The sequence below is a fragment of the Protomyctophum parallelum genome (assembly GCF_964188405.1).
Source record: "Protomyctophum parallelum genome assembly, chromosome: 8".
Lineage (NCBI taxonomy): Eukaryota > Metazoa > Chordata > Actinopteri > Myctophiformes > Myctophidae > Protomyctophum > Protomyctophum parallelum.
The window spans coordinates 14,192,936-14,333,725 of record NC_139703.1 but is presented as its reverse complement, the minus strand read 5'-3'; the positions used below and the strand labels follow the sequence as shown (position 1 = coordinate 14,333,725).

General features: G+C 43.0%; 14 protein-coding genes across 20 annotated transcripts in view; 5 read left to right on the top strand and 9 right to left on the bottom strand.

Moving 5' to 3' along the window:
- slc25a34 (solute carrier family 25 member 34) overlaps positions 1-6,247 on the bottom strand; it is a 7,458-nt gene extending 1,211 nt beyond the window's left edge. The window contains exons 1-5 of one of the 2 annotated variants that reach the window (XM_083771678.1): positions 5,778-6,247; positions 4,621-5,188; positions 2,857-2,922; positions 2,016-2,168; positions 4-138 (exon numbers count right to left, since the gene is read on the bottom strand). In XM_083771678.1, the coding sequence (XP_083627804.1) occupies positions 4-138; positions 2,016-2,168; positions 2,857-2,922; positions 4,621-5,118 (852 nt within the window). In that variant the 5' untranslated portion in view covers positions 5,119-5,188; positions 5,778-6,247. The remainder of the gene's footprint in view (positions 1-3; positions 139-2,015; positions 2,169-2,856; positions 2,923-4,620; positions 5,189-5,777) is intronic. The other variant, XM_083771677.1, reaches the window with a different exon arrangement.
- A 418-nt stretch (positions 6,248-6,665) lies between these two features.
- On the bottom strand, positions 6,666-15,510 carry fbxo42 (F-box protein 42). Of its 4 annotated transcripts, XR_014569658.1 has the most exons (11): positions 15,100-15,508; positions 14,046-14,322; positions 11,803-11,919; positions 11,427-11,561; positions 10,005-10,158; positions 9,561-9,671; positions 9,353-9,449; positions 8,973-9,029; positions 8,659-8,775; positions 6,820-8,574; positions 6,666-6,780 (listed from the first exon to the last, which is right to left on the bottom strand). XR_014569658.1 is itself a non-coding variant. In XM_083771655.1 (10 exons), exons 2-10 carry the CDS (start codon positions 14,314-14,316, stop codon positions 7,519-7,521), a joined length of 2,115 nt encoding a protein of 704 aa, XP_083627781.1. In that variant the 5' UTR covers positions 14,317-14,322; positions 15,363-15,510; the 3' UTR covers positions 6,666-7,518. The 4 variants fall into 4 exon arrangements, 3 of the variants coding, with proteins under 3 accessions (XP_083627781.1, XP_083627780.1, XP_083627782.1); XM_083771655.1 differs by having other exon boundaries at positions 6,666-8,574; positions 15,363-15,510; XM_083771654.1 differs by having other exon boundaries at positions 6,666-8,574.
- A 12,622-nt stretch (positions 15,511-28,132) lies between these two features.
- On the bottom strand, positions 28,133-30,911 carry LOC310863394 (SUZ RNA-binding domain-containing-like). Its single transcript, XM_083771694.1, has 4 exons — positions 30,849-30,911; positions 30,012-30,061; positions 29,627-29,896; positions 28,133-29,304 (listed from the first exon to the last, which is right to left on the bottom strand). Exons 1-4 carry the CDS (start codon positions 30,900-30,902, stop codon positions 29,193-29,195), a joined length of 486 nt encoding a protein of 161 aa, XP_083627820.1. The 5' UTR covers positions 30,903-30,911; the 3' UTR covers positions 28,133-29,192.
- Positions 30,912-37,354: 6,443 nt separating this feature from the next.
- necap2 (NECAP endocytosis associated 2) lies at positions 37,355-41,684 on the top strand. Of its 2 annotated transcripts, none has more exons than XM_083771686.1 (8): positions 37,355-37,494; positions 38,376-38,476; positions 38,691-38,795; positions 39,284-39,365; positions 39,584-39,698; positions 39,793-39,937; positions 40,066-40,156; positions 40,296-41,684. In XM_083771686.1, the coding sequence occupies exons 1-8, from the start codon at positions 37,400-37,402 to the stop codon at positions 40,336-40,338; spliced, it is 777 nt and encodes a 258-aa protein (XP_083627812.1). In that variant the 5' UTR covers positions 37,355-37,399; the 3' UTR covers positions 40,339-41,684. The 2 variants fall into 2 exon arrangements, with proteins under 2 accessions (XP_083627812.1, XP_083627811.1); XM_083771685.1 differs by having other exon boundaries at positions 39,278-39,365; positions 40,069-40,156.
- Positions 41,685-42,291: 607 nt separating this feature from the next.
- crocc (ciliary rootlet coiled-coil, rootletin) lies at positions 42,292-66,639 on the top strand. Its single transcript, XM_083771649.1, has 36 exons — positions 42,292-42,428; positions 44,740-44,866; positions 45,102-45,244; positions 46,292-46,483; positions 46,568-46,722; positions 47,003-47,168; positions 47,267-47,373; positions 47,880-48,107; positions 48,207-48,297; positions 48,396-48,482; positions 48,562-48,774; positions 49,794-49,993; positions 50,175-50,357; positions 50,709-50,853; positions 50,961-51,107; positions 51,203-51,433; positions 51,899-52,092; positions 52,219-52,346; positions 53,043-53,212; positions 54,162-54,341; positions 54,654-54,788; positions 55,297-55,440; positions 55,522-55,760; positions 55,956-56,115; positions 56,291-56,458; positions 56,595-57,030; positions 57,600-57,766; positions 57,865-57,985; positions 60,079-60,242; positions 60,914-61,129; positions 61,523-61,747; positions 61,842-61,991; positions 62,105-62,305; positions 62,487-62,618; positions 64,399-64,572; positions 65,001-66,639. The coding sequence occupies exons 3-36, from the start codon at positions 45,110-45,112 to the stop codon at positions 65,085-65,087; spliced, it is 5,871 nt and encodes a 1,956-aa protein (XP_083627775.1). The 5' UTR covers positions 42,292-42,428; positions 44,740-44,866; positions 45,102-45,109; the 3' UTR covers positions 65,088-66,639.
- On the bottom strand, positions 66,294-70,725 carry mfap2 (microfibril associated protein 2). Its single transcript, XM_083771687.1, has 9 exons — positions 70,632-70,725; positions 68,925-68,986; positions 68,744-68,791; positions 68,295-68,321; positions 68,079-68,180; positions 67,877-67,918; positions 67,657-67,744; positions 67,495-67,568; positions 66,294-67,183 (listed from the first exon to the last, which is right to left on the bottom strand). The coding sequence occupies exons 1-9, from the start codon at positions 70,706-70,708 to the stop codon at positions 67,080-67,082; spliced, it is 624 nt and encodes a 207-aa protein (XP_083627813.1). The 5' UTR covers positions 70,709-70,725; the 3' UTR covers positions 66,294-67,079.
- Positions 70,726-71,208: 483 nt separating this feature from the next.
- On the bottom strand, positions 71,209-77,597 carry sdhb (succinate dehydrogenase complex, subunit B, iron sulfur (Ip)). The gene is made up of 8 exons (XM_083771684.1): positions 77,485-77,597; positions 75,394-75,527; positions 73,732-73,817; positions 72,975-73,111; positions 72,741-72,857; positions 72,544-72,645; positions 71,928-72,050; positions 71,209-71,780 (listed from the first exon to the last, which is right to left on the bottom strand). The coding sequence occupies exons 1-8, from the start codon at positions 77,554-77,556 to the stop codon at positions 71,700-71,702; spliced, it is 852 nt and encodes a 283-aa protein (XP_083627810.1). The 5' UTR covers positions 77,557-77,597; the 3' UTR covers positions 71,209-71,699.
- Positions 77,598-77,889: 292 nt separating this feature from the next.
- On the top strand, positions 77,890-81,091 carry mrpl20 (mitochondrial ribosomal protein L20). Its single transcript, XM_083771695.1, has 4 exons — positions 77,890-78,258; positions 78,517-78,627; positions 79,236-79,313; positions 79,998-81,091. Exons 1-4 carry the CDS (start codon positions 78,172-78,174, stop codon positions 80,169-80,171), a joined length of 450 nt encoding a protein of 149 aa, XP_083627821.1. The 5' UTR covers positions 77,890-78,171; the 3' UTR covers positions 80,172-81,091.
- Positions 81,092-82,600: 1,509 nt separating this feature from the next.
- Positions 82,601-92,723, top strand: atad3 (ATPase family AAA domain containing 3). Its single transcript, XM_083771663.1, has 16 exons — positions 82,601-82,907; positions 83,278-83,354; positions 84,610-84,711; positions 85,439-85,498; positions 85,586-85,655; positions 86,065-86,230; positions 86,571-86,640; positions 87,140-87,295; positions 87,676-87,732; positions 87,855-87,980; positions 88,098-88,222; positions 88,638-88,689; positions 88,831-88,901; positions 89,088-89,255; positions 91,233-91,341; positions 91,954-92,723. Exons 1-16 carry the CDS (start codon positions 82,718-82,720, stop codon positions 92,167-92,169), a joined length of 1,815 nt encoding a protein of 604 aa, XP_083627789.1. The 5' UTR covers positions 82,601-82,717; the 3' UTR covers positions 92,170-92,723.
- A 2,041-nt stretch (positions 92,724-94,764) lies between these two features.
- Positions 94,765-99,069, bottom strand: LOC310862908 (transmembrane protein 240-like; the record flags this gene model as incomplete). The annotated part of the gene is made up of 4 exons (XM_083771029.1): positions 94,765-94,796; positions 96,189-96,388; positions 97,581-97,687; positions 99,049-99,069. 4 exons carry the CDS (start codon positions 99,067-99,069, stop codon positions 94,765-94,767), a joined length of 360 nt encoding a protein of 119 aa, XP_083627155.1.
- On the bottom strand, positions 98,498-102,895 carry ssu72 (SSU72 homolog, RNA polymerase II CTD phosphatase). The gene is made up of 5 exons (XM_083771688.1): positions 102,625-102,895; positions 101,683-101,826; positions 100,100-100,239; positions 99,824-99,942; positions 98,498-99,628 (listed from the first exon to the last, which is right to left on the bottom strand). The coding sequence occupies exons 1-5, from the start codon at positions 102,702-102,704 to the stop codon at positions 99,527-99,529; spliced, it is 585 nt and encodes a 194-aa protein (XP_083627814.1). The 5' UTR covers positions 102,705-102,895; the 3' UTR covers positions 98,498-99,526.
- A 5,959-nt stretch (positions 102,896-108,854) lies between these two features.
- On the top strand, positions 108,855-109,962 carry ora4 (olfactory receptor class A related 4; the record flags this gene model as incomplete). Its single annotated transcript, XM_083771028.1, is given in 3 exon segments — positions 108,855-108,941; positions 109,064-109,355; positions 109,358-109,962. Coding segments are annotated over 3 exon segments (984 nt in total).
- Positions 109,963-110,595: 633 nt separating this feature from the next.
- ora3.1 (olfactory receptor class A related 3, tandem duplicate 1) lies at positions 110,596-115,879 on the bottom strand (the record flags this gene model as incomplete). The annotated part of the gene is made up of 4 exons (XM_083771027.1): positions 115,099-115,879; positions 111,856-112,119; positions 111,093-111,338; positions 110,596-110,808 (listed from the first exon to the last, which is right to left on the bottom strand). The coding sequence occupies exons 1-4, from the start codon at positions 115,393-115,395 to the stop codon at positions 110,596-110,598; spliced, it is 1,020 nt and encodes a 339-aa protein (XP_083627153.1). The 5' UTR covers positions 115,396-115,879.
- Positions 115,880-117,178: 1,299 nt separating this feature from the next.
- On the bottom strand, positions 117,179-123,996 carry LOC310863375 (cyclin-L1-like). 2 transcript variants are annotated; one of them, XM_083771670.1, is made up of 10 exons: positions 123,768-123,996; positions 122,679-122,753; positions 122,423-122,532; positions 122,005-122,128; positions 121,538-121,602; positions 121,255-121,354; positions 120,792-121,029; positions 119,410-119,500; positions 119,203-119,268; positions 117,179-117,493 (listed from the first exon to the last, which is right to left on the bottom strand). In XM_083771670.1, exons 1-10 carry the CDS (start codon positions 123,975-123,977, stop codon positions 117,340-117,342), a joined length of 1,233 nt encoding a protein of 410 aa, XP_083627796.1. In that variant the 5' UTR covers positions 123,978-123,996; the 3' UTR covers positions 117,179-117,339. The 2 variants fall into 2 exon arrangements, 1 of the variants encoding a protein (XP_083627796.1); XR_014569659.1 differs by having other exon boundaries at positions 117,419-117,493; positions 120,785-121,029.
- Between the last annotated feature and the right edge of the window lie 16,794 nt (positions 123,997-140,790).

The following is a 140,790-nucleotide window of genomic DNA, read 5'->3' as shown; positions in this document are numbered from 1 at the left end:
CACCCGACGAAACTCATCTACTGGTTGGTTATAGAGTCGTGTGCTGATGACATCAAATGGTGTCATGCTGATCGTCACAGCAACTCCACTTATCATAGCAGCTAGCAAAGCAATGAGCCAGCTGTTTGGACTAAACCACTGTAAGGATACAGAAAACATGATGAACCCAATGATAGTAGTATGAAGGAGTTTTAGCTCTTAAGCGACACTTCATAAAAAATGTTAATGACGTTTAGAAGTTTTAGAACACTTTCCTGGGGTCTTTATGCGTGTAATACTGTATGTGGTTTTAGATGTTTTAGATTTGAGCAGTGTCCATGATGTCACAGACACTTCCTTCCTGGATGTGGTATATGTTGTCTCAGTAAAGGCTCATACATAGTCTGGATTTTCGTTGGTGAGGTGACCACCGAATACCACATGACGTCACGAGCCGCGGTGAAGCACGCGGTGAAGTTTTTACTCACCGCTCATTTCAGTTCCAGTGGTTCGGTGAGGTGAGGTGGTGAGGTGACCACCGGAGCGGTGGTCACCTCACCACCGAAAATCCAGACTATGAATGAGCCTTAAGACAGTCCTCCCCATCATAGATATAAAAAAATATATATGCCTCATTGGCCGCTGCAATTCATTGGAGCAACATGAATGAATGGAGCTGGCTGGACCAGCTCATAACAAACATTATTTCGGAACAATTGAGACCATTGTCATATAATCTGTTCATATCACATGACATATCACAGGTTGTTTTCTAATCACTTGCTTTTCAATGTGCACAGAGTACACAGTATACATTTTTATTTGAGGATCTAAACAGCAGCAGGTATCGTTTCTGGCTCGGAGGTATCGCGATATTTGGCTGCCAGACAGGAAACAGTGGGAAGTCTCACAAAACCTTCAGAAAGGTACTTTGTGCTTTTTTAGATACCATACCTCTTTAAAATTACACAGTGTACACGTCGAAAAGCAACACAGCAGACAATAATGTGTTACATGTCTTCTGTTATTTTCCAGAAGTGATTACTTTACGGTCTCAGTCATTCAGAAATAGTGTTTCTTCATGAACTGGTCACTGATCTCTCATTGACTCCAGTACATTCTGCCGAACTTCCGGGTGTAGGTAGTACCATATCCTTTCGTTCTCTAAGCTTCCTTGATTGAAGGCAGGAAGTCAAGCGGAAGTGCCATAGGGAAGTGCTGAATGGCACACTGCGTCGCTGCTCAAGTGACGTCACTCATGAGACTCCTCCATGAGTCTCTCGCTGTCTCTCAACTGACTACTGGCCAATCACAGTGCGTCTTTTCCGGGACTTCCATTATGCACGGAAGGAAGTGAGCCCAGTGTCTGTGACATCATGGACACTGCTAAAATTTTAAATATCTAAAACCACATATTACACACAAAGACACCAGGGAAGTGTTCTAAATCTTCCAAACGTCATTAACATATATTTTGCAAAAAGGGTGAAGTGTCCCTTTAAGCCTGAATAAGTGTGAATGCTATTCTGACAAATTATGCAAACCACGCCCCAATACATCATGACAACAGTCATGTGGACACACAACGAGATCTATATGCCTGGGCTGTGCAGAGCAGAAAATGGCTTTGCATGAATGACGAACATGGCATCCAAGTTGGCAAGCCATGGTTTTCCACCCGTTTCAAAATTGCACATGACGTGGAGGCGGCATTGGATCAGGGGGTAGAGCAGCCACTTGTAAGCCGGAAGGTTCCTGATTCGTACCACAGCACCTTTGTGTCAAAGTGTCCTTGAGCAAGACACTGAACCCTTAACTAAACATTTTACCATACCATTTAACATTTTACATGTGTGTTAGGCTAGCTAATATTAGTGGCCTAGCTAGCTACGTAATGGCTCCAAGTGGGCACATGTCACTTCTACCCATCCAAAGGGAGGACAGCATAGGCGTGCGTGGTCAGGCATGGTTTGAATAATTTGTCTGTGTGAATACTGCATCCTAAAAGTGGCAGCTGTCGTTTCTAGTTACAGTACCTGGGAATTTGACACCCATTCCTTGCCAGAGCTGAAGGTGGCCAATTGCACAGCTGAGCCCACCATAACCCGAGGCACAGCCCCATTCACTCCCCTCCACAAGCCAACCAAACCTTCTTTTCTATAGATAGTCGCAAACGCATTGGACACTCCCTGAAAAGTAAAGAGGAAAAATAGAGAAAATACATTCCAAAATGCATAAAAAACATGAATCATTCTGTAACCACCTGGATTCTAAAGGCCTATTCATGCTCCAGTTTTAGGTGATAAGGTGACCACCGAAAACTACAACATGACGTCACGCCGCGGTGGTAAGCGATTCACCACTCACCACCACACATCTGTGTTTTTTTACTAACCACCGCTTCGGTGGTCACCTTATCACCTAAAACTGGAGTATCAATAAGGCCTTAACCTGTGTCTCTCATGTGGGAAACCAAACATCTACCACTGAACTCAGTGTGTTTCTCTTGTTGTCAACATTTGCTGAACAAAGTCTTCTGATTACATGCAGTATGACTTTAAGGCTTATTATGTAAAACAGTTTTGCTAGAAGGTGAACAGGACTGGGTGCATATTTTGAAGGTGACTCTCAATCATGTCAGTGACATTTGTCTTGAATTTCCGTGTTCACAAGCCACAGCCCTGTTTGCATAACAGTAAATAGGTTGTTACGTTGTGGAGGTGGTGTTGGTCAAAGTCAAAACACATCCATAAAATGTCAGTTCGCACAATGCACTGGGCAAATAGTCAAAATACCTTATGTGGGTGAACTCTGATAGGATGAACTGAGGAAACTGTGTAAAATCTAATAGTCTAGTTAAGCATAAGGACAATTTACCTGATGGTTATGCTGGTGGCCAACCGCTATGGTTTCAACAGTTTGTGCCTGCAGATGAGTTTTCACCTATGAAGAAAACATGCCATACAAGGTTACAGTTATTTAACGTTTTAAATACTGTAGTAGAATGCATTAAGCACTGACTGTACATGACAGAACCTTACAATGGAGGAAACGAGACGAAAAACATGGAAATGATTCACGTCAGGTATGCGTTATGTAACAATTATGAGTTATGTAACGATTACAGACAGCTCTGCCAAAGTACACCTGACTTATAATTTGGGCTGTCACGATTACAAATGTAAGTTGGCGATTTATTATCAAAGTTGTGATTATCGATTTAATAGCGTTTTTGACATTGAACATTGGAACTTTGATATGAATCAAAATTTAATTTCAGATTGCCTTTAAGGCTTTGTATTCAAAACTTGCACAGTGCAGATATGACAAGAAACTTAAATATACAAAGAAATTAATGACATTTAATGATTTTATACTTATAATAGCTATCTGCTATTTCTGCTTTTTCTTTAATTTTGACGATTGTCAAAAATAATTGCAATTATCTCAAATAATTGTGATTAGACGATTCAGGCCTACTTTTTCATTTTGATGAACAGTAAAGAATTGTACTTTGTCAATATTTTACAGTAGCTCAGAATGACAATTACAGTATAAAGACCCAAACAGTGAAACTGTAGTATAACTGCACAGTGACATTCACACTGTGAAATAACAATTCATGTTTCTTGCTGTCAGTCACTACTGTACAACAATGTCTATTTTTGGCAACACCAGGTGGTTTAAGATGCAGCATCATGCTCAGTATATTTAGTGACCTACATACTGTATACAGACATTCCATCACGTTTATACTGCTTCCATGATGCAGTAGAAGGCTAGGTGGTCATATTGACGAGATGACTTGACACTGAGTCAGTCAGGGTAGAAAACAAAACACTGCTGGTGGTTGTGTAAGTAAGGACACATTACCAACATCTTATAGTGAAATTTGACTCCGTCAACAAGTAACACCTGTTAAAAAAAGGTTACATATAGAAAGCTATGTTCGAGTTGGGTCATTGATTCATTCTTTTTTAAGCTGTTTACCATGTACTTGTTTAAGTAAAATGTAACTTTGTAGATGTCATTTTAAATATCAGCTAGAAATATTATACGTGTAAATATTAGCATTTAAGTGAAATTCAATTATAGGTCAGTTTAAAAAAAAAACGGCAGTTGCTGTATTTGAGGCAATTGCTGAATTTGTAAAGAAAATAATACTGTAGTCTGTGCTCATTCACTTACAGTATGAGCTATAGTTTGATGCAGAGCTATGCTGTATTGACTGATTTGCACATTGGCAGTGTTCTGCTGAAACCTTTTGCATAATGTATGAGATGGTTTGAAGATTCCCTACTATATTACACAGCAGTGCTATAAGTAGCAGTGGTCTTTTTGCTGTTTTGCTAACTCTTGTTTATATTTTCACAGTGTGTGTGTTTGTGTGTGTGTGTACTACATTCAATTTGAATTTGAGAAAAAAAAGATTCTCAGACATCCTGAATCTGGCCTGATTGTCTCTCGATTGTATTCACAGTCCAAGTCATAAACAAAAACGAATTAGGACTCAGGAGTCGAGGAATAAGTATTATGGTAATCTCAATATGTACTTGAGCACAGGGTTACTTGTTAATTGTGATACAGACTAGAGTACAACAATCTCAAAGATACAACAGAAACCCACACCACGTTGCTTACCAGATAAGCAGGTGAGGCAATGAAGGCACCCAGTGCACCAGCTCCTGCACCTGACAGAAGACTCCCTCCGTGGACTGCGGTGAGGCCTGAAGCTTCACAGTATGAATAGGAGCCGAGCCTCACACCGTTCATAAGGCCTTGGTACATCAACCCAACGGAGAGCCCCTTCTGCAAGCCACGGAGGCCATCTGTACGTCCCACCACCCAGAGGGCCTGAAGCACCCCTTGGTAATGTCTCTGATAAGAGCCCCGTGCACACAGCTCTCCCTGGAGCTGCAACCTGGTCTTCACAACCTCTAAAGGATTGGTGAAAATACACGCCCCACAGCATGCGAGTGCACCCAAGGCAAAGTCAAGAGGAGGCCAATTAATGGCTGGTGGTTGAGGGGAGGGTGTCAGAACCCCAAGAGCAGCCACAGAGGATGCCATTTCACACAAGGGCTGAGCACTAAAAGGAGAGTCTTTAGATGAATATTTCTGGAGCTGCGTGCTTGTCATTAGTCAGTAGTGTAGTGTTCCTCACATGTGTGCCCTGAAGGTTATTGGTTGATGGTTGTGTTCACTCAGTCTAGAGGGGATGGGTAGAAAAAGAAACATACAAAAATGGCTGCAATCAACTAATATCACAATCAATGCAATATTAGCATTTCTGATAACACCATGGCATGATTGCCATCACATATCATATCACTGTCTGACTCATATTCTTTGTTTTTGTCTTGTGTTTAGAAATGCATACAAGTTTCCAAAAGTCTATATAGGGAGCTTCAAAGTTTACTTCAGTCAGCTGTAGTTCAGATGGGGTACTACCAGGCTTATTGAAATTCTTTCTAACTTTTCCAATAAGAAAAACATGACATTAATCAACCCCCAATCAAACTTTTCCAATGAGAAAAACATGACATTAATCAACCCCCAATCAAACTTTTCCAATGAGAAAAACATGATATTCATCAACCCCCAATCAAACATTGACAAACACATTTGTCAGAGTGCAGCTTTTTTCTACAAACTATCATAAGAAGAGCACACAAACACACAATGTTGTTGTAAGCAGCTACAACAGTAACAGGCAGCACAGACAAGATCACATGCAAGTGCAAAAAGTATATTACATTTAACATTGCTACACATGCACCCTGGATCTTTCACATTACCTCTTGTAATAAAAGCAAATATCAAGGGACTACAACTTAATGAGAGAAACTCACAGTGGCTTTTAATACATTTTCTTGTTCCATTCTTCCTCTCCTAGTTGTTGAAGGCAACATATGTAAACATTCTGTCCTCAGCACATTCATTGTTAAACTCTCCGCCCACAGTCTTAGCACAGCCAATACACATCCAGCCCTGCCGCCACCTCATCACATCCCTGGCTCTCTGCGAATCAAACAGCTCAATCTTACTGCCCCCTGCCACTGTCCTATTGAATCCATTCTGGGTTAAAGGTTATTGTTGCTCTGAGAGGGGGAGGAGCGTCTCAGCAAGAGTGCAATAAACATGCACCATGATTTTCCTTGTAGGGTCATCTCTCCTGATTGTGTACAATTGGTATTTCAAAATGAAAATATATTTTCTAAAATCTGCTTACCAACTAACTGGAGAGATGGGGAGACCCCATACTGAACAATCAATCCATGATAGATTATATCAGAATAAACTTTTCTTTTACAAAAACATACATCATACATAACTTACTTTAATGGTTGGTTGACCCAAACTACTAATTCAACACCGAGACTTGGTCAGAATTCTATAATAAATCCATGTATTAAGCTGCCCCCAAACGTTTGCGGAAACAAGAGTGGACCACTAGTAGAGAAGTAGAGAATGATTGTGGTACTTAAAGCTGAATCTTGTTTTCCCCAACAAACCTGCTATGTCCATGGGAACCACTAGAGGCTGATCTTTAGCACGTTTTATCCACAGACAAAGCCATGTCTTAAACTTAAAATGTTACATTAATAGTGTCAAATTGCAAGGAGCACACACACTATTGGATAAACAGCCAGGTGTTAGAAATCTAACTAAGAGATTCTGACAAGTAAGACATGGAGGCTTTTATTATTTTTACTATGTTTACAGTACAATGCAACATCTCTCACCCACCATGGCCCCCACTACACATTAATCAACAGACACATTTAAACCACCGCCATGCTCTCGCACACACGCACACACACACACACACACACACACACACACACACACACACACACACACACACACACACACACACACACACACACACACACAGTAAACAATGCAGGCTTAAAGAGTGATAAAAAAGCAAGGTAGTCATCAATTGTTCCGTTTAACAGTGTCCAATCTTTCAATCATTCTCTGTTAAGAGTTCAAAGCAGGGAAATACAGAAAAATCAGTCCGTGGTAGATCACCTTGACGTTGAGGGAACAAAGACAAAGTCCTATCCACTCAAACCATTTCCCATGCATACCTGTATATTTGCGCAAACACGCACGCACACGCACGCACACACACACAGATGCACACGCGCGCATTAAACCAAATCTTATCAAAGTGTAGTTAAACTGTATCTTTCTTTGAATGTTTGCAAGAGGCAGAAGGGGGTAAAAGTTGTAGTGTAAGTTGGGAGAGGAACATCTAATAATGATTATGTTCTTTCCCCATTATTCCTTTCTACAGGAAAAAGGCCTTACGTGTCAATTCCCTTGCGTGGCCGTAACTTGGTCAGGAAGGATCATCATCCGTATCCTGCCTGTTGCTGCATTAAGCCTAATTTATACTTCAACGTACGGCAGCATTGCTCATAAAAAAAAACCTATGTTCAAGGGAAAAAAAAGATATGCATTCCTTAACTTGAAAATGTGTTATTTTAGGTGAGCAGTGCTGCTGTACGACGAAGTATAAATTAGGCTTTACCTTTTAGCACGTACAAAGTACAAGGCGTTGGTTTTAGGGTAGTACTTCACATTCTGCTTTTTGTCCATGAGACCCCCAAATATAATGAGCTCCCCTCTGCCCTGTACCACTGTATGAAGACTGGTCTCAGGGGGCCCGGTAACAGCAGCAGGAGTGCCATTTCCATATACTCTCCAGGACACCACAGCGGCACTTTTGGCCCGGGATACGTCCAGCACATACATCTGCATAGGCTTGCAGTTGAGAGACTGGTACAGCGGTTTCCCCACATTCAGGCTCTGAGGTGGGTGATGGCCGAGTCGTCGCGCGATCGGTGGAATAGCGTGTCCATCGCCTGCAGCAGCAACCTGTGGTGGACTAGAAGATGTGGAAGGGGGTGTTCCAGCAGAAGCCCCACTTCCTCCACCGCTCCCTCCCCCGGGAGTGGCGCCTTGTGTCGAGAGGGAGGATGAAGACGCAGATGGTTGAGATGAAGATAGGTTTTTCACAGCCTCCAGACCTCGTCGTAAGGCAGCGGGAGACACTGCTCCTGGTGGCGTGCGTGGAGAGCCAGAGGGTGGTGTGTGCAGGCCATTAGTGCTGGGTACCTCGGGGTGGTGCATGGAGGATGGTGGAGACTCCCAGCCATAGTCCGAGTGAACAGGTGGGTGAGGACGTGAGGGTGGAGACGCAGCTTGGGCTGGGCTGGTGCGGGGTGAGGGGGAGGAACCATTTAGCAGTGGGGGGAGTGGAGGAAGAGGAGGGCTATCTGGCATCTGTGAAGGGGAAGGCTGCTGGGAGGAGGATGGGCTTCCATCTCGGGCACTTCCTCTGGCCGAAGGTCGAGGTCTCAGGGTGCCCCATCGGCCATTCACACATGGAGCCTCCTCAACGGCTCCCAGGACCACACCTGCAGCCCCGCTTCGTACAGGAGAATGAGAACGCAAGGAAGGCGGTTCTGGGCCAAGAGGGGCCGGCGTGGCACTTATTGGGGAGGGACGAGAGTTGAGACTTGGGCTGAGTGGTGCACGGCCACATGGAGCCTGGGAGAAGACCACCACACACTGGCCAACCTTGAGACAAAGATGAACAGTGAGTGAATGATGAGACATTTGTAACTGAAGTAGAAATGCATAGGTAGAATAAGATACACATACTCTACAAGCTGGGTGGCACCATAACTCAGGGGCCCCGTGGTCATCATTTTCCACCTGCAGCTGCTGCCATGTCCAAGGTGGTGAATCCATGTGGAGCAGCCAGGCATCTTTGAGGAGCTAGGAGAAAGAAAATGCATGAAATATAATGCTGACACATTACACATGTACAGAGAAAGGAATATCCGCACTCTCGAGTTTCTTATGAACTTGGTTTATTGAGCAAACACAGCAGCAGCAGTCCATCTAGAGAAACGGATGAATTTCGGCACGTCTGACTTCCTCAGCGTTTCAAACATTGAAGTCAAGTCACTTACTGCATTAGGGCCACCACAGCCTCCCAAGATAAGCAAAGTCGCATTGTCAATCACTATCTGAAAAAAGAGAAATGAGATACACTTCATGACTTGCCAATTCATTAAAAATTAAAGGATAGGTTCAGTCTTTTTTTATTTGCCTAATTCACACGGGCAGATGCAAAGATACAATCTACCATACATTTTCAATGAAAGCCAGCTACATGAAATACATCACACTTTTGTAGCTGCTGCAAAAGCGACACAGCTACAAAGCTACAAAAACTTTCAGCTAGTTTCAACTTCAGCTACAAAGATACAAAGCTACAAATATGCTGTGTAGCTTTGCATCTTTGGCATCTGCCAGTGTGAACGCAGCACAAATAGTGAAGTATTCTTACTTGAGACTGGCCTCCTCGTGGATGTGGGCATGGGCCAGATATGAGAGGTTTGGACCAGGACCACTGCTCCAGATCCAGAACCCAAACCTCATTACTCCTGAGGAGAGACAAGTAAAGAAAAAAGGACAACACAGTGAGATTTGTCATTTAGTATGATGACTAAATTTGGGTGGAGAATGAAAAAGAAAAAAAGAAACTTGTTGCATACATTTGGCGTGCCCCTAGTGACCCCCCAAACACCACCATGGTGTTGCCAATCACAGAGGAAGAATGGCCAGCCATAGGAGGAGGTCCATGAGTTGTCACGATGCAGTTCCACCTGAGATAAGACAGGGATACATGTTTGAGAGAAAAAAGAGCCAAATCATAGATTGATGGACAGACAGACAGATTTGAATTGATCCCATGGGGGAAATGGCATTACAGCAGATATTATTGTCCTCCAGCTCCAAGAGGTACAGCACAAATACCAATAATATAGGAAATCAAAAAGCACATCAAATACAAAATTATAAGTAGCTGTTCAGAGAAACACATGTCCGCACACACTGACAGGGGTGAAAACAATCCTCGTCCCGGATCATTCCAGCCTGCCGGAGATAACAACAATTCAAATCATCTATCTATAGCAGCAATCAGTTCTTCCTCTCACCAGTTCTTTGAAGGAGAGTATGTATGGATTTCATCAAAGAACCTCTCTGGCTGATGCAGTGGATAGGGGCTAGGACGCGTCCAGCCTCCAAACAGCACAAGAAAGTCTTTGTGCATGACTAAGGTTGCTCCTGCTTTAGGAGACGGGTAAGAGCCTGTGAAAGAAAAGATAAATATTAATGATAATTAAAGGTAAATGAATACAATAGGTGCTACAATAGGCTCTGTTTGATGACGCTGCATAGAGTGGGCCTATTGGGCAAAAGAGGTGGCAGAAATTTGCCTGAATAATGCACTTTATATTAACTGTACAATGTGTGAAGACATTGAGGGCGGGATAATAAGCCTAGATCATAGACAGAGAAGTGATGTAGAGCATAGTCATATAAAGGTAGACACCTCTTCCGGCTCTGGGGTGTCTGTATCTCGAGGGAAGGTAACATGGAGGCAAGCTTTCTCGAGATTCCTTGCGAAGCATAGTGGAAGCAAAGCGGAAGCTTGCTAAGTAACGGAAGGGGACATTCGGTAGGCCAATCAGAGGCACGATTCCCTCTTTCCCAGCGGCACTTTCTTTGGCAATGTCCCGGAAAAGACGTGCTGTGATTGGCCATTAGTCACTTGAGTGGCAGCGACGCAGTGTTTTCAGCACTTCCGCTTGACCTGTCTCCCATTGGAGACAGGTTGCTTCAACAAACTGCAGCGACCAATGAGGCATCTATACTTTTTAAGAGTCTGTGGCAACTTTCAGAGGCAGGTGGAGTGCTGGTCAGCCCGTGATGAGCTGACGCACACAGCGACATTGGCTCTCTGATTCTGGTAGTGGGATGGGATGATGGCAGAGGCAACCAGTCAAGGCAGTCAAGGCTTATGTGGAGCACTTAGGGGTTCAATATCTAGGTAAATGTATCATGTGAACACTGAGCTCATGACCTCATGCATCATGGACCTTGCCCACATTTACCACTGGTATTCACGACCATCTGTTGGTTAACTCGAAAATGTCTGACTTTAGAGTTTTTTATTCAAACAAGCTCAGAATAATTTTCTTATTATTGTACATTCTCTGAAAAACATCCATTTTGAAATTGACATTACTTAGCCAAATTCTGGTTGCTGCCATTGATCATTAGTATTTCCCACCACAATGTACCTTCTTGCTCAACACATTACTCCTATATTTAGATTACTTCATTGGTTCTCTGTACAATACTGAATTTATTTTAAAGTAGCACAAATAACCTTTTTCCCCACTTTCATTCAAATTTCTTTGTATGAACTATATAAATAAAATAAAACCTTTGATAAAATAAAACTCTCACGTTAGTCCCTTTTAATGGGAGCCATGTGTCACAAATTATTAAGTTATCATTTCCAATAGCTGTAACAGTTACAGTACTTGACAAAGAATGAACTCAACTCATACCTGATGCTAAAGGACGGATCCACTCCTTGCTGTTGAGGTCAAGTCTCCACAGATCATTGAAGGCAGCATTGCAGCTACTCTGAGTGCACCCCCCAAACACGTACATAGACTGGTTGGAGTCATAATAACATGCACCTGCAACCAAAATATGTATATCAAATATCGTCTCTCACTATACATTCAACAGAACTGTATGTATAAATCTAGTGTGAAATGGATTCTATCTCACTGGCACTGCTTATATATACTGCTTAATACCTAGATATATGATATGGCTGGACAGACCTTATTCACATACAGTATACTGTGAATGTAAAATTACATAACGTCATGCATTTTAGATGGTCCTCAGTGGAAAAAGGTTGCATATACTGACTGTGTGAGAACCGTTGAGTAATAGGTGTTCCTGGGTATGGGTATGTACGACTTTCCCACTGAATATTCCCCTCCTGGATAGCCCTCAGGAAGCCATGGTAGCACTGATATGCAACTCCTAAGCAGATGAGGAAAAAAGGAAAAAACTATATATGTTAAATGGTTAAGTACAGTTAAAGCTGACATCTATAACCCCTTGAGTTAGGACTAAAATATCTTATGATATAATGTAAATATGACAATATGTGTGCCAGCGCTAGTACAACCAGTTATGCTACCTGTACCTGACATATCTTGATAGAACACATTTCTATAAAACACCGGTCTACATGTTTCAATAGCAAAAGAGTGTCTCTAACCATGGCAAATGAATCAAGAGAATTAAGAATTAAGATGGATTTAGGTCGCCTTCACACCAGAAAGCTTTAATGCGATTAAAACGAATCTTGCTGCACATTGTCGGAAAGTGCGCTTCGTTTGGCAGGAGTGAAGCCTCATTCGAATCCTAATGCGCATCAAAGAACTGCATTCTATTCCGCCAAAAGGTGCAAGTGTGAATGCAATCCGCAGCAAATAAAGGAAATTAAGCAAACAATGTGGCGGGTGAAGAGCTAAACATAGTTGGAGACGGAGAAGGCATATTTTACGCAGTGCAAAGATGTCCCATTACCGTGGATAGACGTGGTCGAATGAGGAGACCGAAGCCCTGATCGAAATATGAGGACGAGTACATGCAGTGTAGCCTACAGAATATTCTGTCTGTCTGTCTGTGCGTAAACATATGTGTGTGTCAGTGTGCTGTCACTGTGTGGGAAGTAGGGACTTTCTTCATCTCAATAAACTTGTAAAGATTTTGCACAACTTAAGCAGCAATGTCAAAATGAGCAGAAGGCATACGAACATCTTTAGCAGCAGTGTCATGTATAATCACTTATGTACATTATGCAAGTGTCATTTTAAGCAGCTGCTCAGGATTCCTATTTCCTACAGTGTTTTAATTTAGATTTAGTTTTTAGTCTGAGAGTCGGCAGGGAAAAACTCTTTCCAAGCCTTGAGGAATGAGGACCTGGCTGTGACACTTCCAGTGCATTCCATTTGGCATCATCACAAATCATCATAACAGTCCTCAGTGATGTGCATCCCAAGGTACTTGAAGCTCTCTAATGGTTCCCAATCCTCGTTGATCAGGAAAGGCATTTAAGACCACTGCTTACATGCATGAACATCTCCTTTTGGTCATTCAAACGTTCAGTTCAGTTGTTTTCATGGTAGCACTGAAAAAGGCCTGCTGCCCCCTCCAGATATGCCTTCTTGTCGTCATTTGAGATTAGGCTCACTGCCACTGTGTCGTCAGCAAACGTAACAATGTGGTTTGAGCTGTTCCTGGCCACAGAGTCGTGGATGTACATTGTAGAAGGAGTACAGACTCAGTATCCAAATCGACATTAACATCATTTTGATACGCAAACTAGAAATGTGCACTCCTCTGAGTGCAGGGCTCCACCAAGCCAGCTTGCCTACCCAGGGCCTACAAACTTTGAAGCCAGTCATGGACAATAGGAATGGAAGCTGAAACTTGATGAGCATGAGCGGTGGCTCAGGGGTAGAGTGGCTGGATGGTAACTGTGAGGTTGCCAGTTCGAACCCGGGCTCCCCCAGAGTTAGTGTCGAAGTGTCCTTGAGCAAGACACTGAACCCCTAATTGCTCCCGATGTGCTAGTTTGTGCCTTGCATGGTTTCCGCTGCCATCGGTGTATGAATGCATGTGTGAATGGGTGAATCTCTGTAAAGCACCTTGGATAAAGGCGCTATATAAATGCACCATTTACCATGACTCCAGACTCAGAGATAATGTGTTCCAATTTACGTGAGCTTCTGCAGTACTAGTAACAAAAAGTGTGTTTTAATTAAGAAAACGCAGTCTGGCACAAATGGACGGAGCCTATGTGGGGAGTGGCCTCATGCCTCATCATTTGAGGAATCATGGGGGAAATGTTTTGGATTGTAAGACCTTCCTACAGTACAAGTGAAACGCCCTGTTGGACACCACAGATTTGAACAATTTGGGACACAGGTTCTTCCTTGGCCTACTACTGGTAGTGTGCGTGCAAAGTTTCACGTGATCAGTCAAAAGGTGACAAATTTGCAGTTCACAGAATTAACTGCTAAGTTAATCAATAACCTGCTTGCTGGTCCTTGACCTTTACAAAAATGCACAGTGATATAACAAACAGACAGACATACCTTTGATGAGGCGATACCACTGCTTACACACAAGTGCAGCGGTTTTGTGCTCCTGGTAAGGTGAAAGGAAGGACAGAATGTATTCTAAAACTTCCTCTGGCAACTCCACCATGGTTCTCCCTTCTTTGCCACCACTTTCCACATGTGTCTCTTCTGTGCTGGAGCCCATCTTTGCATCTACCTCTTCTGATATCCCAACATGCTCTGCACCATCTTCCTCTGTATCCATGGCAACAAAATATCCATCCTCACTGTCAGAGGAGCGGGACATTATTTTCTGTTGAGATATTGACACTGGAGTCAGCATGGATCTTAAAAATACCAGTTGCTCTAGGTAACACACACACACACACACACACACACACACACACACACACACACACACACACACACACACACACACACTTTTCAATTTGACAGATAATTATATAAAAATAACTAGATATATGGATGAAAGGAAATATTCGATAATTATATATACTTGGACTGAACTTTTTCCTCCATTGTAATGCTTACAATGTATTTTTTTGTATATATTTAATATTTAGTTGACAGATAAATTGATTGTTACATTAAATCTGGTAACATATACAGTACGGTATATTTAATCTTATACTGTGGCGTAAGTGGTCATCTAATATGAGGATACGGTTCCAGTCTAAATTTATTGGATATCTCGTTTTGGGAAGTGGTCCTGACTTGGACAGAGCACCTGTCCTCCTGTCTCCCATCCCATCCATCCCACAAAGGTCTATCATGTTAGTTAGCCCAGAGGTGGACCTAGTCCAGCTGTTGTTGGCGACTTGGCGACTAATGCACGAAACCTGAAATGGCTCATGTTCGCCAACACCCAACAGTTAACATTAGAAGACGACGAATACTGTCTAGAATAACACAATTAACCTCTAATTAGTGTTATGTGGGTGTTATGTTATGTGGGTGTTATACTGTCATACTGGAGGTTCACGTTGAACAGCACTTGCTTGAAGAGGCATTCAGTGCTCGCTAGCATTTTGGTGCATGTATAACTACAGCTGAGCAAATTACCACTTACCGAGTTAAAGACTGCACTGCGAAGCAACGAGACACGGCACACTTTGACGCTAGCACGATGTCTACATCATCCATTAATGTCACACGTTCATCTGTCCACGAAATAGTCTTGAGTGAATTTACAGCTAGCTAACGTATGCTAGGCTGGCTAATGCTGATAATCTTTGCTACTGGGAGATAGCTAACGTTAGCTAAAGGCAAAGGTAAGCGCTAAACGTTAACCATGCGGTGCAAAAACGATACGTTTACATTCACTGTAGTCACCGTTGTTTTAGATGTGATCTTTTATGGGTTCAAAATTCCTGTCTTCCCTCTCCTCCCCTCTCTTTATCAGCTTCGGTGGTACATCTGCATACTCCAAACATTCGCCATCTTTCCTTCTGGTAACAGTAACAGCATCCTATCCTGCTACTACGCTTCAGTTCGCAACCACACTGGGATGAAGATGTCATGGATTAGTCACTGACGTCACATACTACCCGTTACTACCTGATTTATGTTTTCTCGTACGACGGTGTCGCGTGCTGAAAATAGCAGATCTACAACAATCTCTCAGCTATTTGGTGCTTTAAATACAGATACTCAAACAAGGTACATTTTGTGTATATTGTTTGGGTATGTTTACTTTCCTTCTTTTTTACTTATTACATTTTACTTATATCAAATACAAATATTGTATTTACTATTTTGTATAATTATTTATAGGAAAGGTTCAACTTGAACCTTCCTATAAATAATTATACAAGTCAAGGCGGTAGTGTGCGTGCGCGCGCGCGTGTGCGTGTGTGACGTGTGTGTGTGTGAGAGAGAGAGAGAGAGAGAGAGAGAGAGAGAGAGAGAGAGAGAGAGAGACACACACACATTGTTCCACTTTTGCCGTGGCAATGTTTTCTCTTTCAATTGTTTTCCACTTTACTCAAGTAGTAGGCTACTGCGATTGTGAACTTTGTCCACAATTAAAACCCACTTGAAAATCAGTAGTAAATGTCAGTGATGTATAACGGTCGATTGCATACACAGCTTGAAGCTTTGCGGTGGCGTGACTGACGAATCCTTGGTATTCTTATCGCAGCAATTCTTACGCGGCGGCGGCGCGTGTAAGCACGCGGGCCCGCGAGAGAGGCTGGTGGTACCCAAATACCCATTTATATAACTGACTATGAGGTACAACGGGTTGTACAGTACGTAGGCTACGGCCTACGGTAGGTCTACCTTGAAGTGCCTCAACCTCATAGTTCACTTTTGTATCGTTATTCTAAAAAAAATCTACCTAATATACTAGTCTTTATGCCAAATAATTGCTCCCCCCACACACATATACACACACACATATATATATATATATATATATATATATATATATATATATATATATATATATATATATATATATATATATATATATAAAAAAACTTAGGCCTATTTATATGCTCAGTACTATAAAATGATCTAAGTCCAATAACATTCTGAGGACAGCCATGTTTTTAGGTCAGTTTTCAATTTGGATGGAGAAATGAGGGAAATCAAAGTCAGTGGAGCTCCATCATCAGTTTTGCGATGCAGCTGAGGGAATGACTGTATAATATGCATCCCACCAGGATGCACAATTACAACTGCACCGGTTGGTTCCAGCATACCTGCTCAATTACAACAAACAATTGCTTGTCAATGGTGAGGTGAATACATGTCATTCCATGTCCACCAGTGACCATATCTGCGGCCTGCTTTAGAAGCCTGCTTGGGTGAGTAGGTGGGAGAGAGCCTGTGACCTGACCTTTAACACGTTCATAAACTCTATTTCACATTGTGTGGCAAAACATAAACACTAAGAAGACTCAGCCCCAGCATTTGGTTGGGCAGATCTGTGGTGATTTGTTGTTTGAGTGATATGTCTTTAATGTGAATTCCTGGATATGAAATATTGAACTGCAATCGTCTGTAAGACTGTAATTAGTGTGGTTGCTGTGTCCGAGAAATTTTATGTCACCTAAAGTAACGTTTTTTGTTAACGTTTTTTGTTCATTGAGTTCACTGAACGTTTTTTGTAACCTTTTCTGTAATCCCAAAAGTAAAAATTCGGTCCCTTTTCTGATTGGACAGTATAAATATCCAATCAGACAGGTGTGACATCACAATATATAATAAATATAAGGCAAGACAGAATTAATCAAGAATAGAATGATCATCATACTGTATACAAGACTCAAAGCTTGAAATTGTCAGTGCAACCACACCTGCAATTTCCCAGAATTGCACCTTTCTAGTTTAATTTATGCAAGGCCAAGATCTGCCTCAACTGCCTGCCAGGCCAGGATCTCTTCTAAGCCTTTCGGCCTGGAGGAGATAAAAAAATACACTTTTAGCTGACCACACAACTTGTGCTTTATTGTGCTTCAACTTAATCACAAATAACAATTCCCTGACTCAACACATAAACAGTGACACACCACACTATGTACCCAAACGTACACACATCAATCTTAGCAACACATTTGCCTCAATCATCACTTCACAATCACTGCCATTTGAGAGAACTTAAAACTTAAAATGAGGAACTTCAAACGGAGGAGCCATTTTAGCTCTTCTTATACAGTTACTTCTATTTGCCCCTGTCCAGCTTTTTGTTATACTGTACATACTAGCAGAAACACACTCCTCCCTCCATGTAGCTGGGCTGGAAAAAGGGGAAGTGCCTTTTGGCCAAGCAGCAGGCGTGAGGCCGTGAGCACTGTGACACATCTCCTCAGTGCAGGCATGCTCATAAAATGTTGACTATGAGGTGCTGGAGCTGAAGAGAAACAGCATAGAAGGGATCAAGGGAAACATGTCCATTGAAATTCATGCAATAATCCAGTAAAGTATTCTGTTAAAGGATAAACAGCATGTAGAAGTCAAAATATACATTTAGCTTGTTGATTTTTTTTCTTTTCTCAAGCTTGGTTTTGATGTCCCACTTCCTACCTTGATTGATTAGTTCCTGCTGTCTGTCTGCTAATTATCTTTAGTTTAGTTTACGTTCAGTTTCATCTAGAATTTCGGTACATTTATTTATTTCGGACGTTATTTTGTCAATAACTCAATGTACATATCTGACATTTATCAGAAATAAAGTATCAGCAAAGTTATGTCTTTTTTGTCTTTATTAAAGGACCATTCAAATTGACAGTGGTTTTCAACTTTCAAAACAAAAAGCAGATGACATTAATTAAGCCTTGACAGGAGGCTGTGAAGCAGAATTACTTGGATTTGCTACGTTGTATTCTTAATTTAAGATGAATATCAGCATTTTCATATCGGCCCTGGGCTTCTTGGTTGCTCAGTGTAGCAAGGTCACAGACCATGCTTTCATTGTTTGGTTTGAATTAAATGAACAACCTTGCATGTCAGTCTTTCTTGTTTTCCTGTTTCTCTTCATATATTAATTCACAAAACCTGTGTATGACTGTCTGTCTGTATGTCTGGCCTACCGGGCATAACTCTGGCACTGTCTGACTTTAAACTTGCTGTGGGTGTCGCTGATGACCGGGGGTGCAGTGCCAAGGGGGAAATCGATTGGACCAATGTGTCTGTGGGGGTCCACAGCAAAACAAATGGTGGCATCATGAATCCGCATATCTCCATTCATAGTCAATCGGTAACCCAATAAATAACCCATTGATTGTAATACTGAACGTTATTACAGGGTTCCCACACATTAAAAAAAAAAATCTAAACTTTTCCAGAATATTAACCCAATTTCCACACCCATTAACAATCATTCAGCACAATAATGATTCTATTACTCCTATCTACAATGCCCACATAAACTTAAAGAGGGAGTGCCACAAGTTTTGTATTTTTCCAGTTTTTCATGTGTCTATGAGGTGACAGTACTTCATTAGACACCCTGAGTTGTTTTTAAGTGCAATGGTGTATTAACTTTGTATTTAGGGTTTCTTCCTGGAGGATGAACCCTTGACAGTCAAACGGGCCAATGAAATAAACAGTAATATAGTGACATCACACTATCATATAACTTTCCGTTCATCATTACATACAGTACATTAATATTACCTTTTAGTCTTCTATCTGTTCAATACTAAACCTAACAATGTTGTTTTTTGTTGTTGATTTGTATTTGGGGACATAGAACAATTTTAGCTTGGTTGCCCAAACGGGCAATTTGCATAATCCAAAAAGGCCACTGAGCAGCGAGCTCATTGCATTTTGTATAGGGTTACCTATATAAGGCAATATTACCGCCTATCTACAGCATCTCCTCTGTACTGTACTGTAAGCGAGTTGCGGTGGGTTTTTTTTAAGGATTTCACTGCGCAAAGAGTGTAGAGTGTCGGTGTGTATAACACCGAGGATGTTAATGGAGGAACAGGAACGCTCCTGAAAGATGCAATCCTGAAGCTATTTTTTTAATATCAGGTCTCACATGTTGAGGTCAGGTCAAGGCCAAATTTGACCTATGGGAGAACAACAAATAGAAACAACTTGATGAGCGTTCATGATTCACTTAAAAAAAACTGTCAAATACATCACAATAACTGGTATTTGTAATAATAGAACACACTATGATAATATTTATCTTTTGCAACTACATTCAATATTCAACTCATAATCAGGATCATAAAATCAACCCACCACATCCTCCTGGCCCTAGCCCTCCTGACTGGCAGCATTGTATCTTTCCCAAATCCTGGTCTACCTCATCGTCAAAAGTATATCCTCTTTATCAACATCACTTCTCATTTGTAGCTTGAACATTTCATCAGGTGTCAGATCACCCTTAGCAAAATGTGGATCTCCCATCCAAATTGTGTGACATCAGCCGAATTAACTTTCAAGTTGATCTTGGTGGTCTGCCACATTCCACTTGTATATGAGCCCTCAACACGTGGTGCAATGTTAGTTACATTGTGACACCCAACTCACCCAGCACATCAGGGTAGTTCCCTGCCAGCAAAGTATCTTGTGCTCTTGATCTTGCCTTTGCACATGGATATGAGGTAGCACAGGTCTGTCCAATTCTAATGCTCTGTACTTTATACTGTAGGTCCACCCGATACACCCCAATACACCAACAAGACAAGCACATCAATGTATTCACTGAGCATGCGTATCACCCTGCATCAGAGACATAATGATGCCTGCCTAATCATGACCAAATGCAGTATCCATCATCATCATAAGGACCACGGCAGTGCTTCTTTCCTCTATTCAACAATAGAACGTCACTTTGGATTTGGCAATACATAATTACCTGATGGTAATCTCACTTTCACTGATTCAGCAACATTCCTTTAGCCATAAAACCCCAAATAATGATGAATTAGTACTAGTTTTATATAGCCATTTTAAGCTCCTGGCAGCCATATTGACCCATGTAACCTTCGTGTTAAAAAATTAAATGCAGCACTGATAAAGCTACCACTGGTGCAATGCTATCATATATTTTCTAACTCTAGACATAATACCTTCACAAAAATCACTATGAGCATTAGTCGGCCCGATGGTACCGAGCAACCCCCTTGGCTCACGGTCTATAGGGCATACTGTAGGTTCATGTTGCAGCAATGTTCCCGTTATGAGCTTTTAAATCAGCCATTTTCACTATGTCATATGACAAAGTGGTTATGGCATACAAGTTAACACCCAAGAAGTTAATTTCTTCATTGGTCACTCAACATTGAACTTCTGCCCAAAGAAAGTTAGCGCTTACAATTCTTTGTAACAATTTGGCACTTAATATATCAATATTACCGCCTATCTACAGCACTCTATTTTCTATATTTCATTGAAATCACCATGGGACACTTTTAATTCTAAAGTCTTGACAATAAATCAAGTCTTGAACGATATCAATTCTATTCAATAAAAAGTGATAGGAAAGTCAAATCAAGGGCGTGACACTGCCTAAATGGAATTTGTTAATTTTAGCTATTGCTATTTATTCTACCTATTTTTGGTTTCCATTAACAACCTGACTTAAATAATTGTCAAATCCTTAGCTCCCAAAAAACGACCAACGCGTTTCGGCCAGCATGGGCCTTCATCAGGGTCAACTGAGTCAGAGTTTACCCTGATGAAGGTCCATGCTGGCCGAAACGTGTTTGTCGTTTTTTAACTCTTGTTTTTTAATCTTCATGAAATAAAGGATTTTCTACTTCAACTGCACAGAGCTGCCTTGGACCCTCTTTAAAGTTCACCACCTTCTTACCTCCTTCCACATAGATTTGGACTCATTCAAGGTATAGAACTTTCAAAGAACTTGTGTGCTGTGTAACTGTTATTTGAAACCCTCTCCAAAGAGCACCTGTCTGCAGGGTTTTTTTTACATGAAGGACCCACGAAGCTCTTCTTTTCTTTGATCAGAAACAGCTCAGTTCTGTTCTGAGGTGAGCTTGCTGACATCCTTTTGCCTGCTACTCTCTGTGCACCAACTGCTACCTTTACACTTAAATGTGGCAGTTAGTAGGTGAATCACTTAAAGTTTAAGTGTTTCACCTACTGTATCTAATAGGTTGGTGCCTCCTCGGTTGTGAATGTTTTTGTGAATGGGTGAATGTAACACATTGTGTAAAAGGCGCTATAGAAACTAGAAATAGGAGGGCAGTCCTACACTCATGTCATTTGATCAAATACAACAAAAATATGATCTACCTCGCAGACATTTTTTCAGATTTTTACAGGTGAGGGATTTCATTCTCAACACTATTAACTAATTCAACTACCTCTCCAATTAACAAAGGACAAAGGATTTTACAAGGCATGTTAAGATCCAATACAACCAAATACACAAGATGCTAATAGGAAATGGGAAAGTGATCTTGAGGTTGAAATTACAGACGAGGTTTGGTGTGAAATATATAAAAAACTGTGTGTGTAATAGAGCTTGGTCGATTCAGCTAAGAACCGTACACCGAATACAGATCTCACCTAGCCTTCGCCAAATTATATTCAATGTATATGGTGATGGTCATGTTGAGATTAAACGATATTGGTTGGGTATCGTGCAGCAGTTGAATGAGATCTTCAATATGGAGTTTGAACCCGACCCTATGTGTTCGATTCTTGGGCTGCTTTATAAGATTAACAAGTTCCATACGCGTCAGTTTAATCTCTTAATTTATGTTGCTAGGAAAAATATTTCTGTTGTCTTGGATTAATGAGAAACCACCAACAAAGAAAGATTGGCACAAAATATTCATGCAGTGCATACCGTTGGAATTCTTAACCTGCCTGCTACGCTCCACAACAGATGCCTTCTATAAAATATGGGAACCATATTTGCGATTTATTGGCCCTCAATTAGCTATCACCTTGACCATAGGGTTCCTTGACAGAAGCGATAAAACTAATCTTGATGGATAGAATCATCATTGCTTGTCTATCAACTTTATTTTTAATTTATTTTTTACCTGGGGCTGTAGATATTAATACTGAGTCTTATTTATGTATATATATATATATATATATATATATGCATATTTATTTTATTTCTCTGGAGAATTGTTAACCCATCTAGACTTCAACTCTTAACGAGCTTACACTTAAGACGGAGGGTGGAGGTGGGAGGTGAGATTTATTGCAGATGAATTGATTACAGTATGGAGCTGGGATTGAGTGAATGGACAGAGAAGTGACTGACAGTATGATAACAGAATGATAACAGAATGATGACGGTACGAGGAGGAGACAGTGGAGGAGCTTTGGCGTGGGCCCCCTGGGGACGGACCAGAGCCTCGGTTCGGATCCTGCCTGGCGGAGGCAGGGGGGGCTCTTGAGCCTGCCCCCCTGGGGCCGACCTGGTGGAGCCTGCTGCTGGGCGGTCGTCGGGGAGGTGGCGGGTACCTGAACGGAAGCACAGATGAGCGAAGGGAAGTGAGGACCGTTTATAAAGGGGTGCGGACAAGGTAACGCAGATCTGATTGGAGCAGACGGATGATGGAGCATTACAGCTCTAAGTTGAACTAACGTTAACAACTAAAACTTCAACTCTTAACGAGCTTACACTTAAGACGGAGGGTGGAGGTTGGAGGTGAGATTTATTGCAGATGAATTGATTACAGTATGGAGCTGGGATTGAGTGAATGGACAGAGAAGTGACTGACAGTATGATAACAGAATGATAACAGAATGATGACGGTACGAGGAGGAGACAGTGGAGGAGCTTTGGCGTGGGCCCCCTGGGGACGGACCAGAGCCTCGGTTCGGATCCTGCCTGGCGGAGGCAGGGGGGGCTCTTGAGCCTGCCCCCCAAAAGGAATTAAATAGTGCGCGCCTGGAGGAATGGTGCAAACGTCTGGAGGAAGGAGTAAATTAAGGTTTACCTGGAAGGGACTATACAAACGATGTTGGAGAGATTCCCTCGACGAGCCGGGGCCTTTAGCGAGAAGGGATCCGTGGGAGAGTGAGGAAGGCCCCGCGCCATTGGAGCCTCACGACGGCTGGTGCCGCCGACATGGGAGCCTTCGCGGAAGGGGCTTGTGGGAGAATGGTTAGTAGGTATGGTTGGTAGGCGAACAGCCCGATGGTTAGCGAGCCTCTGGATGGTTGGCCGGAAATCGTTTGCCGGCGGAGTCTGTTTGGGATGAGAGTAAGGTTGATTAGCATGGCATGAATGAAACGTGAATGGAATGATTGTTTAGCAGGCGTCCTCTCGACAGAGGGCAGTGAGTGAGAATTTGATTAGCAGGCGTCCTCTCGACAGAGGGCAGTGAGTGAGAATTTGATTCGCCTGGCGGGACAGGGAGACTCCCGACGGAGGAGGCCTGCGTGGCCGGAGGACGGGTCGACCGTCGTTTTGGAGGAAGTGAGTGGGCGTCCTGGAGAGGGAGAACATGTTTAGAAGAGGGCAGAGGAGGAGGTACCCGCCACCCGACACATCCACCAGTCAATGTAGGTACCGCGCTGGAAGACACCATGGACTTCTGGGCATCGAGCACGGAGGCGGAGGAAGGTCTGACGTAGGAGGAGAAGGCGGAGGACGACCAGTGGCCCGAGGCTTGCAGGATCAGGACGGAGACGCCGCTGGCAGCAGCGGTGGTGGCGGCTCCGATTCTCAGGGAGTGGCTGGAGTATAGCGGTCAGGAGGGAGACCACATCTTAGGAGCAGCGAGCGGAGATGGGAGGCGAACTCTCTACGACGACCTCAGACGAGCCCTCCAACGACGACTCCGGTCATCTCGGTCCTTCGTACATCTGGCCAGCTCCTTTGTGCTTCCGCACCGGTATCTTTCTTTAGTGCGTCTGCCTAGGAAGGTGTGGGACGTCCTCTCGATCGACGCCCAGCGTTGGTTCCCGCGGTGCGGCCTTGGCCGGGAGTTCTCGATGGCGGTGGCAGTGACCAGCTAGTCTCCTCACTGCTATCTTCTCTGTTATACTTGGTAATGGCCCGTACGGATGCTCGTTGGTGATGTGCTCATCCTGGTTGATGTCAAGTACCACGGAGACATCCTGGTGCAGCACCCGTCCAGGGATTTCCGTGGGGCGGAAGTGTCCGGCATTCACGGCCGAGGAGGAGGACGGTCTCCGCAGTAGCAGGGAAGAAACTGGTCTTAACGTGGAGGGGGAGGAGCACGGAGGAGAGGTACCTGACCACGGTGCCGGACTAGTAGACGCCATGGATCTCTGGGCATCGAGCGAAAACTGGGCGTCGTGATGTTTGACGAACGCGGCAGACCCGAGGGGAAAGGTTTGACGAACATAGGTTCTTGGGCTATGGCTGACGCAGTGGACGTGGAACCGAAATTATTAATAGTGATATGGCCGACTGCGGGAAACTATTCCGCTTGGAATTCCCCCCCAAAACTGAAGTGGGAGCGTAGCACGGTGGCCTGAGCTCTCCGAGCAACGGAGGCTGTGAATAGGTTATGGCTTAATCCATTTAGGCCTAAGGCGGATTCTAAAAACGCCTCTGAATCCTGACCTAAGGTTTCTGAAAAACTTCAAATATTTATAGAGCAGCATCGAAATTTTACATTTGAATACTGTACGTACTGTATGGGTTCCCGGCCTGAGGGGGTAAGATACCGATAGGGGTTCCCGCTCGGAAATGGGTTGAGGTGAGTGGTTTGAGACGTTGAGTGGGTGGTTACCTATGAGTTTAGACATTACGGCGCAGTTGAGACGTTGCGGTGCGTGGCTGTCGAGCTTAGCTGGTGCAGTGCATGGCTGCCAGAGAGTTTAGCTGTTGCAGTGCGTGGCTGCCGACTGAGTTTAGCTGTTGCAGTGCATGGCTGCCGGCTGGGTTTGGCTGCTGCAGTGCGTGGCTGCTGATGGGATTAGGCTGCGGTGGATGGCTGACGAGTTCAGCTCGGTGGGGGTCCGTGTTGAGGCCTACCTGGGAACCTGGCCTTCCAGGCATGCGTGAACAGTGCTCGTTTCCCTGATGATCGCCGAGCAGGTAGCTGGACAGGAGGGGCACAAGCATGGAGTTAGTATGGTCGGACCGACGTGGCAGTTGGAGTGAGAGTAGAATATTAAGACTTAATTGACGGGAGAAACAATGCAGTTGACGGGTGAGTAACAGAGAAAATCTTAATTAGGTACGGCTCGGTGAGCACGGTCTCGCCATCGAGAAGGTCGACATAGGCGGACCTGAATCCTGAGAGAAGACAGACTATGCGCCCACTGCGCGTGAATGAAGTGGAAAGCGAGCTACGCTTTCTAACCATGTGTTGAACCGAGACATCAGAGACACGTACTTCCCACGGATTACAACTGGAGATTGAGAACGTGACCCGTGGCGAAAACTCCCATATCTGCTGGACGAGGTACGACAATGTGCAAACGCGGCAGCAGATTTGAGATTTGCTGTGAAAGGAGAGGAATACCAGATGGAACACGGCCGCCCTGAAGACAAGCCATTTGTATGTTTGCACTATACTATATATAAATGAACGATTTAGGGGGACAGCGGGAAGCCGATCCGCGCACTTGAGCCGATTCCTGAGCAAACGCAATGTGATAATCACACCTGTGAGAAATGAGGGGTGCTGGTGAAAAGGGGGCTAGCTCAATTAACTAGGTGGTGAAAGGTCAAGTGAACGAGCGGTGCCGGCATGAACATTAAATGCCGTGAATGATAGGAACAGAGTGGCGTAAAGAGGGACAATATGGCAAGCATTTTCCCTTCATTGACAATGTAATAATGGAGCGTTCTTGAGGGTCTAACGTCGATCAGGGGGTTAGACATGGAATGAAAACCCGGGAATAAACCACAGCAAAATGTGACTTATTGAGCTGATAGTGGGAGCTCCGACCTGTGAAGCTCACGGCTTGTAGATCAGCTATTTGAACGTGTTCACACTGACACACGCCTCTCTTTTCTCTCTTCTTCTCCTCTTTTTACTTTGTTTCTTTTCCTCCTCCTTCTCTTTTTTTTTTTTTTTTTTTTTTTTTTTCTTTCTCCCTTTCTCTCTTCTCTTTTTCTTTTTCCTACGATTACGCTCAACATCTCATCACAATCCACATGATTGAAGCATGAATCTGGAGCACTAGTAGATTGTCAGGGCATGAATGAATGGGGCACCGAGTTGCCATGTTGGAGGAGACAAGCGCCAGGTCCGCGAAAACAAGTCACGAAAACTAACTTGAATCATTATGAAAACGATCCGACAGCGTCAGATAATTTACCAACATGTAACACTGAGGGTGCTTCGAATGAACCGTGGGTTTAAACAACGGCGTCCACCCGGCAAGTGATTAAATAAAACAAGCCTGAGACGCTTATAATGAGCGGACGTGGCAACCTGACGGCACCGGACAGACATGCTCAGAGTAGTCTAGGAGTCTAAGATACGATAGTGGTGACGCTAGTGTAGCGCCGGCCGCAGCTAGAAGAAAATGCAGGCTTTAGACTCTCTTTATAAGGATAGATGACGAGGAGTTTATCATTGGAACGCCACCGGTCGCTCCGTTTATTATTATTCCATCCAACAGCTCATCACAGCCAACACTGGCGCATCACAACACTGCGTCATCAAAGCACGCCAGCCTTCAGGCAAAAGCAAACGATCCTCGAGCCTACACTAGTGTTGACTCCCGTGGCAACGATGGAATGCGGAAGTGCTCGTTCTATCTCGGGGGAAAGTTCCGCCAAGGAACAAAAAGTTTGGAACTAGACAAAGCGTGTCGCCACTCTACACTGTGGACGAACTAAAACGCCGTGTATGATTTTAGACCTGCAGCCTGATCTATGCTACGTTCACAGGATGACCAGTAGCTTACTGCCGTGAAAGCAACGTTTAATGCATGATCGCCCAGACGCCACCTGAAGCAGTAGCGAGACTCGTGGCATGAGGCATTAGCAGCAGTATACACTATACAGCATAAGCAGCCTGTAACGGCAACGCACGACATACAAAGCACTGAGTAGCAGCAAGCAAGCAGGATAAAAAGTGGCGATTGCGTGCGGAGGCAGCATCGGAACGGAATCGAAATGAGGCTGTTAGCAGTTACGTTTGTTTGAAGGTTGAACCAATTAGGTGGATAAATAGCAGTGGCGAGCAATTAGAATGATACTGTATCTGATGGAGGCATGCAGGGCCTGGGACGCTGGCGAAACACCCGTCGGTGTGTCCTGGGATGAAAGCTGCGGCCGTGGAGAAGTTTGTTGACTCTTGAACTTGGATGGAAATGACGGACGATGAAGGTGAGCTCAGCTGCGAGCTCGATCGTGTCTGTGTGCTACCTGTCACCTGAACGGAAGCACAGATGAGCGAAGGGAAGTGAGGACCGTTTATAAAGGGGTGCGGACAAGGTAACGCAGATCTGATTGGAGCAGACGGATGATGGAGCATTACAGCTCTAAGTTGAACTAACGTTAACAACTAAAACTTTCAAGCACCAAACAATGTATTGTTTTTCTATTTTATGGTTCGATGTAGGTATGTGTGTGTATACCTGTGTCCTTTGTTCCGCAACATGTCTGAGCCGAGCTGTCTTTTTTCTGTTTTGTCCGTCATAAAATGTAAAAATCAATACAAATATTATTGGAAAAAAATGTATAGGAGGGCTAAGCAAAAGCTGACATTTATAAATTACATTTTCATCCCACTTTATTATATCTTTTTCTAACGTGTAATATGCCAACTTTAACAAAACAAGGAATACTTTCTGTTCTATACCATATCATTTTTATACCAATTATAAATGGTGCATTTCCAACCCCCAAAATGCAGTTAAACAAATTAACATGAAACTTTAATGATTAAAAGGAACTAAACTATTTAAAACAAAAGATAATTCTGAAAACAACACTAGTAATTATTAGGCAGTCTTTAAAAACAACCCATGGTTTTGTTTTATTGCTGTATAAAGGTAAGACCTAGTGGCACTAACACTACTGCTTCCTTACATCATTGATGCCTTGTGTCCACTGAGCACACTTGTTCTAGCTAGTAGCACTAAAACAGAGGCTTGTATGGTTCTAGATACTGCTGCTATGCATCTTAAAACTTTATTTTAAGGCGTACTTCTGCACAAATGAAAAATAAAAAATAAATTGGAATGTTTGCAGCTTCTAGTGTCTACTGCTAAACACAGGCTCAAGCCCCAGTGCTTCCATTTAGTTGAAAGCACAAACAAGTACTGTAAATGGCCACAAAGCCATACTCCACGTTGCATCAGCGATATGGCCAGCTCCTGCGTTCACACGTCTCCTGAGAATTCCCCAAATGTTTCAAACTTTTCTCATTCTCCTGGAGGGATTGTGAACCTGATGCGCTGGCTCAAAGCTAGCAAATGACATAGTAGGGGAGTCATAGGGCTGCTTGTGGTACATCGTATCACAGTGCGAGGGGACCTGAGGCAATACCCTGTTCACAGTGTGGAACAGAAGGGCTTTCTGATCCCCCTTCCAGTGTTACACACAGGAAAGAGACAATGCAAAGTGCATGCCAGTCAGCAGAAGAGGGCACCAGTCTTCATTTCAGTAGAGTATTCCATCTTCATATTTCTAATGTCAAGTCAATTATTTTCATATGCCAACACACTGCTCTTCACAAACAATGCCACTTACACATGCCCTTTAACCTCCACCCTACATGACCACTTGGGAGTGATGGACGATTCCTCTCAACAGCCATCTTGTTCTTGTGTCTATCTGCAGAGACGGAAGCCTGAGGTACCATCTGGGCCGGTTGGTTGACGGATCAAGTGATTGTTTGGACGAACTGGTTCTGATGTCTGCTGTGCATTTGCACGAATTTGTCTGTAGACGAATTAGACCGATCAAGAATTGCAGACAGAGACAGAGACAGAGACAGAGACACACACACACACACACACACACACACACACACACACACACACACACACACACACACACACACACACACACACACACACACACACACACACACACACACACACACACACACACACACACACACACACACACACACACACACACACACACACACAACCGCCTTGACTTGTATAATTATTTATAGGAAGGTTCAAGTTGAACACACACACACACACACACCCCATTATTGCCTACATTACAATTGATCAATCTAAAACATGTGTACCTTTCATGACATGGTTTGTCCTGGGCCACATCTTCAGAACTGGCACTACCTAATATTCTTCTCCGAGCCTCTGCATACTCTGCCTCCCGTTGTGCGAGAGACTTCATCTGTTGAGAAGGACGGGAGGAGGGAGCAGAATATCCTGTGGTTCCATTATTTGAAGGACGCTTCAAAATTCTAATTTGTGGCGGTGGTGCTGCAGGCAGAGAATCATCCTGAATTACAATCGCAGTCCGCACAGGTGAGCAACTTGAACTCAAACTTGACTTCCTACATAGCAGAGGCAGAGAAAGAAAAACATTGTTAATTAATAACTTGTGGCTATATACCTAGATACATTGTGTCATATAGATCTATTTTTTCAAAATCTTCCCTCTTCACTTACTTTGAGCTTTGACTTATTTTGAGCTTTGCCTCAAGTCTTCTCTCTATTTCCTGCAGAAAACAACAAGAACACAATATGAATATCTGGAATGTGAAAACATTGGATACGTTCATATCATATTACAATATCTAAGATTGTATGTTGCTTTCCTTCTGACAACGCAATTGTCAAACTGTGGAACTACTTAAAAATGTCTCTGTGCTATTAACTTATAATGAATACTTGAACTCCTTATTTCAGTGATTTTGTATTTTACATAGATTTCACACACACACACACACACACACACACACACACACACACACACACACACTCCAGAATAATAGAATATCATAGAATATCATTTTAGTATAATATTTATATCCAGTTCAGTTAAAGACGGCTATGATTGGTAGAGGCCAATGCGTGTATAACTAACTTTACAAGCAGTGAAAAAAATATTACATTCATTTCCAACTCAACTCAATGTTCGTTGTTGAAATGTGTGCGACTGTTGTTTCCGCAATGGGTGGGGCAAAAGTCTTGGGGTAAGAAATCGTTATATCGACCACCTTTGTCTTTCTCGATTGTACTACACAATTTAGATGAAGGAGCGAACATTTCTCCACGTCAGGAAGATGTTTTCGGTTAAATATCTAAATCAGAAATGAACGCAGTCCATCTAGCTGTGCTAATTGTGGCCTTGACAGTCCGTGCAGGAAGTCAAGCTAATCAGTACACATTTGAAACATCGAATATAAACCGATAAAGAAAACCACTAAACTACCTGTCTACGTGCCTCTGAATATGGAATCATCATTATGCAGCCTCGTAAAGTACAAAATAAAGCTTTCTTACCCCGCTATCTGCAGCTTCTTCCCAGTTCTCTGCAACCTCCTCATCCTCCATCATGTTTACAGATTTTTCCTTGGGTTCTTCTTCTTCTTGGCATTAGGTAATTTCCCATATCCGCTGAGGCCGTTACAGCGCTCTTGCGGTCTGTATTGGTAAAGCAGGCACATCAGTACATCAGTCTGCTTTCTATCTACACCTCAAAGGCTCGAAACCACGCACACACACCTTATTAATCAAATCTGGGAATACATTTCTTACCAAGAATTTTCTTCACCAATGTGTTTGTAAAGGTGTCTACTAACATATCCCACAGTGGTTTCTATTCAACCACCATATGGGGATTTCTGCCAGCTGCTGAAAGCTATCATTAACAACCAATATGGCAAAATGTTCTAAATTTAATTATACTTTAAGTAGCATGTGACGTGTCAAACTAGGGGGGTTTTCATGATTCTGTATCCATTCCAAGCATTAGTTTTGCACGAAAAACAACATGGGCTAAATTTGGCCATAGCCACTTGCCCAATTTTGTGCCCTTTATGCTGACCTAATCACATTTGTAATGACGGCTATGGCCGTTTTTAGCCCAAGGTGTGTTTTTCGTGCAAAACTGATGCTTGGAATGGATTCTGAATCATGAAAAACCTCTAGTTTGACATGTCACATCTACATAAAGCATAATGAAAAAAATATATACTTTCAGCAGTTGTCAAAAATGTTGGTTGAGTAATATTGTTTTTTTTGTTTTGTTATGTGTTTGTTTGGTTTTGTATTTCTTTGGTTGTGTTTTGTCAATGTTTTATATATATATATAAAAGAAAATTAATAAAGTACAAATCATTAAAAAAAAAGTTGGTTGAATAGAAACCAATGTGGGATATGTTAGTAAAGACACCTTTACAAACACATTGGTGAACAAAATATCTTCGACTTCCAGGATGAAATGAGTGAATGGTGACGTATTAATTGCCTTAATTGTACAGGACTGTAATCTGTTGAGCTCATTAGTTTGTCAGTTGTCTGAAATATATTTGAAACTATTGAATTGACAGATCAATTTTTGTGAGTTGAGCTTCACAAAAAAAACAGGAAAGAAACAGGTCAAAAGAAAGATAGCATATATGGCATTAAATGATGAATTTACAAATGGACAAAAATAATCAAATACATGTGTGTATAGTAGTATACATAATTACATAGTACTATGCACACGCGCGCGCACACCACACACGCACGCACGCACACACGCGCACACGCACACACACACACACACACACACACACACACACACACACACACACACACACACACACACACACACTCACACTCACACATAAATCATCCTCACCAGATGGGGCACTGTGAGCTCTGTGGCTCCTCGATCTTCCCTCCTCTCTAATCAAGACAAGCTCGTCCATGGCTCCGTCTTATGAGCAAATTTAAGACTTCCGCTCTGAGAGCTAGCAGATTTAAGACATCCGGTTGCCTTCAGAATAAAATAATATTTTTAATTCGTTAATTAAATAACTATTACGTTACATTATTAGTGTAAAAGTGTGTTCTTTTCGTTAAGAATCACCCAAAAAGGATTGTAGTTTAGCCCAGCCGGGCAATAGTTTATTATAAAGTCCCGTGCTAAGAGTAGTAATAAACAACCTGTCAGCTCAGTCTAGTGCAACCAACAACAGGTACCGTGCGTACCGTGCGTCACGCACCTGTATAAGCAAGGTTCCTAGGTTCCTATCTAAGCAATAAAGGTTCCTATTTCATCAAGCAATAATACACCTATTATAACAATTAGTATTATTATTACATTACAGTTATTGTAAAGACACACATTATGTTTCTGTGTAAAAATAAGTAATTAAATTACTAATAAGTAATTAAATAATAATAAAAGTTATCTAAATGGATAAATGCTATTCACTGGAGTGTATGGACTTTATAAAGTGGACACTGGACAAAAGAGGCCTCCGCGAGGCAACTATCTGGACATACCCACGCGTTCGGGGAGATGTCCTCTACCACACCCCACTCTCCGCTAAGCGGGAGAGGTGTAAAATTCACAGCAGCAGACCTTCTACTGTGGTCAATGCTGAAAAAAGTACCGTTTCCGGACCCAGAATGGACACTGGACAAAGAGGCCTCCGCGAGGCAACTATCTGGACATACCCACGCGTTCGGGGAGATGTCCTCTACCACACCCCACTCTCCGCTAAGCGGGAGAGGTGTAAAATTCACAGCAGCAGACCTTCTACTGGGGTCAATGCTGAAAAAAGTACCATTTCCGGACCCAGAATGGACACTGGACAAAGACGGCTCCGCGAGGCAACTATCTGGACATACCCACGCGTTCGGGGAGATGTCCTCTACCACACCCCACTCTCCGCTAAGCGGGAGAGGTGTAAAATTCACAGCAGCAGACCTTCTACTGTGGTCAATGCTGAAAAAAGTACCGTTTCCGGACCCAGAATGGACACTGGACAAAAGACAGCTCCGCGAGGCAACTATCTGGACATACCCACATGTTCGGGGAGATGTCCTCTACCACACCCCACTCTCCGCTAAGCGGGAGAGGTGTAAAATTCACAGCAGCAGACCTTCTACTGTGGTCAATGCTGAAAAAAGTACCGTTTCCGGACCCAGAATGGACACTGGACAAAGAGGCCTCCGCGAGGCAACTATCTGGACATACCCACGCGTTCGGGGAGATGTCCTCTACCACACCCCACTCTCCGCTAAGCGGGAGAGGTGTAAAATTCACAGCAGCAGACCTTCTACTGTGGTCAATGCTGAAAAAAGTACCGTTTCCGGACCCAGAATGGACACTGGACAAAAGACGGCTCCGCGAGGCAACTATCTGGACATACCCACACGTTCGGGGAGATGTCCTCTACCACACTCCACTCTCCGCTAAGCGGGAGAGGTGTAAAATTCACAGCAGCAGACCTTCTACTGTGGTCAATGCTGAAAAAAGTACCGTTTCCGGACCCAGAATGGACACTGGACAAAAGACGGCTCCGCGAGGCAACTATCTGGACATACCCACGCGTTCGGGGAGATGTCCTCTACCACACCCCACTCTCCGCTAAGCGGGAGAGGTGTAAAATTCACAGCAGCAGACCTTCTACTGAGGTCAATGCTCAAAAAAGTGCTGTGCCTTGGGGCATTGACATGAAATCACTGGCCTATAACATGCATTGCAAAGTAATACTAATTATTTTGGTAATTACTGGTGTTTGAACACTAATGTCTGCATCAATGACAATGGTAATGTCATTCACTATGTAGATGGGCCATTAACAGTAATAGTTTATTTTTACAGTGCTGTGTTTATACATTCCTCCAAACCCTCTTTCTGATAAAACAGAGCCTTTTAGTGCAGTGCAGTACTTAAACTATGTACTCAGAGCAATACATTTTTTCCTGTCAGCTCATACAATACACAATCTCGCTTTTCAGTCTCTGTTTGGTAAGTGTTGAGACTCACGTCAAACAGAACAGCTTTGGAAAACAAACAAGTGTAGAGACCACAGCTACTGGTATCAGTTTGTGTTATGAAATGAGGGCAACTGTCATAACACTCATATCTAAATGTGATAGCCATACCTCTACCATGAATTGCAAAGTACTGTAAGGCTAAGTATTTTTGCAGTGGACCAAATACATTAACCAGGTCTTGTTCATAGCTATGGACTGAATCCATTAGAACAACATCTAAGATTATGCTATCACCCTCCACTGTCTTTTTAGAGAAATCTACGACAATTGCTCCCCAATGAGTCTTTTGGAGGTTGACTGGCAATATTACCAACTCATAGCTCCACCAATTCTGTGATGTTCTTGGTACATCTATATACTTGTGCAATTGTGTCTAAGATGCCTTTTTGTGACACGTCCAGTGGCTGCACTATAAATTGTGACATGTTCTTTGTAGATGGTAAGGCCTTGTCACCACATTGAGTACAACTATACAGACTAAGACTTTTCAGGCAAAGCAGGTCATCTCCAAGGAAAGGAGACCGAAGTGTGTATTCTACAAAGCTGTTTAATATGGTGTATACGTCTGTCCTAGAAAATTTCTGAGACACTAATGACACTGATGTGTTGGCTAGATTGAATTTCTCAAGTTTCCGTCTAAATGTTGAGTCCTGCGCTGCTGCTTCTTCAAGCCGTGTGTGACATTTTTTGAAAGCAGATGTCTGTTGTAGAAATGTTAGAATTGGTAATGGTATGGCTTCACACATATTGTCATTTAGACTTTCATTGCATAAAACCACATCATCATCATCTTTTTCCAAATTGTCCTCCGTTATTGTTCTATTATTATCCTTGTCTATTGTGATGCCAGCATCATAAAGCAAGTCTGCCCAAAAGTGTCCAGTTTTGGCCATAGCGCCTATATGACAAATGATTGAGGCCAACTTATACTTAATTTTACCGCCGTCACAAATAGGAATTTCGATTACACCAGATGGTTCTACATGCCTGCGGCTCACCGACCCACGATCAGTAACACGCGACAGAGAAAGAGTAATGAAATCAGGAGAGTCATTCCAACATATTTGTCGCTTCATATCACAACCACATGCTGTACACTTGTCTGGACTTACACCTTCCATGATTGAGTGTTCGAAAAGAGAATTGAGGGACTCTCTTTTCTGTGGCAGCGGTAATGCAAAAATATTAGTAATAGAAGAATTGAACATCTTGAACAGCTTGTTTAAAATCAGTTCCCCATGGTAGGTATTTTCACCTGTGTCATTGGTGGTTTTCATTGCTTTATTGGCTTCAGTCCTTACTGTGTCAAAATGTTCTTTGAAAGGAGATGTACTTTCACTGACATCCTCAAAATCACCAAAGAAGTCATGATCAATCACAGTGTCTTGTTGATCATGCTTTTTATCAACATTTTCAACAGTGGAGTGTGGTAGAGGACATCTCCCCGAACGTGTGGGTATGTCCAGATAGTTGCCTCGCGGAGCCGTCTTTTGTCCAGTGTCCATTCTGGGTCCGGAAACGGTACTTTTTTCAGCATTGACCACAGTAGAAGGTCTGCTGCTGTGAATTTTACACCTCTCCCGCTTAGCGGAGAGTGGGGTGTGGTAGAGGACATCTCCCCGAACGTGTGGGTATGTCCAGATAGTTGCCTCGCGGAGCCGTCTTTTGTCCAGTGTCCATTCTGGGTCCGGAAACGGTACTTTTTTCAGCATTGACCACAGTAGAAGGTCTGCTGCTGTGAATTTTACACCTCTCCCGCTTAGCGGAGAGTGGGGTGTGGTAGAGGACATCTCCCCGAACGTGTGGGTATGTCCAGATAGTTGCCTCGCGGAGCCGTCTTTTGTCCAGTGTCCATTCTGGGTCCGGAAACGGTACTTTTTTCAGCATTGACCACAGTAGAAGGTCTGCTGCTGTGAATTTTACACCTCTCCCGCTTAGCGGAGAGTGGGGTGTGGTAGAGGACATCTCCCCGAACGTGTGGGTATGTCCAGATAGTTGCCTCGCGGAGCCGTCTTTTGTCCAGTGTCCATTCTGGGTCCGGAAACGGTACTTTTTTCAGCATTGACCACAGTAGAAGGTCTGCTGCTGTGAATTTTACACCTCTCCCGCTTAGCGGAGAGTGGGGTGTGGTAGAGGACATCTCCCCGAACGCGTGGGTATGTCCAGATAGTTGCCTCGCGGAGGCCTCTTTGTCCAGTGTCCATTCTGGGTCCGGAAACGGTACTTTTTTCAGCATTGACCACAGTAGAAGGTCTGCTGCTGTGAATTTTACACCTCTCCCGCTTAGCGGAGAGTGGGGTGTGGTAGAGGACATCTCCCCAAACGTGTGGGTATGTCCAGATAGTTGCCTCGCGGAGCCGTCTTTTGTCCAGTGTCCATTCTGGGTCCGGAAACGGTACTTTTTTCAGCATTGACCACAGTAGAAGGTCTGCTGCTGTGAATTTTACACCTCTCCCGCTTAGCGGAGAGTGGGGTGTGGTAGAGGACATCTCCCCGAACATGTGGGTATGTCCAGATAGTTGCCTCGCTGAGCCGTCTTTTGTCCAGTGTCCATTCTGGGTCCGGAAACGGTACTTTTTTCAGCATTGACCACAGTAGAAGGTCTGCTGCTGTGAATTTTACACCTCTCCCGCTTAGCGGAGAGTGGGGTGTGGTAGAGGACATCTCCCCGAACGCGTGGGTATGTCCAGATAGTTGCCTCGCGGAGCCGTCTTTTGTCCAGTGTCCACTTTATAAAGTCCATGCACTCCAGTGAATAGCATTTATCCATTTAGATAACTTTATTATTATTATTATTATTATAATGATTTAATTACTTATTTTTACACAGAAACATAATGTGTGTCTTATAGCATCATATAGCATCATTTAAATGCTTAATTTGTAGTTTTAATGTGCAAATTAAACTTTTTTTCAATACTCTAGAGGTTACTCTTATTTTGAAGAGATCGTCCACCGGAAGCCTTAAATCTGTTCATTAGATCTGTTCACTAGACGCTGCCCTCGTCCATTGAATTTCGGAAGTTTTGTTTGTAAAAGTAAAACTTAGCAAAATGGCAGAAGACAACAGTTATGAATCTATTATCTGCGTAAAGCCGGAGGTTCACGTGTACCGGATTCCACCCCGTGCATCCAATCGTGGATATCGGTAAGCTGACGTGGTTTGGTCAGAACTTAGCTGACAAATTTAAGTGGCCGCAAAGGCAAAGTGTCAATCAGCAAGCTAACTTTGCTAACATTAACGCAGTCTATCTACCAGCCAGGAAGCCTGCTATGGCTAATTTACAAACTCTGTCTTTTGTAGGAGTGTTTTACAGACCCTTATTACCCCCTCTATGGTGATTTCATGTTTTTGTCTGTATATTTGTACGTCTCTAAATGTTATGATGAATTGAACAAGGTGGACCCTCTTGTAAACAATTAAGTGTAATGCTTTATTGGGTCGTCTCGTCCACTCAGTTAACAGTTTTTGTATTGAGTTATGCTTGAATTGTACTGCAATTCTGCAAACTGTTAATACATACTTCAATCAATCAAAAGGGTCACACTCGTGTGATCATTAGTTTGACTAGCATCGCATTTGTACTACAAATACTGATGCAAGAAGAGTAGTACAACATGTACAATTGTACATTCATTATTTTATTTGGCAATGATCACGTGACAGGCGTAGACAACATGTAATCAACCGCAAACTGAGTTGTTTAGCAGGTCTGACATGAGAGAGAGAGAGAGAGAGGGAGAGGGAGGATAGGCGATAGGCCTACTGTCAAAAATATGTCTGCTGTATGTCAAATGCATGCACCATGATAAGTGCCAGTCCATCTTTTACGTTCCTGTGCAAAGGTTATTTGTGATTCTGGGCTAGTCAGAGAAAGCATGAAAGGTTATTCCTCTCCTGACTCTCACTTCCTCCTGCCATCAAAACATTAAGCAATAAGCATTATACTTTGCTGAATTGAGTTATACAGTATGGTCAACTTGTGCTATGACAGCACATCAAGGAGTTTTGTTTTTGTCTTGTTCCAGGGCAGCAGACTGGAAGCTGGATGAACCTTCATGGAGTGGTAGGCTGAAGATCACTGCCAAAGGAAAGGTAGCCTTCATCAAGCTAGAGGACAAAAACAATGGTAAATACTCAATGTTATATGTTGGCTATAGCCTATCTGAGAAAAACTAACACACTCATGAAGAAAATAAACTTGAAATTGTACAAAAAACCTAATTCTGGACAAAAATGTCATGATTTGCAAGATTCAGCAAAATAAACATTTTGGTTGCATTCATTTCACGACTAAACTGCAAAGTGTGAGGCAATGATGAATATAAACGTGTGTTTTTCAGGAGAGCTATTTGCCCAGGCTCCTGTGGACCACTATCCTGGAGTTATTGTTGAAGCAGTTACAGACTCCAGTAGATATTTTGTGATACGAATAGAAGATGGCAATGGTAAGTCACAGTAATAAGAATTGCATGAATAAGTTAATCACATTTTGACCATTAAATTGTGCTGTGTGTGTGTGTGTGTGTGTGTGTGTGTGTGTGTGTGTGTGTGTGTGTGTGTGTGTGTGTGTGTGTGTGTGTGTGTGTGTGTGTGTGTGTGTGTGTGTGTGTGTGTGTGTGTGTGTGTGTGTGTGTGGCGGTACTTGTGACCTACTGGCACCTACTGTGCACAAGAGATTTGGCGCTGTTTATTCAAACGGCTTGCAAAATTTGCTCCAGACACACACACACACACACAGATCTTCTTCTAATCGTCTAGATTGACAATCTAGAGTAGACTCCTGCAAAGCCACACCATAAAAAGGAGATATGTGGTATATATGTATTAGTTCAAAAGGCGCATGGGTGTTTTTAAATCATCGTTAAAGTACTTTGATGCAGTTATCATCGAGGACCCTAATATTTTTTTATCTTTCTGTGATGTTTGGATCAAGGACGTCATGCATTTATTGGCTTGGGGTTTGCTGATCGTGGAGACTCCTTTGACTTCAACGTGGCCCTACAAGATCACTTTAAGTGAGTTGCTCAGATCACTTACTGTCAATACTGTGTGGTACAGTTGAGTTCAAAGTAGCCTGGTCGCAGGTTCGAGTCCCGATCATGACGGCCTTTGCTGCATGTCACTCCCCATCTCTCTCTCCATTTCCTGTCAACCTACTGTCGTGTCAATAAATTCTTAAAAAGGCCCAAAAATAGAGAAAACACGCTCTGAAATGTCACTTTTGACCCTACAGGTGGGTAAAGCAAGAGGGTGAGTTGGCAAAACAGGAAGCATCTGAGGTTACTAACCCAGCACCAAAGCTGGATCTTGGTTTTAAAGAGGGACAGACTATTAAGATCAACATTGGGGTGAGTGGGGTGAGTGTTTTAGAATGGTAAAGAAATACACTTTATGAGAGACATTTTAAAACTGCATTTAAAAACTCCAATGTATATTTCTTAGAACATAAAAAAGAAGGACGCAGGTGGTGCAAAATCACGGCCCATGGGTGGCGGTCTTCTCCCACCTCCCCCGGGACCAAAGGCTGGAGGCCTCCAACCACCTCCTGAAAGCCAGCAAACAGCCCCAGCTACGCAAATAAACACTGGTGAGTCTTGTGTTTTTCTAACTCTTCATCTCAGTCTTCTTTAAACTTTGATACAGAGGATAATCCTTGTATATTGACTACAGATCTGAAACCTGTAAGGGATATGTTTTGTTTTTCCCATAATGCAGCAGCAGCCTCAATTTTAGATTTTGGTTCCCCGGGCCCTGCAGTCCAACCCACACCTGACATGTGGGGAGATTTCACATCTGCTGGTGCCAGGTATGTTTTGGAGAAGAGTAAATAATTTGTCTCATTTGTTGTGATTGCTTCATCATTTATTATATTAGTCTTTGTTTGTCTTCATTGTTGTCACCATTTCTTTCTCCCCGTCTTCATCCTCTATCCATCTTCTCTACAGCTCCAGTAAAGACACTGTCCAATCAGGATGGGTGCAATTTTAGTAGTCACGTAACACAGACACACACACACACGCGTGCTCAGGATCCATACATTCCATGGACATAGTGAAAGCAAAGGTGGTGAACTGTAAACAAACTTGACTTGCTCCATCACTGCAAGTGTTTTCAGTTAGTTCTGATGAATCCCTACACTACTATGCAATTGGAGCTGTCTTGTACTTCAGTAATCAGTCAGAACGCCATTATTGTGTCATCAATTGCCCTTGTCAGACAGGGCTGCGTCAAATAGTGTGTGCTCTCTGTGAGACAGATGGGTATATTGAAGTTTGAAGGGAATTTTTGTCGTGTCCCCCTACCCAGGTGAAAATGTCCATTTTGTTTCGATAAATCACCTGAAATTGGAAAGCAGCCTGTTCTCTCTCAATGTAGTCTTTTAATTTGGCAAAACGTGTCAAACGTGATATGACCATGTCCCCCTAATCATATCTTAAATGCCACCACTGTACTACGTTCCAAAATGTCCATGTTCCTTATCATAGCATCTCATCTCAACATTTTTTTTGGCATTTGGTGAAAGATTAGTGATTCTGTTATTGTTTATATTGTGTTTATTTGTGTAGGCATAGCTCTTTTTTGTGTTTATGTTCCTCTGTTTCCTCCTGCTTTTATAAGATGAAGGAAATCTTGCAAAGCTGAGATGATTTAAGTCATGTTCTTGACCATTAAGCTGTTATAAATTAACAAGACGTGTAGTGTAGCCAGACGATCTGAGATCTCTGCCTATTCATACGTCTGGTAACATCTAAATTCAATGTAGCTGCTAAAAACTGGGTGGAAACAAATCTGAGATAAAATAAATAAATCTTTTAGGGCAGTCCTTTATATTGGGTCAATGGGACACAGTGATTATGATTCATTTTTAAAGCAGTGGGCGTAGGTTTGTCAGTGGAGGTTTTTGCTGCCGTTCTGCCCCCTACATTGAATTTCACTAGACTAGACATATCGGTATGTGCAGATCTCTGATTGTTTGGCTATGCCAGACTAGGACTATGAATCAACGACCTGAACCTGAACCTGACATGCACATCAACGACATGTACTTGTAGCATCATGGGGGGGGGGGGGGAGACACGATTTCCAACTATGGTTATCTTAGGATTTATTAAGTTTGAAAATGTTAGGTTATGTTTTTATTTGTATTTGTTTTTACATACCCCATTCATACCTTTTTTTGTTGTCCCACATTTACCAATGTGCCTTTTACCAAATTGGAATTTTCTGAATCTTATGTTTATAGTTTGCAATGGATATTTCCCATGTGCCTTTTCTGGAGATTCATAAAATGTATAAAAAACTTTACACTCTTGTAAATAAACAATATGCTGTTATTTGGGTGTTTTCTTGTGTGTCACTATCCCTGGTGGATCACAGATTGGAGAGATCATTGTCCTGGAAGTAAACCATGGGCCCTACATAATGCATTGCCACTGGTCTCTATGGTGGCTCAGCTCTATGCATCTATAAATGCATCCGCTCAACTCAATTTATCTTAACACTTGAATCAAGTTTTTCAGCTGAGTAGGCTATTCATTTAAGGAAAGTATTTTAGGAACAATCCTGGGATAAATGTTGATTGTTGACCTATCTATACCTATCTAAGGTATTCTTTTACAGCTATAGTGCTGTACTGCTAAACTTCAAAACTTGTAGCTTATAGTACAGCTAAAAGGGACAATTGATTAATTTAGCCTTCCAAAGACATTAGTTAGTGTGTGGCTGTAAACAAGCATCTCGAGCTTCTTCCCTGGGTAAACAACTTTGCTTTGCTTTGCTTAGATTGACAGCATTTTTTTACAATCTAATAATATGCGTCTATGCGATGACTTTCATCCTGCACACGGATATTTTAGCTGAGGGGCCGGGCTGATTTCACCCAACACCGATCATGCACGGGCGGCTAACTGAACTGGAAGTCCCTCCCCGGAAAAAGCATGGAGAAGATTTCGGAACAATGTAGCATTCTGCCAACAAACTGCTAACGGTCACAACGGAGTTCGTTACAGCTGTGTGGCCCATGCAATAAGGGAAGAAATGGAGCGAAGTCATATGCAACAGACAGACGCTCGTTTAAGGTGAGGAGGGCTATATGCAGTCTGCAGTCTACAGTCTTTTTATGTTTGCTATGCTACAATATTTGGAAACTGCTGTATGATGAGCAACACATTCGCCCTTCCGGTGAATTTGAATTTGGAGAAGGAGAAACATTGGTAATAACGCATCAGTAGCTACTGTAACTGTATTGTTAGTTTGTTACAACAGATCTATTCATCTGATTCTGAACTGTATAGTGTCTCAGATTATTACAATCACATCCACAGATGTGAGATGTCCATGGTGCTGAAAGTGAAAGTAGGTATCTTTATTCAAAGCATTCGACTCTTGTGAAGTGTCAGATTTCCCTCTCACACGCACGCACACACACACACACACACACACACACACACACACCCCAACTCAAATCACAGCGCGTCTGTTGATCGATAGAGGGCGCTATGTTCAATACATTGATTGGTCCATGGTCTGCTGTAGGCTATAGTTTTAATTATAGACATTTTATTATCACATCACAATTAACTTACATTCACACAACCAGTAGGCTACAGTTTTGGGGGTGGGTGTTTTAAATAGAATACATGGATTACTGATAACATAATACATTTTATTGTTTCAAACACTTGAACGCTTGAAGCCTATCATGATGGTGGTAGAATGTTTTTTATTATGGGGATGAGGTTGGTTGGAGAGGGGGTTGGGAATATTGAACCTCTTGTCTGTAACTATGACAACGCAAACAAGTGGTCTGTGGCATGCTTTGGCCTATTCTTTGTTTGTGCAAATGTATGGGCTGCATTGGGCTAATTATTTAAAGGCCAAATACTTACAGTTTAAGAGACATCACTTGGCCTAATTCTGAATCCAGAATCTGAAATCCTGACCCTTAAAAGTGCAAAAACAAGTGAAGTATACACTTGCATTAGTTGCATAGTGTAAGAATGTACTGTAGGAAGGCAAGGCAATGCAATGGCCCAATCTTTGTTAGAGATTTTATATTTATATATTATTATATTCTATATTTTAAAGGTTTTGTTTGGTATGTAATAAAACAAAAATAAATAAAACAAAAAACATGTATTCAAATTAAGAGTGGGTGTGAATTCATGTGCAGGCTATACCTTTCCCAGGATGTGAGAGTGAGTGGAGTGGGAGGGAGCGTAGTCTAAACCCAGCTTATCCCACTGTCCTCAATCTCTTCCTGGCAGTCTTGCAGAGGAGGGACACAAGCAGGACGCTCACTTGCAGACCGTATTGATCAACTTTTAGTCAGTTACACCAAAGCTGTAGTGCTTTTTTTTTCTTCTTAGATTTTCTATTTATTTTTTCAATTCAAAAGAAAGAACGTTCCAACTTTTTAGAAATGAGTTAATTACTTTATTAATCGAACAGTTAATCCTGTTGAACAACATTGAGTGGGAACCCACAGACACAGGAGGACCGAGGATTTAATAATCTACTAACAGCAACTTCCTATGCCATGGAACATTCAGAGGCAGATTCCAATCTGGAATCTGCAGATTCCAAACTGGAATCTGTGATACAGGTGATGTACACTACTACACAACAGCAACAATCCAGAGTGTTCATTTTACTCAGAGGATGTAAAAATTGACCCTTTAATTGCAGGTCCATTTTACAGTCTAAGTACCTTAGGATTTATTCTGTGTTCTGTGTTGTAGACCTTTCCTGGGTTGTTTAACCTATAGACTACAGTCAGTACTAAAAACATTCTACCGTGTGTGTGTGTGTGTGTGTGTGTGTGTGTGTGTGTGTGTGTGTGTGTGTGTGTGTGTGTGTGTGTGTGTGTGTGTGCGTGTGTGTGTGTGTGCGCATGTGTGTGCGTGTGCATGTGTGTGTGTGTGTGTGCGCGCGCGCGTGTGCATGCATGCTCTATTTTCATTAGACAGCAGTATTTCTCTAGTGTGACTGCTGTGACACCACCTGGTCTCTTGTGATTAACCACTTTCAACCTGGCATGCATATTTTGGGAATATCATTTTTCAAAAAGTCAAAAGAATAATGAAAATAGTATAGCTTGTATAGCTATTTTCTCTTATTTGTCATACAACAAAGTATATACGTCTACAATGTTAAAGCTTTTCTATCATTGTATTTCACTAAATGCTTGGGTTATAATACCCCACTGTAGACAGATAATATGTCTGTTATAAGCATATTGCAATATCCACCGCTTGCGCTTAGATTATCCTGTGGCTACTACAACTCCTGATTAAGCCTCAAGGTCGACTGGTGGACAAAGGTCCACCAGTCCTTTGTCTCCCTCTCTTCTTTTTCACATTGTTAATCGCCATAATATCCTTTCTTCAGAAGCTGGAAGAAAGTGTTCTATCTGAGGAGAAGAGGCTGATAGTCCGGGGCCCATCCCCTGATGCCACTCCTACATGTCTACCTGCACGAGTCAGAGAAATCGTCACCAAAAACCTCAACGATAGCTGTGAGTCACTAAAAGACCCTGTGTTGTTAGAGCAGTGGTTCTCAAAGTGGTGTCCGGGGACTCTCAGGGTTCCTTAGGGGGTCCTAAATTGACCCGTACAAGTCTAACTCTTGACAGTAAGGTTTGAGAACCACTGCGTAAGAGAATGTTTAAGGCCAATGAAGAATTGTGCTCTGAATCTTTTTTTCCCTCACCTGAGCTCCCCTTATCTCTCCCACTGTGTATATCTCAGCAGCAGGAGCCATGTCCTCGGTCATGTCCTTTCAGGAGGAGAACCGTGTGCTGCAGGGTGAGCTAGGGAAGCTGGAAGACCTGCTGGCTCACAGTAGAGCAGACCGAGATGAGCTTGCAATCAAGTACAGTGCCATTAGTGAAAGGGTAAGACATACACCAGTTCTCAAACCTTTTCATGTCAAATGTATTTTGGCTGAAAACGTTTTGTGCCAGGGATCCCACACAAGATTCGTGTTGTTAAAATGTTTCAAAAATATATATTTTTGCGCCCAAACTTCACATTTCTTTTAGAAAATAGCAGATGTGTGACGAGTGAGCCAGAGACGCTAGAATGGCCAGATTGTAGAGATGCGTATGGTTGGAACAAACACTGTGCTACTCTTCCCTCTCTGTCTTTCATGATTTTCTTTGTCTCTCTCTTCTGGAGAGATTGTGTGGTCTCCCTGGTTACAGGGACTGGAATGAACTGAAGTGGTTACTATGGCATTTGTCACCCCTGGTGATTGTAAACAGGAGATTTAGTGGTGAGAAGAAGAGGTCTCTAGTGAGTGGGCAGTACAGTACATGTGATTTGGATTGAACATTACCTAAGACACCTTTGCGAGACCGGGTCCTAAATCATCATTTAACTAATGAACTTAGGCTGGCATTGATTTAGGGATACAATTGTAAATCAGTGACAGATTTGCACAATTTTGACAATTGTTAACTAACAAAATAACTAGTTCGCTTGTGAAAACACAGGTCCCTATAAAAGTAATTGATGGCTGCTTTACACGTTTTGTGAAAAGGCTTTATGGCAGATCTCTTTTGTCACTTCCTACAACCCTCTCAGAGGGTTGTCTACAGTAGAATGAAAAAGGAAGGGATGTCCGCACACCGAATTGTAGCTCCCAGGAAACTTCTTTATTTTGTTACAACGTCTTCGTCAGGTAGACCCACAGTGGTCGAAACGTTGTAACAAAATAAAGACGTTTCCTGGGAGCTACAATTCAGTGTGCGGACATCCCTTCCTTTTTCATTGTACGTATTTTTGACCAGAACTTGAGATTCTTGAGATTTATTAACAGATTGGAGAATTACAGTACATTTCAAGCACAACAATACAAAACTGTTAACTGTGGACGACACCATAAAGTATTACACTTGTTTACAATAGGGCCCACTATGTTCAATTCATCATTTACACAGTTGGAGCAGACGCTGCGTTTTGAGACAGGGGAGGGAGATCATGATTCAGTGGAGTCACGCAGCCTGGCGCAACAGAATGTGGATTTGCGCAGGAGACTAGATGAAGAGCAAGCAGCCTACAAGCGTAAACTCACTGCCTACCAGGAGGGACAGCAGAGGCAGGCACAGCTTGTGCAGAAGTTGCAGGCCAAGGTATGCTTTCTAAAATTAGATTTTTCTTCCTGTGACGTTACTGTAAGCTTCAAGACATAGAAGAGTGAAACGTTATCATTTCAGGTACTACAATACAAAAAGAGGTGTGGAGATCTAGAAAAGACACTGCAGGAGAGATCTTCAGAACAGGAGCAACACAGGCTCAGTGAAACATCAAACAACGAACAGAGCAGCAATTTAGAGGATGCTTTAATCCGTCTAGAGGAAGAACAACAAAGGTACCTGATCATTATGTCAACACGTGTATTGATTTAGAGTTGAAATTGCAGTCTGGGGGATTTATATTAACGTGATTGTGTTTAATGCATGACGTTATCTGGAACATGATGTCAAAATGTAAACATTGCTCCAATTCACACCATGTCCTCAGTTATCTGACCATATACCGGTAGTCAGCAAGCAGCATGACACACTTATTGCTATATTTCTGTCTGTCTCGTCTGCAGGAAGAAATGTTATTTATGCTCAGGTACTGTGTACATTATGTTGTCCTTGCAGAAGCAGCAGTTTGTCTGCAGTGAATGCCATGTTGCGAGAGCAGTTGGAGCAGGCTGGACTGGCCAACGAGGCTCTCAGCCATGACATACGCAGGCTCACAGTTGATTGGACAAAAGCCAGAGAGGAACTGGAGCAAAGGGAGTGTGATTGGAGAAGAGAGGAAGAGGTGGGGAATGTATACATTAAAACAACAAAAGGCATTTATTGAATATATTAAATTCACGTTATTTACTTCTGTCTATGCTGTCTCTCTGCTCCCTTTAGTCTTTTCATAGTTACTTCAGCAGTGAACACAGTCGTCTTTTGACACTGTGGCGACAAGTGGTTGGATTCCGCAGGCATGTCTGTGAACTGAAGAGTGCCACTGAAAGGTTAATATTAACAACTTGGGGGAATAAAATCCATATTATTGTAGCTGGAGCTCATACATTAAATGAGATGGGCATATATATTATTTATTTTAAAATTTATAAAAAATAATTTGTGTGGTTTCTGTGGCAGTGGGGTATGATTAATTTTTTACTGAAAGTGGAGCGCCACAGGGTGACACTGTTGGAATCTCACATTGTCCGGTTTGTACAAAGACAGTCATTTTATTTTGACACAGCCCCAGTCAAGATACAGAACAGGGAAAGAGGGCTGATTGACTGTATAAAGAACACTAGACAGTCAGTCCATTTAACACAGTTGTTAACTGCTGCACCGGAGCACCATTCTGTTGCTCAGGAACAAACCACACCCCACTGCCACAGTATATCACACATGCATTTGCTTTGAGTTCAGAAGAATGGGGTTCTACTGTAACTCCTACGATGCTTACATTGTGGCACTGTTTTCTCTCTCACTGTGTCTCAACTGTTGTCCCATCTTCCCCCAGGGATCTGTCAGACATGCGTAATGAGCTGGCTCGGGTGTCCCACTCTACCCAGTTGTCCTGTGCTGGTCTGTCCGCTGCAGTCCACAGTCGGGAGGGAGGGATGGCCCTGTCACTGGAACGGGAGACCGCTCTGCGTGCGCAGCTGGAGCACCAGCTGAGAGAACGAGTGTCAGAGCTGATGAGTCTTCAGACCCGGACAGACGCAGAGAGAACTGAGCTCAATGCCAGGTCAGGGAGATGAAAGATCAGACTCTGGCCTATAACCAGTTTGTCATTGGATAAATGTGAGTTTATGGGATTAATAACAACAATGTGTTGGATCATCAGGTTGTCAGATGCGGTGCGAGAGGGGGAGAGGCTAAAGGGGCAAATAGACGATAGAGACAGAGATATCGCCATGTTGACCAGAAGACTTGAGGTGAGAGACTGGGCCATTATGGCCCCTGGATATATACTGCATATACTTATTTGTCAGGTCCTTCCATTCCTAAGATTATGACTTTCATCTTTTTGCAGGAACAGAATAGCAATGATGAGACAGACATGCAGGTGATGAAAGCACACAGTGAGACATTGCTGGACACACTGCGTGACATTGCTCAGGTAAACACACACACTTTCTCTCACAAAAACAGGAAATGTCACATGAGGAATGGATTGACTGTTTGTAATGTCATCTTAGACTCTCTTGTCTGATGGAGACTCTTCATCAGAGGCGGACCAGGACAACTCTAGTGCACCATTGTTGGCCTTGATCCACGGCCCCTCAGCTCACCTCTCCTCATCTCCACGGCGATCCTCCTCTCCTACTCGATTCTCCTCAGTTCCTCCTCTCTCAGAGGCCAGCCTGTCTGCTCTGCGCTCTGCCATCACCAACAGGCAGCTACAGCTACAGGTGTGTAGGTGTGTGTGTGTGTGTGTGTGTGTGTGTGTGTGTGTGTGACTGTGTGTGTGTGTGTGTGTGTGTGTGTGTGTGTGTGTGTGTGTGTGTCCGTGTGTGTGTGCTTTCCAGAACAGCCTGTTATAGCGCCACCAGGAGGCTTTTGAAAAACACATTTATTTATATTACTCCTCCAGATTCTTTCCAAAAATCCCGCAAATCGTTACACACTATCTCTAGTCATGTGTTCAAAATGGATCTGTCCGATATTTCATATTCCAACCTAATTGGCTAACATTGGCTTTCAAAGTTTGCAGGATTGGCCCGTTTTGAACAAAAAGCCTCAAATCATGCAAGTGTGCAATTTACATGAAATCTTTCACAGACTTTCCTACTAGGCTGAGGAATATATCCTACCCTTTTCACATTGGCCTGTTATAGCACCGCCAACAGGTGGATTTTTGCAAAACACATTTTTGGAACACAATGCCTCAAATCATGCAATTGCCACCCAAGGTAAGAAGATGGCACTCTTTTCACATTGGCCTATTATAGCGCCACCAGGAGGCCACAACCTGACCTGCCCTGGTGGAGACCTGTGAGCCGAGGGGCACCTTTTCTAGTTACATATTGAAGAGGCACTTCCGTTTTCAGTTTCATACTATATAACACCAAAGAAGGCTTTGTGTTGAAACATGTATTGCTTTGTTTGTTACCTGTTCCAATTACTTGTCAAATACATTGTCTAGAGTAGACCGTGCACCCAGTAAGAAATTACTAGAAGAAATTTGAGTAGTGCTCTTAAGTGCTCTAAAGTTATAATGATTTATTTACCTGATGCCATTGCTTAACATACATCACCTGTACCACAGATTCCAACCACTGTTCTTTGCCAAAGCTGAGAGAAACCACCCAAACACTCAACCCTTTTGTTGTTGTTGTAACGTGCAAATTATACAGTAGATTAATCTGGGGTCTATTTATCACTTACTTATCCAATTATTTACTGTAATGATTTCTGTTTTTGTTCTCAGGATGTTCGAGGACGTTTATTCTCTGCTCAGTCATCAGTGCAACAGTTGCGCAGGCAGCTAGCAGAGGCCGAATCAGCCAAGAGAGACATTGAACAGCGCAACCAAGCGTTGCAAGGAGAGAGAGACACTGCACAACGAGAGAGGGAGTCCACACAGAGAGAACGGGAACGTATCAGGCAGGAGAGAGATGCACTGGCCAGGTAAATGGATACTTATATCAGTGTAGTAACTACAAATTATATTTGTTGTTACAAATTCTCCTCAATCCTCAAGTGTATTCTTTTAAATTAAATTGTGTATCCTCAGTACCATCGTTGACACATATTTTGCACTGCACATCTTTTCATCTTGTGTCATTTCCTTCCATTATGCATCTCCCAGTGAGATGGCAAATCTAGAGAAGGTAACCCAGGCAGCACAGAGCAACACCCACATCCTCCAGATGGATTGTGAGAAGCTGCAGCTGGTGGTGACATCTGCACAGAGGGAGCGCGATCACGAGAGGGAGGATAAAGAGGCTGCTATTCAGGAGAGGGAATGGGCCAAGGCTGAGACTGAGAAACTGTAAGTAATCATAATTTGTAGATGAATCAGTGAATTACATAAACGTATGAACAAAAATATAAATGGTGCAATCCACATTCTCACATCTACAGTAGATGTTCAGGAGACCACAACCTTGCAGTTCTCCAAAAGTTATACTAGACAACTGTCAAATAAAGAATGTAGCTCAACATCCTCTTCACTGCTTTGATTCTTGCCACTGTGGCCCTGTCATAATTCCAACTGGTGTCACAGATCTGCCATAGAAGTAATTGCATCCGGTTTTGTAAGCTTATTTGTATTACATATGCAATGTCTTTGAGTATTTTTTAAGTTTCAATACTCATGCTATGTAATACATTTTCTTCCCAGTCAGAAGCAGTGGGAGCAGAGTGAGAGTCGATCCTCTGCCCAACGTGGGGATCTGTCTGCAGTGAGGGAGATTCAACAACAGTTGGAGGTTGAGAGGCAGCTGCTAGAGGGAGAGAAGGCACAGCTCTTGGAAGCACTTGCTCGGGTGAGAAAATGTCAAAACTGGCATCAAGAAGGATGCCAGGAGGGGTTGCAACACTCATTTTCTGCGTTCTTCTCATTTTGTGACCAGTCATTCATCCTCCTTTCTAGGCTGAAAGCAATAATTCAGAACTCACTCTGATGATGAATAAGTTCCAATCAGAGGAGGCGGCACTCAGTGACTCTCTGGCCAAAATGGGCGGCATGAATGAAGGCCTAGCCCAGGACAAAGCTGACCTTAACACCGTCATCATCCAGGTAGGGCTATTTCTTGAGTATATAAGTATATGCCCCGTCCATATGAATGTCTCCAGTCCCTCTCTCAACCTGATCCTGGTGTCTCGTTCTATAAGCTCGAGGAGGAGAAGGCTCTTCTGCAGATACAGAAATGTGAGGCGGAGCAAGAGAGGCTCACCATCAGGGATGAGCTGGTCCGAGTAGAGCAGGACAGGCTGGAGCTCGACTCGACCCGTATCACCCTCCATCACTCCCTGCAGGACTCTGAGCAGAGCAGGGTCACGCTGGAGGCGGAGCTTTACAATCTCAGGACTGAGAAACTTAAACTGCAGGATAAAATCACTCAGGTATTCTACATTCATCCGCACACAAGCACATGTCTCCTCCTCCAATACACGTAATGCTGGCCAGTCCGCTTCTTTTCACTTGACATTGAGGAATTTCCCCAGGAGGAAGTAACTTGTATGGACGTACCTTTATTATCCCGTCTGGGAAGTTCAGTAGTCAGGTGGCACAGCAGTTAAGGTTACACAGGTACAGGTAAAGAGTAGGACATTGAAAAAGTACAACAACAAAGAAGCATAAACTATATAGAGCGGTCTATCTTGTTGGATGGAATTAACCCCTGTGGATTTAACCACTCAAAAGCCTAGCTTATAGATTTGCTATGTGTGCCTATTGCCTAATCTTCACATCGGAATAGGGACGCTAGGGTCATCGTTGGACCTTAAAGAAATTACCCTTACAGGTGATTTTACTATGTGGACTGCAGTTCTTTTCCTCTAGTTTCACCTCTTATCCTTTCTTGGCAGCTGTGTGGCGAGGTGAGCTCTCTGGGATCAGAACTGGGCATGGTCAGGGGAGAGGGCCAGCGACAAGAAGTCACTTTAGAAGAGGTTGGCCGCGGCCGGTCAGAGCTAGCCAAAGAGAAGGCAGCACTGGTGGTCCAGTTGACTGCATCTGAGAGGGAGAATGCCATGCTGACGGAGGAACTGACCGCATTCAGGTGTGTGTCTGTGTACTGTACACATGTGCGCACTTCTGTGTGTTTGTGAGTGTGTGTGTGTGTGTGCACATGAGAAAGGCTCTCTGTCTGTCTGTGTTACCAGTGCTTGCCTCCCTACCCGTGCAGGTCTGAGCGCGAGTCCCTGGAGACTAGTCTGTTCGAAGTGCAGCAGCAGCTGGCTCAGGTGGAGTCTCGCAGAGAGCAGCTGGAAACCGAGATCCAAAGTCTTTGCTTACGCAGTGAGAATGCAACAGGTGAACGGAATATATATATGTATATATATATATATAATATTATTATTATTATTATTTATCTTTGTATAGCACCATTCACAACATAAATGCAGCTCAAAGTGCTTTACAGAGCATAGAGAAAAATGAAAAGCAAAGACATAAAACAACATTAAAATAATAGCAGTAATGCAATACAGTGAGGACATTAATAACAGTCTTTTAAAAGCTCAACTAAAACCAAGAGTGTTGAAGTAGCTGTGCTTTAAAAATGTCTACAGAGGCTGCCTGTCAAAGGTATAGTGGGAGTTTGTTTGAGATACAGTATATCTAGGCAGGCAGTCATGTAGGTAGGAAGGTACGAGAGTTATACATTTATAGTTGCGTTTGAGCTTGTAGATCTGCTATATTTTGTGAAGAGACGTGGTGTACTGTAGACTGAAAAAGAACACGCCAAGTAAAGTGCAAGTGACATTGATAAATATAAATAAAGTATTCTGAGTCACCCCTGGACTTGCGTCAAGGTACCCACTAGGGTGCCACTTCACCCACTTTGAGAAACCCTGCAATAGATGATGAGAATTGATCCATTTATTTCCAAGTGACATAACTATAACATGTCCTGGCAACGATCATTTCTCCCCAACGCAACAGAATAACAAGAGAATACTCAACGTCTGGTTGTGTTGTGTGATTGTCTCTTTGTGATGGCACTTGCAGCGGAACTGAGGCGTACGCGTTCAGATGGGGAGAACCTGCTCTCCCAGAATGAGAGGGAGAGAGAGGCTCTGGCTCAGGCCCTGAACACTGCACAGCTAGAGGCTCAGCTGACCATGCAAAAAGCCATCTCTGACAATCAGGAGGAGGTGGAGAGATTGGCCTCAGAAAAGGTGAGAATTTCCATTTGCACTGTTGCTACTTTGCATGAATTGCATGTATTATTACATTTTTAAATGAGCTGTGAAGCAATCTATTGTAATGAGGCTTAATACACTATCATCAAATCACAATATTGAGACAGTCAATATCTAACATACTGTATCATGGTGCAATTTGGTGGTTAACCAAACACGTGCAACCTGTTTCCCCATTGAGGCTTTTCATCCTAGTTTAACATTTTAAATATTTTTCTAAATAGATTTTTTTAAAGGCTTTCAAAAATAGGGCAGCAATAGCAGCTCTACACGCTCACATCGTACAGTATGCTCCGTGTCGTGGAGCTTGTAGGTTGGCTATTTTTGTGACTGCACGTCGCATTTACTATGAAAACGTGCATTTCCTGTCAGTCCGTCCATCCGTTAGTCACCCCACGCCTCCATATATGGTCATGCCTCGTGACATCACGTGTCGTATGGAGGGACCTCCATATATGGGCATATATGTAGTAGCCGCGACGTAGATAACATCACCAGGGGCCATTCCCCATTCCCAGCCGATGCCCTAATACAATCCCTGTTATGCCAATAAATGGGATCCCTGATGTCATCAATATTAAACCCATATGGGAATGTCAATATATGACCTTATTGTGACGGTCTCATGATAACCACTGTGGTTGACACGACTCAGACTTGCAAATGAGCCAAGTTGGTACAACACATGGATCTCCAATCTCCATACGTGGAGTTAACTATCATCACCTGGAACTCCACACTGTATGAAGATCACAACACTGACTTCATCAAACTCCGGATAGCCATACATATTTTGTTTGACATACTAGTTATGAGACACTATCATACAAGAAAGTATAAAGTAAGGCTTAAAACTTAAGTGGTTAAAGGTTGGATGGTGGGCTGTGACTGTGCTTGTGATTGACTTGGCTGTCATGTTCCACAGGAGGCCCTGCGCCACCGCCTGATGGCTGAACATGAGGGGGCGTTGCGGAAGCTCAGAGAGGAATTTGAAGAGCAGCTCCTCCGAGTGGAAAGGGACAGGGAGCTACTGCGGGAGGAACTAAGGAGCCTCCACCATGACAGAGATCAATGTCTCCTACAGGCTGAGACGGAGAAACAACAGGTCTGAACTGTGTCCCTGGTTCAGAGAGAGAGAGTGTGTGAAAGAGAGATGCTGTTGTGTAGTCCATAATACTGTATGCATTGTCTGCATTACTCCTCATCATACTGTAACATCCATATCCTCGGAAAAGAAGAAAAAGGCCGCACACTCCGGAAAGTGGAAATGTATTAACAGAAACCAACGTTTCGACCTGTAAGGTCTTTTTCAGGGACACCTGAATTTTACTTAGTCTTTATTTTCATTCATATTGTTGCTATTCAGCTATTTCTCAAAACAACTTTTATTAGGACTGATAGCATGTTTTCTCCCTAGGCCCTTTCCCTGAAGGAGGCAGAGAAAGCACTTCTGTCTGACAGGGTGTCCACCCTGCAGGTTGAGCTGTCCGCTGTAGTCCTGGAGGCCGATAGAACTGCCAGAGAAGCAGCTCATTACAAAGAACAGGAGCGGGTAATAATAAACTACTGTGATGTCTGTCTGGTAGATTAGACTGCATTGATTCTCCACCTTTTCAATTTCCCACTGTTTGATCTACATTAGGCTATTGACCCTTGTTTGATCAAATGTTTATCTCAGTGTTCCTCACTTTTTGTTATATTATTTCTTCTGTTACTTAATATATTATTATGTCTAAAATATTGTACAATCTTTTAGCCGAACAAGTCCCAACAAAATTTTTCTGCTTGTAGTCGTACTATAAGTTAGTGACAAATAAAACCTTCTTGATTCTTGGGACGCCATCTACACTGAGTCTGTAAAACCAGCGTCTCAGAGTTAATTTAACTCAGAGTGTACCAAAGGAGACATTTGGTTCCACTTGTACACTCCCAGAGTTACAGATCCGTAAGGGTCCATTTAGCTCCTATTAATCACTTAGCTGCGGACCCCTTGGAACACCCTTAAAACCAGTGTTGCTGTTGTTGTATGACAGCATTTCATTGTGTTTTTTCCCCTCCAGACCAGAGTTGGAGCTCTGACCAGCGAGCTACAAGAGCTTCGTTCTCAACAGGAGGACACGGCCAGTGTTCATGAGAGGAGCCAAAACAGTCTTCGGGAAACCTGCACTGAACTACAGACACGAGCTGATGTCGCTCTCAAAGAGGTAGAACATCCTAGCATCCTCTTCAGTGTTTCATTTACAGTGTGTACAAATTGGAAAAAAAAACAACACTCTCGCTTCCAGTTAGAGCAATGCAGAGGCGCTCTGTCAGCCAGTGAGGAGAGCAGAGACCAGGTCAGACGGGACATGCTGGACACAGAACGGCGCCTCAGCCAAACCCGGGACGTGGGAGAGGGCTCCAGACGAGATGGGATGGAGCTGCGACGCACCCTTGCTGATGTCACCAAGGAACGAGACACTCTCAACCAGTCGAATGTCCAGCTAAGGGAGACATTAAGAAGCTCAGAAACTGAGCGGATCAGGTAAAATCCTGTACAGAAATTATATAAATTAAATAAGAGGGGCGCACTGCCAGTTCAACCACATAATTGTGATATCGCCAGTTTGATTTCCAACATGTCATTCCTCCTCTTTGACCCGGCTTTCCCGTCTCGTTCCACTATCCTGTCCAAGCAAACAATAAAATGATCATCATAATTTATGTGTGCACGTCCCAGTGTGAAGCGCCAGTGTGAGGAGAAGGACCAAAGATTAGCTGTGCTGGAGGAGAGTTTGTCGTCGGCCCAGAAGGAGGTGGCTGAGCTACGCAGCTGTCTGAGGGAGGTTGAAAGGTCAAGACTTGAGGCCCGACGGGAGCTCCAGGAACTACGCAGACAGGTCAGAATCACGACCGCCTCTCGTATGTACACCTCTGTCATATAGGAACGGAGAAGCCTCAAAGTTGAGCTTATTACTACCTTTGGTTTTCATTCTAGACTACATCCACTCAAGTATTTTGGCAGCTGAGTTGAGTGCACATGATGAGATCTTTGCTTCTCCTGCATGGCTCCAGGTGAAGGTGCTGGATGGCGAGAAGGAGCGGAAAGGGAGGGAGGTGGCCGAACTGCAGACTCGCCTGTCACTGGAGGAGCAGAGAGAGGAGGACCGAGTGAAGGAGATTTCCACTCTCAAACAAAAGCTAACTGAGGCTGATTCAGCCAGAAACTCCTTCAAGAAAGAGGTGAATTCAAAACATTTCCATGACGCAGCTTTATGAATGAGAAATGTCCTCGATATATCATATATGTAGTGAGTCTACAGTCATTTTGTAATACTTTCTACCCATGTTTGTGTGTGCGTGTGCGCGCGTGTACTAGTTTTCCATGATCCAAAAGCAGCTGTTGGATTCTGAGGCCGGCTGGCGAGGCTGTGAGAGAGAGCTCACCTCTCAGCTACAGGAGGCACGTGGCTGCGAGAAGAAGCTTCAGGACGAGGCCAGGAACCTGGCACTTCGAGCCCAGACGTCTCAGGACTGTGCCGTTCAGTCCAGTCTGCAGCTGAGTGAAGCCCAGGGCCGCCTGGCCGCTACCGAGGCGGAGCTGGCCCGGGCCGAATCCGCCAGGAGGGAGCTGGAGTTCCGCCTGGGCAGCCTGCAGTCGGCGCTAACGCGTACGCTGGGCATTGGCGTTGGGGGCCGGAGCAGCCTCAGTGGAGGCAGGGGCAGGACCCCTGCGGGAGGCTCCTCACTGCCCAGCCTGATCTCACGGCACCGTAGCATGTCACCCTTACGCTCGTCCATGTCGTCCCAGAAAGGTAGCAATGTACCGAGAGAGAAGCACTTAAGAACAACTTTAGAATATTTTTGAGGGGCGCTACATTGATCGATTGATTGATTGCCCCTCTATATCCAGCTTTTCGTGTATGTGCAAACACAAACTTTGTCCTACACAAACAAATGCCATTGACAATGAATGGACAATTTTGAGTGTTCGTGTAAACACAAACATTGAAGACAAAAGTCTTCAAAAGCAACTTGTGATTGGCCGGAATGAGATTATGTATGATAAGAGCGCCCCTCACTTCACACAGGTGTGATTTTTATAATACAACTGTAACATGTAAATTATCAATGGTTTAATAATAATAATGATAATAATAATACCACCTTGGGTTTATATAACGCTTTAATAACCCAGAGTCGCTTTACATGTGTGTGGGGGGTCAGGGGGAGAGGGTTAGATAACAACAACTTTATTAGGAGGGAAAAAGCAAGTAAGTAGCAGTAAAACACTAAAGGTTTTAGGATGTATTACTGTTCATAAGATAAAGATAGCTATGATAGTTGTAGTATATAGTGTAATTGTTGTTTTTCTTTTCTACAGATATTGGGTTGAGTACCTCTGATAATACATTAGTATGTTCAGGTGCTTTATCTCCAGAGAGGGGCGATACTCCCCTTCCTCTCCCTCTGCCGGAACTTGACCCGGAGACTCTGCGAAGTGGCCTGAGAGATTTCCTCCAAGCGCTACGAGATGCACAGAGAGACCGGGTAACGCCGCAACACAACAGTGCCATTGTGAAGATTCACTGGAATTCATCTTTTTGTTTGTTTATGATTCAAGTGTTTGGTTCCAATTACTGTTACAGGACGATGCCCGATGCCAGTTAGGGGCTCTGCAACGACAGCTGGAGGAGGTGACTGAGGAGAGAGACTCCACTCAGAACCGTCTTACTCAGCTACAAAACTCATTGCAGGAAAGCCAAGAAGGTAGAAGCGTGTTTTATTGATCAATCTCATTCATTTGTTGGGTGGAAACCTTCGAAAACAGTTACATTTCATGAAATGGAGAAAAGAAAAACCTGTATACCAATGGATCCGATGTAGTTATTTAGTCCTCAAAAAAGGTCTTGTTAATACTTTTCATTGGTTCAATATTTATCAAAAATCACACTCGTGTGAAGTGAGGGGCGCTAATATATTAAAGTCTAACTCGTGTTGATTAGGTGATGCAATGGTGATGTAAAACAAACGGTGCCATTAAACGCCATTAACAATAAAGTGACAATATGACGTAATGAGGCACATTATGACGTAAATTTTCCCTTCATTGTCAATGGCGTTTACAAAACAAACATTAAACCTTTATATAGGAGGGGCTAGCGCCCCTCAAGAATAGTAGATGCTAAGGCTGTCAAAAATAACGCGTTAATGGCATTAATCAATTGCGTTAATTAATTGCGTTAAAATATTTAACGCATGTTAGTGTTCCCCCTAACATGCGCCCGTGCGCGCGGCTCAGGAACGTCCAGAGCATAACAAATCTGTCACTGTGTAGCACACAGTCATGATTGAACAACACCAGTTGTGTATTGTAGTTTGGTTGCAAAGTGGTTTGATTCTGTAACTCTGTTGCGTTACTTTGTCTGCCTAGCAAAGCCCCATTAGGCTACACTGCGCGCACACACACACACAAACACACACACACTCACACACACACACACACACACACACACACACACACACACACACACACACACACACACTACTAGTGTTAGCTATCAGCGCGCTGCAAGAATCACTCGGGTCCGTCGCAACTTGTGGACATTTAGAAAATGCCATTAATGTTTGTCCGGCTGGTTTCGTTTTGTCCTACGCGATTACGTGAATCAGCATGGCTGCGCCTGCAGTAGGCTATTACCAAAACAAACACATGGTACTTTTGTGTCGCACATGGAAAGCAACTGAAAACGACCATGGATATATTAAAGACAGTTCTCCTGTGCTGCTGTGCACCGCAGAGATAATGCGCAACTCCAGGTACGAACCAAAACACTGACTGAAGCTGATTCACGACTAACTATCTCCAGACTAGTCCTGCAGTCCCGCAATGAAGGAGAGACAATCTCGCCTCTCACTACAGTCCACTACAATGCCATTCTAGCCTTAAAACCTACATTTATATGTTATTCAATAATTACTTTAGCGCAAAATATAGGCTTTTCTAAACCAAGCCCTGTTTCCAAAAATGCTTATGTGCCATTATTGTATTTTGTGAATTTCAATTAACTATAGTCTACAGTTTAACCCATTGCTTCTCAGCTATTTTAATTTCAAGGACCCCCAAATTAAATTGATAGAAAGTAGCCTAGGCCATTTTATTATGATTTTCATCTCTGGACTGGGACTCCAGTCTCCATTCATCCATCCATCCATCTTCAACCGCTTATCCCTAGTCGGGTCGCGGGGGCAACAGCTCCACCAGAGTGTTCCAGACTTCCCTCTCCAGAGCAACATTAGTGACTTCCTCCTGGGGGACCGCAGTCTACATGGCCAAAAGCCAGTGTTGATTTAACTCAAAGTGTAGGCTAGGCCTACAAATGCTCACATCACATCATGTCTATACTAAATGCATTAGAAAACAAAAATCATTCAAAAACAAATGTATATCCGCTTTCTGTCATTTATATTTCCATTTCCACAACAATAAACAGGAAAACATGGCATATTTTGGACATAGTTCGAATGGTGATTAATCATGATTAAATTAATTTTGAAGCTGTGATTAATCTGATTAAAATTTGACAGCCCTAGATAGATGCACAAGCTCACAACGTGTCGCACCATGACATGTTGTGAGCTTGTAGTTTGGCTATTTTTGATACTTTGTGACACAGTAGTGTGACGCAGTAGGGCATTAATTAACAAACGAATTATGAAAATATGGAGATACAGGCTTTAGGCCCGACAGCCACGATTTAATTATGTACTCTCGAACAGACTCTCTAATAACTGAACAGACCCTATACCTTTAGAGTTCTGCCTGATCCCTCAGTGTGTGCGTGTGTGTGATGTTCATCTAGGGAAGCGTGGTGTGGATGGGCGTCTGAGCACCACCCAGACGCTGCTTCAGCAGCAGGAGGAGGCAGTAAGGAGAGGAGACAGGGAGCGGCGATCTCTTACTGACAGAATCAAGGATTTAGAAAGGGCACTGCAAGCGGCTGAGACGGATAAAAAACAAACACAGGTACAGAAGCCTGCTGGTGCGTGTGAACATACGCACTGTACGGCGTTACCATATGCCAGAACTCAGCGGTGCTGCGGGAGTGTGCAGAACAAAATGGCAGGGAATGTAATAACAACAGATGCTGCAAACAAAATGTGACACCCCATGTCAACTCTCCTTATGTCTAGTTTTCTAACTCTAGCTCCATTCAGTACAAACATTTCACCTTTTGGACAACAGGGGGAGCATGGACATACTGTACTGAAGAGTGACAGTTCAAAGAGAGAGGGGGATTTGGTAGGCAAAATGTGAAGGGAAAAGATTCAGATTCAGTTATACAGTATGAGGCAAGAAGGGGAAGAAACCCTTTGAATGAAAGGTATATACAGAGAGAGAGGACGGCAACAAGCTATAGATCAACTCTGTGTAGTTTATGTCTGTCTGGCTGCTTAGTGACAGTGTTTGTGGACCGTCTGTGTTTGCCTCTGTACGTTTGGAGTTCCAAACCCTGAATCCTCATTAGAGAACCAGACTATCCGATGCCCAACTGTATACTTAACGCAACTTAAAAGACTTGATTTTGGGGCAAGCAGCACTGCCATGCGATAAAATAAATGATTTGCCACAACAGTGGAAAATGATGACGTGAAATGGTTTCACACATCGTCCCTCTCCCTGCTGTGTCTCTGCAGGAGCAGTTGAATAAGCAGCGTGCCGCCGAAATGCGCCTGGAAGCGGAGAGGAGACGTTTGCGCGAGGCCCTGGAGGCGGCCGAGGCTCGGGCCACCAGGGTGGAGTTGGGGCGGCGTAGTTTGGAGGGGGAACTGCAGCGGCTCAAACTGAGCCTGGGGGACAGAGAGGCCGACAGCCAGGCTTCACAGCAACGTCATGACTCCCTGCTCAAACAGGTACACAGTAGGCATATAGCAAGCACAGTGCTCAAGACCTTAGTCCATTGTGCTTCTACAAATGCCTTCTAAATCAGTAGTTCTCACACAAAAATGTTCAAAAATAGCCACGCTGTGAGCATGTATATATGCTATTTTTGAATAGCCAATGCAAAAATCAGAATTAATGACACAGATGCTCTCCCAGTTTTAATGTGATAAAAAAACTAAAAGGTTATAAACATCTACCTGCCTTTACATGTCCAAATGATATGGCTTCTAAAAGGTTATAAACATCTACCTGCCTTTACATGTCCAAATGATATGGCTTATACATACTGTACACCTGTACAGTATAGCCTGTATAGCCTGTAATAATTTTCTGTGATTTCTACATTATTTGTCATATCTCAGGTTGCAGACGGAGAAAGTCGTGTGGCTTTGCTGCAGAGAGACGTGGAGAGGTTGAACCATGCTCTCGTCAAGGCACAAGAAAGTGAATCATTCCTTAAAGAGAGGAACCAGTGCTTGAATCAGAACCTGCAGGAGGTCTCGGCTGCTCACAGCAGCACCCAGGGACGGCAGGCCACTCTACAGAAGAGTCTGAGTGTGGCAGAACAGGACAGGAGACAACTGCAGGTTGGTGAGAAAGAGCGGGTGACGAAGTATATATTAGAGACCATTGCTAATTTGGTAGATAGCAGTGATGAAACAACTCCTCTGTGCTCTTCAGGAACGGATGGATGAAGTACAGGTGTCCTTGATGGAAGGGAAGAGAAACATAGCTACCCTTACTGAGCGTGTGCAGAGCCTACAGTGCGAGCTGAATCAGAGTGAGCTGAGACGAGAGGAACTGGAGGCCGAGCTCAACAACGCTCAAGAGGTGATGGAGAGAGAGTGTTAATCAGTTTTGTTTTCCATCCATCTCAGCTGTTTAATTGATGTGTGCCAGTTGAACCAACTCAGAGTGACGGCCTTCTGTGCGGTATCATACAGGCTCTCCGGCAGCGTGCAGCCAACCTTGCGGAAGCCCAGGCCAATGCCAAGTCGGCCCTGACAGAACGGGCATCTGCAGATGAGAGACTGCGTGCACTTCAAAGAGCAGTCGCCATGCTGGAGACTGAGAAGAAAGATGCTGAAAGACAGGCAGTCAGGCTGGAGAAAGATAAAACTGCACTGAGGAGTATACTGGATAAGGTTGGGAACAATTGAAATCAAATTGAACTGAACACAAAATCAATGCACACAAATGTATTTTTTACAAATGGATAAATTAACACTAAGGATTTTACTGGGTGTACTTCCCGTGCAACATTTGATTTACCCCAGCATCCTCTTTTCATGCGGTGGTGTTTTGTGCCTAACTCTACTGTTATAGATTGAACGTCAGAAGCTGAAGACGGAGGAAGGCAACATGCGTCTCTCTGCCGACAAGAGCCGTTTGGATCGCTCTCTGAATACAGCTGAGCAAGAATTACAAGACGCACAACAGCACATTGCACTGCTGCAGGTGGGAAGGAGCATTTGACTGGCACTGCTGTAGTGCTCAGTCTCGAGACCACTCTCAAGAAGACCACATTTTGATGGTCTCTCTCTGCTTTCAGTTTCACCTACTTGGTCTTGAGTTGGTCTCAGGCCAAGACTAGTGCAACCAGTGCAGTCATTAATTGTAGCCAGTGCTGCAAATAAAGATTGTTTTCATAATTCATTCATTTTTAGGTTACTTGATTAACCTTTGTGATGAACTTGGACCTTGAAATAAAGCTCAGATATCGTAATAAACTACAACATTATGGTAAATGCTCATGGCATGTTATCTTAACCTAAATCAATATCTTGAAATTGCTTAGGCGAATGTCTACACAGCAATCAAAAACATAACTTCATTTTATAATATGCAAGGATTATTAGCATTAATTAAGTTGCAAATGGCAAACCACAGATTATTCCATTACTAAAACTTGTCAATGTTTGGATTGACTTAAATGATTATTCGATTGAAGTCTGCTATTCAGAAGCTGTAACAGAAAGCTCTTATCATCTTCCCTGTGAATAACAGGACTCTGTATTAATTCACTGATTCAGTATTACTGACATTTGAATATAAAACTCCCCTGTCGCATCATTATTTGTGTTTTACTTACATTTGTAAATAATTACGTCCTTTTGAAATATTGCCATGAGAAATACATGACTTTGTGTCAATTCTGAACCCACACTATAATGTCAGACCAACACAATTATACAATTATGATCTTGGTCTCAATTAGGATTTGAATTATTCTGGTCTGGGTCTTGATTCTGTCTCATAGGTGGTTTCAACTACAGCACTATAACTAACACAACACACATGAATTCTCTCACAGGCACTGGAACTTTTAGGAAGGAATGAATACAAAATATCTCCAAAGCATGCGTGGTCGGCTTTTACCATGGCCATTTGTTTTCTTAGCTGCTGTTATTTTTACACCTTTGTGAGGTGAGAGCTTTAGAGACTAGTGTCTGGACCTAGTTGTCATTCCCCACACACTGGGTACTAAAAAACCCATTTAAAGCAGCCAAACAGTTCTCAATATGCCAAATACATTCCATAGAACAGATTTAATGTGGTACATACATAATTTTCCCTTCGTTCATTCTCCAACCACAGGCACCATAACTATAGCTCCATTCAAGACACGGTCACGTTATTTACAACCAGGCAAATGTAACTCCATTTGTAAGTGGTTAGGAATCACTGCAAAATGGCTGTACTATTAGCCTGTGGCCATCCAGCTCTGGCGACATCTGCTCTTTGTTAGAATATAGCCTATATATTGAGCTGTAGAGAATTGTTGTCTTTGTTCTTCTGTTCCCCAATTCCTGTTATTGCTGCTCTTGGGGAAGGATTTTACAAGCATACAAGTATTACATTTTAAGAATGTAAAGACCAAAGCTGGAATATTGGTTATTTTCTTTTGCTTCTTCTCCTTGCACCCTAACCCATAACCAAACCCATCACACATGTTATAAATCCTTAACAGTGAGATCAAGAAGAATAGTAGAATACAATGTGTTGTTCTTGATTACTGTAAATCACTCTGGATTAAGAGCATCTGCTACATGCCTAAATTGTAATACGGAGAGCGATTATTATTATTATTACCTCCATAGATGTCATATCACTGCTGCTGGTTATGGTATTTATTTGCTGTCTTATATCAAGCCCAAGACCAAGGTTTTGTCACATCTTCCATCGTGTGTGTGTGTGTGTGTGTGTGTGTGTGTGTGTGTGTATGTGTCATGAGCAGACTCAGCTGGCTGAGATGGAGCAGTCACACAGTGTGTGTGAGAATTCCGTGAGGCACCATGACGAAGCACTTCGCGAGTCCGAGAGGCTGAGGTCCAACTACAAGGAAATAGAGCGGACCCTGGCAGCGAGAGAGAGAGCCCACCGTCACAGAGTCAAAGGCTTGGAGGAACAGGTAAAGGCCGAATATACAGTAGAATCCAGAGTCTTGACTCACACTGAAAGTATACAAGAATATTTACACTTACTCTAACCACTTAAACCGTGTTGCAATTCTTACTGAATAATCGTTGCAGAATAGGAACGCTAGTGTTCAGGAGGTTTAAGAGTTTATTAAACACTCCAGACTTTTCCTGTGTCGAGTGCTGGTCACTCTCTGGTCCTTAAAAGTCCCTTCGTGTCCTTCCTCTCTTTTCTATTACCATTCAAAGAACAATGTATGCAGAAGGTTTTATGGCTTCTGTATGTAGTTGTATACTGTGCAAATAATGAATACATGGCCTGTTTCCCAGAGGAATCCGTAGAATAATGCGTACAACCTGGTTCATGGCCTTTGTGTATTTGCTGTATGTAAAACTGTGTACATTTCTGTTCGCTCCACAGGTATCTACTCTGAAGGAGCAACTTCAGCAGGAGATGAAACGACGACAGCCTTCCTTAACCTCATCCTTGTTATCTGGGGGAAAATGAGATGCATCTCTTTGTTTACCAGGCAGCACAAATTCAAGATAGACCAGCATCGAATCATCTTAACAGGAGGAACATGAATGTCTCCGAACATGAACGTCTCCGAACATGAATGTCTCCGAACATGAATGATATATTGTTTTGTATTCAACGGTGAAGAAAACAGCACTGATCTCCTTAGACTTGGTTCCTATACCATCCAAAATCAAGGTTTATTTGCTACTAAGTCGTTGAGCAAAGGAAGCATATATTTTTAACAAGTGAATAAATGAGTGGCCCCTTTAACACAATGGTGCTTTGTTGATTGTTTTACAGTGGTTTACAATACCTGCCATAAATCAACAAACGACAGTCTTGCATTGTGGTAATGTAGTTAGCACAGCGGCTACGCTTCTACGATGTGAATGCCAGCAGTCTGCTGCTGATTGCTGGCAAGCGTCTCTCTCTGGCCCACCACTCAACATCGTCCCTGGCTTCATCCTCTTTATTCAGAAAAGAAACCCAAGACGCCACAGGATTCTCTTCCAATCTGGATGTACTGTAGAGCAGGAATGAAAACCACAGCACTGCCAGCACACTGTTAAGCCTGATTTATACTTTACTGTACGACGGTGTTGTGTGCAGACAATAGCTGATCTACAAGCTCACAATTTGCCACATCTGTGACATGTTGTGGCTTGTAGAATGGCTATCTTCAGTGTGCCGTTGTACTACAGAGCATAAATTAGACAGTCTTGTTCATATTCGTATTAACAATTGGGGATAGAAAGGGCAGTATTCATCAAGGGCAGGCATCAGGGACCAAACTGAATGGCCAGATGAAGGCTGCAGTTATAAACTGCTGAAGATTTGACTGATCTTCTAGACTGTGATTTATAAATAGTGTTACATATGACTGGAGAAGTCCAGTATTTACCTGTGATGGTAAACTTACTGTTTATGATAGTGTGTACAACTCCCTACTAATGAGTAACTGACACAAACTAAGTGATTAGTAACCATCATTAACTATTTTATGACTGCAGGGAACACATGGAATTAATATCTTTGCTAGAGCAATAAACAAGATGTGTACCCAATAAATAATGCATTGCATAAAAACTTTTATGACACTATTTTGGAATCATTGTGTGTGTTTATACGGGAATATATATATGGTACAACACCATTGCAAAGTTGTAGTAATAAACAAACAAAACCAACAAAAGCTTTCTTTTTCTCAGTCTTTATAGTGAGTCAGTTTTACAAAGCAGTAGTACAGAGGTCATTTGTGAGATGCCTTTTCAAAGCATTTCCTGCCACTGGAATATGAATGTATGCTGCTTGGGATGCTACGTGCAGGTCCAAGTGGCAATGACATAAACTGAGGTCAGTCAGCATACTGACCTCATACCTCCCAATCAATTAGATTATTGATGACCATATATTTTGTCTGATGTCAGTGCACAGTGGCCACCAGTGTTGAGTTGGTCATGAGTCATGACTAAGGCTGCTTTTCAAGACGGTAAAATAACAACAAAATATTAGATTAATATAGTGAATTATGGCGCACACACACAAGAATAAAATAAAAACATTCCACATTTTTATGTGCATCTCTGAATGTGTGCTAGCTCTTCTAGCACCTGTGTGATATTGATTTGATAGTACCAGTGTGGTATTGATTTTATAGCACCAGTGAAGTATACAATCATCAATGCTCTTTTGAGTATATTTATCCTTACACACACAACCACACACGCTACTGGTCTGACATATATGGGCAGGTGTGTGTGTGTGGGGGGGGGGGGTTGGCATTAAGCGGACAGATATATGAAAAACAGAAATGAGCAGAACATATCAAAGTTCTTTTAGTGCAGGGGGACTATGCAGTACAGGAGGAGGAGGAGAGGGAACAGAAGGCGTGGCTGTGAGGAAGAGGACAAGACGGGGGGTGTTCTGGGTGGAGACACGGCAGTTCGTGGGCGGCCATTCTCGCTGGTCTCCCATGTTCTCTCAGCAGCTCCCACAGCTCTTACCACAACTGCTGCTTAGTGAGCCACACTGTCCACTGACCGCTGCTACACCACAGCGAGAGAACTGGTCACGGCACAGGTCCGCTAAACAGAGAAATTGGTGATGGTTACAAAAGCATTTCTCTATTGAGGTAGCGTGCAACTTACAGGTAAAGCCCCCCCCCCCCCCCCCCCCTTTACCTGTAAGTTGCACGCTACCTCAATAGAGAAATGATTCCTCACTTGCATATAAAAATCTTTATTCAACAATGTTTCGGTTCATCTGTTCTTCAACCGTAACATATAAACGGTATATTTTCACCTATTAGTGTGCAGACACTACACACTACACACGCATGCATGCACCCACCCAGCCACACACCTCCACACACACACACACGCCATACTGGACTCACCTCTTAGAAGTTCTTCATGTGCACACACAGTTCTGACGCAAATCTCCTTATTGATAACGTACACTCGTCGCAAACTGCACACAAAAAAAGAACAGGTTCACTTGGTGATGCTGATGTATTTCAATAGCAATGACCCTTTGAGCTGTGTCATGTTCAACATACCTGTAGAAGCAGATGCTATTCAGGCATTGCTTGCATGGTTTGTGAACAGAGTAGAGTCTAGTGCATGGGTACTGCTCCTCTCTGCAATCTACAGTACAGCACGGGAAGACAATATGTTTTCCATGAGGTCCATGTAACAATACAGGACCTCATGATATAATCCAAAACACATTCAAATAATCACTTAAGCATTTTTGTTTTTGTCCTGCAGCTTTCTTACCAAGAGGGCCTGGTTCTGTTGGCTCCGTCTCCAACTCAGACTCTGACAGAGACAAAGATGATAGAAGATACATACCGGTATTTATAAATGGATTTTACAGTCCACTTGCAGGCACGTTTCTAACGTAGTAGAGTTGTAAATCTTATGAAAGTGACACCAGAAGAATTCAGGAGCTGCACATGCCTAGTCAGTGCATACATACCTGACTGTCCTGGACGTACTACTGGCTGCCGAACCTGCTGCTGGAAAGTTCCAGGGAGAGACTGATGGTTGTCAGAAATGGGGTCAGGGCCCTCAGGGGTGTCTAAATAGAGAAAAGACAGAGTGAACCTCTGGGAAGAATACATTTGTGTTCAAATATGACAAAAGTCTTCATCGATAATTCCACATCGAAAGAGCATGTGCAAGTATATCTCACCTGTGAAATAATCAGGGTCATAGTCCTCTGTGAAGGGCAGGTTTTGCAAAAGGGAAGAAATTGGTTTTCATGAGATTTACATTGTGAAACCAATTAGTTCTGTAACTCCACTCCCCCCAACCCCCCCCCCCCCACACACACACACACACACACCGCACCCCATAAAATGTGCCACCTGCTTGCCAACAGCGGAGACTGCCAGCATTCTTAGTCAAATGTATGACTTCATGCTCAAGATGTTAACCAATAATGTGCTTTAGTGGCCAAAGTGCTGTTTACAGGACACTATGACAAACATTCCTCTCTGTGGGGTAAACAAGAAAGGGAGGAAATAAATCCTCTAGGCCAGGTGACATAGAATGGTAAACAGATGTTGGAGTGCCATGGTCATGATACTGATGCTGAGCAGGAAGGAACAAATTTAAAAGAAAATATCATAATGAACTCACCCAAAAAAGAAACAGGTTCCTGGTACTGGCCTTGGGCAAATAGCAGAACTGTTGAGATTGCAAAGAACAGAAATATTTACAAAACAGTGAAATGGAGCATAATGTGAACACTCTTACAGTATGTGTAGTGTATGTTTAAAGGAATATAGAAGGCCATGTAGTACTTCTGTAGGGGAGTTACCTGGCATGCATAGTAATAGGAGTACTCTCATGGTCACTGTAGGAGGTAGACTGACTTTGACACTGAGGGGAAAATGAAAGAAAAAAAAGAAGGGATATACTTTGTTGAATGTCTGTTTAGTGTATCTGTATGAATTAACCACATGACAAATATGATATCTATGGGAATGAACAGTTGTAAAATGTCTTTACTATGGAATCATCTGAGTACCTACTGTACCACCCCCCCCCCCCCCCCCCCCATTACCCCAAATGCACCTCTGCTTTCCTTTCAGTTTGTCTACCTCTGCAGTCTGTTACCTTTCCAACCCCCCGCCAATTTCACTTCCTATGCCCTCCTTCACCTCTCCTCCCTGGCCCCAAACAGTCATGGGGAAGAAAGGGAAAACATTGACAGCAAGAATGTGGCACGTCTGTCTCCCTTAACAATCTCTCTGTTTTCCTACTTTTCTCCGTTTCACTGCGAGAGCTCACTACAGCAGACATCTCGGGGCTGCATTCCAGGAAAAGAAACACTGAACCCCTCTACCCCAGCCCTCCGTCGCCGCTTATATTATACCCACCCCCCTCTCTCTCTCGCTCTCTCTCCACATCTTTCATTTCCCTTTTGTCGCCCTCACTGGTCATTTCCATGAATCCCTCCCCCTTTCTCCTAGTTTCCACCAAGCAAAGAGCTCCTCAGTTTAAGTCCTAAGCAAAAATGTGATTTGGACAGATTGACAGTAATGCATTCTTCCAATAGATATATTCAAATCACAATAAAAAACTATTAATAAGTACCTTAACTCAGTTTACTCAACCACAATGTAGCTTTTAAGATTTTTTTTGCTCTGACATTCTCAACATCATATGATAGTTTGAGGTGGCCAAGTTGTTACATTGTTATAGTTAGGGCCCTGTGTGATGTAAACACGCCTGCACAAGGTTTGCCCGTGCATCAATAACTTTGTATATGTGTGTGTGAGTACAAACACGTGATTGTGCTCACACATTCCTCTTGTGCATCACAGTGGCTATCGGAAACCATATGTTTTCACAGCACACATCTGGGAGCGATTAGCCCCCCTCCCTCCCCATTTAGTCTGTGCTTTCCCAAAGACCCCCTCCCCCAAACAAAGGGACTGAGGGGATTTGGGCACAACCACGACAGAAAGAGGGAATGGGTTGCGGTCATTTATTTACTAAAAGTTTGGCTTTTGTTTGCAAGACGCAAGCAAAAACAAATATCTATGTCCCCTAAACCCCCCCAAAACTTTTTTTGTATTTGTGTTGGCCAACCTCGCTCTATTGTATTGTCATTGCCACAGGCTGAGCTGCTAAATCCCACCCCCCGGATTACAGAATCTTCTCCAGTGAAAACAGAAGACCACATGTCATTTTCGGAAGAACCGTTATAGGCTGCACAAAATGTATCATCAGCAACAAGTCTACACAACAATCACTGGGGCGCAAGAGTAAACCAGTGGCAATTAAGTGCTCTTATTAAACAGGCGCAATTTGCAGCATCAGCTATTAAAAACAAATTGGAGCCGTGGATTTTAATGGGCTACTTCTTGGAAACCGTACCTACAAATTATCATTGCCTTTTAAGTTATTCTAATCAACCAAATCAACATAACCTGGTATAAAAGTTGTATCACTTCATTTTGGGTTCATGCATTCAAAGCAGAAATGTACATAATATAACAATAACATTTAAAACGCTTACCTATAACTTTGATTCACTGTCCTCCGACTATCCTCAGATCTCATGCGCCTAGAGTGCTGGATAATTGAGCGCCACATTGTACCACCTCCACTCCGCCGCATCATTTGTCTCCTCCCCGTTAGTCTCGACTCCCAGTCCCACCCACCCATACAGGCAAAATGATGCCAATTTCTATATATTATTAAATACTGTATTTACGTCTAAATGTAATCCAGTGTGGTCTTGTCTATTCAGTAGCCGTAAACACCCAAGTAAACCCCAGCTGTGCTATCAGGCTCAGCCCGCCAGTCTGTTTAAACATGTCTTTAACAATCAGAATTTCATATAGCATTATGATTAGACTATATTCAATACTATATTCAGAATGTCTACTTTTAGATGCAAATAATAGCGTACTCGTTCAAGTTGAATGAACAAGGCAATGAACTTCGTTTTTCAAACACCTTTCCCCCGTTTGGAAACTCTGCACAAGGGTGACATCTAGGGACATAGAATGCTACTGTCAGTATTAAATTGTGTACTAAACAGCATCTTCTCAGAAATGTTGAACTAAGTGAGATAAATGATACCACCAGTGTAGAGACAAACATTGTGATTTATTTTACAATAAAACAGACTGCTGATGGTGTGGTGGAAGATTTAGACTGAGAATGATATTCACTCTGTGAACCAATAACTTCCTGATCTGAAACTCTCTCCCCCGATCGCTCCCTCTCACATGTACACTTACAAGCAAAGCTGAAAATGGGCCGGAACCAGATAATGCATTGTTTCTTGCAGTATGCAAAGTAATGTCGCTCAAATATACAAACATACAGTACACACACTAGGGCCATTTATAAATATCTACAAAGCTGTATAATCTATGACCCTAACACACCCGTTCTCTCTTGCATACATACACATACTTGTGCGTTGGCAGAATAATAGACCTAATAAGACCTCAAACCCATGCAGATAGTTAACCGTCTTCCATGCCTGAGAGGTTGATCATAAGACCTCTATATGCATTTTAAACCAATATAATTTGAAAGACAATGGCAAGGTTTAAGGACGATGACTGAGTATTCATGCAGTAGCCGACTTCTTCTCCTTATAAGTGGCCATCATCTTCTTAATCTCAGCTATTGCCTTTCCTGGATTCAGACCCTGAAACAGAGACAAGTATGAAAATAAGGAGATGCATTTGCAGAGTCGATGTTAGAAAATTCACTCAATTAATCACAGGATGCAACGTTGCTAGCATACACAATCTCAAGTGCTTGCTTTAACATGGGAAACATGTCTTGTGGTTACCTTGGGGCAGGTCTTAGTGCAGTTCATAATGGTGTGACAGCGGTAGAGGGAGAAGGGATCCTGCAGCTTAGACAAGCGCTCCTCTGTGAATTCATCTCGTGAGTCAATCATCCATCGGTAGGCCTGAAAGAAAGTGGGATATAGCATGAGTTATACTTAGTTAATAGACAATAGATGATCTACAAGCTCATAGCTGGTAGACTTTAGTATACTTCGTTGCACCCAGAGAGAGAGAGAGAGAGGTCTCTTTGGTGAATTCTTGATCAGTGTTATTATGTCACGCCTCAAGAACAACTACAAAAGAAACCCGATTAGCACTTTTTAACACCTCTTGGACGGCCGGTGTCTCTCAAGACAGCAACAATTGAGGAACAACAGGGGAGGCGCTGTTTTCCCGAATATTTGACGATGGGATTCTCATATAGCCGGCGGAGAGGTCCAAAATGTTCGGAATTCCCAGAAAATATGTAATGTAAATGTAAATTGTCCACGAAAATCTTCATGGGGGCCTAAAGGGGCCCTGGGAATCTTCATGGGGGCTGTGGCCCCGTGGCCCCCACAGACTCTACGTTGTTGACTCTGGCACATGCACACGGGAGACGCATTACATACAAACCTGCATAAGAACAGCCGGTCCGAGGTATTTGTCTCCATTCCACCAGTAGCTGGGGCAACTTGTGCTGCAGCAGGCGCAGAGAATACATTCATATAGGCCATCCTGCACAAAGAAGAACATCCAATTTAATGTCACATAGCTGTCATAGCTGAAAAACAAATTGTTTGTGTTTTACTTAAATAAAAATATCCACAAACCAGCTTTTGTCGGTCATCCACAGTCTGCAGGTACTGTTCCTTCCCTTCATTTGTTTCGTCTTTTTTCTTCAGATAGGGCTCAATGGACTTGTACTGGGCATAGAAGTTACTCATATCCTGTATAAACAAGTTTGCATAGAAAAAATATTTACCCACCTTCAGATAGATACAGTATATCTATATGCCTTTGCAATCAATGTGTAATTACACCATGTAATGAGTTATGGTACTCACAGGAACCAAATCCTTGACCACATACATGTGTGGCAGGGGGTATATCTTTGTTGGCTTGTTGACGTTGGTGTCAATCTTGTTAAGACAGGCCAGCGTATTTCCACCATTGATATTCATTGCACAGGAACCACAAATACCTGCAATAAACACACACTACATTTAGTGTAGTAGACCATTGACTACAAAGCACAGATTACTACAAACAAATTCCCATACATACTGTAGTTTTAGATTTTCAAAAGTGTTTTCCCTCTCTTCCAGGAAGGCAATGGTATAATTCATTTCAGTATGCCAATGTGACACTTTTAATGCAGTTGGTGACTGAAAATAGCCTCTGTAGAAATCAAATGGTGAATGAAATTCAAAAGTCCATGACTTCTACAAGATGATGATATTAACCAATGGTAGATTTTATGGTGGTTTTATCATCTGAATGCATGATATAAAAAAAATCACAACCGTGTAAAGCGAGGGGCGCTCTTATCATCGTACATTATCATGATGTACATGAACATGTCGATTTGCTCGTCCACATATGACGTAAATTCTCCGTTCATTGTCAATGGGAATTTAATGTTTGTGTTGGACAAAAATACAGATTTACTTGTCCTTTGTCAATGGGAATTTAGGACAAAAATACAGGAAATGTAATGTTTGTGTTAGACGAAAATCTACACCAATAGCTGAATATAGGAGCCCCTAAAAAAAAAGTACAAAAGCTCCATGTGTTGAAAGTCTAAAGGTACAGTAGACTTACCTTCTCTACACGAGCGGCGGAAGGTCAGAGTACCGTCCATCTCATTCTTGATCTTGATAAGAGCATCAAGAATCATGGGGCCACAACTATTTGAGTGAAGAACACAGATACACAGAGCGCGTTTTTCTTCTTTCTTTTCTCCATCGGTTTTCGGAAATGATTAAGATATTCTGAGTTGTAGTGCCCAAATCCATTATTTGGATTAGCAGTCTTGCCAGTCTATAATAAGACTTAAAACCTGTGTTTCTCATAACTGGATTTACTGCCAAGCTGGCTGACTAGGTTTACATAGGTGAACTAACAAAGACTTTGGGTTGTCTATTTAGAAATAGACAAGAAGAAGGACAACTTTGTTTTTTTTCAACCAAGGTTCAAGTTTTATGCTGTTATTAGAGAAAGTAAAAGTTGAGTGTTACTATTATTTATTTTCCATTTGCTGCTATCTTTCATTTTAGTGAGTTTAGCTATGCGGAGGCATGTGAGGCATGTGACAAACTGACATAAATGTGTATGGCATCCCCCTAGTATCCCCCTTCACATTCAGTAGATCCCATGATTTCTTGTGGCCAGATGTAATTTCATGGGGTCTAGTAGGACTATAGTAAATAATATATAAAATGTTGTAAAAAAAAAGAGAAGAAGACTGTCAACTCTTTTATTGCGGCTAGCTGTTAGCATAAATCCCAGTTCCAGGTGGGACCATACGCGTTCACTTTGAGAATCCTCCTTTCAACTGCTTTACACAGTGATTAGATTTTCAATCCCATAGCTGTAGGGCGTTGCCATAGCAACCGGACCAATGGGTTCCATATATACAGTATACGGACCTGGGATATAACGCCTCCTAGCGGCAGGGTCCGTATATACACACCCAGCACAAAACATATTAAAAATAGGTAAAATCGATAAAACTAAAGCAAATAGAAAATAAATAAAAATCCTCTTTTACTTTATCTAATAACGACCTAATACACACATATATATATATAGGCTCACTACAGCCCTCCCCCTATCCACAAGAAGCAGTGCACCAGGCCCAGGCCGTAGCGTAACGGTCTGGGCACCGGACTGGTGATCCAGTCGCGGTGTGCCGCGGGTTCGACTCCCGGACCCGACACGGCCTTTACCGCATGTCATCCCCCCATCTCTCTCCCGTTTCCTGTCAGCCTACTTTCTATCCCTTAAAAAATCAATAAAGGCGTAAGCCGCAAAAAAATATCTTAAAAAAAAAAAAAGAAGCAGTGCACCAAAGCATTATGGGAATTGTAGTCCAGGAAGAAAGTTGATCAGAGACACTGGGCTCACTGCTAAAATCTCTAAAACCACATATTACAGACAAAGACCCACAGGAAAGTCCTCTAAATCTTCTAAACGTCATTAACATATATTTTTTAGCGAAAAGGGTGAAGTTTCCCTTTAAGGAACAGCACTGGGAATGTGCAACGGTATCAGTCAGAGCCATCTGCATTAAATCCACTTGAAGGATTTTCTCAGTAATTGTTACATTTTAACAGTGTCCAATCTGGGACAATCACTGGACTATTTTTTACATGTATTAGTATTAACAGAAAAAACAAAGACCAGATTCTGGTGTTGACACTGTATAAGATAACGAATGACATTACACATTTTGTGAACCTCTTTTGCTGAAACTTTACATACGTATTGAGGTCGATCTCATAGGTCTGCATGCGGGGCTTGTCCCCTGGAGTGTCCGGATCCCAACGATACACTTGGAATTTCTTTACTCTGGGCTGTGGTGCTGGAGCTGCTGCCGTTTGGGCATACCTAACCGCCTGACAGCAGGAGAAAAGAGGAGACAATATCATTTTCTGTTTTGTACAGGTCACTATTCATTCTGCCATCCTAATTAGGTATTCTGAGGGTAGTAGGATAATAAAACGGGTGCAGTACTTAGTTTAGACAGTTTTTGGTTTAGACTAGTCATCGGTTAGACCAGTCATTAGTCCTACATCTACAACCATCTACAAACAATCTACAAACCCTCACCCTAAACCTAACCTCCCACAGGGCAGCACACCTAAACCTAACCTTAACCCATGTCTAACCAATGACTAGTCTAAACTAAGTATGCAGCTCTAATAAAACTGTATTTACAATGAGCAGCACACTTTTGTTTTTCCTTCGAAAATATGAAAAACAAAGCACAGAGCAAAGTTGGATCCCATTCTAAGCAAAGTTCCTTTGTCTTTAACGATTAAAGTGTCTAGAACTGTGTCATCATAGTAAAGTCATATAGGGTTTAAGTGTGATAAGCCATGAGCAACAACAATCGATTTCAACCTTTTTGTGGTTAAGGATAACACTAAACAAGATTCTTATTTCCTAGACATAATTAATGAGGATTCGACTGAATCCTTAATTCAAAATAACAAAAAGTACACACAAAAAATGGGAAAAAATAAACAAACAAAAAAACAAGATGCTATTCGGTGTTATGCAAATAGAAGAAAATTCCAAGTTGCTTACTACATTGGTTGTTTGTTTCAACCAGAGCCGTAGTGAGGTTGAGTAAGGGTCAGTTTCGTTAGGGTCACACCCTGACAAACACTCATGTTACACGTAGGTAGACTTTGACAGAAAAAGACTCGCTCACCGCATAGAAACTAGAAGTAAAACTCCTTAGACTGAGACTCAAGAAAAATAAAATCTTTCATTTTATCATGCTCATAAAGTGCTCAAAGTGCAATTAAAAAGCAAACGTTTCGGTCCTAAGACCTTCGTCAGTGCTATACGAAGGAGCACATCGAAGGAGGCTCTTTAGATGCAAAAAAATTGTCCTTTACAAAAATGCAAAAGGTGATATGGTGAAATGCAGTCTCACCTCACACTTTTTGAACTTTTGTAATCTTTTTTTGCATCTAAAGAGCCTCCGTTTTCATCTTTTATCTGTGTGAACCCCTTCTTTTTTATGGACTTTCATGCTGGCCTCTCGCACCTGTTTTCAGCCCAATAGTAAGCCTTGAGTTTAGAGCGCAAACTTCCCAACCTCTTTCACACACCATGATCTAATAATGCCTTTTTAAGATTCACACAAAATGTTTGCAATAACTAGCATCACATCAATGTGAAAGCTTTCCCTCCTATTGGCGGTAAAGCTTTACATGGTCGTTACTCGTTATTGCATTTCAGTGAAGTGAAATTAACGGTTTTCAACTAGCATATAAATAATGTAACAGAACACTATGGCAAATTGAATTACTGCACTATTTGAGACTGAGAGCCTAAAAGATCAACAATACTCAAAACTGACATTTGACAAATAATAGGCCTACATATGTTTACAATTATGTCAACTATTCCCTTTGTAGTGTGTTGTTTTAGGTTATGCTTTTTACTACACCCTTAATGGGACACTTGGACAACACAATAAAATACTTCCTGTGTAGTGTAAGGGTGCATCTGAGGACAAATTGGCCGTGTAGCATACGTTATCTCTACCCAGGTGTGTAAACTAATACCACGGTAAATAACGTTAATTGGAACCATAACGTCACATTATATTATGTATTGTTGGTTACTTACACTTTAATTCATAGGTAAATGTAAACATGTAATATGTATTTACATTTACCTATGAAGTATGAAGGCTACTGTTTCTAAAGCGTCTGGAAATAGCCATAGCCTCCCATACCTCTAGGTCTATATACACCCATATAATATCCTTAAAACATACAATAACGTTGACAGTTGATTTGTACAATGTTTGTATTCACGTGAATGTCATCATACCACCAGTGCGACGGGGGAACGAAACGCCAAAACACCACAGCGACTCAAGGACGACATAGCAGTAGCCGACATGTTGGCAGGTCTGACCTCAGAGTTTCCACCACCAGCAGCTAAACTCACCAGGGTGAGTCACCAGGGTTTGCTACGCCCCGTTTTTCATTCTAAATTAACGCAGCCGGTTCCGGTCTAGAGCCCGCCTACTGTATCTGGTACATTGTACACGCTCGCAGATAAACGTTTAGTTTCCATATCCGTTCTGTCGCCAGACCGGATCAACAGCCTGTTGAGCACATTGATCCCAGTCTATCACAACCTGCACTGCGACTGCGCTGCCATTCAGAGGGTACGGTCGTTTATTTTTCCGCGGCGTGTCCCGGTTATACAATAACAATCAGCTCGAGAGAATAGCTGTTTGTATTTCTTCGACGAATTGTCCCTTTTTTATTTGATCCCCTTTACATCTTCAACATTACCGTGTACTTATAATACAAATTAATACAATGACACGCATAATGATAAAACTAATCCAACAGACTGTGCACCTCTGCCGCATGGGTTGAGAAATTGAACTCACTCAGTCTTCACCCACCAGGAAGCGACATCCACGCAGATGGAGCTAGTTTAAGGTCACCAACTGTGCTAAAGTGTTTAATAAAGTAGTCTATAATAATATTGACAGAATAGAAAATGGTGTTTCTGACATTATCCTGCTGGATTCGAAACCGCGGACCTGATAGATACTGGAAGGTTCAAGAACTTCTCAAGCATGCACGGGTAAGACCAATGTTAGCTAAACTGGTTATCTGAAAGGTTTCTTCTGGTACAATTTAGCCTGAATATATTACGTCTGTGATGTCTTTATGATAAATAGTAGAGCACACCTTTTATCCTTTTTTTTTTAATCTTCGGATATGCCAAGGCTTTGACCACGTGGAAGGTTGGCTCACTGTCATAGGCTATAGCTAATCTAATATCAAATGATGGTGATGACAATGTGAGATTGTAAGTCATTGTTCTGGGTTATATCAACAGCATTTCAGAGGCAGAAAGAATCGCTGCTACAAATTGGCTGTAAAAGCTGTACGAAGGGCCTTTGTCTACGCCACCAAAGCCAGGAAGCAAAAGAAACATAACATGCGATCGGTGAGTAACTAATGTACTGCACTGGTTCTTCTCAGACTTTAATTAAGGACCAGGCCAGGGACCACTAATTTGATATGCATGAGCCCCCCATTTGACACGGTTTATTTCTAACTCGTAGTGTACAAATGAAAGTTGTATATGCTATGCAGTCTGAGTTACAAAGTCAGACCTGTATAAAAGGTCAATTTGGTTCCTAAATATCATAACCAAGTAACTGTAAGGACTCCCTGGAACTCCCTCACGGACCCCTGGCCCTGGGGGTCCCTGGGCACTACATTGAGAATCTGAATCCACAGAAAACTACATGGGCGCGGCTGATAGAGCATTCATTGTTGATTTGCAAGATCAGTATAGACGCTGCACACATCTCAAGAGGTTGTAAACTGTTACACTGCTCAGTTCCTTCCCTCTGATCCACAGCCTACAATCCTTACCTAATAGTGTTTCATGTGCTGCAGTAGGCCTCTGAATTTACTAAACAAAATGTCAAAATATTTTCTTCGTATAGAGTATAAGAATCCAATTATGTTATTTTAAATCTCAATAGTATGAATTTAGGTTGTCTCTAATCTATAGTGTTCATTGTTGTTTTTGTTCTGTGTCTTAAGCTGTGGATTACACGCATTGCAGCAGCATCACGAGAGCATGGTATGAAGTACCCTGCCCTTATGCACAACATGATAAAGGTTTGTAGTCTTACATGATCCGGCAACCATTAATTCATAACCAGGAGATCATTTGACCTTAGCTTGTTCCCCCAAAATTCGGTTCAAACATGGGTAAAAATGTGTTCCACTATGCTGCCACCATAATGTGGAATGAAAAAGATAAAAAATAAAGGTTCTTGACTACCTGAGGTAACTGCAAGGCTCACCTTAACCCATTTAGACCAGAGTTAAAAACATTCACTTTGAAAGAATATATATTCAAAGATTTAAAAATAGCAGACCTACAAGCTCGTAGGCGCTATGAGGCGATAATGTTTTGAGGCGAGCGTTCTGGTCCCTACCCAAACTAAAAACTAATCTAAACAATTCTTGTCCTCAACTCCTCTGCTCCCCCCCCCCTCCTTTCTCTGTAAATATACCATGATTATACTGAGCTTTATTCCAATATGTTTTGTATTGTATGGACCACAATGAACCATAATGGAAACGATCCCCTCTGTATTTGTGTGATATCAGCGTAACCTTTGACTAGGTATTCAATCAATCCACTGTGTCTTTTCCACTTTACAATATTGAATGATCATTATATATATATGTCTTCAGGACATAATTTACACACACCAACGCTGATTTGTGGTATCTCTATTTTCTTTGTTGGTGCATTTTGATATCTGCCTGCGCTTTTCTGTTTTTCCCATACAGACTGGCGTTCAAGTCAATCGCCGTGTTCTTAGTGATCTTGCCATCACCGAACCTCGGACATTTCTCTCTCTAACGAAGCTGGCACAAGCGCGGCGAGAGGAAGGATTCCGTGCGGCATTGGGCGATGGCTCAGAGCCTACTGGTGTCTTCTCTCGTGTTGTTCTTCATCAGTAACGAGCCTGCCTTTGACTTGGACTGCTTATTGCTACTGTAGAGTGCTGCTCCTGGGTTCTGGATCATGTACATGCAATGGTTAAACAGACTGCATAATAGGGCTGCTCGATTTAACCAAACATTTTCAGAATTTGTGATTTTCACAAAATATGTAATCATGAAAGTAATTAATACGCCTTATTGGTCAAATGTTTGCTTTCACCAATAATCGTGATTACAATATTAAGCAAAATAATCACAATTATCACTTTATCCATAATGGTGCAGCCCTTCTGCATAGCTACTTCAGTTGTTTCCTATGTCCAATTTAAAAGTTGTGTGAAGACAACAAGATGGTTACATATTTCAGCAGGTCACCAATTTCACCATAATTTGCCATGCTGGAGTTACCGAGTGTGTGAGCGAGTGGCCAAGATTTTAGGTATTGGAATTTGGCTATAGGGAACAGTTTATGGGTTCAGTGTCTTCCTCAAAGACTTAGTGGCCGATCTACCTCCTGCTGAGCCACTAATAATGGGGACATTATTTTGGGGGGATGGATGTCATGAGTCATGACTTACTGTACATTGTTGTGTATTAGCTGGTCTGACACCTTTATCGAGTTAAGACTAAGAGCTACTGCAGCACATAATATGCAGCCAATGCACAACTATAATTGCACCGCAAAATGGAAACGGTGCTAGACCACCAGCACCGGTCTGGGAAAAAAAAATCAGACCCTTCTGACCCCCACCCCCCTCTGGCGCCCCTGGCCTGAATGATTTGATAATCAGTCACAAACCAACTATGACATTTCACTGATGTAAAGCAGCCAGATTATGTTGACTGTAAAACCTTTTTCCTCTGTAAATGTGTATTTTACCAATTTTGGTAAATGTGTATGTAAAATGTTATTGTTGATTAAATATTTTGTTATTCAAGCCAGTTAATGTTAATGTTAATGTAATGCTGACTAGTGTGCAGGGTGTTCATTAGTTTCCACCAGTGTTGGGGAGTATTAAGCTACATGTAGCTGAGCTACGTAGCTGAGCTACATTTTGCTGTAGCTTGTGGTATTTTAGCTACATTCATATTTGTGTACCTCGTCAAGTAGCTCAGCTACCTTTTGGGTCATTTTTTGTAGCTTAGCTACTGAAGTTATAAGCTACAATTTTGGGCAATAACATGAAAGAAATATATAAATTTTGACCATTGGTTGCTGTGTTAATTCTTGTACTAGAACCCCCTTTGAAAAATCAAGGACTGTTCCTTTTTCTGATTGCTTTGAGGGCATATCAGCACTTGACAGCTGCCTCTAATTGGCCTCTGATTGGCCCTGGTATCACAGGGTGGGAGGGGTCTCCCAGGGGGGAGCAGGGGTCTCCTAGAGGGGAGCAGGGGGAGGAGGGGTCTCCCAGAGGGGAGCAGGGGGAGGAGGGGTCTCCCAGAGGGGAGCAGGGTGGGGGGGTCTCCCAGAGGGGAGCAGGGTGAGGAGGGGTCTCCCAGAGGGGAGCAGGGGGAGGAGGGGTCTCCCCGAGGGGAGCAGGGTGGGAGGGGTCTCCCAGAGGGGAGGAGGGGTCTCCCAGAGGGGAGGGGTCTCCCAGAGGGGAGGAGGGGTCTCCCGCATGTACATTCTCAATTTAACGCTGAAAAATAAAAAGTAGCTGAGCTACTTTGAGCTACTTTTTCCATGTAGCTGTAGCTTTACAAGCTACATCTCTCCGGTGGTAGCTATGTAGCTTGACCAAGCTACTGCCATGGTGAGCTACTTGTAGCTTTACAAGCTACGCTTTCAAAGTAACTTGCCCAACACTGGTTTCCACTTACTGTAGACTCTAGTTGTTACGAAGGAACGTAGTGCCTCTCTGACATCACAACCAGGACGTCAGGAGTGACATCACTCGACATCCCAAAACTATAAATACTGATGCCTAACGCAGGATTCACTGGAAGAAAGGAATAGAGCGAGTAGTAGACCTTAGATACCATATCGAGAGTACTGACCCTGCGCTCAAAGAGATAGATAATCCAGTTCTACCTCTTCGGCATTCTCCCCGATAACTAGACCATACCTCGGTCTCGGTTACACTAGTCATATATTGTAGTCCAGTGGTTCTCAAACCTTTTCATGTGAAGGACCCCCAAACAGTGTACACAGTTAATTTAACTTTTTGAGAGTACCCATTTGTATGCACTGAGTTAACAGACAAGGGTTACAAGGGTACATTTCAATTTTGAAATTAATTGATACATGATTTTTTTTTACCAGTCTTATCTATGGCATGAGTTTGTATTAAACCTTGGATAAATTACCTCCACGGCCACCGTATTATTGTAGGCGGGGTCACACAACCTTCTGAAGACAGCCAATGAGAAAGTATCGTATTTGTCGATAGCCAATCACATAGGCTTTTATTCAGAAACACATTTTTTGTGTGTGTCGTGCGCTTGCGTAGACAATTGCAGCGTGACAGGTCAACTACACGCTTGTGGAGGAAGTGAGGTGACAGATCGGTGTCTTTCTGCCGGCGTATTCATTTAGCTTCATTGTCACTGCAAATTCTGCAATGTCCTGGCTGTTTGGACTCAACAGAGGTCAGCCTGAACCTCCGCCTGGCCTCCCGCAACCACCACCACCTCCTCCCCCGGCCGGCGGCGATTCTAGTGGCGGCGATAAACCCAAGGACAAATGGAGCAACTTTGATCCAACCGGACTGGAGCGAGCAGCGCAGGCAGCCAAGGACCTGGACCGGTCTCGTAAGTCATCGAGGGCAAATACTAATACTTCTTTAATAATGAGTCTTCACTGTTTCTTAGCAGCATGAGTCATGGCTCTTTAAGTACAGTAGCTACCTATAGCCCGAGATGCTCTCAGACAGACCCAACGGTCAGTGAATCACTGACAGTGATGCTGATGCAACATCTATTGTAAAGGGTTGAACTCGACTCACCGTTCTAGGTTATTCTAGGTGAAGAGTGCAAAGGTCATGCTCATTCCATTTACGTCCATCAGGCTGTGTACTCATTATGTTGTATCATGATCATCAGAATAATGATTGAAGTCATCCATTTAAATTAAACTGCTGTGTTGGACTAGAGCCCTGCGTTGTCTGTCTCTGAACTTCAGATCATGCCAAAGAAGCATTGGATCTGGCTCGCATGCAGGAGCAGAGCGTTCAGATGGAACACCAAAGCAAAATAAAGGTATACTGTCTATAACCGCTCCTATCCAGCAGAATAACAAACGCTCCAACTGATATCTCAAGGTTGTTTATTTCCCCAAGACAACGTTAAAAACTGCAAAACATAACAATATTCTTTTAAACACAATGAAACATGAAATATGAATGTCCTTGTTGTCAGTCAATCATGATGTCCGTATTATATATAAACAAACACAATGATATGTACACAAACAATTAAACGATCGACAGAAGTACAACACTGTTTACAAACAAAGAAAACAACAACATGTAACATACCGTGTGCGCCTTCTGCAGATTATTTGAGGAGAGCTACGTTATCTTCTTATATTCTTTATCTTCTCTTATATTCTTTATTTAAGGACACTCTTTTTAGACGTGGGAAGAGCTCCTTGCACCACTGAAAGTCAAGCTTGTTCTGACTGAGTTCAGCTCACACAGGTGCAATCAATGCTGCCTCACTCTAATCACAGGGCTCTTCTCCTGCATGACCTTCTAGGTCATAATGAACAGCAATAAAGGACCAGGCACCACACACAGCATGCAAATACAATATGTACCCAAATAAACATACATATAATGTTCACATATTATACATTTTCAGAAAGGTAAGCAATAAAATAGAATATTACAAAATACTCTGGGACAGCTACACTGTCCAAGTTCTCACAGAGTCATATTGGGAAAGTGATTTTATCACTTTTCTGTAGTGCTGAAGGTGACCATACCCCATTTACAGCATAGGCTCTGCCTCTATCTTACACACAATTGTCACAATTCTCTCTATGGGTCTGATGTGATTGCGCCATAGACAAAAACCTGGTCTAGCCCTGGCACAGTACTTTCCTGCAAATTGAATGGCATTCAAATGGCCAAACAAAAATAACTCTCATCCGTCTTTGGTGCTGAGCCAAACTGCAAAAGCAGAAAAATCATACAGAAAAAGAAAGGGCTCACAATTCACTTTAAACGCATTCAAATAAACGGCTAACCTGAAGAAGTTCCAAACGTTTGTGTTTTGGAGCAAGTGAGTTGCAAGACCTTCCTTTTTCAGAATAAAGGATACATTACATAGGCAGGTTAAAATGGTTGTACACTCTGCTTGCAATCAATATTCATCTGAATTTACATGGCTTCATGTTCTATCCATCACTCACGTTCAGCATGGCATTGCTGTAGTGATGTGTGTTAAAGATTCTGCATTCCTTGCAATGTTAATCCTGTTCCTTTTGCCTGTTCCTTTGTCATGATGGCAGGAGTACGAGGCTGCAGTTGAACAGCTCAAAGGAGACCAGCTCCGCATCCATTCAGAGGAGAAGAGGAAAACTCTGAACGAGGAGACCAAACAGCATCAAGCAGTGAGAATTAGATCATCATGAGGGTCTGCTTTTGACAGAATTTCAGTGATAAGATCTTTTTTGTACCTCGTCTAAATGGTTTCAAGAAAAAATATGTGACATATGACTTTAAATCAATATCTTGATTATATGAAACTTTTGCAACGATTATTTAAAAGTCTTATTATTATTATTTTAAGTGTGTGTGTGTGTGTGTGTGTGTGTGTGTGTGTGTGTGTGTGTGTGTGTGTGTGTGTGTGTGTGTGTGTGTGTGTGTGTGTGTGTGTGTGTGTGTGTGTGTGTGTGTGTGTGTGTGTGTGTGTGTGTGTGTGTGTGTGTGTGTGTGTGTGATCGTGATCTCCGGCACTGTTGGCTTGATCACAGCCATACTCTGCACACACACACTCCCTGAATGCCACAGCTGAACCTTTTCACATTGGCCTCTTATAGCGCCACCAGGCCGCTTTGTGCAAAAAAGACAGTACACCTACAGATTTTGTCCAAACATCACGCAAATTGGTACACAGTCTCTCTAGAGTCATTCAACGAAACCGGTCTTTCAGATTTTTCAGACTCCATCCTGATTGGCTAAGGTTGGCTACCAAAGTTCGCAGGAGTGCACGGTTTCAAACAAAATGCCGCAAATCATGAAATATTGAACCAGAATGCTGGTTATGAGTTCTGTTAGTCCAGCAGGGGGTGCTATATAGTGGTCAGTATGGTTACTGTTTTTTCTGGCCCATCACAGAGAGCTCAGTTCCAGGACAGACTTGCCAGACAGAGGTATGAGGACCAACTGAGACAACAGGTTAGGCCATATCCATCATGTTAAATTCAAATGTGTTTTTGCCTTGTGTAAAAAAACAAACGCATTGGGATTTTTGTTTTCTTACAGCAAGCCATAAATGAGGAAAACCTTCGCAAACAAGAGGATTCAGTAAATAAACAGGAGGCCATGAGGAAAGGTATTGCTTTAGCCTCGCTCTGTAAAGCCAATCGCACAGTCTATCGCTACAGATTAATACTTGAGAACAGTTGTTCTCTAAGTGAGATCCAGGCACCCCCCAGGGGTCTTTCAGGGTGGCCCAGGGGGTCCCCAGCAGAATTAAATGGCATCAAAATCAGTCTAACCACTTTAATCCTATTTTATATATATATATATATATATATATATATATATATATAATATTACAACACTCCCATTGTGATTGATTGTTGTAGATCTATTTTCTATAAAACTGCATAATTTGGAAAAATGTTTTAACAACACTCTTATGGAGTCCCTATCAGAAAATATTTGCCATGCATATGTTTGAGAACCACTGCTCTAGAGGGGAGTTTTCATCCATGTGTCTTGTGTCCTGGTGTCTCTAGCAACGATAGAGCATGAGATGTCTCTGAGGCACAAGAATGAGCTTCTACGTATCGAGGCAGAGTCTAAAGCACGGGCCCATGTGGAGAGAGAGAATGCTGATCTGATCCGTGAGCAGATCCGTCTGAAGGCAGCAGAACACAGGCAGACTGTTTTGGAGTCCATAAGGTAAGATGCGCACTAACATATGGTCACTTTACCATACCTTGTATGTCCATGTCCAAAACCATCACTTTTCAGGAAATGGGGACAAAATACTTGTGTTCCAAAGGATCCAATGTAGTTATTTTTGACTATTGTGAGTAGTGTTTTATAATCCCATGAGGAATGGTTGCAAAAGAGTGGGAAGATCTTCAGGTAGTGTGATTATTGGGAAGTATAAAAAAAAGAATAATCTAAGAACGGTGTGAGACTGCATCAAATAAATAGTGATTTGTCTGATTAACTTTCAATGGAACAAGAATTTTGAGAAACTAGGACCAGGTTGTAACCACACATCTTCTTTTAGGACTGCTGGCACTGTGTTCGGAGAAGGTTTTCGGGCCTTTGTGTCAGACTGGGACAAAATCACAGCTACGGTGAGACATCTCTTCATCTCCACATTGACTTTGTGAACCATCTGATTTATTCTACTGGAAATACAAATATGTCTGTGAAACCCTGATTTTCCAGTTCAGACTGGGTATTGGGTAATCATTGCAGTAAACTGGACTTTGTAGAATTCACATTCCTGTACAGGTATTAGACAAAAGTTATTTAGATATATATCTAATCTGTAGTTAACAGTAGTTACCGGAAAATCTATTTTTTTATTTATTATTAATAAACACAGTTTCTGACTACTTGTTGCTTTCCAAAACATACTTGTGCACTAGGACACTGCAGCATTCCTTTTTCAGCGTTCCTTAATAGACAAACGCTGTAATGTCGACGGAGCTTGTCGCTGAAATGATTGTTACACGCAGTATGACTTAAATTATTAAATTAGTATTGTCCTTTGTAATCATTATCTGTTGACATTAATCAATGCTGTAATGAAATTCTGAATGCTGTGAAAATCTCCCCTCACTTCACCAGGTAGCAGGACTTACCCTTTTAGCCGTGGGAGTATATACAGCCCGCAATGCAACGGCAGTGGGAGGACGCTACATTGAGGCCCGGCTTGGGAAGCCATCATTGGTCAGGGAGACCTCCCGCATCACTGTTGGAGAGGCAATCAAGCATCCCATCAAGGTAGCACATTTAGGAATAGTTTTTTGGTTCCTTATTAGTGTGGTTTTATATTGTATTGGGGCTCAACTCAATACTTACTTTTTCTCTACATCAAATCCACTTGCTGAAAATAGCCGATATACAAACTTGAACTTGTTGCTATTTTTGATGATTGTTTGCCCCAGAATAGGGACGCTAGGGTTCAGGTGGTTAAGCATATACCTACTGACTGTATGGTTTTGTTCATCTCTATGTGATTACTTGTTAAAGATGTAGTGCAAAATAGACCTATTGCCCAGTTTTTGGATGGAAAACACACACAAATGCTGGGGTACCCAAGAAATTACATGCAACAGGGAGCGTTTTAACATCTCTTCTGTCTCTCTTCCTTCACCTCTAAGTTGGCCAAACGACTGAGAAGCAAACCTCAGGATGCCCTTGAAGGAGTTGTGCTCAGTGTAAGTGCCAGTTCTTCAAGCTGGTGAGACTCTTTACCACATAAAGGGCGGGTGTGACAAATACAGATGTGTATATATTTTTCATATAACCACTAAAAATGCATTTTCTTCTGGTGGCTCAGCCGTCCCTGGAGGAGCGTGTGCGTGACATTGCCATAGCAACTAGAAACACAAGACAGAACCGTGGCCTTTACAGAAACATTCTCATGTATGGACCTCCAGGCACTGGAAAAACTCTCTTTGCCAAGGTAAATGCAAGATTACAAAAGGTGAATGATGCATACACTATGATCATGTGCTTGTGTGGTTTTATGTATATGGTAGCTTTACACGACTGTGGGGTACTTTTCCCTGTTTTTGAGCAGAAACTGGCAATGCATTCTGGTATGGATTACGCAATTATGACGGGTGGTGACGTGGCGCCCATGGGTCGTGATGGTGTGACTGCAATGCACAAAGTTTTTGACTGGGCTAATACAAGTCGCCGTGGGTAAGCAGTTGTACAGAACTAATTCATTACACTGATCTAAAAAATGTGTCATAAAACAGCGTTGGGTGTGATGCAATGCATAGGTGCCAGAGGGGGGGGGGGGTCATTTGGGTCTGAATGTCCCTGCACTATTGGAGATGCCTGGTCTATTTATTTACTTTTCCCCAACCGGTGCTGGTGCATGCCATGTTCTAGCACCGTTTCCATGTGAATCATGAGTGATGCCCCCCCCCCAAAAAATCCCTGCACTTTTTACGTCCTGACGGCGCCACTGATGCAACATGTTTGAACATGTAGATATAGCTGCAACTAATTAAGACCAAGTTAAGCATATAGAACAGAATTGATTGGCCATTGTAATACTGACAATGTAGTAGTAATAATACATGCGTCATGTCTTTCTTTTTTGTTCTAGTCTGCTGCTGTTTGTTGATGAGGCTGATGCATTCCTTCGCAAGAGAGCCACTGTAAGTCTGTTTTGTACATTTCTAGGTACAGTATTCTTTATGCCATGTATTAGTGCTCCCAAATCAATCAGCCAATCTATTCCCTTGTTTTTATCCTAAGTTCATCAGTTTCAATTTGCATTCTGTGTCCTTTGTTTTTAGGAGAAGATCAGTGAAGACCTCAGAGCCACTTTGAATGCATTCCTGTATCGCACTGGAGAACAGAGCAACAAGTACTTACAATTATTCATATCATATTATCTGACTCAATATGAACCTCATATATGTATTGTATCCCCCAGGACACTATAGCAACACAGAGTGAGAATGGGAATGAATCACACAAAATTAACGCCCTACTTGTGTGGTCACTTGCTACTCTCATTCCAGTCCCTTTGCCATCTGTATGTTGTCTGTAGGTTTATGATGGTTCTTGCCAGCAACCAACCGGAGCAGTTTGACTGGGCCATAAATGATCGTATAGATGAGATAGTGAACTTCGCTCTACCAGGTCCCGAGGAGAGGGAACGGCTGGTGAGACTGTACTTTGACAAATACGTGCTGGAGCCGGCCACCGGAGGGAGGCAGTGAGTATTTTAACTTGCACAGCAACACAGGTGTTTTAAATAGGCCTCATAATCAAGCCTCTGTTCACCCCAGGGGGGCAGTCAGCCAGATATTTCGTGAAGCCTCATTTGAAATCGGTAGTTCATAATAATGGCCTGTTGTGGCGCTGGACTGGACCCAAAAAGCCCCATAGCTCCATAGAGGCCCATGTATTTTGGCCCAACTTCACCTAGACTGTATTACCTTAATAAACATGGTCATGAATACTTTCTTCTTCCAGTCACTAGTTTAAAGTCTCATTTCTAATGTCATAATATTCTTTTTGGAAAATTATGGTCCCATTAATTAAAAAAATGACCATAAAGAAAAAAAAAACATCGCGTATGTTCTGAGGGGCGTGGCTACCGTTACAGTCTATGATCGGGATTCCCCTCCCACTCGAGTCAAAATAAAAACCAACGGAGAAGAAGGGGGGAAGTCCCGCCTCGTTGTCTGGGCAGCCAATGGCCAGCTGGTCCAAAACGGAGCCAGCCAATGGCCAGCTGGTACCAAACGGATCTAGAAAGATGGCGACTTACAGTGCAGGAATAACAGGCTTCATTTTACGTCCATGTTAGACCCGGCGAACGCTTTGTCCATATTTTTTACAGTCTATGGTTCACCCCAAGGGGCCAGTGAGGTGCTCCAACGTTGAAGCACTGGGCCCTAGTGGTAAGAGGAAGGACTGCAGGCGAGGAAACACCGTGCAGCTGGGCTTTAACATTGAGCGCTCTGTTGCACTTCCACATTTGGGCACCAAAATTTGGTGCCCAAATCGAAAAAAGGCGGAAGTAGTCCTTCCGGGTGCTTCAAGACGCCACTGAGCAACTTCCACTGACATAAATAGCGGGGGAGCGGAGCTTCGCGCCAGATCAGTCTCTATCCTTTTAATACTCTATGGTTCACCCAGATAGAATCATGACATTAGTTCCACTTGCACACGTTATACACTCCTGTAAATATATATGTACTGTATTATGTGCACACACACTAACCTCCCACATATATACACAGTAACATTTTCAGTGTTTCAGTGTTCCATTTGTGTGAGTCAGCAGGCTAGAATGGCTTTAGGCAGCTGCGTTGCTTACTAGCCTGGCCTGAATGCTAGGAGAGTCGAGACTACGGATGGAAACTAGCATTCTAGCTAAATCCGGTGTATCTTACATGGCATTGTTTGGGCTGTGTTTATTAAATATGCGCTGTCCCTTCAAATAAACATAAATAAATAATATAATCCTTTTCGCCAGTGTGTGTGTGATCATTAGCTGAGGGCTGTTTAAATATAGCCTGGTTAATAAACCAGACTAATATCGTACGGACCGCAGGATATTAGTCTGGGGAGGCTCAGCTTGGATTTCATTTCCAGGGGGGGCGGGTTGAAACATTTTCTCTTTGACGCAATTGGTCAGAGCTACTGTCAGTCAAAGGTCTCAAGCATTGAAAGTCACTGTACCAAAGCCCGCCCATATTGCATACCGTGTCCCGATTGGCCGCCCCATTTCTCTGGTGTAGGAAATGGGCGTACAATTGAGCCTCTCCAGACCGTAATCCGCCGGCAGGCAATTTATTTTTGCCAACGGCTGATTCGGTCTGGTTTATTAACCAGGCTAGTTTAAATACAGCCTGTTGTGAAAATGGAGCCCAGCCAGCCATGCTGAGGCATTAATTACAAAGCAGTCTTGGGGGTCTTGGCAGCTGAGTGGTGTCATGTGACACACAGACACACATGCTGCAAAGGCAGGATATTACAGCCGCCACGGATCAAAGCTAGGAAAACTTTAGCATTTACATTCTGGGGGGGAACATTAGCCAATCTACCGGGTCTAAGTACAGAGTTAACTCGGGTTTAACCCATTTAGAGGCCCATTCTTAAATGTCTTCTAATACCTAACCTAAGTTTTCTGAAAACCTTCATATTCTTTGGCAGCTTAATGTTTTTCATACTCTTTCTGCAGGAGGATGAAGCTGACCCAGTTTGACTATGGTAAGAAGTGCTCTGAGATTGCAGCACGCACAACGGGCATGTCAGGCAGAGAGATCTCCAAACTGGGTGTGGCCTGGCAGGTGTGTATTAATTAAAATGGTTAATAGGGTTTACAAATATATACAGTACATTGTTGTATATTTTGTAATCCACAAATGTGTGTGTGTGTGTGTGTGTGTGTGTGTGTGTGTATATATATATATATATATATATATATATATATATATATATAAAAAGCTTACAACATGCTGCGAGCTTGTAGATTTTTGTAAGCTTGTAAAGCTTACAAACATTTTTGTATGATACTGTCAACAAAGTGTAAAATAGGACTTTTTATAGGGGGATGAATCCCTACTGTAGGTCAAATTGTGTATTTTGTTTTCCAGTTCTGGTTAAAAATAGCAGGGTAAAAACATGGCAGGCTGCATAAGGCTAACACCCATGGTTCTGGCTACACCTAAACCTATCATACCCGGTATTCATTTTATTAGCTTTAGCTGTGTTGCTTACTAGCCTGCCTTGCAGTAGTTTTTAACAAACTGGAAAAACACGCTACAAAATCAGCCTAGGGTTTCATGCCACTTTTTAAGTGGTTAAATAACACTGCATGCTGTATATCTGTATAAGTGCTGCAACATTGTTCTCATTAAGTAATGGAACGATATGGACACTGGTGTTTCATGCACTTCCAGGCAGCAGCATATTCCTCTCAAGATGGGATCCTAACAGAGGCCATGATTGATGCTCGTGTTGATGACGCCGTCAAGCAGCATCTTCAGAAGATGGACTGGCTGCATGGAGACGGAGGTGGCGAAGGCAAGAGCGCTCCACCTCTCCAATCTGGACCGCCAGACAATGCTGGCAAAATGGGCTTTGACTCTGTGCCTCACGGTCACAGAGATCTGTGATGCTGGATTGAAAGATCCAGAGTTTAGGTGATCTTGCTGCCAATGCTCCTTGTGAGGGTGGGACTGAAAGTGAAGAGAGCAAAGCTGTACCTTCTTCTCCTAAGGATGCAATTCCAGTTTGAGGGGGCGTCAAATGCTTAGAATGCACTGTTGGTTGGTGTTGGTTACGCAATACTGTGCTAGCAACAGCAATACAATATACACAAGATAATACAGGACTTTGGTAAATGAAAAAGAAGCTTAAAAAGATAGAATCAAGTTTTTTAAGTACAGGCCAACAACACACTCTAACCTAAAAAACAAAACAAAAAAATCATGGCAGCAAAACAAACCTCAGTATCAGTGGGGAACTGGTATAGTCTTATGTGGTCTTACCTTGTTATTGTTTGGCTCCTACCTATGTTACACAAGATAGGAGGCAGTACATGTTAACAATTCTTGCCATATTTGTTATGACTGAAACATTCTAAAATGTTGCCTAGTATGTACAGATTGTGAAAGTGTACTTTACATTGAAACCATTGTCTGTAATTATATTCATGTTGTGCACAGTGAGAGTTCTGTTCAAATTAGTGTTTTCATGTTTTCATATAAAACGTAAATGTTCCATGTTTCTTACTAAGACATTTTTTCTAAATCACATTGGTTATCACATGAGACAACACAATTTATCCTTGAAAGCTTTCACTTAAACTAAAATATGAAATTTCTCATGTACCGGTATGCTTACACAATACATATTCTAATGGTCATTTATCATTTTTAGCCCTGTCAGTAGTACAGGTCAGACAGACCCTAGAAAATATGCAAGAGACTTGGCATGTACAATAATACTCGCTGTTTAAATCCAATGGCCGGCTTTATTTAAATAAATGTACAGGTTATGGCATCACAGTGCGGCATGGTGAGAGGAAGGGTCAAACCTAATGTATGCATCATATACGGTGTAGTAGTGCACTGAGCTAATGATGCATGGTGAGCTTATGGGTTAGTTAAGATCAGTTGAGGCAGTAATTTATTTCCTATGGGGAAAACCACTTGGGAGTTCAATATTTCATAGTGATGGCTGATCAGCCCTGAGACAGCCAATCACATTTTCAGTCAAGTCAAGGGCATAAAGTGGTCCCTGCTATGGCTATATGATAAGATCTTGCCACTGTCACACATCACTCTTAAGGAGTTGTTTCAAACCATTGACTAAGTCATAAAACTAGAATCTAAAGTCTAAGTATGTCTGGTACCTACAAAATACAAACCTCAAATTATTTTACAGAATTCTATTCAATAAGCATTCTCAGGCAAAATCTGTTTTTGTATTAATTAAACCCCAGGTTACACCTTCATTTAGTTAAAAATTTGTGTCCTGTACATAATGTTTTTGAAAATTGTATAATCACAAAGCCTCAGTGACCGTAGCTCATACAATACAATTCCTGGATTTATTAGATTCTCACTCAATATAGTCCATGGCCACTGGTGCCAGATAACATTTTCTGCCAATTTGCATTTTCTTCTAAACATATTTTGCTACTACTACAGATTCTGTCAAACTCACACAAACCAGTACACATTATCTCTGGGGTCATGTGATCAAGATATATACCTGTATATACAGTAGTTGATTTTTTTCAGATCCCAGATCAAGTGACTACCTGCCAAAGTAAACAACATTCAGTGCAGATATACTATATTTACTATAGCTCTTTTTGGGGGTGCAGCGTCCAAATTTCAAAAGGTTTAGATCTTTGCTATCCAGTCTTATGTTTTTCTTGTGTTCATGTAGCTTAATGGTGTAGTGTCTGGTTAGCCAGTATTGCTAGATAGCCTAGGTTTAGTGTTCAGTACTAGGTATAGGCACATCAGGGAAGAGAACAAATATAAATCACCACAGCATCATGGCCATTGATCAAGCAGAGACAGCTTGGCACTCTATTCTAATAGGTGTCGTGGCTTGTGGTAACAATTATGGATCAGTGTTTGCTTGACGTGCATCATGTTTCTACTGGAATCCCCCATCTGTCTCCAGTGGCCCCATCGACACAGTTCCTTTATGTTACACAATGTGTGGACCCATGACCAAGAATCAACATCTGGAGATAAAGACAAAGATTGAAATTGTGATGAAAAGACACAGCAAAGACTGGAAATAATAGATGGAAGGACAAAATATATTTGAATCCAGTTAACGTGAACTGACCCTGGTGCCTGGTTCTAATTAATATTAATTACGTTTTGAGAATATGAATGCCTGAGCAAGGAAGGGTCTAGCGAAGAACAGAGATGAAGAGAGGTTATAAGACATGGACACCATTCTAATAATACTCATTTAGAGAGGAGAGAAGACAGGAGGATAATTAGATAGCATGAATTTGACTTGTAAGATGGGAGGAAGCAGCAAATCAGAATCGACAGCAAGGGAAAGGAGGGGGATGCTCTGAATTTGTACAGAGTACAGGCTGTAAAAAATGACACCATCAATTTGCGTCCTCACTTTTCCGTCTTCACTTTTCTGTCCTTTATATCCTCAATGCGTACTTTGCTTAGCCAATCAAATCATCGCTATGGGTGCTCAACCAATTGAATCATCACTATGTGTTACACACAGACAAAGCTGGGCATAGGAGGGGCTAGCACATTAAAATCATACACACATCATACACATTAAAATCCTAAATGTTGAGTTACCTTTGGAGGGGACGCGAGAGGGTTCAGGTTAAATTTACACTTAGAATGTTAAAGTGTTGTGTATTATTAATTGTGACCATAGGTCGCAGATAACTATGAAAATCTGCTAAACCTGTCAGTCCTCTAGATGGGCCCGCCCCAAAGTTATTAGTGCAGCCACGCCCGGCAGCCGGCGAAAACTACAGTTCTCAACAGGCCAGAAGATTAATGCCCGGCTCTACCTGGGCCCTCATCAAACCCTGTACACTCAAGACACTGCCACCCTTAGATCTCCATATATGGAGTAGACCTGTTCTGACATTCCATATGTTGATCCGACGTCATCAAACCCTGTACACTCAAGACACACTCCATATATGGCCAGTACAGAATTAATTCCAAATGTTGATCTGTCCCCCCATGCCAAAGCGCCAGCGCTCGCCCAGCAGTCTGCGGTCACCCAGGAGGATGCGTGCACGCGCCCTCGCCCTCAGGGTGTCTTATAGTGTGTGTATTAGTCATTCTGCTAATGGCAATACACAAATTGTGCGGAAAAACTCGGAAGACTCAGAAGACTCAGAAGCCTTCAGAACTAAAACATCAAGGTTCAAGGTTAGCTTTATTGTCCCTTGCGGGAAATCGGGAAATTGGTTTGCAGCCAGATCATAGTAAAAATACACACAAAATACACACAACAACAACATTCAATACAGGAGTAAGAACAGGGCACTAGAGACAGAGAATTCATGACATACAGTAGTAGCAAAGTCAGCTAAAGTGCATTAGTGGGCAGTATGTGCAAAAGGGCAAGAATAAAGTGCTATTTGCTGTTCAGCAGTTGAATAGCAGCTGGGACAAAGGATAGTTTGAACCAATTAGTCTTTGTGGCGGGCACCCTCAGCCGACGACCTGAGGGCAACAGTTCAAACTCAGACCGAAGTGGGTGATCCGATACCTCCAGGAGGGAGGAGGTTCTCTTAAGCATCTGCCTCTTAAGCATCTGCAACATTCAGGTTCTCATTTAAATGGAGAGCCTACCCTAAAGCATTAAGCTATGATGTTGTGACGCACTTACAAAGTGTAATTGTAATTCTACATAAAGGATAAAGGATGGGTTGACATTATCAACTTTCACCCTGGCCTTACTATTTTGGGCATGTCATTATAGGCAAGGAAAAAAACGAAACCTTCCGAAATTTGAACAGCAAAAATAGTTGATCTGAGCTTGTAGATTGTCTATTTTTCGTTATTCTATTCATCACACACACATATATAGAGCTTAGGTTAAACTAAGGATTTAGATAACATCTGTCTTACTGTTACTGATTACTGAAGTGTTGTTGTGCATAACTCACCATTATGCTGTTTGGCCCTCCAAGCCCTGAGGACAGAGTTCACTGCTCCATCTAACCACAGCAAGCACCAGGTCAGACAGAAACCTATCAGTAGGCCTAACATCAAGTCAATCTCCTGCTTGGTCACTCTCTCGCCCACAGGTTTGGAATGCACTCTGGACTCATCCCCATCATACGGAATGACGTGGTAAATATTGTGCCTGCAGGAAGTAGACATGTGGAAAAGAGAGATAGCAGAGATGGGCAGCATTTAAATACATGTAGGCCTATACCAGTGTCAGTGAAGTACATGAGTAGAGGCAGCTCTGTGTAGGATTGTGCATTTAGTCTCATAGTTATTCTATAGCGTTCGTCACTCTGGCCTGCTCTGCTTGTATGATCAATTTATTCTTAGAAATTCTGACATAATAGGGTGCCCACTGGCCAAGTGGTCCAGGCGCATGTCACATATATAGGCTTTGGCCTGACAGCGTGTCGCGACTGTCGCGTGTTCGAGTCCCGTTCATGACGACCTTTGCTGCATGTCTCTCCCCTTCTCTCTCTCCCTCTTTCCTGTCCACCTTCACTTCATACTACCAATAAAGGCAGAAAAGATCAAAACTAATCTTAAAAGAAGGGGGGAAAAAGAAAGTCTGACATATAGGCATGACATTTAATATTTGGCAATCTGTGAATTGACTAATAATTGCATCTTTTTTTATATATATATTTTTTTTTAAATACAAAATACATAGCCTATATTGTACCTCAAATACATATACTCAGACCAGTATTTATTTGTATTGTGATACATTTTACCCAGTAGCCTATTTTTTATCATTATGCTTTTCCTGTATTTTTGCCCATCTCTGAGAGATAAGACAATCTCTAAATTAAGTAGAGTAAAAGATAAATTGAATAGCTCAGAGAACAACGCAAAGGAAGGGACATTAAGTGACGAATTTGAGTTGAGTGTTATGGAGTTGGGGTAATAGACCCAACAGCTGATGATGAACAGCACATGATACCAACACCTGGCCCCTGAGGGTATAGTAGCCTATAGTTCGTACTGGATGCACTACTAGTACTTCTAGTCCACAATCCATACAGACAATAGTGTGTAGGCCTATATACTGTAGTGTCAGTTAGTCACTTATTAAATCATGAATAAGTGCACGATAAGTGACAGCCTCCAGCCTGGATAACGATTATTATAAATAATAATAATAACTTGATGTTTTAATAGCCTACAATACAATTAATTTCAATAGGCAAAAATGTGATAGTTCCTGCAGTCACTGAAATAACACAGAGGCGTCTTCCAGCCATTTGAGTCCGTGTGTCTTGTATTTGTCTAGCAGTGAAGTAGGCAGTAGCCTATCTTGTTATCTGGCGACTTAAATAGATTTTTACCTTCCGCACTTGCAACCACAGATGCGTTCTTCCCCACGGACATATGGCAAGATGTAGTTGTGAAAGCGGTCCAGAAGCGCGTTCAAGTCCATCACACAAGCTGCAGTCTGAAAACAATTGCGGAGTGGAAGGAACATGTTATACTGGGACATAACAAAATAACAAATGCATGGCCACACAAATTATATATTGAAAAAATGCATGCTTTTACCAGTTGCGTTACGTTGACATCAATCAGTGTTCTTAGTTCTTACCATTTAACAAAGATCTTGAATTGCAAAGCACTCCGGAATTCCTGGCATTCCTGAACTGAGAAGTAGCTCCGATGTCGATGCATGTGCTCCGTCAACTGCCCAGATGTTTTCTACTTAACTAGGAAGGCGCTGAGTAGCAGCATCTCGATCTGTGCGTAAAGACAGTGCGCTCATTGCGCTGCTGCTGCCACCAACTATACCCAACCGGACAGACATGCCTGGGTCTTCATAAAAGCGCTCATAGTTTGAACAGCAAGTAGCTAAGCAGTAAGTTGTGCGAACCGCACACAATCGCCCAGATAGGCTTAACAGATGTAGCCTACCTATTTCATAGTGTCAGTCATCCGAATGTCTACCATAAATATCCGAGGCTAACCAAAGCCAGTCTGGTGATTAGCGGTTAATATTGATGCAATTAAACATGTTTCGATATATAAAACAATGTTTTTTTTAATGGAGCGCAAGGATAATTTAATAGAACTTTAGTAGGCCTATGTTGTAATAGTGACCAAGCCGTATCGGCGACAGACTAAAAATTATTGTGGATTGCATTGCAATAGAAGCGGTCAAGCTGAAGCCTACTTCAATAAATGTAGGCCTATGTTAATCATTATAAAACATAATTGATAAGTCAAATAAGCCAAAAAGAGTCAAGAGTCAAGATGTGTTTTTCAAGAGATGTTCGTTTTATTTAGTGGATTCATATGTACATACGGAAATTCAGGCACTCTGGACTGAGCTTGCAGATTGCAAATAATTACAATGTTTCAATTATTTGACATTTACAAAAGGAAAGAAAGAAAGAAGAAAATCGTATGCCCTGAAAGGTAGCAAATCTGACTTTAAATATGAATCAATCAACACAACGAAAACAAAGTGGGGAAAAGAGAATCCATAGTCTCAGTTTGGTTATTTACTAATAAACCCCACATTCAATTATTCTAACTACAACACAGTCGCACGCATTCAGTTCAATAAATGTCCTCTCTGATCGCATTTAACACATTTACACTATCCCCAGTTAGGGGTCAAATGAGACATGTCATACACAATTACAATTCTGTCATTTGTAATATAAACTCATTTAGCATCAATGTGCAATAATAAAGAAAAAAGGAAGAAAAAAAAACTAAACAATATAATCAGTTGTCTGACAAAAGGCGACTTGCTCTCCCTGAGGAGACGGTTTCACTGCAGGATGCCCTTAGCCTGACCTTGATCCACAGGGAAGGCATTAAAGCAATGAACCCTGTTCCTCTGTGTAGAATTAAAAGCCCTCACAATGTCACTGCCGTTGTGGAGACAACGTAACTGTAACTGCAACCCCACTACCGCCCTGAACAGAACAAAGTTTGTGTTCATTTGTTTGAGATCTGCTGCCAAAACATGGGCCCTCGAAACTTTCTGAAGTTATCTAGATATCAAATTATATTGGCATCAATAAGTATGTAATGTAATATTTGCCCATTCCTGAAGAAAAAGGAAATGGGGGGGGGGGGGAAACAAAAAAAAAGAAAAGGAAAAAAAAAAAAACTTACATTTTGCAGATACACACGTTGTCTGTTCCACCAGCAGTTGATCAAAAGCTTTTTGTGAGTGTGGGCCATTGACAACAGAGGAAAATATAGGTGTGTGTTTGTACTGTTTGTGTTGCGCAGGGGCATGTTTTTATTGCAAAACTTGTCTGGACCATCAGTAGAAGCAGACAGTATGGAGGAAAGGCCTGTTGCTTTTGTCCTCAAATTCCTGCAGCAGCTCATCGATTTCATTCTCCATGTCATCAGTGTGCTGGATCTAAAGAGTTAAGACACATTCCAGCTCATCAGCACAAATGATTGTACAAAACAATCTAATCTACCATGTTTTAATACTTTGCCAGTAAACCACGGTGTGAAGTACAAATATAAGCAATTTCTCCATTTAGCATAAGCGTGCTATTCTGACAAAGTGTGACTATAATGCAGGAAATATATGCTGGCAGAAACTCACACATTGACACAGCTCACAGATAAGGAAGGCTCCAAGTGTGGCTTCTTCGTGATTGTCCTGAATATCTACGTTGATTACATGCACTGGTTGAACCGTGTCCTGCTCCCTTGAGCTCAGATCTGTGGGGCGTAAACAGAACAGGGTTCATGTACAGAAAAGTGCTGAATTTCCCTCACATATTCATAAAAAGTAACTTTTCACAGAATTCAGAACACATTGAAGTCACCTCTTGGTTGTTTAACATGCTTAAAATTGATTACAAGACAATAGCCTCACCCTCCAGCACTTGGTCGTAAACTCTCTCCTCACAGGTGATGACCAGGTCAAACAGGTCCTTACAATTCTGAAAACGTTCAGGTCTCGATTTGATCCGCTTGTTGCGGTCCAGCATGTGCAGAATTCCATTCTGTGTGTACCTGAGGAATTAGAAAGCTAAGGAACACAAGCAGGAGGAAGCGAAAGACATCCCTAGACAGCTAAAAGTCCTCAAACCTGCAGAAGGATGATCTCACTCATTTTGATAGGTGGCAATCTTGTAAAACTATGAATGTTAATGCAGTGACTTTTCAGACATATACAAAAATATATAAACCTGTATCAAGTATAGGCCTACATATAAAATATGACAACATTTCTGCAATACAGAAACACTGCCATCTGGTGGTGTGTCAAGGGAACAATTTAAAAGCCATGTTACTGCTATAACACCAACAGCTATATTCATGTATTGGTGTCTCATAAATACAATTTTGACCATTACTTAACCATTACTAGCAGTTCTGAAAAAGTAACCTGGTACACAAACGTTATTGCTTCACCTCTATAAAATACTTTCCCACTACATGACTGAAAAGGACAACTTTAGTTTTTTTCAACCAAGGTTCATGTTTTAGGTTGTCATTAGAGAAAGTAAAAGATGTGTTCATTTTTTTTTTTTTTGCCGCTTTCTTTTGTTTTAGGGATTTTAGCTATTTTTGACAGGGGGCGGGGACATTCGAGCATGGGGCTAAATATGTATTTTTTTACAAAATAGTATGGCGATTTTTAAATTTACTATAGTCCTACTAGACCCCAGGAAATTACATCTGGCCACAGAAAATCACACAATCTACTGAATGTGAAGGAGGCCTACTGGGGGGAAGCCACACCGTGTGTATAGGCTCAATATATCAGTTTGACACATTCAGTAGATCCCGTGATCTTTTGTGGCCAGATGTAATTTCTTGGGGTCTAGTAGGACTATAGTAAATAATAAAAATCACCGTAATATTTTGTAAAAAAAATACATATTTAGCCCCATGCTCGAATGCCCCCGCCCCCCTGTCAAAAACAGCTAAAATCCCTAAAACTAAAGAAAGCAGAAAATGGAAAAAAATGAACACTCATCTTTTACTTTCTCTAATGACAACCTAAAACATGAACCTTGGTTGAAAAAAACTAAAGTTGTCCTTTAAGGTTTATTGACAACTACAAGACTGCTAAAAGGTAAACCTAGAGTTGCATGTATGGAAGACCATGATTAATATTATGCATTGGGCATGCCCGACTCTTACAAATTGTAAATGTGAGTGGCATTTCTGTTGAAGATACCGTTGATTTCCCCATCACATAAATAGGTAGGCCTATTATTTTAACGCTTAACTTGCCTATCAAGTATGCAGAATAATAAGCAAATACCACGGTACAAATATTTGTCATAGTAAGTCACCCATCTCTCAAATGGCATGCTCCAAAGCCATCACACGATCATGAATTCCTCACATAAAGGTAAGTAGGCTGTGTTCACGAATCTGTATTCAAATCTGTGTGTCTCCATTATGATTGTGTTATTGATGGGTGTATGAATGCACAGGGGATACAGTTCCTTGTCCTTGCGGACCAGGTCGTTGTACATCTGTTCATATGTTGTTTTGAAGTCATAGACATTGGGCTTATCCGGGGCAGGGCCGGGTAGCTTCACATGAGTCCCTGTTCCAAATGAACGCACAGCAAATCCACGTTTGCTGCAGAGAGAAGACAAGGCAAGAAAAGGTTAAAAATATACGGGACAGTACATTTTATACAAGAACATTAACATCCCTTTAAAATCTTAGAAAGCAGTTATCATACAAAGGCAACTTTCTCTTTTCAGGTGACCACACTAGAAACTACTGGAAAAAGCAAGTCTTGATCGAACAGAGTGCAGTGCCAGGGAGTTTTAGTTTAGTCACTAACAGTGACTCAACTACTGACAATCCTTTGTTCAAGTTGAAGTCCAGGAGTTACCCAATGCGAATTGGTCATTCGTGGTGGTGTGCACATTATACGATAGCTAAATTTTAATGACATTTTTTAACAACCTTATATTTGCCCAATTTAAAAAAATAAGATCTGGTAGATAACAAGATGAGTTAGTTTACGCTTCCGGGAATATGTTTTTAAAGAGGGCGCTCGTGTACAGAATTTGGACAACTCTAGTTACTAGTATCGACGTATCAAATCTAAAGTGACGTTCTGAGGACCTGTACGATGTAATGAAAAAAATGTAAGTGTTAAAAGGTTTGATGGCCACGAATTAAAAACAAAACAACCAATATCCCAAAGTAAACGTGCGCCACCGCGATGGTAGTGTAACGTTATATCTGTGCCGATTCCTAGGCCATTGTTGAGCAGTGATGAGGCCGAGGAGGACGAGTTGTTGTTGGGGAGGCTGAATGATACAACGGCGTGGCAGCACATCGAAACGTCTTGAATAACTGCAGTCAGTGGCGGTCTTCTCTTCTCTGTAGGCTCTGGTTCTTGGTTCTGCTGGTCATTTTTACCTGAGGATATTGTGCGCTTCCATACTGCGGTTCTGGTTACTCGAGCACACCACCGCCACGCGCAGCGGGTGGCTCGGCATTGCGAATCTTCGGTTAATAGTCGAATATACTAATAAATGTTAGGAAGTAAGTTTGTTGAATCTCCCGAGGAATAGCCAGAGAAGCCCTTTCTACATCGAAATTAACTAAACACTGGTCATTGAACAGAACGGCTGAGCAGCACTATGCCTATCTTTCACAAGAGGCGAATGTTAAAATGGCGGAGCGTTCTAGAGAGAGAGAGAGAGAGCTACCGACTACGGCTTTAAACGGTGACATCATTGGAGGGTTGTGTTTCCCCGAACATCAAAGGGGTCGCCTGTACTTCGTCGTACGACAGTGTCTGTCGCGCGTCGAAAATAACTGATCTACAAGCTTACGACGCGTTGCACCAAGACGCGCTGTAAGCTTGTATATCTGCTATTTTCATCATAAGGCTAAACGTATAATAATAATTTATTATATTATATATATATTATATTATTATTAATTATTATTAATTATTAATTATTATTATCCACATATATTATGTTTTGTATATTATTGTTTGTAGGCTATTTCAATGTCTCAATTAATTGAAGCATCTCTGAGTTTTTCCTGGAATGATTGATTTTTGAGTGGTGCAACCACTCCCTTACGGAGCTATGTGTGTGGCTGGCTGGGTGGGTGGGTGCGTCTGAGCACGAAAACAGCATGGTTGTTTTTCACCACCTGTGCGCAACCTAACACACACACATGCACTGATGCACATTAACTGTATATGATGATTTCAGGTGTGCCAGTACAGTACAGTACAGTACAGTACACTGAGTACAGTACACAGTACAGTACAGTAGGGACCCCCACACGGTAACTGTCATTTCTCAACCGGTTCGGACGCGGGGCGGCTCGCCGGAATCGGGCCGGCACCGGCACTGGAACTTCTGCACCACCCCCTACCCCCACACGGAGTTGCACCACTCACTTCACACGGGTGTGATTATTTGTTGTTATTGATGATTTAGAATGTTTTTGTTATTATTCATGTCATGTGATTGATTTCATAGGGCCTAGATGGAAACAAAACTGCAAGGACTTTTTTTTTCATATTCATATTATTATTTTTATATAATCACTTTGCTATTTTTCTTTGTAGCAGATTGAGTGTTGAGCTTAATGAAATACAACAGCAATGTCTACTATATCAAATACCGGTATCTATCTATCTATCTATCTATCTAGTTTTGTTTTGTTTTCATTTTGATTACCGGTATCCAATTATCATTTTGAAATTTGTGAAATCACACAAAACACAAGTCACATACACACCACAGATGTAAATTATGCAATGGACCTTTTATATTATTTTATTGTCTGAATTCATTAATTACTGGACATAAGGGCAGCCTAAATTATTTTCAAAGGCTGTACACACGCATAACAAAGAGGAGAGACAAGTCCACCAAAAGTTCAAAACAGTTACCTTTGTCCATTCTATAATTTCATGGTGCAAAAATGAAAAGAAACCCAATCAATTCTGTTCTAAATGTAAGTGGAGGTTACATAGGAGGCTAAGGTCATAAAGTGAGTGGCAAATCAGGTGGCAAAGTGAGTTTAATGCAATCAGATAGGACTTTTCTGTTTGGATGTATTGGTTGTCAACACCTGAAAGTATAGTTTTTTGCCACTCAGTAGTCCCACATAACTTCCAGGTATGATGATGATGTCACTCACGTGCACCCTCTATATGTAATTGTCTAATCATACAAATACATATAGCCTAAAGCCTAGTATGTTACATGGTTGCTTGTAGAACATAGCAGATCTACGAGTTCACAATGCGTTGTGCGCACATTGTAAGCTTGTAGATCGGCTATGTTCGGCATGCTACCTCATTATACAGCAAAGCATAAATCAGGTGTAAAAGAGCCTAGCCTGCATGGACAGAATACATGCAGCAGATGAACATCATGGATGACCCTCCATGAACTTAGATTTCTGTGTAACAGCAATGGCATGTAGGCCTACTCAAGAGTGTATTTAATAACATTCAGCAACAACTTTGTTTTTTCTCATTCCTATTCACTGCAAACATTTAGAACATACTGACTTATACGGACTTATACTAACAGTAGGCCTATAAAATGACAAAAAAAAATGACACAGTGGCCATTGTGATCCATATGCTAAATGCAGGTAATCAATAGTTTTGGTTATAGTGTTATTGTACTCACTCCCTGAAATTGTGTTTGATTTCAATCACATTTGGATGTTCATTCCATGTTATGTGGCTTAATCAAACATCATTATTAATGTGAGATTAGATAGCCTATGGTTAATTAAGGATGCAATTGTGTTGCATTATGTGAGTGAGATGTGTAGCCTGTTTTGTTTACTGATTGTTGTTTGATGGGGATGTGGAAGTCAGTGGTGAGAGTGTGTATGGTAGGCATATGTGTGCTGTGTCGCCGGGCTCATGATGTTCTCCGTGATGTAGGCCACCAGCAGACAGATGATGACCAGCATCACGCAGATAGCTCCTCCCACAGTTGTCATGGCGATCACAATGTCCTGCATCCCAGAGGGAGCCACAGTAAACTCTACACAGTCCAGGTCTGCTCTCACGGTCGGTTCCGAGTGCAACAAGGAACGCAGGCAGATGCGGTACGGGATGTTCTCATGCAACTCGGTCAATAGAAAATCCCTGCAGCCGGAGGCAAGGCGGACAGCAGCACACTCAAACTGTGTATAGCTTCCATTCCACCAGCAGCTTAACTCGAAGCCACCCTTCCTGTGGTTTTTCCCATTTAAAACAGTCTTTGGCGGAGGAGTAAAAAGTGCCATTTGTCCACTTCCATTTGCGGTTACTTCATGGTCAGTCATTATCGCTTTGGCTTTATGAATGTTTTCCCCAGCACCATTATGTGCCCATTGTAACAGCACACTGCCATTTGCAAGAATATTTGCCACCAAGCTCCCCAACGACTTTACAGTCCTGCAATCACTCTGACTGCACTGGAAACGAAATTGGGTGTTTCGAAAACACAGCTGCCCACTGATGCCGCCCTCAATCACTCTGTAGGCACAGATTGGTGCCCCTCCTGCCTCCTCCTTCCAACTTGGTCTTGACCTTTCTGATATCACAGTGGGAGTATTGTCTCTGCTGGTGTTGTAGCGTAAGTTATTCACATGGCCAGATTCCGCCTTAATCTTTGGTGTAGGCCTACTGTCATTACCATGATTGGCGGTGGTTTCATTGCTGAAATTTGTCCGACTTATGTTAGTCTTCTTCAGCTGGTTTTGGGGCACACCCAGTGGATTTGTGCTGCCCACCTTTGATGGAGACGTGGGTGCTGATGCTGAGGATGCTGAGCTGCCGCGTGCTTGCCTCAAGCTGGTTGTCCTTTGAAATGTGCAGAGTAAGAGTACTGATAAGGCGAACAGTGTTGGTCTTCGTTGACTTTTCATTTCCCTTCCTTTTGTTGAATTGTTTTCAGACATAGTGGATGAGATCTACAGAGAGACAAGGCAGGCTGATGTCTGCCATAAGAAGGGTCGTTCTAATGCGCATGATGGAATGTCTGTCTGCAAATCCAGTCGCTTCCATTAACGGGAGAAATCTGCATCTGGGACAAAAATAACATTTAATCATAGAGCCAGAACGAGATTCAAGTAGGCTATGACCTTGCAGAAGCTAAGCTACCATGTAATGCATCAACGGTGAAAAGCCTTATCCTTCCGAGCTAGGTCACCTCATTATTCCGCACACTGCCGTAATTAATTGTCATTGGTTTCTCGAAAAACAAACTTACTTACTTTTGTGGAAAGAAAGAATGCTGCAGCCGCTGTGTGCCATCACAATCACATGTGCAGACTTGTGCTGTGCTTGTGCTGTAGCCTGTATTTCTTCATGTCTGGACGCAAGGCTTTGATTGCTGGAGGTGTGTGTGTGTGTGTGTGTGTGCACTGTGCAGGCTGTGCAGCCAGTCAATATGCGTGGAATCGAGCTTAAGTGCATGCGTGCCGCCAGTGTGCCAAATATTTGTCAGCAGTCAATTAGTATAAAAGAGAGAGTCGCCCCTTTCTCTTTCAATTTCCCACTCAATTGTCCAGCTGTCGGTGAAAGACAGCGACACGGTATTTTGTTTTATGATAAATTGAACATGGTGGACCCTATTGTAAACAAGTGTAATGCTTAATTTATGTGTCCTCCACAGTTAACAGTTTTGTTGTGCTTGAAATGTAGCCTACTGTAATTTGTTAATACGTTAATAAATAGCCTACTTCAATCAATCAATCAATCAATCAATCAATCAATCAGTATAATAATAAAGAACCAATGAAACTATGTGTCCAAAAGATAGAAACTGCATGGAACGTCCCTCTGGTGATAGGCTATAGCAGCACCCACTTTTCTAGGCGCTCTACCCTACTGTGGCGTGTCTACGCTACCTATTAAATAATTTGCAACCACTAGCTACATTTAATTTTGTATTATCTGTGGTTTATGACATGTCTTCAATCTTTCAACTCCGGGGCTTTATTTTTAATGTTTCTATTTTCTTCTTTTTTAAGTTACATACACAACAACACAGATGCCAATACGTTTTCTGGTTCCAGAAATTACCTTCGTCTCCGGTCAGCCTGGGAGGAGGGATGCTGGATATAAAATGGTCTACAGCGCCCCCCGGAGGTGTAATACCGTATTTAACACGAAAATACTAATTTTTTTTTTTTGATTGAAATATTTATTAACAGTTTGTAGAATTTACAGTACATTTTAAGCACAAACTTTTACAAATTTTAAGCACATTATTATTCTGTCTGATATTCTATTTCTTTTATTTTTGTTGGTAGTCTTTGTTAGGCCAATGGGACCATACAAAAATAAATAAATGCAGCAATATAAAACAGGCTTGAGATTAAGAATAAGGTCTGAAAATGGGATCAAATGTAATTTGTTCAAATTTAGATAACATTGAAATTGTCACTGTATATTCCACTGTGTCACATTGTTGTGACACAGTGGACTCAGCAGTTCGTGGCAAGGGCAGTTCTGATCAATAATTATGCCCTTGGCTTTCACCAAAAGAGAAACTCTGCAAACCAGTAAACAATCTGTACCAAGGGAGAGCATGCAGGGCTGACTAATAAGAGAAACTGCTGCATCAGTGGGACTGACTGTCTTAATAAGACCTTTGGAGAATAACAGATAAGCATCCTCCCTGATCCATTATCCCTTATCTGCTTTTCTGAGTGTCTGGCATTTGATTGCTACGACATCCAAGACCATTGATGATGCTTTGGCATGGGGGGTCAGATCAACATATGGAATTAATTCTGTACTGGCCATATGGAGCGTGTCTTGAGTGTATAGGGTTTGATGAGGTCAGATTAACATATGGAATGTCAGAACAGGAAGGACGGGTGGAAAGCATCAACATATGGAATGTCTGAACAGGTCAGCTCCATATATGGAGATCTAAGGGTTAGAGGTCGGATAGAGTTGCTGGCCGGCTCCACATATGTAGATCTAGGTGATGATCCAGTCTTCTCCATGTATGGTTGATGGACTGACAACCATATATGGAGATCTAAGGTCTCCATGATGTCACGAGGCATAATACCATATATGGAGACGTGGGTGACTAACGGACGGGAGATGCAGGTTTTCATAGTAAACGCAACCTCCAGTCGCAATAATAATAGGCTAAAATGTATAATACGTATTTGTAAACCTATATGTTACAAATGTTGCTTGTAGTCATTGTTCACCAAGCTCTTTTACCCATTTGAATAGGATAATGGGTGTAAATACAGTACATGGCACAAAATGAACAAAATAAATACACACTAATAAATAACAGACATCCAATGTGACCTGTATCATTTCAATTGACAGGGTTCCTATATGTTTGCAGTTCCTTACTGATGTGGAAAAACTGTCAAAATCAGCTTGTGCTGGTAGTTACCAAGCAACAAGATATCAAAGTAAATTGACCTTGCGCAGGGTCAGCAATGGGGAAGGTACTGCACTTTCTTTGGGCTGGATCTGCATGTCTATAAAATACAGATGAATGACAAACATTATAGGAGTGGCTCAAATGAAGCCCATGCAGGTAGGGTGAGTAAGGGTGACTTCATGAAACAAGTAGCCTATCTGATTGCCAAGGACAAAAAATAAATGGCATTGCCATGTTGAGGATGATGTGATGTCGGAGGTTCTCACTATTGATGCTTTTTTATTTGGACTTCTGGTCTTCACTGGCATAATGGGAAACATCTTGGTCATCCATGTGGTGAGAGAGCACTAAACAGTTGCAAATGAAAATAGAAAGATCCCAGGACTATTCTTTCAGTGTTTTTGTGATACAGCTAGATTTTAATCAATGTCTGTCCCCTGTGTTCTCTTTAACCTCAGGTGCTTCAGTCAGCCAATGACAGTCCGTCTCGGCGACTCCCTCCCTCTGACACTATTCTGGTACATCTGTCGTTGGTCAACTTGTTGACATGGCTTTTCCGCACAGTGCCCATCTTTATATCGGACCTTTTCCGCACAGTGCCCATCTTTATATCGGACCTGGGCTTGGATGTGTCCTTGGCCCCCAGCTGGTGTCGCCTCTTCATGTTGCGAGCTGTAGGCTGCTGGGTGACTCTGGCCCTGAGTGCCTTCCACTGTGCCACCCTGAAGCGCCAGCACGTAGCCTTCTTGCTCAGCAGCGGGAGAGGCGGCGGGTATGGGTGGTCCTAGGGGTGGTGTGGGGGGCCAATCTGGTGTTCTCTTTGCCAGCTCTGGTGTTCACCACTCACGTTCATGGCAATGCCACTGTGGAGCTCATGGTGATCAGCTGCACCACCAGACCTCTTCTCGGGTGTGTGTGGGAGTTCCCCTCACCTGAACAGGGTGCAGCCTTCGCCTCCACCTTGTTGGCATTTAACGAGGTGGCACCGTTGGTGCTAATGGTCTGCACCAACCTGGCAACCCTGCATGCCCTGGCCAAGCACAGACGAGCTGTCACCGCCGGTGGAGCATCTGGAGCGACCCAGGGGGAACTGGAAAGGCATGTGGTCAGTGAGCGTAAGGCAGCTCATGTGATCATGTCTCTGGTGTCACTCTTTGTGGTCTGCTGGGCACTGCAGGTTGCTGCAGTTACTTACTACAACCACGATGGGGGACACCATTCGGAGGGGCTGCTCATTGTGGCCCATTTCTCCGCATCTGTGTTTGTAGGATTTAGCCCCACGGTGGTGGCCCTGGGACACGGCAAGCTGAGGAGAAGAATCACCAGTATGCTGCTGGGGTGGTCCAAAGTCTTTTAGTGTCGCAAAGAGGACACAGACTTTGACAGTGAATCTCCAGGCAAGCAAGGCAAAAAGATGAAAGAGAATATACTCTGTCCAAAATGTGAGACAAGTCATAAAAGTGGAGGAGAGTGTAAAAACAAAAAGAACAAAATGTGAATGTAATTTTAATGTCCTTGAGTCTTATTAGAAATTAATTTAGAATTTCATACTAGCAAAACATACTGGGTGACTATGTGAATCCAAATCCAAAAGTTTTATATTCGATATGTCATTGTTGCAATGTAAATAGTAAACAATAAATGACAGATTTTCTTATTTTTAGATATTGCATTTTTAATACAGAAGCATTTAAAAGGAATGTAAATCGGCACCTCTGGCCGTTCAGATGCTTGTCTCAGATCAACATTTTTGCCTTTGCTGGCCTGTTGCAGCACTTAAAACAAATCTGCTTTGATCAACTTCTTTTGTTCTAGTTTTTTGTGATTTATCTGGCAATTCATTTGATAGGTATGCAATGGAGAGAGACTGAAAACACAGAGAGAATCCATGTGCAATGCAGCATTTATATTTAGCTCTATTGTTTGAACTGAGACTCCTGTGCTAAAAGAACCCACATATGATAAGAAATCCAAGGCACTCACATTGCTGTCAGTGATTTATTACAGCCCTGAAGACGGTACGCAACCTCCGGTGACCAACTGCTAGAACAATGGGTGACATGGCTATAAAGATAGTGTTGGCAAAGCGAGCAATAACAAGAAGGAATTCAGCTGATGAACCACGGTTGTAGTTGAAATAGTTGACAGAGATAATGCTGGTTCCCCAGGATAGAATGAAAAGCATGATGAGGGCAAGAATAACCTGGAGTCATAAAAGAGAAAAAGAGTGGCATATGATTATTTTCTGATGAATATGTTTTGTTTACTTTGTCCCCAATAAATAACTGATTAAATTATTTAGTAATTTGTTTGCATTTTTTATTTAATCTTAGTATAATAACAATACAGTGAATACACACATCTATAACGTGATCTGTATATTCATCTACCTATGTAGTTTATAACTTAGAATTTTTACATAATTTCAGTGTATATCCTAAACCTGTCCTAGCTTAAAGTCAATGTCGTCAATATCCTTCCCCTCACCTTGGCTGCTCGTCTCTCAGCCGGTACTCGTTTTATGGCAGGTGCATCTTGTGCTGAACTTCGCATCCTGCCATGGGAATAGAGTGTATGAAGGGAGCCCAGGTTGGTAATGACCATCAGGATGATGGGCATTGTTTCATGAATCACCATGGAGGTGGTAGCATAAGCCAGGCCACTGTAGCTGGAGGGGAAGTTCCACACACAGCCCAACAGGGGGCGCGTGGTGCTGCTCACCAACATTAGTGTCTATGAGAGAAGTATGGTAATAATTGTTCAGGTTCATTTTTGTATTTGTGTATATTTAAACCTGTCATGTTTATTATTATTATTGTGACATTGGAAACTGGCTAATTGGTTTGGGCTTAGGTGGCATGAGTCACCACCCATCGTTAGAGCCAATCAGTTGTACCCCTTCCTGTATATAGGTACACACCCATTCCCTGTCACACTATTCCTGAAGAAGATCCTAAGGGATCGAAACGTTGAATCAAATAAACCAGTGGAGCTGAGTTTTTCATACCAGTGTTGCAGACTCTATTTTTTCAATAATTGTTCAGGTGCCATGCAAAACCACTTCAAAATGGAACAGGTAAAATATCAAAAAATAATAAAATATCTGAATCTGTGATTTACATTTATTAGAAATGACCCCACTGTGTAGGGGATTGAAACTCCAAACACCATCTTTCTTGTCACAGAAGGAATTTGAACAGACAATCCTCCAATTAGCCTATACTGTACTTATGTTATAGCAGACTCCCACCTCTGTGCTGTTCTGGTTTCCATTCGTAGCGAATATGTGAGCAGGGATGGAGTAGAGGTAGTTGATCACCCAGATGAGGAACAGGCCCAAGAGCAGAGATTTGGGGGGACTTCGAGGCCCATGAAAGCTGGTTGCTGGCGGAGCCACACGTCTTAAGGTCTGGAAGTGGAATGCACTGAGGAAAAGTGTCGACCACACATTGACTGAGCGAAGCCATACCCACACCCCCATGAGGACTTGACACCACTTCTTGGATGAGTACAGCTAAAGAGGAGAGAGGTGAGTGACAGCATCTGTCTATTACACATTACACATTCTATTACATTCTATTAAACATTCTCTTCACACTTGCCATTACTAAGTTCCCCAGCTCTCTGTCACTACCACAAATTTACAGCATTTTGGAAAAGTAAAGCAAGTACCATACACTGGCAGTTTAACCACATAAGCCTGATTAAAAATCTACAAGCTCACAATTTTTTGGCAATGCAATATTTAGAGCTTGTAGAACAGCTGTTTCTTTTTAAATAGCTCCTATTTTTAAATGTGTGCCTGCAATGACCAAAATAGGGACTCTATGGTTAAAGTGGTTAAATGCACAGCAGTGCTCAAGAGCTAAATGAACACTGATGATTTTTCATTGTGTAGAACAGCGGTACCCAAACTGATTTTGTGACAACCCCTTTGTATAAGTAAGCCTTGCCGAGTCATGAGGCCCATAGGCAGAAGCCTATCTCCTGTTTCTGTATGAGGCAGATTGATTTACAAGTACACCCCCTGGACATGACGCTATGTCGCAGGGACCCCGATGCAACCGGGATCGAACTCCAACCTCCCAGTCTCAGGGCGGACACGCTAATTACAAGGCCACTTAGCTGGTATGCATGGTTGTATAATGCTTCTGGAGAGTAGTCAAAACACTTCAGCAGAAAGGTGCTGCTGGCCCCCCGCCAAAAGTTCGTGTTGGAGACTCATTTATTTCTGACAAAAAATCTATGTCAAATGCATTTAATGCTCATTTTAAAAGGGCTGGTCATCTTTTTGACGAGCAAAATGCCGGAGTCCCTCATCAAGGCGCCCATGTGAATACTGGCTCACCTGTTGATTTTGATTTTGACTTCTCTCCTATTCTAGTTTCAGATGTGTTGCGTGCCCTGTCCACACTTGACCCAAAAAAGTCCTCTGGTCCAGATGGTCTCGACCCTTATTTTCTAAGAATTTCGGCCTTGGTGATTGCACAACCGATCACTGACATTTTTAATCTCTCTTTAACTACTCAGAGTTTACCAGAAGTGTGGAAACAGGCTCATGTTTCACCACTTCTCAAGGCTGGCGACCCCTGTGACGTCAATAACTACAGGCCTATCTCCAACCTCTCAGCCTTGGCTAAGATTTTGGAGGGCCAAGTATCGACTCAGGTTAAACTCTTTCTTGATGCACATACGATTCTAAACCCAATGCAGTCTGGCTTCAGGGCAAAACATAGTACTGTGACAGCATGCCTTAATGTCATGGATGACATCAGGGATGCCCTGGGCTCAAAATCGTTCTGTGCAGCCTTATTCATTGATCTTAGCAAGGCATTTGACACCGTGGACCATCATGTCTTGCTAAATGTCCTCTCGAATACTGGTTTTCGCCATAATGTGCTAGGCTGGTTTAAAAGCTACTTATTTGGCCGCACACAGTGTGTTCAATTTGGTGACACACTGTCTGACTCTATCACCCTAGAGAAAGGAGTCCCTCAAGGTTCCATTCTAGGACCTTTGCTTTTTCTGCTGTTCTAGGACCTTTGCTTTTTCTGCTGTATGTGAACCATATTTGTAGTCAATCCAAGCATAGTAGGTATCATATGTATGCAGATGACACAATTCTGTATTCCTGTGCCCCCTCACTTGATGTGGCAGTGTCAAACTTGGCCTCTGACTTTGTCTCCTTGCAGCATGAACTGCTAAACAGCAAATTGCTATTAAACGGCCACAAAACCAAGGCCATGCTATTTTCTCCAAATAGCCTAGTCAATGTCCCCTCAAATATCACCACTCTGGATGGAGTATCCATCGAATGGGTTGAGTTGTATAAATATCTTGGGATTTGGTTGGACAACAAGTTAAACTTCAAACACCACATTGACACCTTGGCAAAAAAGCTTAAGTTCACACTGAGCTTCTTCTACAGAATGAAGTCCTGCTTTTCTAATGCTTCTCGCAAAAAGCTGGTTACAGGCCTTTTCATGTCGCAGCTTGATTATGGAGATACTGTCTACCGCTTTGCTAGTTCCTCAACTCTGAGCAAACTTGACCCCCTGTTTCATGCTGCATTGAGGTTTATAACCAATTCCCCCTATAGGACTCATCACTGTACTCTGTACGCCCTTGTGGGTTGGTATTCCTTAACGTCTCGCAGGTTGCTACATTGGTATACTCTCATTTATAAAGCCATTCTTGGTAACCTCCCACGTTACATTGGTTCTAAATTTGGACTTGTCCAAAACTCTCTCAACCTCAGATCAAATGGTTGGTTACGCTATGTCGTGCCCCCAACAAAATCTGAGGCTGGGAAAAAAAGCATTGCTTATTTCGGACCCTGGTCTTGGAATGACCTACAGTCCAGACTCAAACTGGCTGCTGTGATTCCCCTAGTGAGCTTTAAATGGATTGCCATGGGCACACTTCCCATACACTGCTCCTGCTTTGATGTATAGCAACTGTCTGCTTGCTTTTTTAGTCAACTAGCAATTCCCGTTGCTTAGATTTTTTAGTCCTTATTGGTCGCGTTCCTGTTCTCCCTTTTAGCTTCTTTGGTAGTGGGTACTGTATTTATGAGCATTGTATGTCCTGTTTTTTGTTGTTATCTTTTTGTTATTGGCAGAGTTGTGTCACTTATTTTGTCTATTGTTCTGGCCAGTTCACACTTGTAAAAGAGACTTCAGTCTCAATGTGGTTTTTACTGGTTAAATAAAGGTAAAAAAAAAAAAATGCCCACTCATTTCCCAATACAGGGGCATCTGTAACCTATCTGGTTTAAATGGCTTTTGTTGCTTTGATGTGTGAATAAGTGCTTTAATTATTTTAATAAACATTTCTTAAGTTTACAGAGTGGTAACATGCCATTTTTGCATGGATATGAATACAGGTCACTGGCACAATACAAGACTGCAAATCACTCCTCATTATCATTCTATTCTGTCCCATTAACCTAACTCCATTTTGTTTGTTTCATAGCCAACAAACAGTAGCTTACCTCCAGTCCCAAATCTGTGATGACCTGGAGTGCATTCCTCACCACAGACACTAGCAGGTTGGACATGGCCATGTTGATTAGAATGATGTCTGAGTTACGTCCCCCACTGGGGTCCTTGAGCACACTCTCGCCAATCACCCCAACCACAGTGGCATTTCCAATAATGCCCAGCAGTACGAGAATGATGTAGAAAGACGTTTGTGCAGGGGACACAGAGACACGGAGTCCCATCCCCACAAGGTCTTCGACTGCATCTCCAGGAGGATGATGATGAGAGCTTTGATGAGAGCTATCCATTTGAGCAAGAACATGAACAATACACCTTATTTTGCAAAACAATTAAAAAGCTAAATCATTGCCATCATATTACTCTCCATCTTCATTTTGTTGTTCCTCACGATTGTCCATCCTCCGTGATTTCATATTCCCAAAAGTCAATAGTCCGTTATTAGATACCTGCAAATTAAGCCTGTATTTTCTTTATATGACTTGGATGCTCCTTCCTTCTCTTACGTCTCAGAAGATTGAGAAGACGACGTCAGCACCTGCCCTGAACTGACAGCCAAGCAGCTTTTCCAGCATGCTTTGGTAACAGTCCTGTAGATAATATTGAATACACACAGGAAGGGGGAGCATTACAAAGCACCCTCAGTGGTGTAAAGTAACTAAGTACATTCAAGTACTGTAAAGTATAATTGAGGTACTTTTATTTAAAGTAATCGTTTAAAGGACGACATCACCACTTTGAAACCTATCTTCATATAATTGGTCCTCACTAATGTTCATGATAAAATAGCAAAAAATAATCTATTTGGTATGTCTCATGAGGACTGTGGGTAGTGCAGAAACCCCTCATCCAGTGACATCATCTTTAGGCAGATTTTTATTTTATTTTCAAAATAAGTTTTTTTTTAATTCCATTTTTTTTTCTAATTTGAATTTCTATTAGCTTAGATTCCCCATCGATGACGACACTGGAAGACGGGTTTCTGTCTGCCCACAAGCCCTCCTAGTAGGGACCAATTATATGAAGATAGGTTGACAAGTTACCTTCGAGTACTCCACAACTCAAGGCGAATATTGTATTGTACAATTAATTTAACAACTTTACTTTGCAGATTTAAAACATTACTAATCGTATATTAGCTGATGATTAATTATGTATTATTATTATTATAGGTAAAGCTACCCAAAGGAGGACTTTTTCTTGTGATTTTGCTTTGACTATCAAGTAGACTTCCACTGGCAGGACTTTACTGCAGCACTTGGAACTCAAGGTGCATGGTAATAAAACACAAGAGATTAATTATGTTAGCCTTATTGAAAGAGGCTTCCTTTGCAGTTCTATTCATTAGAGCCATGATGACATCCCCAGGGAAGTGCAATCCTGTTTGCCCGTGAGTGCATGTACCTACATGTTTTTGTGTTAGGCGCAGGTTAACAGTAAATACAAACAGAATGTTATGCATGTATGCACATCAGTCAAAGATCACCCAATTCTTACACTAACCTTTCCCTGCTGCTCCATCAGGTAATATAGTAAAATCCTCTGTATACATTTCCCCCTTTGGTTCCATTCGTTTTAAATTGTTGTAGAACCAGTGTACCATACTTCATTTTGTCATCTTTCTGCAAATGTTACTGACATTTTACTCATTTACGTCACTGCAAACCTCAAGTCAAGGGTTCCCAAGCCTTTTGAGCTTGAGAGCCAAAAGATACATTTATTGTCTCCCCGGGATCAAAAAGTACTAAAAACAAATAATGAATTAACCACTTATGCACTAATTTAGAAAAGAATGAAACTAGACGATCTTTAAGCTCACTTTGCTATGAATTTAGTTAAAAATATATACTTACAAAAGTCTTATGCACACCTGATCAGCATTTGAGATGCCTGAAGGTCTATTGACCGAAACATGTAAGTGTACGGGTCATTTTAACCGGTAGGTTTATTTCCTCACAACCTAAAAAAAGATGGGTCTGCAAACCAAAATGGGCCTTGCCCTTGACCCTATGGTAGGGAAACCAAAATCAAATATTAACATTTTAGAAAAGGGGGAAAAAAACACAAGTAGGATATAATCTAAAGCCATTTTAATACAAAAACAAATTTGCATTTAGTTTGCATGTGTGATCTTGGGGCAGTTTTCCAAAATAAAAAACATAAAAAATTTACAAAAGTAATAAACCATTTTGAAAAGCCTTTGCTTGGTCCATGATAATTTCTATGGTGATAAATCATCTTCTGCGCGAGTACTCATCTCTCCTTTCTCTTCCCCGATCCCTGTCGCGTTCTTTACGCTCTCTGTCTCTGGCTCGGTTCCTTTCTCGGTCTCTCTCTCTGTCTCTGTGTTTTTTCGAACGGGAAGGAGAAGAGACACTGCGACTGCGCCTGAAAGAGGAAAAAGGAGTGCAAGTAGATTTGTGTCAGTCATTGTCCAGCTGGTACCTCCATGCTATTTTTCAAAATGTGTTTTAAAAGTTAAGGTAAAAACAAAAACACTCAATTAATGTTCAGATTTTCTCTATTCAAAAGCTATTTTTGGCAGCAATTAACACATATTACTGGGGATTTTTTTCAGAATAAAGAGTGGTAAATGGTAAATGGTGCATTTATATAGCGCCTTTATCCAAGGCGCTTTACAGAGATTGTGCATTACATTCACCCATTCATACACCGATGGCAGCGGAAACCATGCAAGGCACCAACTAGCACATCGGGAGCAATTAGGGGTTCAGTGTCTTGCTCAAGGACACTTCGACAGTAACTGTGGGGAAGCCCGGGTTCGAACTGGCAACCTTACGGTTACCATCCAGGCACTCTACCCCTGAGCCACCGCCGCCCCGCAGAGTGCCAAGCAGATGAGGGAGAAAACCCCCATACTTCCATTTCTGTGGAATTCAGAGAAATAAGGAAGTTTGTCGGGAGTAATCACTTACTTTTTGATGTGCACAGAGTGCATAGTATATAATTTGATCTGAGGATCTAAACAGCAGCAGGTATCGTTTCTGGCTCCTAAGTATCGCAAGATTTGGCTGCCAGACAGGAAATGGTGGGAAGTCTTGCGATACTTTGTACGTTCAGAAAGGTACTTTGTGCTCTTCAGATACCATACCTCTATAAAAATTAACAGAGGGTATACATCGAAAAGCAACACAGCAGACAATAATGTGTTACAGGTCTTCTGTTATTTTCCAGAAGTGATTACTTTACAAAAGGTCTCAGTCATTTATAAATAATGTTTGTTCATGAACTGGTCACTGAGCTCTCATTGACTCCAGTGCATTCTGACAAACTTCCGGGTAGTTTGGCTCCCATGAAAGCGTCCATGAAAGTGTCATGGCGCAGCCCAGTCACGTGACCACCTCTCTTCCTTCTCAAAGCTTCCTTGACGTAAACCAAGAACTGTCTAAAGAGGACGAGACGCGAAGACAACATGGCGTCGTACGGGCAACGCCATGGTGCTCCATGGAAGGAAAGAAACATGCACAATGGGATATATGCAGCCAAAACTTCCACGTTCAGCTTCCTTGGTCTCAACAGCGCATGTTTCTTTCCTTCCATGGAGCACCATGGAGCAACATGGCGTCGCCCGTACGACGCCATGTTGTCTTCAAGTCTCGTCCGCTTTAGACAGTCCTTGACGTAACAGGAAGTGAATGGCTGCGCACAGCAAAACAGGTCCAGGAGAGGCTGAGCAAGGCGTTGCCTAGCAACCATGGTAAGGATATAGCACTGTAACAACACAAGCTCTCTTGTCATGACTTCTTTTTTTGTCTACGTTTGTAAAAATGTGGTTCATATTGTTCTTTGATCACAGCTTAATAGAATCGCCAAATTACTTGCCATGGAGAACTTTGGTTCTTTATACAATATTATAAGATATCACTTCAATGCAGATTTCCTTTTCAGGAGTCAGATCAAAGCAATGACCTTGGTATGTCATTTTTCTTGCCTTGTAATTCCTGGTTTTAATTTGGAGTGAGAAAACATGGCAGGTGAGGAGAAAATATGAGAGTTCAAATTAAAAATTCTTTGGTAGAAGAACCCCAAATTAGCAAAAACTAGGAATATTTTACACATGCACTGATCTCCATTACCTGCGTTTAGGAGGGGTGTTGGAATGACTCTCCCTCCTCTCAGCACTTCGACTCTTCCTGGTCTTTCTGAATGGGTGGTGTGGAGGAAAATTAAAAAATCAACAATCATCATAATCACAACCATTATGTGCAAAGCATGTTGGGGCTGATGGCTGAAATGTATTTTCATCAAATGCCTCCAACCAATATAGAAAGAAGCAAACATACCCGTCTCCATTACTGAGTTTTCGGCAGACGTTCCTGAGAGCAACTTGAGACAGAGGACACTCCTGAATAGGATGTGATACAGCAGGTGACACTGAAAAGAAAAAAGAAAAAAAGGCTTAAATCCATGCTCTATCAATATGCAGTTCAGGGATAAAGAGGCAGAAAAGGTGCAAACAGATATGCAGGCAGGCACGCCTTAACGTTTTGGATTACAAGCCAATGTGGGTACTAGATCAAGTGTCAGAGCAAGCCAATGGTTGAATTACACAATCACAGCACTATCACTATGTTCCTGAAAATTGTAGGACTGGGGGTACTGTGTCCTGTTATGGCTTCAGCCCACTTCACATAAGCTTGATTCATTACGCCAGATTAGCTAGTAACCTCACAGCATCACCCAACAAACAGCATTTGGCAGGTTGTTAATTACAAGCCCTATACAGTAGAGCTCTGCAAGCACAACAAGCCCCGGAGGGCCTCGCCACAATCCAATGATTTTTATTGATACTTTAGGTTGGGCATGTCTCAGATTGATCCTGAGTAACTCTCGTCAACCATCGAGCAACAGTATTTACCCATAAATTGAAGCTCTCTCTCATGGCGCTCCTTAAATTGACAATGAAAGGAGGAATTCAGTGAGTCCAAGTTGCGTTAGTTATGTTAAGTTAATTACGTTAGCCTCTGAAGATCTGAGCCTGAAGTTCTTTTTTTTTAAAGATTTGTTTTTGGCCCTTCCGCCTTCACTGATAGTATCAAGTGAAGAGGGCGAGAGAAGGGGAGAGACATGCAGCAAAGGTCTTCGTGAACAGGACTCGAAGACGCGACACGCTGTCAGGCCATAGCCTATATGTGGCATGCGCCTGGACCACTTGGCGATGCAATGCACAGCGCTTGTGACATGAATGAGGATTGTACACTATTGGGCTCACTATAATAGAAGCTGCCTATTAAATATGTAGCCTATGCTTACACAACTGTTCCATGGATATTTACTTCTTTCTTTCTACGTTTGAAAGATAATTCTTCACAGTTTACAAGAAGAAAAAAAAGCTTTATTCATTGAGCCTAGTATGTATTTCTTGTAATTATGTTTAATACGTTTCAGTGCAAGTAAACACACTTCAGAGAGATTAAAATGACTATGTCAAGTCTCGAGTCGAGCTTGAGTTAATAAATTGCAGACCCTCGTAGGGTTGGGGCCGACCCCGGCTTGAACTCCACGGACCAGGGCCAGGCTCAGGTTGAAGTTTTGGGCCTGTGCAGGGCTCTGCTCTACAGTTAATACATAGATATATTTTCTTATCAGACACTGCTTCTCTTGACATGAACTGTGCTGCTGCAAAAAAAAGGCAAAGAACAAAGATGTTTAACTAACAATTCACCTGCTTTAGATGATGGGGAAAAACAGGTTGGCGGCTCTAAAGTTGGGGTTCCAATGGGTCCTAGTTTGGCTTTGGCCTCATCCAGAGCCTGACGACACTGGTCCACATGGCGCAGTAAACTAGAGAAGGAGACTTGCGGGAGGGAATAGAGCCTCAGAATCCTCAGACAGATCTCCTTCAGGTCCTCTTCTAATGCCCCAAATAACTGGAACCAGGGTGGCTGATCTGGGAGGGGAATCTGTAGGAACAGATCAATGTGTCAGTTTACGCATGTAATGACCATCATATAACAGCAGTGTTTGTGTGGAACAATCAATCACTGTGTTCCACCCGGGGCAACTTCAAACGCAAAGTATGTCACTGTAATATAGTTAAATAGGCATTTTGGGTCACTGATGTTCAGCTGAGTTAAGCATGTGGAGTTAACAATATCTTGATGGATGATGGACTGGTAACGACAAACCTGTAATAATCTGGTTGACAGGTAGATACAAGCACAGGCCACCGTCTCGCTGCTGAACCTCAAAAACACATCTGTTCTCAAGCTATCATTCATGTAGTTCCTAAGCGGCAAAGGCAACAGATAAGAAAACATGAGTAAACGTAAATCTAGCAGTAAATTTGATTCTTATATATTACGTTATTGCAATGAGACTACTACACATAATTAAAGACCTTTTCAGATGATAATTTCATGAGAAACAGAAAACACACAGACATGCTATAAGAGATATTCAAGTGCCTACCAAGCCATCTGCACCAGCTTTGTATTCTTTTCACACTCCAGCACCTGAAGGTACATGACTATTATCTGTGACAAAGGACAGAGACCAATAAGGAACCAGTTTAGTAATCTCACAATTCAAATCAATATTGCCAGCATGGAAGCTCATGTCAAAATACAAATACTTTTATGACACAAGACGATAAGTGAATACATCTTAAATGAACATGGTCAAATTGTGTGATGCCGGGGTGCATACTTAGTTTAGACTAGTCATTGGTTAGACATGGGTTAAGGTTAGGTTTAGGTGTGCTGCCCCGTGGGAGGTTAGGTTTAGGGTGAGGGTTTGAGATAGGTTGTAGTTGTAGGACTAATGACTGGTCTAACCAATGACTAGTCTAAACCAAAAACTGTCTAAACTAAGTAATGCACCCGTGTTGCCAAGAGACAGAAGACAGGATACTAGATGTTGCTGCTGCTAAAGCTTACCTTGTGGGGATGTTTGACATGCACACAGAAGCCCAGCTCCTTTAGAAGTCTTCTCTCTGCTTTGATGACCTTTGCTTTCATGTTGATGTAGGCAGCATCCAGGGACAAGGAAGGACACAGAACTCTATCGACCAAACAACAAAAGACCATCTGACTTACATGCAACGTATCCTGTTTTTTTTTTTACTTGAAAATCTGTATTTTTGGTTAATGACACCATTGTACGACAAAGCATGAGTTAGGCTTGACACAAACAGGAATGTAGCCGATTCACTGGGGAATAAGAGTGAGGTGGGGGGCAGTTCTTTCAAACAGACCAGTGAGACCACACTTTTTAAAGACACCCTGGTTTGGAGGTAAGCAGAAATAGCGTTTCAAGTTGTTTTGTTACAAAAATGTCAACAGGAGGATGCCTTACTTTCCCCTTTTGTGGTACTTAAGATGGTGAAAGACGTTCAAGACATCCCGCACCCTGCGTGGCTCCTCCTCTATCTTTGAGGCCAGGTGGACGCATGCCATGGCAACCAGCTGGAAATTACAAGTGTACATGAACACCAGGAAGACACTACTAATTATGCACATACATACTTACTTAAACTTATCAACATTTTCATTAGCCCATTTTCATTTATACGAGTTGTGTGGGAACTAGCAATGATAATAACGTAGCCTACCTCCGCACAGTGTCGAACAAATGACTTGCAATAGTAGAACCTGTGGAAGAGAATCTGTCCAGTGGCCATGGCTACCTGGAGAAATACAATCAAGGATAATAACAGTGTTATTGTCACAGAAAATAGCAAATTATTTAGTAAGTAAATGTGAGATATTTATTCACTCAATATTAGAGCTCTACAGGCACCCACAATATCAGAGGGAGTGCAACAAACCATGTACAACCCAGATTCGGCACAAACAAGGGACTACATTATTTTCACTCCTATGCCACAAAAATGTGGAACGCCCTACCAACAGTCATTAAGACATGTGAATCCCTTGACTCCTTCAAAACCGCTCTCAAAGGGCACCTACGGACGGTTGCAATTCGAAACTGGCCCCGTAAAATCTGAATCACCCCCCCCCCATTTTCCCCCTCACTGTATGTTTCTTTTCCCTTTTTGCTTCCTTTATGATGAATTCCTGTTCTGTTCTTTAACTATATAGAAGTGTCTATTTGTACGTCTCTAAATGTTTTGATGAATTGAACATGGTGGACCCTCTTGTAAACCAGTGTAATACTTAATTGGGTCGTTCACTCACAGTTAACAGTCTTTGTATTGAGTTTGTGCTTGAAATGTACTGTAATTTTGCAAACTGTTAATACATATTTCAATCAATCATTCTTGAATGAAAGCAGCTATCCTGGCTCTTACATTGCCCTACATATTAACTTTCCCTTACTACGTACTTACAAACATTGATGAAATGATAAAATGTACTTATTCTAAGCAATGTTTTTAAGCTCACTACCAGCTACAGGTCCATGCGTGTGACAGTGCTTTTTCTAACGACTGGCTTCAACAATTGACCAGGGTTCATTCATGCCACTGAGTAGCTCTGGATAACATACTGATGGTTACGTTAGTGGCCACATCTTCTATTTAATTGCTTGCTTGATAACTTTAGGTGTTCTTTTTTGTAACCACGATGTGTAAATAAGTAGCCAATGCCCGGTCTCTATATCAATGCCTGGCCAATACACGTATCATTCATGATTTAAACCATAAAAGTTATGCTAGCATTAGCTCACGTGGCTAACCAACCTGTGGGAGTCTCAGCAGTATGCCTGCTGCCTGGATCATCTCGCAGCCCCGCAGCCTGAGCTGCTCCTCCTTGTCGGCCGCCAGCCCATGTTCAGCAGAGGGGCTTTTCTGCAGACGTTCAGGAGGTAACTGGCAGCCACCTAAAGTCAGGTGAACTTCGGAATATACCTTATTTCCTATAAGAATCCCCTCTGCATCTCCGGGCGCCATGATAGCTAATAATACTCCACTGTCGTAAAACCTACGTCGTACCAGTCTTTCTTTCTTCTTCTTTTGACTTTTGCGGCAGACAGACTATGATATGGCACATTGCTGCCTCTCACTGGTTGGTCTTGGGTACGACTACTACTGCCCACTAAACTACCAAGTTAATTAATTAATACACATTCTATTCAGGAAATATTAGACTGTGTCTGCCACATCGACAGCCTTTCACACCCACATGAGCTGGGTTAAAACCCCCACTCTACATCAGGTCTAGAGACCTGACCAGCTGTAGAGCTGTCAGGTGTTCAAAGATGTGACCTTCTCCCGGCAGCGTCTAGTGAGCTAATCTAGTGAGCTAATTTAAGACTTCCGGTGGACGATCTCTTCAAAATAAGAGTACCCTCTAGAGTATTGAAAAAAAGTTTAATTTGCACATTAAAACTACAAATTAAGCATTTAAATGATGCTATATGATGCTATAAGACACACATTATGTTTCTGTGTAAGAATAAGTAATTAAATCCTTATAATAATAATAATAAAGTTATCTAAATGGATAAATGCTATTCACTGGAGTGCATGGACTTTATAAAGTGGACACTGGACAAAAGACGGCTCCGCAAGGCAACTATCTGGACATACCCACGCGTTCGGGGAGATGTCCTATACCACACCCCACTCTCCGCTAAGCGGGAGAGGTGTAAAATTCACAGCAGCAGACCTTCTACTGGGGTCAAGGCTGACAAAAAGTACCGTTTCCGGACCCAGAATGGACACTGGACAAAAGACGGCTCCACGAGGCAACTATCTGGACATACCCACGCGTTCGGGGAGATGTCCTGTACCACACCCCACTCTCCGCTAAGCGGGAGAGGTGTAAAATTCACAGCAGCAGACCTTCTACTGTGGTCAACGCTGAAAAAAGTACCGTTTCCGGACCCAGAATGGACACTGGACAAAGAGGCCTCCGCGAGGCAACTATCTGGACATACCCACACGTTCGGGGAGATGTCCTCTACCACACCACACTCTCCGCTAAGCGGGAGAGGTGTAAAATTCACAGCAGCAGACCTTCTACTGGGGTCAATGCTGACAAAAAGTACCGTTTCCGGACCCAGAATGGACACTGGACAAAGAGGCCTCCGCGAGGCAACTATCTGGACATACCCACACGTTCGGGGAGATGTCCTCTACCACACCACACTCTCCGCTAAGCGGGAGAGGTGTAAAATTCACAGCAGCAGACCTTCTACTGGGGTCAAGGCTGACAAAAAGTACAGTTTCCGGACCCAGAATGGACACTGGACAAAAGACGGCTCCGCGAGGCAACTATCTGGACATACCCACGCGTTCGGGGAGATGTCCTGTACCACACCCCATTCTCCGCTAAGCGGGAGAGGTGTAAAATTCACAGCAGCAGACCTTCTACTGGGGTCAATGCTGACAAAAAGTACCGTTTCCGGACCCAGAATGGACACTGGACAAAGAGGCCTCCGCGAGGCAACTATCTGGACATACCCACACGTTCGGGGAGATGTCCTCTACCACACCACACTCTCCGCTAAGCGGGAGAGGTGTAAAATTCACAGCAGCAGACCTTCTACTGGGGTCAAGGCTGACAAAAAGTACCGTTTCCGGACCCAGAATGGACACTGGACAAAAGACGGCTCCGCGAGGCAACTATCTGGACATACCCACGCGTTCGGGGAGATGTCCTGTACCACACCCCACTCTCCGCTAAGCGGGAGAGGTGTAGAATTCACAGCAGCAGACCTTCTACTGTGGTCAACGCTGAAAAAAGTACCGTTTCCGGACCCAGAATGGACACTGGACAAAGAGGCCTCCGCGAGGCAACTATCTGGACATACCCACACGTTCGGGGAGATGTCCTCTACCACACCACACTCTCCGCTAAGCGGGAGAGGTGTAAAATTCACAGCAGCAGACCTTCTACTGGGGTCAATGCTGACAAAAAGTACCGTTTCCGGACCCAGAATGGACACTGGACAAAGAGGCCTCCGCGAGGCAACTATCTGGACATACCCACACGTTCGGGGAGATGTCCTCTACCACACCACACTCTCCGCTAAGCGGGAGAGGTGTAAAATTCACAGCAGCAGACCTTCTACTGGGGTCAACGCTCAAAAAAGTGCTGTGCCTTGGGGCATTGACATGAAATCACTTTCTCTACGCAAGCTAAGTCAGGTCAAGGAGTTACCTCTAGCTTTGGAATGGGTGTCACTTGTGTGCGTTGATTGCATCTGTCTGTGCATTTATGCATTTGTTTGTCCTGACGAAACTTGATTATTTCTCGACTGTTTATTTTCTCGTATGACACGACATAGAAACTACTTGTGACTACTGTCTTTGTGTGCTGTCGAGCGGATGTTCTTTGCATCAAAGGTATAGCCTGCTGTGTCATTCGATTCATTTGTCCAGATATGCCATTTATGATCTTTAAGGATGTACAATGACGCATATGGTGGCCTGTCGAAAAATACACACATACTGGTCAAAGCATACTCATTTTGGTGGTACAGACAGGATAAATTGAACGTTTTTGGAATTTTTGTGCCAGCTCTTAACAGGAGAAGTAAGGTCTGTGGGCTGTTAATTACTTCATATGTTGATAAGCTCTTTTCCTGCTGACATGTTTCACATTGTTCAGATTGAGCAGGTAATATTTGTGCAATAGTGTCTAAGATGCCTTTTTGTGACACGTCAAGTGGCTGCACTATGAATTGTGACATGTTCTTTGTAGATGGTAAGGCCTTGTCACCACATTGAGTACAACTATACAGACTAAGACTTTTCAGGCAAAGCAGGTCATCTCCAAGGAAAGGAGACCGAAGTGTGTATTCTACAAAGCTGTTTAATATGGTGCATTCTTCTGTCCTAGAACATTTCTGAGACACTAATGACACTGATGTGTTGGCTAGATTGAATTTCTCAAGCTGCTGCTTCTTCAAGCCGTGTGTGAAATTTTTTGATAGCAGATGTCTGTTGTAGAAATGTTAGAATTGGTAATGGTATAGCTTCACACATATTGTCATTTAGACTTTCATTGCATAAAACCACATCATCATCATCTTCTTCCAAATTGTCCTCCGTTATTGTTCTGTTAATTGCTTTCAACTGTCCAGGCACAGAATGTACAGATGTCTGTATGTTTTGCTTGAACAACTGTGTGGACACCACACATACTCAACCAAACTACTAGTTTGTGTATAAAATCTAATGGGTCATTGTGCATTCCTAAGGCCAAGTAAGATGCTATTCACTAGTTGTTGAGTGACACCACAGATTGTTTTGCAATCAAATGTGTGACCTGGATTTTGAAAAAACGCTTGAATGAGAGCTGCTAAATTCCCCGGCATAGATGACAACTGAACCATCGAAGTAGGTGTCAATGGTTTCAATTTATCTTGTACTACTTGTAGATGCAGTATACCCACGCGTTCGGGGAGATGTCCTGTACCACACCCCACTCTCCGCTAAGTGGGAGAGGTGTAAAATTCACGGCAGCAGACCTTCTACTGAGGTCAACGCTCAAAAAAGTGCTGTGCCTTGGGGCATTGACAATTATTTAATTAACAAATTAAATAACCTTATTTTATTCTGAAGGCAACCGGATGTCTTAAATTAGCTAGCTCTCAGACAGGAAATTCTAAATTAGCTCATAAGACGGAGCCAAATATCTGTCTGAGAGTGGAGCCTGCCTGGCAAATTACATGGGGGGTCCTTTTTGTGGGCTTGGCCGAAAGTGGGCGTTACCAAAAGGTGGGCGTGGCCATGGCCGCCAGAAGTCTGTCAGATTTTGACAGCTTCAAATTAGTGTTAAACATAATATAACCCAATTGACTCCAGTCCTCTCTGTTTAATATATCTATAATGAAACTATATAAACTATGCATATACCATGAAGTGCTATGACTACTAGCTCTGGTCCATAGCTCTAATGCGTTTCATTTAGAGCTATGTTACTCTAAACTTCCCCGCTCGCATGAATGCAGACCAGCCTCTACTCTTTGGCGTAAATAAAAAGAACGTTTTTGCTACACATAAAAACAAAGGCGAGTTGTGTCATTAGAAAGCCTACTTTGGTAATTACTTGCGCAAGCAGAGCGCGCAAGTAATGTGATCGGCCTGGTCCATTTGTCGTGACAGCCGTTCCGCCATTTCAGGACCCCCCCAGAAAAACATCAAATCTGTGCCCGTATTGCTGGACCAATGATGACGAAATGACCATATCTCTTACGTCATCATTTAGAGCTGGTCATACACGTATTTCTTACGTCATCATTTAGAGCTAGTCATACACGTATGTGCTGTTATTTCATCACTGACGGACAATTTAAAGAAATAAATGCAAAATATTCTACGGACCGCGAAAAATTTGAAATTATACTGAAATCAAGGACAGAAATTATTGTATTTGATAGAGATGTGGAAATTTTGAAACCTAAGTTTAATTTCACCAGGATACCTGACATACAGTTGTTAGAAGACAAATGTGTCATAGACGTATTGGGGATTTGCATTAATTTCTCAGAAGTAAAGACTATTTCTACAAATAATGGACCACGTAGAAAAAGGGAATTACAGTTACTGGATTCATCAAATACAAAAATTATATATACAGCTTGGGAAGAAGACACAACCATGGATACCGGTTCTCTTTACCCTATTTTAATTTTACAGGGAACCATCATAACTAGCTATAATGACAAAAAGAATCTGACTAGTAATACAGGTACTATATTATATAGGGAGCTTGATATACCAGAAGTTCAAGAATTAAGATTATGGTTTGAAAAAGAAGGAAAAAAAGTAATATTAAATGAGGAACCAACAGAAAAGTTTTCTTTTAATATGAACAACGTAAATGACTTAGAGACGGAAATATTATATAGTTATTTGGGGAGGATTATTGAGTTTAAATTGGAAGATTCGCCAACGATTTTATGTCGAACTTGTGATGAATCGGTCATTCGACTCGTGAAATTTGGCAGTTTACAGCGGGCGAAAAGATTACATGCGCGCTCTGCTTGCGCACTAGTTGGCCATTTATGGCCTACTAGTGTGCAACAAGCAAGTATGCACTCGACAGAGTGCAGTTCTAGTTGGTTCTAGTTCTAGTGAACAGAAATAATAAATAAATAGACTTGGTAACCTAACTGTAGGGAGTGCAAACACATTAAAGAACCTGGGGGTTATCATCTATGAAAAGGCAACACAATGAGCAGAAAATAAAAATGAACCATGTAAATACAACAAATTGAGCAGAGCACTGCAGGGAGTTGAACCCCATTCCGGTAAACCAGAAGTACCACAACCAGTGCCTTGGTTTTTGTTTTGTTTTACGAGGTCCATTCGTTGAAATGTAAATGTTGCATTGCAACGGTAAAGTAATTTCACAATTGACATTGTAGGCAATAATTAATAACGGTATGGCACCAGGCCAAAGCCATGGGGATAGAGTATGTTTTGCACTCTGAGTGAGTGTGTGTGTGTGTGTGTGTCCGTCAGTTTGTTAACAGCTAATCTCCAGCACCATTAACCCGGTCGATGCCAAATTTTGCACACACACTCCCTGGATGCCAACGATGAACCTCTGTCCCAAATTTTCCAGAACGGCCTGTATAGCACCACACATTTTTGTATGCCCTCCGAGACTATGGACTATAGCCTTTCGCTTTTCCGCGATTTAACCTTTTTTCAAATCGTGAACAATGATGAAGAATCGCGCACTATAGCATGCCACTTAATGACCTTGGGGTCATCAAGGTCATTGATATTGATCAATAACCTTGAGCAGTATAAATGACCTTCAATAAGACTAGTAAATGACCTTGACCAGTATAAATGACCTTGACAAGTACAAATGACCTTGACCAGTATAAATGACCGTGACCAGTATATGACTGACCAGTATAAATTACCTTCATGAGACTAGTAAATGACCTTGACCAGTATAAATGACCTTCATAAGACTAGTAAATGATCTTCACCAGTATGAATTACCTTGACCAGTATGCGGTCCGTGACCATGGACTATAGCCTTTCGCTTTTCCTTGATTTTCACCTTTTTTTTAAATCCTCAACAATGATGAAGAATCGCACACAATAGCGCGCCGCTCAATGACCTGAGACCATGGACCAATGAACCATGTAAATATAACACATTGAGCAGGGCACTGCAGGGAGTTGAACCCCGTTCCGGTAAACCAGAAGTCCGACACCAGTGCCTTAGTTTTTGTGTTGTTGTTCATTTACAGGTCCAGGTGTGCATACGCATGTGCGCCTGTGCGTGTGTAGGTGCATTTGTGCATGTCTGTGCACGCTTCAATGACCACTGTTGGACCCCATGGGGATCAAGGACCTCAGGGAGCCACCCATAATTCACAACGGTCACAGCGAACTCTGTTGCATCACAACTGGTGGCCAACAGTCGTAACCAACACCGCCACCGACCCACAGGAGAATACTGTAATAAATGTGGGTTTTCTATAGTACGTAAATGTCAGCCCTGGAAGCACCGCAGACAACAATGTACAAATAGCAACCTTTATTATAATGCTTGGAATATACATGGAGTACATGGAATAGTATACAAAATATCAGAATCAATACAGTAACACATTAATCCCCCATTAAAACCAAGTAGCTATATAAACTGTATAAATACAATGTCTCTTAAATAATCCGGGTATTCACAATACAATGTCTCTTACATAATCATGCACATAGCCTACAATACTCAATACACAATGCAATGTCTCTGGGTACTTAACTCGCCATGTGGCGGACCCTCCCCCGGGGTCTTTGCTTGTGACGCCGTCCAACTCCCCGGGGAGATGCGTGTCGGACGTCGTGACTTGGACAAGTTAACGTTCAGTCCGTTGCAGATTGTATGGAGGAGCAAAGTGAGCGCACACTCTCTAAAAGCCCCTCTGTCTAAACTACAGGAGACCGCAGGTGTAGTCTCCCCTCCTGCTACGATATGACAGCTAGCTCCCCCTCACTACCTGTCTTCACCGTCGGCAAGACTATACCACTTGCGAACGGCCCCTCCCGTACCCAGAGTGCCGCTTCACTAGACGTGGGCTCCAACAACACACAGCCGTCTAAGTGTCACTTTTATACTGGCGTCCTCTCGTCGCCACCTGATTCAATGCCCGCAATCAGTGTCATTAGTTTACCACACCCGCCTGTGTGGCGTCATCAATGAGTCCGTGTTCGCATGCACATCACAATACCATCGCACAGTGATATCAGACCAACCACAATCAGCCAGCCCTCAAACCAAACCCTTCGACCTAGAAGAACTCGAAACTGCAATGGGAAAGTTGAAACCCGGAAAAGCAGCAGGGATTGATGACATACTGGCAGAAATTATACAGTACCTGGAACCTAACGCAAAGACCTGGCTCGTAGGGATGCTGAATACATGCATGGCACAGAAAACCATCCCTTCTGTCTGGAGAACGGCCAAAGTGGTTGCAATCCCTAAACCTGGCAAAGACCCATCATCCCCAAAGAGCTACCGACCCATTTCCCTCCTCTGCATCACCTACAAGAGAGGCTGCTACTCCAACGCCTCATGCCACTCATAGACACGAAACTGACTAAAGACCAAGCTGGTTTCCGTCCCGGCCGCTCCTGTGCTGGACAGAGCTCAACCTCACCCAACACATTGAGGATGGGTTTGAGGGAAAACAAATAACTGGAGCAGCAACTGGAGGGCGAAGCAAGCACGCAGGCAGCTTGTGCCTGCCTGCCTGCGTGCGTGCCTGCCTGCCTTCCTCATGTGGAAGCTGCGTAGTTGAGTTTGTGTGTGTCTTTCTTTTTCTGTCTTTCTTTCTTAGGACGAAGATCAAGGTAGACGCCGTTGGAAGGCTCAACACAAGCCGATGCCCCTAGAGATCCATCCCAAAGCTTCCCTCAGGGAGTCCAGCAAGCCAGCTAGCCAGCAAGCCCGCCCAGTCAGCCAACGCAGCCAGCCAGCTCCGCCAGTCAGCCAGTGTAGAAAGTCAGGCTGCCAAGCCAGCGCACATCAGCCCTTGCAGTCAACCATTGTAGCCATACCAGCCTTGCTCAGTCAGCTCAGCCAGGCCTCTCTCGAGGCCTGGCTCTCTGTCTGCCTGGCCCGGTCTGCCCCGCCCTGCCTTGCAGCAACAGAACCAGCCTTGCTGGCAAGCCAGCCAGCTCAGAATACGAGCTCAGCAAGCCAGCGCAGCTGGCAAGCATGCAGTTAGTCTAAACCAGTTTCAGACTGGCAGGCCAAGGCAGACAGACAGGAAGACCGAGGCGCCTAGGCAGGCAGACAGGCCAGGAAGGCAACAAAGTGCAGGCAGGGGGACTATCCGGCCTACGGCTGCGCTGCAAGGGTTGGAGCCTGGCCAGCTCCTGCTGGTCTAGACTGAGTGGCTGTGGCTGCACAGTAAGGCTGCGGTAACCTAGTCTGGGCTTGCTGCTGCACTGGCTTGCTCAGCTCGCATTCTGAGCTGGCTGGCTTTCCAGAAAGGCTGGTTCTGTTGCTGCAAGGCAGGGCAGGGCAGACCGGGCCAGGCAGACAGAGAGCCAGGCCTCAAGAGAGGACTGGCTGAGCTTACTGAGCAAGGCTGGTATGACTGCAATGGCTGACTGCAAGGGCTGATATGCTCTGGCTTGGCAGCCTGACTTTCTACACTGGCTGACTGGCGGAGCTGACTGGCTGCGTTGGCTGACTGGGCAGGCTTGCTGGCTAGCTGGCTTGCTGTGCTCCCTGAGGGAAGCTTTGGGATGGATCTCTAGGGGCATCGGCTAGTGTTGAGCCTTCCTATGGCGTCTACCTTGATCTCCGTCCTAAGAAAGAAAGACAGAAAAAGAAAGACACACACAAACCCAACTATGCAGCTTCCACCTGAGGAACCGAGACGCAAGAAAAGAACTGAGCGTCACTTGGGATGGTCACAAACTCTCCAACCATACCCACCCCATGTATCTTGGAGTTACACTGGACAGGACACTCTTCTTCAAAAAAACACCTGGAGAACACAAAAGCCACGGTCAACACCCACAATAACATCCTGTGAAAACTAGTGAACTCCCAAGTGGGGCGCAGACCCACAAACAATCCGTGCAACTGCCATGGCCCTGTCTTTCTCTACAGCAGAGTATTCCTGCTCAAGCTGGAGCCGATCACGTCACACCAAATTGGTCGACACAGCCCTAAATGACACCTGTCGCATCATCACGGGATGGGTCAAGAAAACACCTGTCCCGTCCGTGCCTTTATGCGCTAGCCGGCACCTCCCCCCGCACATCAGACGACTGTGTAACGCTCAAGATGAATGGAAAACACAGGAGATAGACAGTGAAGTCTGGAATGAAATGATAGAGAACACCTCACACACACAGTTTCCTTTCGTGGCTGTTTACATTCGAGGGTCGCCGGTCCTCTCAAACGGAACAGTTTAACGTCATGCCCAGGACGAAAAGATATAGAGAACACCATAATGACAAATGACAAATAACAGTAGGAAGGCATGGGCCACAATCCACCGTCTTGGCAAAGACCACACCACCCATAATTCACAACGGTCACAGCAAATTCTGTTGCATCACAACTAGTGTAGGTATTGGATGGAGCCCGCACACCACAGGTATAAGAAAGACGTGATGCAGAGGAGGGAAATGGGTCGGTAGCTCTTCGGGGATAATGGGTCTTTGCCAGGTTTAGGGATTGCAACCACTTTGGCCTTTTTCCAGACAGAAGGGGTGGTTTTCTGTGCTGTGCATGTGTTCAGCATCCCCACAAGCCAGGGCCTTGAGTTAGGTCCCAGGTGCTGTATCATTTCTGCCAGTAGGTCATCAATCCCTGCTGCTTTTCCGGGTTTCAACTTTCCCATTGCAGTTTCAAGTTCTTCTAGGTCGAAGGGTTTGGTTTGAGTGATGGCTGATTATGGTTGGTCTGATACCACTGTGCGATGGTATTCTATGTGGGTCGGTGGCGGTGTTGGTTACAACTGTTGGCCACCAGTTGTGACCAAGACCGCCACCAACCCACAGGAGGCTACCATCGCACAGTGGTATCAGACCAACCACAATCAGCCAGCCTTCAAACCAAACCCTTCGACCTAGAAGAACGTGAAACTGCAATGGGAAAGTTGAAACCCGGAAAAGCAGCAGGGATTGATGACCTACTAGCAGAAATGATACAGCACCTGGGACCTAACGGAAAGACCTGGCTAGTGGGGATGCTGAACACATGCATAGCACAGAAAACCATCCCTTCTGTCTGGAAAAAGGCCAAAGTGGTTGCAATCCCTAAACCTGGCAAAGACCCATTATCCCCAAAGAGCTACCGACCCATTTCCCTCCTCTGCATCACCTACAAGCCTATCCCGTCACACCAAATTGGTCGACACAGCCCTAAATGACACCTGTGGCATCATCATAGGATGCATCAAGACAACACCTGACCCTGTCCCAACACCTGTTTACATTCGAGGGTCGCCGGTCCTCTCGAACGGAACAGTTTAACGTCATGCCCAGGACGAAAAGATATAGAGAACACCAACATGACAAATAACAGCAGGAAGGCATGGGCCACAATCCACCGTCTTGGCAAAGACCACACCACCCATAATTCACAACGGTCACAGCAAACTCTATTGCATCACAACTGGTGTAGTTATTGGATGGAGCCCGCACACCACCAAAAAAAAGAAAAACAACATACTATAGTATGCCCTCCGTGACCATGGACTTTAGCCTTTCGCTTTTCTGCAATTTAACCTTTTTTCAAATCCTCAACAATGATGAAGAATCGCGCACTATAGCGTGCCACTTAATGACCTTGACCAATATCAATGACCTTGAGCAGTATAAATTACCTTCAATAAGACTAGTAAATGACCTTGACCAGTATAAATGACCTTGACAAGTACAAATGACCTTGACCAGTATAAATGACCTTCACCAGTAGAAATGACCGTGACCAGTATATGACTGTGACCAGTATAAATTACCTTCATGAGACTAGTAATTGACCTTGACCAGTATAAATGACCTTTAGAAGACTAGTAAATGATCTTCACCAGTATAAATGACCTTTAGAAGACTAGTAAATGATCTTCACCAGTATAAATGACCTTGACCAGTATGCGGTCCGTGACCATGGACTATAGCCTTTTGCTTTTCCTTGATTTTCACCTTTAAAAAATCCTCAACAATGATGAAGAATCGCACACTATAGCGCGCCGCTCAATGACCTGAGACCATGGACCAATGAATGAACTACAACACATTGAGCAGGGCACTGCAGGGAGTTGAACCCCGTTCCGGTAAACCAGAAGTCCGACACCAGTGCCTTAGTTTTTGTGTTGTTGTTCATTTAAAGGTCCAGGTGTGCATACGCATGTGCCCCTGTGTGTGTAGGACTGTAGGTGCATGTGTGCATGTGTGTGCACGCTTCAATGACCACTGTTGGACCCAATGGCGATCAAGGACCTCAGGGAGCCACCCATAATTCACAACAGTCACAGCGAACTCTGTTGCATCACAACTGGTGGCCAACAGTCGTAACCAACACCGCCACGACCCACAGGAGAATACCATCGCACAGTGGTATCAGACCAACCACAATCAGCCAGCCCTCAAACCAAACCCTTCGACCTAGAAGAACTCAAAACTGCAATGGGAAAGTTGAAACCCGGAAAAGCAGCAGGGATTGATGACATACTGGTAGAAATTATACAGCACCTGGAACCTAACGCAAAGACCTGGCTCGTGGGGATGCTGAACACATGCATGGCACAGAAAACCATCCCTTCTGTCTGGAGAAAAGCCAAAGTGGTTGCAATCCCCAAACCTGGCAAAGACCCATCATCCTCAAAGAGCTACCGACCCATTTCCCTCCTCTGCATCACCTACAAGAGAGGCTGCTACTCCAACGCCTCATACCACTCATAGACACCAAGCTGACTAAAGACCAAGCTGGTTTCCGTCCCGTCCTGTGCTGGACAGAGCTCAACCTCACCCAACACATTGAGGATGGGTTTGAGGGAAAACAAATAACTGGAGCAGCAACTGGAGGGCGAAGCAAGCACGCAGGCAGCTTGTGCCTGCCTGCGTGCCTGCCTGCCTTCCTCATGTGGAAGCTGCATAGTTGAGTTTGTGTGTGTGTTTCTTTTTCTGTCTTTCTTTCTTAGGACGAAGATCAAGGTAGACGCCGTTGGAAGGCTCAACACAAGCCGATGCCCCTAGAGATCCATCCCAAAGCTTCCCTCAGGGAGTCCAGCAAGCCAGCTAGCCAGCAAGCCCGCCCAGTCAGCCAACGCAGCCAGCCAGCTCCGCCAGTCAGCCAGTGTAGAAAGTCAGGCTGCCAAGCCAGCGCACATCAGCCCTTGCAGTCAACCATTGTAGCCATACCAGCCTTGCTCAGTCAGCTCAGCCAGGCCTCTCTCGAGGCCTGGCTCTCTGTCTGCCTGGCCCGGTCTGCCCCGCCCTGCCTTGCAGCAACAGAACCAGCCTTGCTGGCAAGCCAGCCAGCTCAGAATACGAGCTCAGCAAGCCAGCGCAGCTGGCAAGCACGCAGTTAGTCTAAACCAGTTTCAGACTGGCAGGCCAAGGCAGACAGACAGGAAGACCGAGGCGCCTAGGCAGGCAGACAGGCCAGGAAGGCAACAAAGTGCAGGCAGGGGGACTGTCCGGCCTAAGGCTGCGCTGCAAGGGTTGGAGCCTGGCCAGCTCCTGCTGGTCTAGACTGAGTGGCTGTGGCTGCACAGTAAGGCTGCGGTAACCTAGTCTGGGCTTGCTGCTGCACTGGCTTGCTCAGCTCGCATTCTGAGCTGGCTGGCTTTCCAGAAAGGCTGGTTCTGTTGCTGCAAGGCAGGGCAGGGCAGGCCAGGCAGACAGAGAGCCAGGCCTCAAGAGAGGCCTGGCTGAGCTGACTGAGCAAGGCTGGTATGGCTGCAATGGCTGACTGCAAGGGCTGATATGCTCTGGCTTGGCAGCCTGACTTTCTACACTGGCTGACTGGCGGAGCTGACTGGCTGCGTTGGCTGACTGGGCAGGCTTGCTGGCTAGCTGGCTTGCTGTGCTCCCTGAGGGAAGCTTTGGGATGGATCTCTAGGGGCATCGGCTAGTGTTGAGCCTTCCTATGGCGTCTACCTTGATCTCTGTCCTAAGAAAGAAAGACAGAAAAAGAAAGACACACAAACCCAACTATGCAGCTTCCACCTGAGGAACCGAGACGCGAGAAAAGAACTGAGCGTCACTTGGGATGGTCACAAACTCTCCAACCATACCCACCCCATGTATCTTGGAGTTACACTGGACAGGACACTCTTCTTCAAAAAAACACCTGGAGAACACAAAAGCCACGGTCAACACCCACAATAACATCCTGTGAAAACTAGTGAACTCCCAAGTGGGGCGCAGACCCACAAACAATCCGTGCAACTGCCATGGCCCTGTCTTTCTCTACAGCAGAGTATGCCTGCTCAAGCTGGAGCCGATCACGTCACACCAAATTGGTCGACACAGCCCTAAATGACACCTGTCGCATCATCACGGGATGGGTCAAGACAACACCTGTCCCGTCCGTGCCTTTATGCGCTAGCCGGCACCTCCCCCCGCACATCAGACGACTGTGTAACGCTCAAGATGAATGGAAAACACAGGAGATAGACAGTGAAGTCTGGAATGAAATGATAGAGAACACCTCACACACACAGTTTCCTTTCGTGGCCGTTTACATTCGAGGGTCGCCGGTCCTCTCGAACGGAACAGTTTAACGTCATGCCCAGGACGAAAAGATATAGAGAACACCATAATGACAAATAACAGCAGGAAGGCATGGGCCACAATCCACCGTCTTGGCAAAGACCACACCACCCATAATTCACAACGGTCACAGCAAACTCTGTTGCATCACAACTGGTGTAGGTATTGGATGGAGCCCGCACACCACAGGTATAAGAAAGACGTGATGCAGAGGAGGGAAATGGGTCGGTAGCTCTTCGGGGATAATGGGTCTTTGCCAGGTTTAGGGATTGCAACTACTCCAGCCTTTTTCCAAACAGAAGGGATGGTTTTCTGTGCTATGCATGTGTTCAGCATCCCCACAAGCCAGGTCCTTGCGATAGGTCCCAGGTGCTGTATCATTTCTGCCAGTATGCCATCAATCCCTGCTGCTTTTCCGGGTTTCAACTTTCCCATTGCAGTTTCACGTTCTTCTAAGTCGAAGGGTTTGGTTTGAGGGCTGGCTGATTGTGGTTGGTCTGATACCACTGTGCGATGGTATTCTATGTGGGTCGGTGGCGGTGTTGGTTACAACTGTTGGCCACCAGTTGTGACCAAGACCGCCACCGACCCACAGGAGAATACCATCGCACAGTGGTATCAGACCAACCACAATCAGCCAGCCCTCAAACCAAACCCTTCGACCTAGAAGAACTTGAAACTGCAATGGGAAAGTTGAAACCCGGAAAAGCAGCAGGGATTGATGACCTACTGGCAGAAATGTTACAGCACCTGGGACCCAACGCAAAGACCTGGCTTGTGGGGATGCTGAACACATGCATAGCACAGAAAACCATCCCTTCTGTCTGGGAAAAGGCCAAAGTGGTTGCAATCCCTAAACCTGGCAAAGACCCATTATCCACAAAGAGCTACCGACCCATTTCCCTCTGCATCACCTACAAGGCTATATGAGAAGCTGCTACTCCAACGCCTTGTTGCCACTCATAGATACCAAGCTGACTAAAGACCAAGCTGGTTTCCGTCCCAGCCGCTCCTGTGCTGGACAGAGCTCAACCTCACCCAACACATTGAGGATGGGTTTGAGGGGAAACAAATAACTGGAGCAGCATTCAGAGATCTCTCTGCTGCCTACGACACTGTCCAACACCGCACAATGGTCAGGAAAAGCCTCCTCAACAACAGGCGCTTCTATGTCCAGTTAAATGACCAGAGGAGTAAATGGAAAGCCCAAAAGAACGGCCTCCAACAAGGTAGCGTGCTCGCCCCCCTCCTTTTCAATATCTACACAAACGACCAGCCACTACCCAATGCCTAATGCCAGCGTTTCATCTACGCCGACAACCTCTGCATTACGACCCAACAAGCAGACTTCCAGAAGATTGAGTCTGTCCTTGAAAGTGCCCTCCAAGAAATGTCAAGCTACTACAATACAACCACCTGAAACCCAACCTATAGAGAACACCTCACACACACATAATTTCCTTTCGTGGCCGTTTACATTCGAGGGTCGCTGGTCCTCTCGAACGGAACAGTTTAACGTCATGCCCAGGACGAAAAGATATAGAGAACACCAACATGTCAAATAACAGCAGGAAGGCATGGGCCACAATCCACCGTCTTGGCAAAAACCACACCACCCATAATTCACAACGGTCACAGCAAACTCTGTTGCATCACAACTGGTGTAGGTATTGGATGGAGCCCGCACACCACAGGTATAAGAAAGACGTTCTTTGTTGAAATACTGACAGCGTTTCGATCCATTTGATCTTCATCAGGTCATGTGTACACAAAACATACACTTTTATACTAAGGGAGTGCCCCCATTAAACAATCAAAATACCACATTTTGGTGCCCCTCCCATCACTGCAGGTGTGACACGTCAACCCTGAGTGAGTAGGTGGGGACCCAGACATATTGATGTAAATATAGTCTGTTCAGAAATTGTAGTGCCTCTCATAGAGCTTGTAGGTGATGCAGAGGAGGGAAATGGGTCGGTAGCTCTTCGGGGATAATGGGTCTTTGCCAGGTTTAGGGATTGCAACTACTCCAGCCTTTTTCCAAACAGAAGGGATGGTTTTCTGTGCTATGCATGTGTTCAGCATCCCCACAAGCCAGGTCCTTGCGATAGGTCCCAGGTGCTGTATCATTTCTGCCAGTATGCCATCAATCCCTGCTGCTTTTCCGGGTTTCAACTTTCCCATTGCAGTTTCACGTTCTTCTAAGTCGAAGGGTTTGGTTTGAGGGCTGGCTGATTGTGGTTGGTCTGATACCACTGTGCGATGGTATTCTATGTGGGTCGGTGGCGGTGTTGGTTACAACTGTTGGCCACCAGTTGTGATCAAGACCGCCACCGACCCACAGGAGAATACCATCGCACAGTGGTATCAGACCAACCACAATCAGCCAGCCCTCAAACCAAACCCTTCGACCTAGAAGAACTTGAAACTGCAATGGGAAAGTTGAAACCCGGAAAAGCAGCAGGGATTGATGACCTACTGGCAGAAATGTTACAGCACCTGGGACCCAACGCAAAGACCTGGCTTGTGGGGATGCTGAACACATGCATAGCACAGAAAACCATCCCTTCTGTCTGGGAAAAGGCCAAAGTGGTTGCAATCCCTAAACCTGGCAAAGACCCATTATCCACAAAGAGCTACCGACCCATTTCCCTCTGCATCACCTACAAGGCTATATGAGAAGCTGCTACTCCAACGCCTTGTTGCCACTCATAGATACCAAGCTGACTAAAGACCAAGCTGGTTTCCGTCCCAGCCGCTCCTGTGCTGGACAGAGCTCAACCTCACCCAACACATTGAGGATGGGTTTGAGGGGAAACAAATAACTGGAGCAGCATTCAGAGATCTCTCTGCTGCCTACGACACTGTCCAACACCGCACAATGGTCAGGAAAAGCCTCCTCAACAACAGGCGCTTCTATGTCCAGTTAAATGACCAGAGGAGTAAATGGAAAGCCCAAAAGAACGGCCTCCAACAAGGTAGCGTGCTCGCCCCCCTCCTTTTCAATATCTACACAAACGACCAGCCACTACCCAATGCCTAA

Excerpts from the sequence above, each read along its gene's own strand:
- fbxo42 (XM_083771655.1), bottom strand. The coding sequence starts at position 14,316 with ATGTCCCGCTCCTCTGACAGTGAGGATGGATATTTTGTTGCCATGGAT. Across the intron at positions 11,920-14,045 it reads GTGGTATCGCCTCATCAAAG|GAGTTGCATATCAGTGCTAC; the intron begins GTATGTCTGTCT and ends TCATCTGCTTAG. Across the intron at positions 10,159-11,426 it reads GATCCGTCCTTTAGCATCAG|GCTCTTACCCGTCTCCTAAA; the intron begins GTATGAGTTGAG and ends TTTCTTTCACAG.
- mrpl20 (XM_083771695.1), top strand. The coding sequence starts at position 78,172 with ATGGTGTTTCTGACATTATCCTGCTGGATTCGAAACCGCGGACCTGAT. Across the intron at positions 78,259-78,516 it reads AACTTCTCAAGCATGCACGG|CATTTCAGAGGCAGAAAGAA; the intron begins GTAAGACCAATG and ends TTATATCAACAG. Across the intron at positions 79,314-79,997 it reads TTATGCACAACATGATAAAG|ACTGGCGTTCAAGTCAATCG; the intron begins GTTTGTAGTCTT and ends TTTCCCATACAG.
- LOC310863394 (XM_083771694.1), bottom strand. The coding sequence starts at position 30,902 with ATGATGGAGGATGAGGAGGTTGCAGAGAACTGGGAAGAAGCTGCAGAT. Across the intron at positions 30,062-30,848 it reads AAGAAGCTGCAGATAGCGGG|GAAATAGAGAGAAGACTTGA; the intron begins GTAAGAAAGCTT and ends TGTTTTCTGCAG. Across the intron at positions 29,897-30,011 it reads AAAATAAGTCAAAGCTCAAA|GAAGTCAAGTTTGAGTTCAA; the intron begins GTAAGTGAAGAG and ends TCTGCTATGTAG.
- atad3 (XM_083771663.1), top strand. The coding sequence starts at position 82,718 with ATGTCCTGGCTGTTTGGACTCAACAGAGGTCAGCCTGAACCTCCGCCT. Across the intron at positions 82,908-83,277 it reads CAAGGACCTGGACCGGTCTC|ATCATGCCAAAGAAGCATTG; the intron begins GTAAGTCATCGA and ends TCTGAACTTCAG. Across the intron at positions 85,656-86,064 it reads ACAGGAGGCCATGAGGAAAG|CAACGATAGAGCATGAGATG; the intron begins GTATTGCTTTAG and ends TGGTGTCTCTAG.
- sdhb (XM_083771684.1), bottom strand. The coding sequence starts at position 77,556 with ATGTCGGCTACTGCTATGTCGTCCTTGAGTCGCTGTGGTGTTTTGGCG. Across the intron at positions 72,858-72,974 it reads TGGTCAAGGATTTGGTTCCT|GATATGAGTAACTTCTATGC; the intron begins GTGAGTACCATA and ends TTGTTTATACAG. Across the intron at positions 72,051-72,543 it reads GACCGGCTGTTCTTATGCAG|GCCTACCGATGGATGATTGA; the intron begins GTTTGTATGTAA and ends ACTTTCTTTCAG.
- crocc (XM_083771649.1), top strand. The coding sequence starts at position 45,110 with ATGTCCTCGGTCATGTCCTTTCAGGAGGAGAACCGTGTGCTGCAGGGT. Across the intron at positions 52,093-52,218 it reads GAGGAACTGACCGCATTCAG|GTCTGAGCGCGAGTCCCTGG; the intron begins GTGTGTGTCTGT and ends CTACCCGTGCAG. Across the intron at positions 52,347-53,042 it reads ACGCAGTGAGAATGCAACAG|CGGAACTGAGGCGTACGCGT; the intron begins GTGAACGGAATA and ends TGGCACTTGCAG.
- ssu72 (XM_083771688.1), bottom strand. The coding sequence starts at position 102,704 with ATGCCGAGCCACCCGCTGCGCGTGGCGGTGGTGTGCTCGAGTAACCAG. Across the intron at positions 101,827-102,624 it reads GAAGCGCACAATATCCTCAG|CAAACGTGGATTTGCTGTGC; the intron begins GTAAAAATGACC and ends TTCTCTCTGCAG. Across the intron at positions 100,240-101,682 it reads GTCCGCAAGGACAAGGAACT|GTACACACAGAATGGAATTC; the intron begins GTATCCCCTGTG and ends CTAATTCCTCAG.
- necap2 (XM_083771685.1), top strand. The coding sequence starts at position 37,400 with ATGGCAGAAGACAACAGTTATGAATCTATTATCTGCGTAAAGCCGGAG. Across the intron at positions 38,477-38,690 it reads GCTAGAGGACAAAAACAATG|GAGAGCTATTTGCCCAGGCT; the intron begins GTAAATACTCAA and ends TGTGTTTTTCAG. Across the intron at positions 38,796-39,277 it reads ACGAATAGAAGATGGCAATG|ATCAAGGACGTCATGCATTT; the intron begins GTAAGTCACAGT and ends TGTGATGTTTGG.
- mfap2 (XM_083771687.1), bottom strand. The coding sequence starts at position 70,708 with ATGTGGCGCTCAATTATCCAGCACTCTAGGCGCATGAGATCTGAGGAT. Across the intron at positions 68,987-70,631 it reads ACAGTGAATCAAAGTTATAG|TGTCAAAGTCAGTCTACCTC; the intron begins GTAAGCGTTTTA and ends TTTTCCCCTCAG. Across the intron at positions 68,322-68,743 it reads GGAACCTGTTTCTTTTTTGG|AGGACTATGACCCTGATTAT; the intron begins GTGAGTTCATTA and ends TGCCCTTCACAG.
- LOC310863375 (XM_083771670.1), bottom strand. The coding sequence starts at position 123,977 with ATGGCGCCCGGAGATGCAGAGGGGATTCTTATAGGAAATAAGGTATAT. Across the intron at positions 121,355-121,537 it reads AAGCTGGTGCAGATGGCTTG|GAACTACATGAATGATAGCT; the intron begins GTAGGCACTTGA and ends TTTGCCGCTTAG. Across the intron at positions 117,494-119,202 it reads AACACCCCTCCTAAACGCAG|GCGCAGTCGCAGTGTCTCTT; the intron begins GTAATGGAGATC and ends TTCCTCTTTCAG.